Source organism: Pecten maximus, chromosome 9, assembly GCF_902652985.1.
Source record: "Pecten maximus chromosome 9, xPecMax1.1, whole genome shotgun sequence".
Lineage (NCBI taxonomy): Eukaryota > Metazoa > Mollusca > Bivalvia > Pectinida > Pectinidae > Pecten > Pecten maximus.
In genome coordinates, this window is record NC_047023.1 from 11,849,868 (window position 1) to 11,994,046 (window position 144,179).

Below are 144,179 nucleotides of genomic sequence, written 5' to 3' on the forward strand. Positions count from 1 at the left end.
GGATAAAATGAGAGCTTCAGGGTTCATGTAGGACAGCAAATAGATTTAGGATAAATATAGGACAGCAAAGATTTAGGATAAATATAGGATAGGATAGCAAAAGATATTACTCGAAGGGGAATGCTTTGGCGAGGGTAAGACAATAAATTATCTTTTCCGAGGATGGTTTTTCCCAACCATCAAAGTAAGGATTTTCTTTATTTATTTTTTCCCGTACAACATGATGAAAGCAAATACAGTATTAGCTATTGGTCACCAATATCAATGACCATTTTCCATGTAAAAAAAAAAGTAATGAAGTAATAACATTTTCAGTGCTAGATATGACTTTATTAAGTTATTACGAAACAAAATAAATAATCTTTCTAATAGTAAAAGGGGAACAAGGAAATTTTATAACATATCTTTCTTACTTTTAGGTTCCGGGTACATGTTTGATAACAGACAATTCATGTTTGTTGTTTACCTTTGGCAGCCATGACTTTAGCTACCTGATTAGCACAGATATAATACAACCACATTAAGCACCAGCGTCTGATTGGCTAATTTCTTCACGTCCTGGCTTGTGGGCCTGCGCACTCGATTGTAAACAAAACTGGTTATACATCCGGAAAGTAAGCAAGAACCACACTTAACACCACCGTCTGTTTGGCTAATTTCTATGAGATCTAGATTTTTAAATGAGAGAAAATGTAACAATATTATGATGGTTGATTATATTATCTTTATTTACCTTTTCATCGCAGCAAAAAAAAATATGCTCTTATAATGTGATGGTGCTTACTGTGGTTTTAACCCCGAAAAAAGTGCCACTATTATAGCATTTATATCTCAGTAGCATGTTCCGTGACAGATATTGATACGTAACCGGAAGTGCAGACAACTCTGTCCAGTGAGGTACAAAACTACATTCCTGGTCCTAAAACGGAAAATGAGGATGACAAGAATTGTGTACTGAAAATTAAGAATGAGAGAAAAGTTGTCAGGTGGATCGACAAATTTGCGCCTCTGACGAGATCAAACTTCGTGTGTACAGTCTTCAAAATTGAATAAGAGGCAGAAACATGCCAAATGCCAATAAGATTGCCCTGGCGAAGTTTAGGTGAGGGATGCATTTATATCCACTATGTTAATATATGCGATGATCGCTTATCTTGTTGATAAAGGAGAGACCGGTATCACATTTATTAAGTTAATGTAAATGAAGGTGGATAATATTACTGCAATTTCAAATGAAGTGATAAATCTTTTTAATCGAGACCCAGTTATAAGACACGTAATCGTCGTTTAAACTAATTAATAAATTAGTAATTACTACAGATTCAGTGTTAACTACATTTAGCGTTTTACAAACCCATCGAGAATGTGTAGGTGTATACAGACTAAATCAATCGTGTTAATTACATTAATCATTTTTGACAAATCTCCGATTACTGGTCATAACACTACCATCATATTTGTCATGCCCTCTGGCGGGAGATGACGACTAGATAGGGATTAGCTCAAACACTCTTGTGTTCATATCACTCTAGATTGAAGGTGGATGTGCTGATTTATTTTATACCTGTATCCTATGCAATGACAGTTATATAAACCTAATATATATACTAGTGACGATATCCCGACGAACGTCCCATAGTAGAGGAATACAATGATTGGTGGGTGTTATGACAGCTAACCAAATTATCACGCGGCATACATGTTGACAATTTGGTTAGCTGTCATAACAGTGGAAAAAACCGTGCCTAAGCAAGGGATTGCTAAAATTCAACAGTTTGACACACCGTCGACCATGCCGTTTTTGCAGACAGGAAAAACAAAGAGCAAACTAAATGCGGACTAAATTCCGGATACTTAATAAAATAAAAACCGGTTACACAAATTCCGGAATTATAATTATTTATCAGTAACAGAACAGTGGGTTAACTGATATATATCTAATGCATGCATTGTCACTCTTCTATATCACCTTTTTGGATTCATTCTATGTACCAAATGAAAACCAACAAACAAACAAATAAAAAAAAAAAAAAAATCAAAATAACAAACAAACAAATTACAACAAAAATTACAAAACAAAAACAAAATAATATTGAAAAGTTATGTTGTCAATGTTTTCCTCCTCCCGTAGAATGTATTTATATTTTAATTAACACAGGTGTATTAATTGTCATAAAGTATGTTTATCTGTTGATCTTTGTAGACAATTCGTATTATTTTCAGTAATGTCATCAAATGGTCTGTCGCTTCCTCGATGGATCTGCACAACAGTTGTATACGAGCTACACTATTAAATATTGCTTTTAGTCTTTGTAATTTTGGTTTCCATGTTTGAGAGCCTCGAGTAATACAAACATGCTTTTTCGAACTTAATTTACCTTATTACTTATTCTCGTGATTACGAAAAACTGAAAAGTCCGCCCATGCATTCAATTGCAACATTGCACAAAAGGAAAGCAACATGCTTGCTTCCCCTATACTCATAACAGTTGTCGAAATGCAGTTTGATGAAGACCGCGGGATACTCGTTTGTGTTGTTTCAATATATATTTGGGTTTTTTTTTTGCTAATTGTTTGATTTTTGGTGTTATAATTATCATTTTTTTTTAGTTGTTTTTTTTTTTTTTTTTTTTTTGTACCCATTCAGATTATCATGTTGAAGTTGACTTGAATTGAATTTTGCCTAGATTTAAATTACGGGTGCCGTCGATGAAGTAGAAGTCGCTTATCTTCCGTACAACTGTAGCTATTACTCTCCATGTACATTTCATAATATGTATCCAAATTTGTTCCCTTCTTACCTTCGTTTTAACTTGAATTATTTTGAATTGGTTGGTATTTTCCTATTATTCAATGATGTTTAACACTTAATAAAACACTGGATCTACCCTTTCTTTCTCAACCAGACAGAACGATAGCGTTAAACTATATAGAATATCGACATAAATCCGAAATCATAATCCTACCTCAAATTCATTAATGCGAGGGCAAGCTTTGCATGTAGAGTTGGAGACCTTTGACAAAGTATATGGAGACTGCGTGTTCTGGAAGAATAGGCCTCCCCTGCTTCATTGACGTACCCGCAATACAAATCTAGGTCAAATCTGGGTAGGTCACATTCTCTAAAGCTACATATACATCTAGCTATAGGGTTTTGTCAACGGCACCAAGGTCTTTAGACAGACTGTGCCGTGTCATCAGTGGCAGTAATCACTCTTCCGTTGTAATCAAATAACTATTACCCATCTAGACACTTATTTTTAGAAAATATACGCTTTTTCTGCGACAGTTGGTGTTCATAAATATCGAGATAGAAATCGCTGTCATCACTCTACTCTTCTTTTGAGAAAAGAAAAAATAATTTGTTTTGATAAAATATATCTACAGAATATTAATCCTTATGACTTTTTTGCCCGTATTTTCTTGTAAAATCATTTGAATGATTCCGGAATCATTTGTAATTCAATCTAATGATAATATGATGACAATAATATATGCAATAATAAACATACATGAAAAATAATGACATAATGATTTCGGCCTCTTTGGGTAAATATCTGCATTTTCGTTTTTAAAAAGTGTTTCGAAGCATTTTATACACTACTGGCAGCATCTGATATTGGGGCACTGACATAATAGTTTTATAGTTATTATATATCTAGTACTTTGAACAGATTTACTTTTTCTCTGCGACACCTGGAGTCATGAACTGTCGCGATATAAATCTGTAAAATCTGGTATAATGACTTCGGTTGTTTAGTTGTTGATGTTCTTCATGACAAACAGATTGTGTTTGCATAATTGTATTAAGGCTTCTAACGTAGAACGTCGTCAACAACCTTGGCTTTAATCTCAAACTATGTCTGTTTGTACACTCTTTAAAGCCCGTATAGTCTAATAACATGTATTTATAAGTAGATTTCTCGTCACCACGCTGAACCACATGTGGTAAAGTGTGTTACGAAGTGAATTGTGGTGTTGCAAGGTAGCGGAAGCTTGTGTTGTCTTTCCTGACAAATCCACGTTTATCCTCAGACGATAGCTGCTATCTCAGTCGTTTATTGGCGGACAGGTCAGATATCATGTAAAGTAATCTTTAATTAAAGAATACTTCAACTACGTTATGGCTTGAAAAGATACCTCACGGACAAAAACACCTACTTTATTTACTGTGCGACCTATACATAAATATAAAGATTATCTATTTATATCTTCATGACAACAAACACGTAATGACTTGAGCTATATTCTTGGGTACATATATTTAATATTATTTATTTCATGGAAATAAATATATTGTGTAAGATGAGTTTTGAACTTTTGTACTTAACATTTTAATTGTTTTGATACTATTGTGTGAATCTATATGTAAAGTTAACTAATATGAGGCTGGCTCTAGATTATGGGATTAAGAGGATATTATTATTAGTCTGTGGTTATCACCCAGTTGCTGACCAGCTGTGGCTTATTATAGTTATCACGTGTCTTTGGACATGCATGCCCTATCCCTTAGGGAGTCATCATGCGTGATCAGTGCATGGGGGTCAGCATGACCCTTGCCGTGATAGCCCCGATTGACCAATCATATAGGGCGTGTATTCTACGGACCAATCCGAGATGTTCACCGCCCAGCGCGGATTCTGGCCACGCACCGCCATCTTACATTAGTTAAATATTTCCGTGCGCCTCCACGTGTTTTTCAGCTATTCACATGCTGTGGACATTTTGTGCTTGAAAAACCCACCCGTTTTTATCCCGCCCTTAATGTTAATTCTAGAGCCAGACATGCCATCATTTGTACCCCATCTTTGATGCTACATCATTATATTCAGTAAATACACTGTGTTTAACATAACATCAAACATTATTCATGTTGAATAATGATATATTGTGAACTCGCAAGAGTTCATCAGTCATTCAATCGATGACCTTTTAACAATAATATTTTTTTTGTAGTCTTTGCGAGTCAACTTTTTGCAACAAACAAGCTTCAGTCTCTGAACAAGATCCAGGCTTACACAAAAATCATTTCTTAAATATAATTTAATTTATCATATGAAGACCGGCTTATTAATTTTGGGGCTAGTTTGATACCCATTTATAATTTTCCTTTTCTAGGATGCCCAGGAATTCTACGACTACATGAGGTATTTGTCTATCTATTGCTTACCTCCCCTAATTTTGGAGTTATCCCCCTTTGTATAATATATCCGGTAGACATATTTGGAAAAGGGCAAGGAATGCATATCCCCGCCCTCCCTCCCAATTTTCACACCTTTTCTGCTTTCGGTTTTCCTGTTTTATATTGCTGTCACGTTCTCCAATTCGTCAAGACTTCGACCACGACATGCAGAGGTGCTGGCAGTATTTTTCTTGTAGACAACAGATTGCTCTGCTTTTTTTGAAAAGTCTGTATCACTTTACATCACATTATAGTATCAGCTTTTGAGTCCGGATGAATATTCTGTTCCCAGTTTCCTCAAATTCTTTAGCTGTCTCGTGGTTGAAGTTTTTGGCCAAAATTCGTCATTTACTTGTAAGTTTATGACCAATTAAAAGACATTAGTAGTGAAGAAATGTAATCTTTGTTTTTTGTTCAGGGTGTCTTCTATCTGATAATTATATATGGAGAACAACAGAGAAGAAAAGCATCGGGTCAATGTCATTTTATTAAATGACGAATAACATAGCAGACATGGCAAACACAATGTCAGCCATGTTGCATAAACACATTTACAACATAAACAATATTTTATTATATATATAGCAAAAACAAATGTGGAGCACAAAAATACGCCACAGGACTGAAATGTGGTTAATCATTTCAGTCCAGCGACTCATATGGGTTGTCAGGCGGAATGTATTTTTACAAATGTATAGAACGAGTGTAAATTGGTCCCGAGAAGACATGCAGATACTAACGATATATACAAAATATATTGCATATGGTGATTTAATAACATTGTTAATTATAGGTTCGTGTCATTAAAAAAAAAAAAAAAAAAAAAAAACTTTTGTTCTTTCTTTCTTTTTTCTCTCTTCATTTTGCAGTGTTGGGGTTTCTAATGGCGTCATCAGTTATGTTTTGTACTCCTAAAGCTAAATAGGGCAATGTTGGCTGTGTCATTATTTCTTCATGACAACATTCTAGGTAAATACTCTTTTTAAGGGGTATATCAAAAAAAAATATGTATTCAAGTACGTTAAGCATTATATGCACGGTAAGACAATAATCCTGATTCAAAAGTCAAAATTTACGTTAAAATGACTTTTTAAAAATATATAATTAATAGCAGGGAGAAATAACAATGTCATGACCACGTGATTTTACAGTTGACTAAAATCTCTGAAATCGGAGATCACAATTTGAATCGATTATTTTATCAAGTTGTAAGTTGGAGATGATTCCAGATATGTGTTGATTACAATAACTTTCATCAAGTTGTTGTTAATCTTTCTAGATTACCCCAAGCACATCACGTGTGCTCTGTGTAACTTCGGTATATTAGGAAACAAAGCATGCATGATTTATTTTGATGCATTTAGGATAGAGGTTATTATTCCAAACGGCATAAAAACCTCCATGAATATAATCAAAATACTAACACTGAGGACTTTATCACATAAACCCAAATATGTACCTTTGCGTACACGACCTTTTTGATAAGGTACGGCTTAGTTATTAGTTTATCACATCCCTTATTTGTGTAGTCTCCTGATAAACAGCCCCACTCCTAACCACCAATCTACTCAGTCTATTGACCTAGATGTGTTAGATCTACATTACAAAGTCGGGATTTTTTCTACCGTCAACAACATGTAACAAAGTGTCTATTGTTTAACAAACATAATTAATACAAGCAAAATGCAATTTTAAACATAACCAATACATGTTTATTCACAACTGAAGTATAAATTTATGTCATTTTTCTCTGAGTTACATATTTTAGAATATGCATAACATTATATATACAGAAAATAAAAATGTTTTCATATTTGTTTTAATTTAAAAATGCTAATGAAAAAAATCAACAAGAAATTTCGTATATTTCGCTACAAGAGATTCCTGTTGAATTCAAGTGAATAATTGTCCAAAACTTGCTATTTGATAGTCTGAAACTTAAAACCATTGATTGTATATTATCCATGTCATTAAAACACACACACACAAAATCTCCATATAACAAGCTAATTGTTTAAAATTGACAGCTTGCTCATTCTAACTACTTCTCGGTTAAGGAGGGGATAATTGCAATATCCAGCGATATCATTTCAAGTTTCAAACAAAGTCAATCTGTATGTGTATATCGAAACAGCTGCATAATGCCATGGTTATTTGATATAACATTCGTAAACAACACGAACTAGTTGTGTTCTCCTTTAGCATGCATTTCGCGTAACAATTTTGCCGAAATTGAAAAGCAGTTCAGAAAATTATATAAGAAAAGCAAGGTCCCTGATTCAACACGATGCATGCTCAGAATTGAAGATAATTCAGTGAAATTTGGCTAGAGTAGCGTTATGATATAGATGGCCTTACACTCGTAAGTTATATAAACGAGCTAGTTATCCTGTCTACCATGGGAAGGGAAAGGTCATTCTAAGCCTATGCGAAAAGACATGTTATGGATATAACAACTTTGAAAGAAAGACGGAAATGTATACATTTTGCCACAATGCACAAAATGAAATACTTCACTCTCCTGGCGTTTTTCTTTGATTATCAATCGCTATAAAGCGATCTGACTTCGACACTTTTATACTTCTACGTTCCTCAGCAGTTTGCGGTAAGAATTGCTTATATACCTTCTATCAGATATGTATTTAGATAAAAATCTAGTGTATGCTGTGTAGTTACGGCAAGACCTCAGCTTCTACCTCAGCTTCACCAGCACTTGAACGGAATCACCATAGCTTTCAATGTATAATTTCTTATTAAATCTGTTCAAACACATAATAATCATCTTTAGCTACTTTTGCAAAGCTGTCTTAACAAATTATAAATACTCATAAAAATAATCCGGCAGACCTGAAAGTACCATTAACCTCACCAAATCGTCTTCTAACGACTACGGTTACTTTTGCAAAGACATTTCAACGGTTTATACATGAATTTTATTGTTGTCGCATAGCGTTCAATATAAACAAGAAACATAAAAAACGGATAAAAACTAAATTCAAGAACAACAAAAATCTAAATATTGAAACTTTGCGGTATCAGTATATGTAAATATAAACAAAATTCATATGATAAGTAATGATAATTCAACTGTTCTTCAATGACATCGGGCATTTATATAAAGCAGACTTCCATCATTTTAATGGCGGAAATAGAACTCGGATTAAAGAGAGGATATTAATAATGCGAAAATAGTTCCAAATGTATACAAAATGTACAAAACAGAAGATAATTCCATATGCCTTGCATTTTTTAATGTGATGTCATTTTAGCTATAAGACGGCTTGCATGAAAAATGCAGTGTACACATAACTTATGTAACGTTTTAGTACCTTTCCAAATCATTATGGTGCCACAAAATTGATAAAGTACCTTTGACATTTTAGACATTTAGAAATGGATTTTATACCTTTACTTACAGTTGTCGAGATTCCCTTAGCAGCCGAAACAGCAATTAATTAATATATTGCAGTAAAATCATTTTTTCCATCATAAATAGAGTTTCATACTTTGTATGGTTACTTATATGCATGAAATTACGTTTATTTTCACATAAAACAGCCAAACCTTTTCTTCCGTTCTATTATTACAAATCCAATACATTACTAAACTAAATTCGTTCAAAAAAGTGAATGTTTCTACGATAATGAGGACTTCAATGAAAAATACCAGTACCAATACAGCGAAATGTTGATTACCATGTAGTTATGTCATGGCCAAATAAAACAGGTTAATCTTTGTCCAATACTTTGAGGCCAGCCATCGCCGCGAATCCAAGAAGTGTTAGAAAAACTTTCAACAAACTGTAACCGTTTGATAATTCTTTTTGCAGAATTTCAAAGAATGTTACGTAAACAAAGGTTCCAGCGGCCAGACTTTGTAGGACCCCGGAACTGATATCCTGTGCGGAACCTGTCGAACCTGAATTGGATATAGCGATGCCAATCGCGATTCCTATCGGTGACACTGAAGCCAGGTAAAGGACATATATAATGATCTGAATGTTACTGTCGATAATTTCTTTCATCTTCATGCAAACACTGAACACAACTATGATCTTGTGGATAGAAATGGCTATCGTGAGTGTCCATATACCAACCTCGGTGTCCTGAAGACCTATCGCCATGCCTTCGAATATCATATGTATCGAAAGGGCGATTACAAGAATAATCGTTCGGATTCGTTTTGTAGTTTTAGAACGACCATCACCAGAAATGTCCAAAGTTTCCGAATTGTTTTTTGTGCTGTCAATAGCGGGGGAATCTGTCTGTGATGTTTCATGTGTTTCATCCTTACTGAAGGCAGTTTCTCCTATTGTTTGGGAAGCTTCTGAACATATTTCTTCACTTTTTGTTTCATCTGACGCAAAAACTGTATTGATTTTACCATTGACTCTGTAATCTTTGGGGGCTTCAACATCTGTTTTGGATATCTTTTCACGCAAGACATTATCCTTATCACCGTGATCGTGTCCATGGTCAAGAAAAGGACTATCGTTGCCTTTACTGGCCAGTCCTATGATGTGTTCTAATCCTAACACGATAAAAAATCCAGCACCAATCAGCACCCCTGATAACGGATATTCTACTTCCGGTAAAGCTTCAGCAACCGTCTCCATTGATTCCTGAATAAGATGGAGGATGGAAGTGCCAAGAAAAACGCCTCCCGCAAAACAATTCATCAAACCAACGAAATATTGAAGCCTGGAAAGATTTTTCATTTTGTTCGACATCACCTTTAAAAGCCATAGCGGAGTTATTCCAAAAGTGAATGTTAACCCTAACAAAAGGAACATTGTTCCTATCTTAGCCATAGAAATCATGGCGAATCCTTGTATTCTCTGTCTGGTGCTGTGTTGGACTGTTAAAGGTGAAATGACACAGAGGGCATCTGTAGTTGGGGATGTATTCGGTTAGACAACTGGACGCGGTATATATACTATTGTAGCATACACATCAGGTCGCATGCGTCCATCGTTAAGCAGTAGGCGGATTTACACGGTACTGTAACTGACGCTATTGAGCTTATATAACAACACTTAGTATGTAGTTGATGACTTCCATATCTTGCGACGTTGTTTGAGTTGTCGTTATCTAACACTTTGAAGTAGAATTACTTTACGGCATTCAAATTTTGTGACTTTAGATTGTGTTTGTCTTGTACACGTGCCAGTCACATGAATGCTTCTTAAAACAACGTGTATATGTAATTGTAGCTCACAAATCTATATATTGAGGTATGTGCCCTTCGTGATCATTATATGTTTTCTGATCATTTATAATAACTTGATTAACTTTTCAGCAGACAAGTTCTTTAATTTCAATTGCGAAATGGCCTCATATTCATTTCATGTTTCAGATGATTCCATGCAAGAGGTTGTCTTGCCAGCATTCGGCAAGTCTCGAGTTGAGATATCCCTACCAACGGAATAGATCCTTATGAGATTTTGTAATTTTCAAAGCAACCACATGATGATTCCAATTTTGCTAAGGGTAGTATCCCCATTTCTCGCATTCCTCGCAGGATATGGGATAAAATTGACAGGGAAAGACAGCTGGCACGCGCTATGACGTCACGTACAATAACTTAACGTCATCTTTTTAGGTAGCGTAACCACGTCGCAAATTGATAACGTCAACATTTCCATGATGGTGCGGTGAGAATGATTGACAACACCTAAAGATATGTTACTTTCTAAGTATAGTACACGAGAAAAAATAATCATGCATGGGCCTAGCTTTGTGCTTCCCAGTCAAACTCTTTAACCGTGGCTGAGATATCACTGTCCACGGAACAGGTCCATTATATAAGTCTTATCCTCATGGGGAGATAAGTCTTATCCTCATGGGGAGAATTTTTGTTTTTTCTCTCTGCTTATCCTCTTATATTTGCATTCCTGGTGTATGTTCGTTATATAGCCTTACTAATGTAAACATCGTTTGATAAATGTGTATATAAACATCAAACTTGACGAGAAGGAATACATATCACGCCAACCAGGACGGTGCACAAATACGCAATTATTGTCAATGCGATATGACTTTTTTCGTTTCTGTTTTGACTTTTTTCCCAGCAAAATAAAAAATCGAATAGGGTAGAATAAACTAAAAATACCGATGAAAAATAAAGTATTTTGAATATCCTACATGAATCGATATATTTTTGTGGAACTGTATTTTAATTATTCTTGTTATTGAAGATCTTTCCCGCCAAATTGGAATCACCTGTTTCGCAATTTAAATAGTTGTCCGGTTGTTACTTTTATTACAATATACCGATTTATTTTTTATAAAATTGAATAAAAGAAAACGTTAAAATGTAAATTGAAGGAGTAATTTCTATTTTTCATCGTTTACTGATGTTTAAAATGCATTTAATTTATAGATTTATATTTAACAGCACTAGCATGCGTCATTTAACTTATCTGTTAAGAAAGTACTAAACACACCACTAAACGATAACAAAACAACAATTATTCCAATGTATTTATGTTCTACATTAATTTTATTCCTTCGTATGCATGACCAAGATAATAATAATCAACATGAGATGAACAATTAGCCTGCATTATATTTCTTGGAATTTCATATTCTTCAACTAAACTTCATTATAACCGAACTGATGATGCCATGCCAGATAGTTAGTCATCAGATTTTCTTGCGAAGTTTCGATTAAAATATTAATACATCATACGGTTCCTATCTCTCTTTTTCTTTTACGACATGCCGTAAGTCGGCGCAGTCTTTAAAAGTTCGTTTATTCAAAAAACGAGATCAAGTTAGTATTTTACGCGCTGAAAATATTTAACACTTTAAAAATAAAAAAATAACTCATTGAAACTCAACGCGTCAGCATTTCTCGTTCACAATCCTAAGTAAACATAAAACCAGCTAAATGGCAGGTAAAATTTAACGTGCTAAATTAGAAATTGTCGTGATATTAAACTTGTTTTGGGAGAGTATAATACCACGTCAAGACACTATATCATTTGTAGTAGGCTAGATGATGCAGCAGACGACATCCCAACGGCATACAACTTTATGAATGAACATTACGGTAATAGTAACAGTAAACTAATTGTAATATTATATAGATAGGACTGCTGTTGGAAGATCTTAGACTCTAAGGATATTACATGTATATCCGGAGGAAGCTGAACAGTCTATTGAAACATGTACGAAAACTGTCAGAAGTGACTTCCTCGTTTATGGCGAAGTGACATGGCAACGCATTCGCCCTTTCAAAAATAATTAAGGTAATATTTTACATGGTATTATTGACAACTAATCTCAGCTCCCTGACTCCCTAACCCATCACCAGAATTCCCTTTGTTATGATCTAACACATTAACATGGCTTACACATTATACAGGTAGTTGTCCAGTTCCTACTTGTATTACCTTTAGCCCTGCATTTGTACAGGTAGCTGATCTCCCCTTGACCTAGTTTGAAACTTTATCAAATTACATCAAAAGTATCGCTTATAACGTAATCTCTACATCATAGATAATAGCCTATATGTAAAATTCTAATCTGGTGTTAAATTGAAAGAATCTTGATACTGATAACAGTTAGTCCTCAGTTACATTTTACTGAAACTTGCATTAAAAACTGGTTCAACATGCCCATATAGGGATTATACTAAACTATGTCCCCAAATGAAATGATATTAAGCTTTTAAATAGTATTACGGATTTTAAATCTATTTTCAGTTTGTACCTCTCAAACTCACATTGCTGCATCCACAAGAACCACAATCATTCTGAGAACTGAAAAGCACCATGGAAAAGCAATGGATACAATTGCAATACCATGTGCCATTTTAGATCTAAATATATCACTGCAGGACAGGTGATAGCTTCATGAAGAAACAAGTGACCTATTTTGACAACCAGGAAGCTATTACGCTTGTCTCCAAATATTTTGTGGTCTTGACTGAAATTCATCATAAAAGAGTCATTTATGAAACAGTGAATATTTAACTGTTTAGATTGATGCCAAATGGACATATTAAGTTACAAAGTCTGGAAATCATTTGGCATTTAATATAATTGACTTTGGAATATCTGAACATGTACCCTGTCTGTAATGACATATCAGGGGCCGGGGAGGACTTAACATAAATTATGTTGTCTTTCTTAAACTAAATTATCCCCCCTTATCTCCCCTTTATACATCATAACCACGTTGAGAGCTTCTCTTCGTAAACATCGCTGAGATTCAACAGCATTTGCCGCACTGATGTAACAACGCTGCTGATTCGCTGACAATATTGAAGGTCAGCGATAGTGGGAGACTGATTGGATCGACGGCAGTGACGACTACAGATATATGACGTGCATAAAAAAAACTGTCACAGTCAGCACTGAGAGGCCTACCGTCCTGAATGGTAGCCTTGTATATCATAGGGAAAACTCGGATCATAAGTTTTATACTTGTGTATAATCTTTTTTGTGTTTTAATAAATAAAGTACGTTTAAATCAAATATTCTTAAGCTGATCGCAGTAACGTCCCTGCCGTCAATCATACGTTGCAGAAATAGCATGGCAGCATTGATAAGTATCAAGTAGGAGATTATGATGCTTGGAAAATGTTTTATAGTAAGAGTCCAGTGCCGGATATATGATGTGCCCGGGAGCCTTCAGGCTTGGTTGCATCTTCAGTAATATGTGTATGGTTGCTTGTATTAAAAAAAATGACTACTTAGTCAATCAGTTTACTATTCTATATTACCTTTGTGTCGCTTACGTAAAACTTATGATAAATTAATAATTTAATATCAATAATGCACCTTAGTCGACACTGTAGTATCATTTTGTCCTTGGAAGAACCTTCACAGGTAGCTCGTTCAGGGTATGCTGGCACCGTCACAGTGCACCTTCCGAGGACTTGCGCCGTGTTAAGGATTGCGTATTTCTAGTGGAAAAACTTATTAAATTAGGCAGTGAGTGTCAATAATGCTGGTTTTCATTTGTCTGTTCTGTGCTGTTAAACAGCTGGGGACAAGAGATCCACAGTTTATGTTTCAAGTCTAAGAGGCTGGGCTGCAACAATGATAAATTAATTTTGATTTTATTTTAATCATGATATTATTGAAAACTCAATAGTTGATGACTTTTGACAGTTTAGTTTATTTAATGTTTAATCGGTATTTAATGAGATCCTAACATCTAAGACAATCGAAAATAAAAATAATCAAAACAGTTTTTTATAACAATTAATTAAATTTCTTTTTTTTTTCCAGTGCTATTCAATATACAATCTTAGCAACTGTGTGGGATATCTGGATGGAAGGGTTAAAGACCAAACTTTCCTGTTGTTTGATAAACAATTTAGTGAATAAACAGTGAATAATAAACAATTAAGTGAATAAACAGTATTTTAGAAAATGTGTGTTTGTGGGTAAAAATGATCAAAATGACATGATTTTCAAATGGACACCGCAAAAAATAAAAACACAAACATACTAGAAATACATTTGATACAGGATGGTTTTTTTTTTTGTTTTTTTGTTTTTTGTTTTTTTTTTTTGTTTATTTATTTTACTTCTCAGTAGTTTACTCGTTGAAATCGGTGGTAGATTAACGTAGGGTATACCATCAGTATATCATTATATGTATGAATGCATCTTACGAAACTCACACATCTAGCATTTCAGGCATGAGGTAAGACTAATGTATCACATCAATATTAATACATTTTTAACGTAATCCATCATCGCGTGGCGGAGAGGGCACTTTGTCAAGATTTTCGTTTTCTTCTCCAAGGTATAGCCTTTAGATTTTACCCAAATCGTTATCATTTCTTTTGTTATATTATATGAATAAACCAGACCATTGTTACATGTATAGTAATGGTACGAGGTAATCTGTCAGATAAAAGAAAGCTAATTTCTATTATCAAAAAAAAAGTTCTCTAAAAAAAGAGAAAATACACAAGTATCAATTAGCTGATCATCAATATAATTATTGAGTGATAGTCAAACAACTACTCTTGTATTAACTTCACTGGTACAAATCCAGATTGTAGACGTGCAGACTGAAATTTGCCAGATAGTTTGAATTTTTGTAATAATTTAGTAAAAAGCGTCTGGTATATCTGATACATTCCTGAGCTTTCTCTTATATCGTCATATTCATATTAGCATTATGTGTAAGAAAGCCATGTAAAAATGTGAAGTAATTGGATATTATCATTTAGTGCAGAAATAGATTCATGAAGGAGTCGTCTTAAGTGGACATAGCACAATCTTAAAGAGTTTCTCTTAGCATGATAGCGAGAAAATTAACATCCATTTCTTCTGTTGTATTTCCTACTGGCTACATGTTTTACCTGTTTCGAAACTGGTCACTACATCAAAAAATCTCTATGTGTTTAACAAGAACATGAGACAGGGACATTTGACGTAATGATAGCTTTCCTCGTCCATTCTTTCCGTCAGCCTGGGCAATAAGGTGCAAAATATTATCAATACCAATTAGTACATTCAGTATTTTGATTAATATCCAAAACTGTTAGCTGCATTAATATTGTATCAACAGTGTTCTAATGAGCAAATTTTGAATGCTAGTCAGCATCCAGTACTTTCAGGGCAGCCATAGCCGCGAACCCCAGAAGGGTTAAAAACACTTTTAGCAGACTGTATCCATTCGACAGCTCCTTCTGGAGAATTTCGAAAAATGTTACATAAAGGAAAGTTCCGGCTGCCAGGCTCTGTAATATCCCAGAACTTGTGTTCTGCGCAGATTCATTTCCAGAACCTGTACTTGTTACTGCAATTCCTATTGCTATCCCTATGGGAGACACTAACGACAGATACAGGATATATAGGATAATCCGGAGATTTCCTTCCACAATCTCCTTCATTTTCAATGTAACACTAAACACAATGACAGCCTTGTGAATCGATATGGCGGCCACCAATGTCCATGTATTCGAGACAGTGTCCTGTAACCCTATAGCCATTCCCTCGAATATCATGTGTATAGACAAAGCGATCACGAGAATTACGACTCGGATCCGTCTTGTTGTTTTAGAGCGTCCATCACCAGAAGTATCTATGATTGTTGATTTTCCCTCTTTTATTGCAACAGACACTGTCGGTGTTGATGCATGCGGCATGTCAACGTTAGAGAATGTCGTCTCTCCAGTAGTTTGGTGACCTAACGGGCTGATACCAGCCTGGTTATCTCCGTTCTGTGTTGCAGATGTTAAAGGAGGGGTGGTATTAGCGAATGTAGACCCTTCTTGTGGGACCACTCTCGATTCCCGAGTCTGATATTCTTTATTGTGACTCTTCAGTCCGTGGTCGTGTCCATGGTCTAAAAAGGGACTGTCCTCATCTTTACTGAAGAGTCCTATTGCGTGTTCTATTCCTAGAACGATGAAAAATCCCGTACCGATGAGTACTCCTGACAACGGAAATTCTAGTTCTGGTAAAGCTTCAGCAACTGTCTCCATTGACTCCTGAATAAGATGAAGGATGGCCGTTCCAAGAAAGACACCCCCTGCGAAGCAGTTCGTCATACTCACTAAATACTGGAGCCGGGATATATTCTCCATTTTGTTTGATAACAACTTTAGAAGCCATATTGGTGAAACACCAAAGAAAAATGTTATCCCAAATACTACGAATATAGCCACGACTTTGGCTGTCTCAACCATGGTTGCGTTGTATCAGCTAACAACAGTGCTTCAATGTCTATAATGTCCTGATTGGTTTGTGATTTGATAAGTGATATATCTGAGTATCGTGAGTGAGTTAGACTTGATGTTGTTTCGATCAGTAAACTTAATATCTGTCGGTGTAATCCATTGGTTGGTCATCGCGATACCCCGGTATGCGGAAGGTCACGATCGCGCTGTCGCTCTGTCGATAGCGTATGGTGTCTCAATGTGAAGCGACCGCCCACTTTTGGACTTTACCTATGATCAGGGGTGTCAAATATATGTATGATAACGTACACCGGCATTGATAACACATGAAAAGTACATGTACGAGTGTGAATAGCATCAATTTATAATACAGTATTTGTACTAGTGGTAAAACTATGATAGCGGAGTTGAAACGAAATGAAGATATAATTCTCTAAAATATTCATGGGTATATTCCGTTCACTGTTTTAAGCTGAATATTGTCGTGTAAATGATATGATATGACTTTTGTTGAATAATTGCAATATTAATGTAATATTCAAAAGTGAATTATAAAAGATGTCATACGTGTGAAACAGTATAAGAATGGAGAAAGTAGCCCCAGTAAATAGGAGGGACGAACATGATTGAGCTGTATCATATAAAGTAACGAGCAATATTTCCTTAAATCCACAATGAAAAAATCTACATTATATTGCTGATGTCACGACTGTCATGGTAATGTTAACAATATCTGCCCTTTCGGTTCTCCCGGTCTTAATTGTATTTCTCACTAGTAAATTTGTCTGCTGATTTCTGCAGTGAAAGGACATTTTTGACAAGATGACATCACTATCACGATTTTGTTTTGAATTCTTGAATTGCTTCAGATTATCAGATTAAATAAACAATCCCAAAACTTGTACTAATGTTTACCTGTAGACTGACGTGACGCACTAAAGCTCTAAAAGATACGTGTAACTTACTAAGTAATATCAGTACATGTATGTTTGGTTATGTGATCAATATCTCATCAACACGCCCACAACAGGTATGATGTATTGGGATGTATATCAGCCAATGTCAGTGGATGTGATATAACTCACGGAATATACAACCTTATTGCTAATTCTAAACAGGTGTTTGATTTTCTGTTACTGTTGTTGAAGATATAAATTGAGGTAATTTTATTGGAAAGACCTCTCCCGGTGTCATTTGGATGACGATGGCTTGCTTTCACGTTTAATCTTCAATTTTTAACAAGAACATAATGACCGATTAATGTAATGCAGATGATGTATTTTACAGATGGAAAACACGTTGCTATATCGTCAATGATACCAACTATACAACATAGCGTTCTGTGAAGCGAATTTTTTTTTTATTATTATTTTTTCATTTTTTGTTTGTTTGTTTGTTTTGTTTGTTTGTTTTTTTTGGTTTTTTTTTTTTTTTTGTAGCATCTATCTTTCGAGCATATCGTGAGATGAGTTATTTAATAAATCCGAGAAGGACCTACAGAGGTTTTTTTTGAAAACGCTAAGATCAAATCTCAGGCAATTTCCATTGCTTCATCCACTGTTTGTATAAAGTTACCGTTGATGAATCTACTGTATCACGACCGAACATCCGAGTGTTGTCAAGACACATGAAATACTATCAAATAAGTAACACAGAATATAATGTCTTTAATATTTGGACAACACGATACCAAAGCTTACCATGATACAGCTAAGAAACAAATACAGACATTTCTTCTTTTCAGATTAAATAAGTCCCCTGCACATCTTGAAAAGGACTATTAAATATTTTTTTATAGAACATTACAACCAAATTCTTCATGTATTTGATGGTATCCAGAAAGTTGAACCAATGAACAATACAAAGATGTTTTATGTTTGAAAGGTTTAATAGCTTGATATGCAAGCGTGTTTTGAATATGAGTCAGCCTGAGTCAGAGTGAAAACGGCAATTGAAACATGTGTACTTCTTTAAATGGTGTCAGTTGATGATGCCTGGCATGGTAAAACATGCTCAATGCCGATTTCTGATCAAAATTTATTGGATATTAGTACATATATTGAAAGTGTTGATGACGTTGAAACTGTGACAAAGACCAGTAGACACTTTTAGCATAGGACAACTAGACTATCCATAAGCCATGAATTGCTTGCGCATGTTCAAATTGCTAATGGCAAAAAAGCGTGCCAAACCGCATCTGTCAAACTTTCCATCCACCACCGAATTGTGAAATACTCCTTCCTGTGCCGAAGAAGAGCATTCTTCTTCAAAAACCGTTTCATCGTACATTAACTTTAAAAGTGCGGAAGATAGCGAATATGTGAAATTAGCATTTCGAAAGTTAATTTCGCTTGGTCATATTAAATACCTCATTATTCATAGTTCTATGCATAAGTTTGACAGGCCGGTTTGCTTTGCAATACTTGAATGTATGAATTACAACAAAAGTGATCTCTGGTTTTTAACATCAAAGAGTACTGCAGGGACCCATACCTACACGCCACAGAAAGTGATACCTTGTTTGTTCTGATAAACTGAAGATTATTACAAACCAGGAAAGTGTCAGTAAACTACATATCTGCTGATACATAGAGGATATCTAACAGTGTCTTCAGTAATACCAAATATATTTCATGAGTGGGGCTAATATTAGCCACACGAGTGAAATATATTTGGTATTACTGAAGACACTGTTAGATATTCTGTTTATTACATTTTTCATCAACGAAAACCCTACCCCGTATGCTAACTAGGACTACAGCGATAATTTGTAAACAAAAAAAGTAGTTTCCCCTGTCCAGGTCCTGATATATATGTCGGGCTTTCTGATTGGTCAATTATTGTGGTATTTTCTAATCATTAATTTGATTGGTCAAATCAGCAAAAAGTGATATTTTTCTAGTGAAAAATATGATATTCTTCACTAGTGAAAAATATCACTTTTATAAAATGAATAATTTTTGATATTTCACTGGTAAAAATGTAATAAAATCCATTGCTTGATCATATCGACACCACGGTATGAGGATTGTCGTGATCGTGGTGTTGATCTGTCGATAACTTATCGTGTCACGATGTTAAATGATTACCCACTGTCGAATTTACCTATGCTCATGGTTGTAACGGCAATGATAACACCTGACCTGCACAAACATCTATTTATAGTATTGTCTATTCTATAATATCAGTGATAAAAGTATGATAATGGAGTTGAAACGAAATGAAAAATGTGGATTTTCTGGTAGTAAATTAAATCATTAATGTAGATTTTTCTTTGCACCTTAGTAATTTCCGTGGCAAAAAGAGGAATAATAACAAACTTTAAAATCAATCAGACGCAAAGGACTTTCCACGTGAATATCGATATACTTCCATTGATTCCAGTTATTTAGAGGATGCACTTTGCGGAAATCTCTAACAGTGCTGATGATTTTACATTTACAAAGTCACGTAGCCTAACCAGACCTCGAATCAGTGACCTTGAAAGACCGTCGGAACATAGAAGGTGATGTGTACTTTCATTTAAATGCGTTGACATTTATTTTTTTTTTTAAATTGGAAACGGAAACTTTATTTCGTTTTCAACAATTGCGTAACAAGTTATATATCAACTTATATTAATCACGTTTATTGGCCCGGATTGAAGACCAATGGGTCTTACTGTGAGAGAAAATCTGAGTACTCGGGTAAAACGCATGTGGTCGGGCTGGTAACTTCATACCATTTCACCTCCGATCATGGAATCCAACCCTGGCCTCCTAGATTAAAGGCAAGTGTCAACCCATGCGTATTGAGTACATACAACATTGTGACCGTGGAAATAACAAAAAGGGAAAAGTGTTGTATTTATGGTGCGTGAATAATGTAGGACAGCACTAACTGTGATGTTAATAAATTATCTGGATAAGATTAATAAAAACCTCTATTAAGCAACCTAACTGCGATGACCTATGACTGTACGCTACATTTGCTTCCGTAGCCATAAAAGATTTGTTTTAAAACAATCATGGAAATAAGAAATTCGAAGTGCAAAATATTTAATTATATATATGAACTTTAGATGTATTTGAACTCGAGACTTAACCATGTATATATAGGAAGTTTTAGACTTAATTGAATATGAAATTTAGACATGAAAAATTCATGGCCGTTTTTTTTTCATGTATCTGATTTCTATGAATATTTCATTACAATGATAATTTTCATTGTCACAGTAAAGCTTTTGACGATTTTTTTCATCATGAAACTGAAATGCATTATGGTATGAATACTAAGTACATTAGAAAATCATGGTCAGGAAGTTGTTTCACGAGCACAGCAGACACATAACGGACATTTACATGTCATCGGTTATTCATGAGAAATATGTCATTTCTTTTTCACCAGCCCACTTTTCATTGCTCTCAATGTAACCCTTCCTAACCCATCTATATGTCAGCCTTAACAAGAACATTCAAAGATTAATGCTTTCCAACTCATTCAGTATTTACAGTACTTAAATAACAGACAAATTGTATATGCTAGTCAGCATCCAGTACTTTCAGGGCAGCCATAGCAGCAAACCCAAGGAAGGTTAAAAACACTTTTAGCAAGCTGTATCCATTAGACAGCTCCTTCTGGAGAATTTCGAAAAATGTTACATAAAGGAAAGTTCCGGCTGCTAGGCTCTGTAATATCCCAGAACTTGTATTCTGCATAGATTCATTCCCAGAACCTGTACTTGTTACTGCAATTCCTATTGCTATCCCTATGGGAGACACTAACGACAGATACAGGATATATAAGACAATCTGGAGATTTCCTTCCACAATCTCCTTCATCTTCAGTGCGACACTAAACACAATCACAGCCTTGTGTACCGATATGGCGGCCACCAATGTCCATGTATTCGAGGCACTGTGTTCTGTAATCCTATGGCCATCCCTTCGAATATCATGTGTATAGACAAAGCGATCACGAGAATTACAGCTCGGATCCGTCTTGTTGTTTTAGAGCGTCCATCACCGGAAGTATCTATGATTGTCGATTTCTTTCCTTGATCTTGAAAAGACACAGTCGGCTCTGATGTTTGCGAAATGTCAACGTTAGAGGATGCGGTTGTCCAGGTGCTGCGATAGCCAACCGGGCGGATACCCGCCTGATTTCCTTCGCTCAGTGCTGTAGCTGTTGTGGGCGTGATGGCATTAACGAATGAAGGCCCTTCTTGTTGGTCTTCTTTCCCTGCCCCCTGCCTGATATTCTTGATTGTGACTTTTAGGTCCGTGATCGTGTCCATGGTCTAAAAAGGGATTGTCCTCATCTTTACTGAAGTGTCCTATGGCATGTTCTATTCCTAGAACGATGAAAAATCCAGTACCGATGAGTGCTCCTGACAACGGAAATTCGACTTCCGGTAAAGCATCAGCTACTGTCTCCATGGATTCCTGAATTAGATGAAGGATAGCCGTTCCAAGAAATACGCCCCCAGCGAAACAGTTCGTCAAACTCACTAAGTACTGGAGCCGGGATATATTCTCCATTTTGTTTGATAACAACTTCAGGAGCCAAATTGGGGTCACACCGAAGAAAAATGTAATCCCAAAAACTACAAATATAGCCGCGATTTTATTTGTATCGACCATGGTGGCGTTGCGTCAGTTAACGACACTTTTCCAATGCCTATAATGTCACGATTGTGGCGTGATTTGATAAATGATATATATGTAAGTGAGTTAGTCTAGATGTGAGTTCCAATCAGGATTCTATCAGTAAACAAAATATCTGACGATACAATCCATTATATGATTATCTCAATACATAGTCATGCAGAAAGTCACAATCGTTGTATTGCTCAGGTAGATAGCATATCATGTCTCGATGTTGGGCGACAAACCACTGTATGACTTTACCCAAGATCATGTGTGTCAATATAGCCATGACTATACATATGATCATGTTTGTGAAATATAGGTACGATACGTGCAACGGCATTGATGTTCGTTCACGTTTTAAGCTAAGCGATCGGTGTTAAAAAATGTCCTGGTTTCACAATATCAAGCAAATCGTATTGTCGAATAGACGTTACATGCGTTGCTGAATTGAAATGTTATGTTAAATATCGTTCCATAGGCCTGCTTGAAACACTGCGAAGTCGTATAAGAGGTTTAACTAAAACCATCCATTATTTTTCTCCGACAACCAGACTTCATCAAATTGAAATGAAACTGTTGTCAATTTTCTATAATATCAATAGCACTATTCCTTTTATAGCATACATGTTAATTATTATCTCCTTAACTGTGCTAACGATGTTTGTAATATCTTTCCCGTATAACGACTATTAATAAATCTTGCCCAATTAGAGTGGGTTTCAAATGGATGGTTGAAACCGAATGAAAACAATATAGAAAAATGACAATAATCATGCCAATTCACATTAATAAAAACACCAATAATGTCTTATCGTACCCAATTAGAGTGGGGTTCAAATGGATGGTTGAAACCGAATGAAAACAATATAGATAAATGGCAATAATCATGTCAATTCACATGAATAAAAACACCAATAATGTCTTAATGTGATCAATATCAACTTAAAAAGGTATTATATACTATTTGTTTAATGTTCATTGGTTCAAATTTCGATTTTTTTTTTTTAATTTGTTTCGTGAGCATTTTGCTTTATGGATTTATAATACATTGGCCCATTAAATACTCAATTTTGCAAATATATGTGACATATCATTAGTTTATAAATACGTGCACCAAGGACATTAACGAAAATGAGTCGGACTAAAATAATGACATTGAAACATGCGCAAATTTTGAAAGGGGTCAGTTCAGGATAGTGTCTGGATAAGCTTTACCATATACATTATCGATTTCTTATCAAAATGAAGTTGGCTAGTTCAACAGAATGTGAAGATGTTGATAATAGTGAAGCTGACGTGTCAAAAACTAGCAAACTCCCATTAGCAAAAGACAACTAGGCTTAATCTATCAGCACTGCGTTGCTAGAGCATATTAAAACTGCACATTAAAAAAGTGTACCAACCAATATCTATCCAAATTAACGAATTGTGAATTACTCCTGAGCTGAAGAACCACCTTCTTCACCAAACGCCATTTTTTATCATACATTTACTTTGAATGTGAGAAAGGTAGCGGAAATGTAAATTAGCCTGTGGAAAGTTCATTTCGTGTGGTAGTAATCAAAGTATTCATACCTAACAGTTCTATAAATAGATTTTACAGACTGGCTTGTGTTGATGTATTTGAAGCTGTTAGCTAAAGACTGAATTTGATAATAGCCTTTTGATTATAGAATAATATATACCGAAATCATGACGTCATCAAACTGAAGTGCTGAAAGTAAGTTAGTATTTCTGTTATTTAACTAGGACTCTGTCAGCAAACTAAATGTCAGTCGATACAATCCATTGGATGGTCATCGCGATACCTTGGTATGTGGAAGGTCACGATGTCGGTGTCACTCTGTCGATAGCGTATCATGTCTCAATGCTAAGCAATCACCCTCAGTCGGACTTTACCTGTGATCATAGCTGTCAATATAAGGACGATTACGCGCAACGGCATATATGACACGTGAGGTGTTATAGTGTGTTGATACCTGTGATAGAATTATAATTATAGGGTTGAAACAAAATGAACGTATGATGTTTCAATAATACAAAATTATATTCATGGTTACTTTCGTTAATGGTTTAAATAGCACTTTCTTGTTAAAAAAATCCGTGGCTTCAAAATATCAAGCAAATAGGATATAATATAACAGTATTATTCTTAGTGGTATTGAAATGCTACATTGTAGATCACATACAATGATTAATAGACGCTTGTCTTTACACATCTCAAAATTTCCCCATTAATACATACATGTCTGTTATATTTTTCTCTTTATCTCTGGAAATACGATTCATAATGATATGTGTAACGCGGGACGAGCCTCAGCTTGGTTATTCCAGAAATCAACACAAGGAATCTAACACCAATTTCATATATACAAATTTATTTACATAGAATCACAAAAAAATACCAACTCATTCACTCTCCCAATCACCCTCTCTACTATACTACATTTATTCATATATTACTGAGTCTACAGTCTCTCCACACGACAGGAATGTCGTTCACTTTTCCAAGTGCTTGTGACGATTGGTGTCACGATCAGTTCACCTCGGTAATGTCAATCACGCAAATCATTCCATGTTTCACGGTGAAACAGAACAGGAAAAAAAAAACAATAAGCAGCATCAGCAGCATCCGGCAAACGGATCACAATAATGGTCCTCTACTGGCGAGGATATGTGCAGTGGATAGCAACCACTTCTCCTTCTGAACCATTAAATGGCCCTATACTTGTCTTCCTGGCAGTTGACCTCAACCTCTGGTCCGCCCTGACACTGCATCACGGAAGACCCGTTGACTATTCAGGTTGACCCATATCAACATCTTGCGATCATGTGCCCGTCATGTGAAGCCCAATCCGATGTCTGGGCTTCCACAAATTTATCTTGCGCCATAAACACGGCGAACAGGTAACGTTCGTGAGTGAACGAAGTGGTCACCTGGACAGTCCCACATATACTGTACCTGGGTACGCTCACACACATTCTCACGTGACCAATACCATACGAAGACATACATAAACTACAGGCGACCGTGACAATATGTTTGTATAGCTATCATCGATATTTTTTTTATTAATAAGAGCAGAGATAAAATCATGGTTGACAAAAAAATGACAACATATCAAAATATTAATGATTATGTCATTTTGCCAATTGTTGTGATTGTACTTGACCATTTGCAATATCAATGTAATATCAAATACTGAAATATGTCATACGTGTGGGACAATAGAAGAATGGAGAAAGAAGCCATTGATAAAGAAAGAGACGAACATGATTGGGCTGTAGCATATTAAGTAAACAGAAATATTTCCCAAAATCTATCAGAAAAAAAACCTAGATTGCATTACAGATATCACGGTTGTCATGGTGATGAAGTAAACAATATCTGCCCTTCCGGTTCATCCGGTCTTATGTGTATTTCCCACTAGTAAATCTGTCTGATAGATTGCTCCAGTAAATAGACATTTAAGTAAGTTGACATTACTGTCACACTGTCTTTTTGTGATGATTCCTCAACTGCTTTAGATTTTAGTTTTGATAAGCAACTCTCAAAACATTGCTAATTTCTATCTGAAAATTGACGTGTCTCACTAAAGCGCTAAAAGAGATGTGTATCTTATGAAGTCATATCAGTTACATGTATATGGTAGTATTTGACTGGAGTGACCAATATATCAACGCCACGCCCACAACAAGTATAACATATAAGTGTGTATATCGGCCAATTTCAGCAGGTCTGAACTACTTAAAAGTATTATTTTCTGTTACTGTTGTTACAGATGTAAATTCATGCAATTTCATCGGAAACACGCTTAGCGCAAGAGCTATTTTTATTTATTTTTTTTTATTTTTATTTTTCTTCATATAGGAATAGTCACCGATGAATGTTATTCGAATACTGTATTTTAGAGATTGAAACGTTACCATAACAACAATGATACCATCTGTACAACATGACTTTACTCTGGGTGGATTTTGTCGTTGTTTGTTCTTTTCGTGACTTTGTTGTGTGAAAGACATTGGAGCAGATATGACAGATGATAGCAAATTATCTTTTAGTAAAAGACATCTAGACTCTAACCTTAAGAAATGCGTCGCTGGTGCCTTTTCAAACTGCTCATTGATAAAAGCGTGCCAAACGGTCCCTTCAAACATGCTATCCATCAACGAATTGTGAAATACCCCTGATTGGAATGAGAGCATTAATCATCAAAAACTATTTCATCGTACATTTACTGTAAAAGTGATAACGGAAGCGAATTGTGACATTAGCCTGTGGGGAGTTCATTCATTACTCACATTTCTATGAATAGATTTGACAGACTTACTTGCGTTGCTTTGTTTGAGGGTGTGACCGCGACAACAAAAATGGTAATTGGTTTTTAACGATAAATGTGCTGCATGAATGAAAAACATTCACATACAGTTAATCCCTTCCCCATACCCTCATCCCACAAAGGGTGCAATTTTGTGGTTTTGTATTGTTAAAGCATTGAGAAGTCTGGATAATTAGGTTGTCAATATCCTAGCACTGTCTAGTATGTACATGCCTTTTACACTAAGCCTACATCATCATATCGTCGGCTATTCAAATCGCCTTTCGTCAGTGGTCCATCCGTCTGTCAGTTCGTCCGGGAGTACTCGTTCATGTCAAATTCTAAGACTGATAATTGAGGAGTGTTATCGTTATTTCTCGATAATGTTGAATGGACCTTTCTCAAATTTCATATGTAGGTTCCTCTTAATCCCTAATGATGTATGCTGTATTTTGAGTCTGATAAGAAAACAATGACCAAAGAGCGTCATTTAAATTTGACGTTTTTTTATGCATCTAAGAAAGTAAGAAAGGTCTTATTTGATTTTTGTCGACTTCCTGTGCAGATTTCCCATGTTAACGATTAGGAAGAAGATGAGAAAGAAGAGAAAGGCAGAAGAAAAATTCTTTTATGGAACAGCATTCAGTGTTGGGTGCCAAAATCTCTTTCGGATATCTTCTTACTTTATATGCATTGATTGAGTTATAAAAGATAAACACAGAATTTCAAGAGGCAAATTTTTAAGTGAAATTATATTGTAAGTCGCATTATATTGAATCATAACATAGATCGATACTCCTCATGAACATTATAAACTCATAGAGTCAGTTTATAGTCTTGTGATATATGTGACTGGATCACTTCTTACAACTTCTTTGCTTGTACAGATTGCAACGTACTGTCTTAAGGCCTTGAACAGTTGATTACTCAGGATTTCGATTCATGACCATACAAGATGTCTTAGGTAAAACGATAAGCAAAGCATAACAATTGAATCCTTCAAAGTACTATAATTATCATGTCCTAGGACTGCACACTACTTAGATTCCAAAGTCATCAAATTATTATGCAAAAGTCTCATAAAAAATCACTTTCATGACCATGAAAAAAACAAAAGTGCCAAATGCTTAAATATATCTTGATGACAATTAAATTTATCATCAGCTAAAAATATATTTAACCCGCAGACTTTACTGAGGAATTTTAGATATAATTGAATATGAAATTTTGGCAAGATATTTCCATTCCATAATTTCCTTTCTTTCTTTCTTAAGTTGTTGTGTACTTTTCATGAGTTCTATGAATTTTATTTGTACGATAGTATGTATTTGCATGATAGTTCATTTCATAACTATGATTGTATTCATGGTCACAATAAACTTCGGACACCACTTTTTTTATAATAATCAACCTGAAATGCATCATGGCCATGAATAATAAGTACGCTCGAAAAGCATGGCCACGAAGTTATTTCGTGAGTGCAGCAGGCACATAATGAAATTCATTTACATTCCGTGAATAATTCATGGATTAATGTGAAATATGCCATTTCCTTTTCACAACCCACTCAAAATGTTCAACTTATTTTCACGGTGGGCTTCCATTTTTCAAGGGAATTTTATTGCAACGTCTTTAATTTACATTGATTTTACTTCCAGTAGTGTATATTTATACAACATATCAATTCAATACTGTGAAAATGAATATCAAAAATTCAGGTTACATAATTCCTAGGTCTTTGGAGTCTTTCGCAGTCACGAGTCTACGCACGAGTTTTCCTTACCATGTTCATTAGAGATTTTTTGTCCTCTTGTTTTATATTTCTTTCTGGCGATATAATGAACATGATTTGAGACTGCTTACTAAATCAAAAGACTGACATCTGACGCCATGTTACCCTTCCTCGCCCATTCTATCTGTCGGCCTTAACAGGAAAATGTAAAGATGATGCTATCCAACTTTTCCAGTAGTTTCATTTCTTTAAATAACAAATTGGACACATTTTATTTCCTAGTCAGTATCTAGTACCTTCAGGGCGGTCATAGCAGCGAACCCAAGGAAGGTTAAAAACACTTTTAGCAAACTGTATCCATTGGACAGTTCCTTTTGAAGAATTTCAAAAAATGTTACATACAGAAAAGTTCCGGCTGCCAGGCTCTGTAATATCCCAGAACTTTTGTTCTGCACAGAATCGTTTCCAGAACCTGTACTTGTTACTGCAAGTCCTACTGCTATCCCTATGGGAGACACTAACGACAGATACAGGATATATAGGATAATCCGGAGATTTCCTTCCACAATCTCCTTCATCTTCAGTCCAACACTAAACACAATGACAGCCTTGTGTACCGATATGGCGGCCACCAATGTCCAGGTATTCGATACAGTGTTCTGTAACCCTATCGCCATCCCTTCGAATATCATGTGTATGGACAACGCGATTACGAGAATTACGGCTCGGATCCGTCTTGTTGTTTTAGAGCGTCCATCACCGGAAGTATCTATAATTGTTGATTTCTTCTCTTTAACTTCAACAGGCGTCGGTGTATGCGACATTTTAACATTAGTTAGTGTCTGTCCAGTGCTTTGGTAACCTGACGGACGGATACCCGCCTGGTTACCTAATCTCGATGCTTTTGGTATTAAAGGATGGTTGGTATTAACGAATAAAGACCCTTTTAGTGGTTCCATTTTCGAGTCATGTGCTTGATATTCTTGATTGTGACTCTTCTGTCCGTGGTCGTGTCCATGATCTAAAAAGGGACTGTCCTCATTTTTACTGAAGAGTCCTACGGCGTGTTCTATTCCTAGAACGATGAAAAATCCAGTCCCGATGAGTGCTCCTGACAACGGAAATTCAACTTCCGGTAAAGCTTCAGCAAGTGTCTCCATTGACTCCTGAATAAGATGAAGGATGGCCGTGCCAAGAAAGACTCCCCCTGCAAAGCAATTCGTCAAACTCACGAAGTACTGCAGGCGGGATATATTCGTCATTTTGTTTGATAACATCTTCAGAAGCCATATTGGAGTCACACCAAAGAAAAATGTTATTCCAAATACTACGAATATAGCCGCGATTTTGCCCGTGTCAACCATGGTGGCGTTGTGTTAGTGACCAACTCTATTCCAATGTCTTTAATGTCCCGATTGTGGCGTGATATGATCATGTCTTTGATCTTGACCGAACATCCACTATCGGACTTTACCTATGATCGTGCTCGTCAACAAAGGTATGACTTTACCTATGATCATATGTGTCAAGGTACGACTACGTGAAACGGCATTGATAACATGTGATGTGCACGTGTACGAGTGTAAATAACATCCATTTATAATACTGTTGTTGTTATCAGTGATAACAGTATGATAATGGAGTTGAAACAAAATGAAAGCATATAACTACAAAATATGATATTATATCAATGGGTAATTCGTTCATGATTTAAACTGAGCAGTTTTGTGTCATGAACTTCCCGGGCTGCATTATATAAAGCAAATATGATTATAGTATAAGAGTACTATTCGTTGTGGCATTGAAATGTTACATTGTAAATCATTGAACATAATTGAATTTTGTTCTCATATTGCTGTTTTTTAAAGAGGCTTGCCCGCAGAGAGATCAGAAAAATTGGCTAATAGAAAAAGATTTTTTACACATGACAGATTGTTGGAATTGTTGAGTTTTTCATTTTATTTTCCTTATAAAACGCTGAAAGGTGATATTAAAACTTCATTTTTTAAATATTATTTATTTAATCGCAACCCGCAATAAGTCCCCGCTATAAAGTGGAGTCTAATTTGATAGACACATCAATGAAACAAGCACGTGCACAGTGCCGCACAGTGATAACTTCAAAGGCAGCGGCGATTTACAAAGAAGATTTGCCGTTATATTCCATACATTTCCCTCTCAGGTTGAGTTTTAAAACGTCTTTTAAATAATATTCTGTAATTGTTTTCAAGAAATAAAGTCGGAAAGCCTCTAATTTTGTCACTTAGAAACGTGTACTGAAGTTTATTTAGTGATCGGAGATGTGCCGTTTACCGGTCCGTCTGCGGGTAAGCCTCTTTAAACATTATATGCGAAATCGTATAAAAAAATTAACTAAATACATACCTCAATTTTCTCCAACAACCAGGTTAAACATGAAATGAAACTGCTGTCAATTTCCCATGACATTAATAGCTTTACTATCATGAATACAAACATTGTTATTTTTCTCTTATGATCTCGGCAATATGACAAGCCAGTTTTATTACACTGATAACGAAATAGCCAGCCATATCCCAAATGCTACAATGGTGATGTGCTAGAGATCTACATGGTCACATTTGCCTCCCTAAAATGAAGTAACAGAGCAAACACTGCAGGCGAATAACCATCTTAATCGGCTGCTAATCATTCTTTTCTCATTTTCAGACAAGCTATGGTTACCTATTGATGGCACTTATAAACTGATAATACAAATAATTTGAAGTTGAATTTACAATCGTTTTTTTTTCTTTGATGAGTTGTTTTTGAATTTGCTGTGTCGATGTCTATTGTTACATGGTGATTATATGAGGCAATGCTATCACTAACGTAGTAAGTTCAGTATGATAATGTATTTATGATTATGATAAATACCTATGCTGTCGTGAATCAGTAACCAAATATGTATATATACACGTTTACAGAAGGATTAACATTGTGTGTGTGTGTGTGTGTGTGTGTGTGAGTGTGTGTGTGAGTGTGTGTGTGTGTGTTCTGTATTGAATATATGATATATGTGTACAAATCCGCATCCATGTATGTATATACATCACGTGCAAGGTATCCTTATCACCTAATAGCCAGTTTGTTCCCTTTAATCATGTCAGGGTATTGGGCTGACCATGACTGCGACTTTGAAACGTTCCTTGTAAGAACGTGGAATGTGGGTCAGGGGTAGAAGCTACGGGTATTTCTGGCTAGGCGATTAGGTGGTAAAGGTCGCGATTTCATGGCCAGGTCAGGGTTCAAGGCATAAAATTGTCTTCATCATTTGGGTAACTATGGTATATATACAATGTCATTAGTGTGACGCATTTTAAGTGGGGTCTCATGAATAATCCACCACAACAAGAACAGCAACAAAATGGTTTTAAATGATGAGTGGATAACATATATTTAAATTAATTGTGGTTGAATATCTGCAATATAAATGTTATACATGTATTAAATAGTGAATCATGACATTTGTCATACGTGTGATGCAATCACAGAAATGATGGGAAATAGAAGTTAGAGAAGCACACAGAGATTATCATCTGAATGATGATCAGTTTGTATAGTAGTTTTTGGTTATGTGACCAATATCTCATCGCCACGGCCACAACAGGCATGATGTATTGGTGTGTATACCAGCCAGCGTCAGCAAGTTTCACCTACTTAGTAAACAACCTCATTGCTAATTCTATACATGTGTCTATGTTACTATTACTTTTGTTGCAGACATTAATTCGGGAAATTTGATCGGAAGCACGCAATAATAGATGATGAAGTCTGCTTTGTTTGATCGCTAGAAAATCTCTTATTAGATAATGTCAAAGTGATGCTATTCTAATGATGTATTTTAGAGATTGAAACAAAGTTACCATAACATCAATGATACGAACTTTACAAAATAGCTTTACTCTGAGTGAATTGTGTCGTTGTAAGGTCTTTTCTTGAATTTGTTAACGGCATTGGAGCCGATGTGACAAAGTTACAGTAGTAGCAAATTCTCTGTTAGTAGAAGGCATCTAGGATTTGTCCATAAGAAATGCGAAGTTGGTGCTTATTCAAACAGCTCATTGGTAAAGCTTGACAGATCGTCTTTGTCAAGCATGCAATTCATCATTAAATACTTCTGTGTGGAAGGAAACCGTTCTTCGTCCATAATCATTTCGACGTACATTTACTATAAAAGTAAGAATGGTAACGAAAATGTGACGTTGGCCTGTGGAGAGCTAATTTATTACTCACAGTTCTATAAATATATTTGACAGACTTTCTTGTGTTGCTGTATTTGAAGGTGTGTACTACGACAACAAATCTGGTATTTGGTTTTTAACGTTAAAAAGTGCTGCAAGAATGAAAAACGTTCATCTACGGTCATTATTTTCCCCATATCAGCATGCCACAGAGATAGATACTTTGTGGTTTTGTAATGTTAAATGTCTGGGAAAAAGTCTTGATAATAAGGTTGTTAGCTATAAACTGAATTCGAAGATGATATCACTTTTGATTCTAGCACAATATATATCGCCTTGTGTCTGTGGTCCGTCCGCCGCCCGTGAACAGTTGTTCATGTAAAATTCTGAAACTGATCATTGATGATTGTAATCATCATTTCTTAATAATTACTGAATGTGCCTTTCTCAAATTTCATTTGTATGTTCCCTTGATCTTTAATTATGTATGCTTAATTCTGAGTCTGATAAGAAATCAATGACAAAAGTGAGTCATATTAAATTTTTGGCAATTGAAGCTTTTTTTTTTTTTTTTTTTTTTTATGAATCTAAGAAAGTCCAAAATTCTTATTTGATATTTCGTCGACTTCATATGTAGATGTCCCATGTAAATGATAAATTGGAAGATGTGGAAAAAAATAAAAGTAAAAAAAAATATTATTCTGTTATAGGACAGCATTCAGTGTTGGGTGCCAAGATCCCTTTAGGTATCTACTTACTTGTTTTTTATGCATTGATTGCGATATAGAAATTAAAAACAAATTTCAAAGGGCAAACTTTTAAATGAAGTTTTATTGTATTAATATACTACACCATATCATAGATTGATATTCCTCTTGAACATTATAAGCTCATGGAATCAGACTATAGTCTTTTGATATATGTGTATGAATCACTTCTTACAGTTTCTTTGCTTGTATAAACTGCAAAGAACTGTCTCGTGGCCTTGAACTGAATATTACACTTGATTTCGATACATGGTCATAATAGTTGTCTTTAATAAAATGATAAAGAATGACTTATAATTGGATCTTGCACAGTACTTTAATCAAACCATAAGACCGTACAATACCTTGGACTCCATGGCCTTAATTTGTTCCGTCCTTTTATATATATATATTTCTTTCTGGCGACATATTGAACCTGATTTGGAACTGATTACTTAATCAAAAGACTTAAGTTTTAACACAAACAAGAGACAGTGACATCTGACTAGATGTTAGCCTTCCTCGTCCGTTCTATCTGTAGGCCTTGACAAGGATATGCAAAGTGTGATGTAATCAAACCTAAACCAGTACTTCCATTATCCATTACTTTGACAAACATGATGGACATACTTTATAGTCTAGTCAGTATCAAGTACCTTCAGGGCGGCCATAGCAGCAAACCCAATGAATGTTAAAAACACTTTTAGCAAACTGTATCCATTGGACAGTTCTTTTTGAAGAATTTCGAAAAATGTTACATAAAGGAAAGTTCCTGCTGCCAGGCTCTGTAATATCCCAGAACTTTTGTTCTGCACAGATTCGTTTCCAGAACCTGTACTTGTAACTGCAAGTCCTAATGCTATCCCTACGGGCGACACTAACGACAGAAACATAATATATAGGACAATCCGGAGATTTCCTTCCACAATCTCCTTCATCTTCAATCCAACACTAAACACAATGACAGCCTTGTGAATCGATATGGCGGCCACCAATGTCCAGGTATTCGAGGCAGTGTCCTGTAACCCTATCGCCATACCTTCGAATATCATGTGTATAGACAAAGCGATTACGAGAATTACAGCTCGGATCCGTCTTGTTGTTTTAGAGCGTCCATCACCGGAAGTATCAATGATTGTTGATTTCTTCTCTTTAACTTCAACAGGCGTCGGTTTCTGCGACATTTCAGCATTACACAATGCTGTCTGCCCTGTGTTCTGGTACCCTGACGGACGGATACCCGACTGGTTGTTGACGCTCTGTGTTGTAGGTATTAAAGAAGGGTTTGCATTAACGAATGAAGACCCTTTTAGTGATACCACTTCCAAGTCATGTGCTTGATATTCGTGATCGTAACTCTTCAGTTCGTTATGGTGTCCATGGTCTAAAAGGTGATTGTCCTCATCTTTACTGAAGAGTCCTATGGCATGTTCTATTCCTAGTACGATGAAAAATCCAGTACCGATGAGTGCTCCTGACAACGGAAATTTGACTTCCGGTAAAGCTTCAGTAACCGTCTCCATTGACTCCTGTATAAGATGAAGAATGGCCGTTCCAAGAAATACGCCCCCAGCGAAACAGTTCGTCAAACTCACGAAGTAATGCAGGCGGGATATATTCTCCATTTTGTTTGATAAAAACTTCAGGAGCCATATTGGGATCACACCAAAGAAAAATGAAATCCCAAATACTACGAATATAGCTACGATTTTGTCTGTGTCGACCATGGTGGCGTTGTGTCAGTTAACAAAGCTACTTCAGTGCACGTGTATATAATGCCCCGTTAGTAGCGTGATATAATCATGTCTTGATGGTGACCGACCATCCACTATCGGACTTTACCTTTGATGGTGCTTATCATTAAAGGTATGACTTTACCTTGAGCATGTGTGTCAAGGTTCGACTACGTGAAACGGCTTTGATAACATGTGAGGTGTACGTGTACGTGTTTAAATAACATCCATTTATAATACATTGGTTGTATCAGTGATAAAAGTATGATAATGGAGTTTAAACAAAATTAAAACATATAACTACAAAACGTCAAATTGTATTCATGGGTAATTCGTTCATGATTTAAACTGAACAATTTTGTGTTATAAACTTCCAGGGCTTCATAATATAATGCAAATATAATTATAGCATTAGAGTTATATTCGTTGTAGTAGTGAAATGTTACATTGTAAATCATACAACATAATTGAATTTTGTTCTTATATTGCTGTTTTTTTAAACATTATATGCGAAATGGTATAAAAAATTAAACTAAATACATACCATAATTTTCATCAACAACCAGTTTAAATAAACATGAAATGAAACTGCTGTCAATTTCCCATGATATTAATAGCTTTACTACCATATTTGTTATATTTCTCTCCTGAACACGGCAATACGACAAGCCAGTTTTATTACACCGATAACGAAATAGCCAACCATACCGCTAACTCAGGTAGATTGCAGATATATCCTCAATGTTACAATGGTGATGTGCTACAGATCTACATAACCACATTTGCCTCCCTAAAAATAAAGTATCAGAGCAAACACTGCAGGGGAATAACTATCTTAATCGGCTACTAATAATTCTTTTATTATTTTCAGACAAGCAATGGTTAACTATTAATGGCATTTCTAAACTCACAATACAAATAATTTGTGGTTGAATTTACAATTTATCAGATGCGTCCGATCAATTTTTTTTTTTTTTTTTTTTTTCATGAGTTTTCTTTGAATTTGCTGTGTGGATGTTTATTGTTACAGTGTTAATAGATGAGGCAATGCTATCAATAACTTAGTAAGTTTAGTATTTATGATTATGAAAAATACCTATGCTGTAGCTACCCCAGTCGTGAATGAATAAACATATATGTATACATGTATATACATGTTTACAGTAAGATTTACATATATTTGTGTGTTTATTCTGTGTTGAATATATGTACGAATCCGCATCCATGTATGTACATACATCACGATCCATGTATCCTTATCACCTAATAGACAGTTTGTCCCTTTAATCATGTCAGGGTATTAGGCAGACCTTCACTACGCCTTTAAAACGTTCCTTGTAAAAACGTGTAATGCGGGTCAGTGGTAGAAGCTGCGGGTATTTCTGGCTAGGCGATTAGGTACCAAAGGTCGCGAGTTCATGGCCAGATCAAGGTTCGAGTCATACAATTGTCTTCATCATTTGTGTCACTATGTTATATATACAATGTCATTAGTGTGACGCAATTTAAGTGGGGTCACGGGAATAATCCACCACAACAAGACCACCAACAAAATGGTTTTGAATAATGAGAGGATAACATTTAATTTAATTTAATTTGATTATTAAATATTGAAATATGACATTTGTCATACGTGTGAAGCATTAAAAGAATTAATGGAAAAATAAGTCAAAGAAGCACGCAGAGATAATACTTTACCTGTTGAGTAATAAAATGCAATTTTTCCAAAAATATATCAAGTAAAAAGTCTTGATTACATTGCAGATGTCACGGTTGTCATGGTGATGAATTAAACGATATCTGCCCTTCCGATGTACCCGGACTTTCGTGTATTTCCCACTAGTAAAACTGTCTGATAGATTGCTCCAGTGAATAGACATTTTTTCCAGGTCGACACAACTATCAATATTTTTAATGAACTTCCTTAGATTATAGATTTGATAAGCAACCCTCAAGATGTTACTAATTTTCACATGTAGGTTGACGTGACTCAGGAAAGCGCTAAAGAGATATATAGCTTATGAAGTCCTATCAGTTTGTATAGTAATATTTGGTTATGTGACCAATATCCCATCGCCAAGCCCACAAAGGGTATAATGTATTGGTGTGTATATTAGCCAAAGTCAGCAAGTTTCGACTTATTAATAAACAACCTTATTGCTTATTCTATACATGTGTCTATGTTTCTATTATTTTTGTTACATAAATTCGGGAAATTTGATCGGAAACACGCAAAAATAGATGATTAAGACTCACCGTAGATAATGACGGATCGATGTTATTCTAATGATGTATTTTAGAGATTGAAACAAAGTTACCATAACATCAATGATACGAACTTTACAAAATAGCTCTGCTCTGTGTGGATTATGTCGTTGTCTGGTCTTTTCCTTACTTTGCTGAAGACATTGGAGGAGATGTGACAGATGATAGCAAATTCTCTGTTAGCAAAAGACATCTAAACTCTGTCAATAAGAAACGCGTTGTTGGTGCCTATTCAAACAGCTTATTGATAAAGCGTGATTAACCATCTCTGTCAAACATGTTATCCATCACCGATTTGAGAAATACTTCTCTGTGGAAGTAGACCATTCTTTTACTGTAAAAGTAAGAAAGGTAGCGAAAATGTGACATTAGCATGCGGAGAGTTAATTAATTACTCACAGTTTTATGAATAGATTTGACAGACTTACTTGCGTTTCTGTATTTGAAGATGTGTACTGCGACAACAAAACTGGTATTTTGTTTTTCGGCATAAACGTATAATATTCTTCTGGCCCCGGATATGACGCGACAGGTGGCGTTACTAGTCAAGATGAAGTATGTGATTGGACAATGTAGCGGTAAATGCAAAATGCAGATTTGCAGTTTAAAACGAAACAAAGATTGGATGCAAGCTGAATGTGTGGATGTATCTTTTCAAATGACAGTAATAAGTCTCATTATCTAAAAAATGATTAAAACATACATAATTTTGTTATCCGTGCTGAAACGCATTAGTTCGTTAAAATAAATTCACCAGCAGTTTTACATTATAACCACCAGCATTTAAACTATGCCATTTATCTTTTAAAAAGATATTTCTTGTTTAACGTTTAAAATGCTGCAATAATGAAAAACATTCAAATGCGGTTACTTTCTTCCCCACATCCACATGCCACAGAGATAGATACTTTGTGGTTTTGTAATTTTAAAGCCTGGAGTTGCTATAAACTGAATTTGAAGATGATAACTCTTTTGATTATTGTACAATATATACAGTAACCATATCGTAAACGAATTGAAGAGTAGATGTATGCCCCAGCACTATCTATTATTCATATGCCTTTGATGATAAGCCCATCATCATCGTATCGTCAGCAATTTCGGCAATTGAATTTTTTTTGATAAATCGAAGAAAATCAAACATTCTTATTTGATTTTTTTGTCGACTTCATATGTAGATTCCCCATGTTATGTTTAAAAGGAAGGTGTGGAAGAAGAGAAAAGTAGAATAATAGTATTCTGTTATAGAACATCATTTAGTGATAGGTGCTAAAATCATATCACATAGTTACATAGTTTGATAATCCTCATGAACATTATCAACGCATGTCAGCAGTCCATAGTCTTATGATATATGTGTATGATTTTTTTTTTTTTTTTTTTTGTATTTAATTTATTTTCCAGCAAAGTATAATACAAAACTATAACACATACATTCGCACATGAAATCATAATTACATCACATATATGACATCATCATCATCATCATCATCATCATCATCATCGTTCAATATATCATCATGTTCATGCTTTATATTCATTTACACGCGCTAATTCATAATTATTTCACATTGTGACCAAAATCACTATCGTCATCACAATTAAGTCATCATCATCCACACTCGATATATCGCAATTTTCATTATATACATTCAGATACATGCACTATTTAATAGTCACACAAAGCGGCCAAAAGCACTATCACCATCACATATATATACATAATTAGCTCATCATCATCATCATCATCATCATCATCAATTATATACTTGATACAAGGTGTTTCTTAACGGTGTTTTTAACTGACAATGCAGGTACAAATTTAAAGAAAATTATCCAAATCATTCGTATATAAGATGTAAAGATGTACAATGCATCATCATCATTACAAACTGCAAACAATAAGTTAATTGATAACCATACATACCCATAATGTGTATATATATATGACAAACATACACATACACACCCAACATCTCACACACACACACCACACACACATCACCCACCCTGGTAGCCTGATCAATCGTGCCAGGGATCAGTTTCTGTGTTGGTCAAATCAACTCCAACCACGTCCACCGAGTCATCGGCACGATTGACCACCCTCCACACTGTTAAATACCAGTTACATCTAGCATATACAGAAGAAAACAAAAACAAAAAACATACATACACTTTCAAAACAATCTCGTGCATTATCCATCATCATCCATTATCATCCGCATCATCATCCTATCTATCTGATTTTTCCCACTCATGCAATATTACAATATATCTGTGCAATACTCGTACCTTTACACACAACTATATATATTTATATACATAAATAATTGTAATTGTTTATTTTTGACATTTAAATCACTACATTATGTATAATTCCCAGTCACACTTCAAAGCTATTTAAAGAATGACTTATAATTGGATCTTGCAAAGTACTTTTATCAAGGCATAAGACCGTACAATACCTTGGATTCCATGGCCTTACTTTGTCCCAGCCTTTTATATATATATATATTTCTTTCTGGCGACATATTGAACCTGATTTGAAACTGATTACTAAATCAAAAGACATAAGTTTTTACACAAACAAGAGACAGTGACACCTGACGAGATGTTAGCCTTCCTCGTCCGTTCTATCTGTAGGCCTTGACAAGGATATGCAAAGTGTGATGTAATCAAACCTCACCAGTACTTCCATTATCCATTACTTTGACAAACATGATGGACATACTTTATTGTTTAGTCAGTATCAAGTACCTTCAGGGCGGCCATAGCAGCAAACCCAATGAATGTTAAAAACACTTTTAGCAAACTGTATCCATTGGACAGTTCTTTTTGAAGAATTTCGAAAAATGTTACATAAAGGAAAGTTCCTGCTGCCAGGCTCTGCAATATCCCAGAACTTTTGTTCTGCACAGATTCATTTCCAGAACCTGTACTTGTAACTGCAAGTCCTAATGCTATCCCTACGGGAGACACTAACGACAAAAACATAATATATAGGACAATCCGGAGATTTCCTTCCACAATCTCCTTCATCTTCAGTCCAACACTAAACACAATGACAGCCTTGTGAATCGATATGGCGGCCACCAATGTCCAGGTATTCGAGGCAGTGCTCTGTAACCCTATCGCCATCCCTTCGAATATCATGTGTATAGACAAAGCGATTACGAGAATTACAGCTCGGATCCGTCTTGTTGTTTTAGACCGTCCATCACCGGAAGTATCAATGATTGTTGATTTCTTCTCTTTAACTTCAACAGGCGTCGGTTTCTGCGACATTTCAACATTACACAATGCTGTCTGCCCTGTGTTCTGGTACCCTGACGGACGGATACCCGACTGGTTGTTGACGCTCTGTGTTGTAGGTATTAAAGAAGGGTTTGCATTAACGAATGAAGACCCTTTTAGTGATACCACTTCCAAGTCATGTGCTTGATATTCGTGATCGTAACTCTTCAGTTCGTTATGGTGTCCATGGTCTAAAAGGTGATTGTCCTCATCTTTACTGAAGAGTCCTATGGCGTGTTCTATTCCTAGTACGATGAAAAATCCAGTACCGATGAGTGCTCCTGACAACGGAAATTTGACTTCCGGTAAAGCTTCAGTAACCGTCTCCATTGACTCCTGTATAAGATGAAGGATGGCCGTTCCAAGAAATACGCCCCCAGCGAAACAGTTCGTCAAACTCACGAAGTAATGCAGGCGGGATATATTCTCCATTTTGTTTGATAAAAACTTCAGGAGCCATATTGGGATCACACCAAAGAAAAATGAAATCCCAAATACTACGAATATAGCTACGATTTTGTCTGTGTCGACCATGGTGGCGTTGTGTCAGTTAACAAAGCTACTTCAGTGCACGTGTATATAATGCCCCGTTAGTAGCGTGATATAATCATGTCTTGATGGTGACCGACCATCCACTATCGGACTTTACCTTTGATGGTGCTTATCATTAAAGGTATGACTTTACCTTGAGCATGTGTGTCAAGGTTCGACTACGTGAAACGGCATTGATAACATGTGAGGTGTACGTGTACGTGTTTAAATAACATCCATTTATAATACATTGGTTGTATCAGTGATAAAAGTATGATAATGGAGTTGAAACAAAATTAAAACATATAACTACAAAACGTCAAATTGTATTCATGGGTAATTCGTTCATGATTTAAACTGAACAATTTTGTGTTATAAACTTCCAGGGCTTCATAATATAATGCAAATATAATTATAGCATAAGAGTTATATTCGTTGTAGTATTGAAATGTTACATTGTAAATCATACAACATAATTGAATTTTGTTCTTATATTGCTGTTTTTTTAAACATTATATGCGAAATGGTATAAAAAACTAAACTAAATACGTACCATAATTTTCATCAACAACCAGGTTAAATAAACATGAAATGAAACTGCTGTCAATTTCCCATGATATTAATAGCTTTACTACCATAATACAAACATTTGCATTTGTTATATTTCTCTCCTGAACACGGCAATACGACAAGCCAGTTTTATTACACAGATAACGAAATAGCCAACCATACCGCTAACTCAGGTAGACTGCAGATATATCCTCAATGTTACAATGGTGATGTGCTACAGATCTACATAACCACATTTGCCTCCCTAAAAATAAAGTATCAGAGCAAACACTGCAGGGGAATAACCATCTTAATCGGCTACTAATAATTCTTTTATTATTTTCAGACAAGCAATGGTTAACTATTAATGGCATTTCTAAACTCACAATACAAATAATTTGTGGTTGAATTTACAATTTATCATATGCGTCCGATCAATTTTTTTTTTTTTTTTTTTTTTTTCATGAGTTTTCTTTGAATTTGCTGTGTGGATGTTTATTGTTACAGTGTTAATAGATGAGGCAATGCTATCAATAACTTAGTAAGTTTAGTATTTATGATTATGAAAAATACCTATGCTGTAGCTACCCAAGTCGTGAATGAATAAACATATATGTATATATACATGTTTACAGTAAGATTTACATATATTTGTGTGTTTATTCTGTGTTGAATATATGTACGAATCCGCATCCATGTATGTACATACATCACGATCCATGTATCCTTATCACCTAATAGACAGTTTGTCCCTTTAATCATCTCAGGGTATTGGGCAGACCTTCACTACGCCTTTGAAACGTTCCTTGTAAAAACGTGTAATGTGGGTCAGTGGTAGAAGCTGCGGGTATTTCTGGCTAGGCGATTAGGTACCAAAGGTCGCGAGTTCATGGTCAGGTCAAGTTTCGAGTCATAAAATTGTCTTCATCATTTGTGTCACTATGTTATATATACAATGTCATTAGTGTGACGCAATTTAAGTGGGATCACGGGAATAATCCACCACAACAAGACCACCAACAAAATGATTTTGAATAATGAGAGGATAACATTTAATTTAATTAAATTTGATTATTAAATATTGAAATATGACATTTGTCATACGTGTGAAGCATTAAAAGAATTAATGGAAAAATAAGTCAGAGAAGCACGCAGAGATAATAATTTACCTGTTGAGTAGTAAAATGCATTTTTTTTCAAAAATATATCAAGTAAAAAGTCTTGATTACATTGCAGATGTCACGGTTGTCATGGTGATGAATTAAACGATATCTGCCCTTCCGATGTACCCGGACTTTCGTTTATTTCCCACTAGTAAAACTGTCTGATAGATTGCTCCAGTGAATAGACATTTTTTTCAGGTCGACATAACTATCAATAATTTTAATGAACTTCTTTAGATTATAGATTTGATAAACAACCCTCAAGATGTTACTAATTTTCACATGTAGGTTGACGTGACTCAGGTAAGCCCTAAAGAGATATATAGCTTATGAAGTCCTATCAGTTTGTACAGTAATATTTGGTTATGTGACCAATATCCCATCGCCAAGCCCACAAAGGGTATAATGTATTGGTGTGTATATTAGCCAAAGTCAGCAAGTTTCGACTTATTAATAAACAACCTTATTGCTTATTCTATACATGTGTCTATGTTTCTATTATTTTTGTTACATAAATTCGGGAAATTTGATCGGAAACACGCAAAAATAGATGATTAAGACTCTCCGTAGATAATGACGGATTGATGTTATTCTAATGATGTATTTTAGAGATTGAAACAAAGTTACCATAACATCAATGATACGAACTTTACAAAATAGCTCTGCTCTGTGTGGATTTTGTCGTTGTCTGGTCTTTTCCTTACTTTGCTGAAGACATTGGAGGAGATGTGACAGATGATAGCAAATGCTCTGTTAGCAAAAGACATCTAAACTCTGTCAATAAGAAACGCGTTGCTGGTGCCTATTCAAACAGTTTATTGATAAAGCGTGATTAACCATCTCTGTCAAACATGTGATCCATCACCGATTTGAGAAATACTTCTCTGTGGAAGTAGACCATTCTTTTACTGTAAAAGTAAGAAAGGTAGCGAAAATGTGACATTAGCATGCGGAGAGTTAATTAATTACTCACAGTTTTATGAATAGATTTGACAGACTTACTTGCGTTTCTGTATTTGAAGATGTGTACTGCGACAACAAAACTGGTATTTGGTTTTTCGGCATAAACGTATAATATTCTTCTGGCCCCGGATATGACGCGACAGGTGGCGTTACTAGTCAAGATGAAGTATGTGATTGGACAATGTAGCGGTAAATGCAAAATGCAGATTTGCAGTTTAAAACGAAACAAAGATTGGATGCAAGCTGAATGTGTGGATGTATCTTTTCAAATGACACATTAACAAAATTATATTCATGGTTCAAATTAAGTCTCATTATCTAAAAAATTATTCAAACATACATAATTTTGTTATCCGTGCTGAAACGCATTAGTTCGTTAAAATAAATTCACCAGCAGTTTTACATTATAACCACCAGCATTTAAACTATGCCATTTATCTTTTAAAAAGATATTTCTTGTTTAACTTTTAAAATGCTGCAATAATGCAAAAAAAAACCATTCAAATGCGGTTACTTTCTTCCCCACATCCACATGCCACAGAGATAGATACTTTGTGGCTTTGTAATGTTAAAGCCTGGAAAATAGTTATGATAACTAGGTTGCTATAAACAGAATTTGAAGATGATAACTCTTTTGATTATTGTACAATATATACAGTAACCATATCGTAAACGAATTGAAGAGCAGATGTATGCCCTAGCACTGTCTATTATTCATATGCCTTTTATGATAAGCCCATCATCATCGTATCGTCAGCAATTTCGGCAATTGAAGTTTTTTTTTTATAAATCGAAGAAAGTCAAACATTCTTATTTGATTTTTTTGTCGACTTCATATGTAGATTCCCCATGTTATGTTTAAAAGGAAGATGTGGAAGAAGAGAAAAGTAGAAAAATAGTATTCTGTTATAGAACAGCATTTAGTGATAGGTGCTAAAATCATATCACATAGTTACATAGTTTGATAATCCTCATGAACATTATAAACGCCTGTCAGCAGTCCATAGTCTTATGATATATGTGTATGATTTTTTTTTTTTTTTTTTTTGTATTTAATTTATTTTTCAGCAAAGTATAATACAAAACTATAACACATACATTCGCACATGAAATCATAATTACATCACATATATGACATCATCATCATCATCATCATCGTTCAATATATCATCATGTTGATGCTTTTATATTCATTTACACGCGCTAATTCATAATTATTTCACATTGTGACCAAAATCACTATCGTCATCACAATTAAGTCATCGTCATCCACACTCGATATATCGCAATTTTCATTATATACATTCAGATACATGCACTAGTTAATAGTCACACAAAGCGGCCAAAATCACTATCACCATCACATATATATACATAATTAGATCATCATCATCATCATCATCATCATCATCATCATCAATTATATACTTGATACAAGGTGTTTCTTAACGGTGTTTTTAACTGACAATGCAGGTACAAATTTAAAGAAAATTATCCAAATCATTCGTATATAAGATGTAAAGATGTACAATGCATCATCATCATTACAAACTGCAAACAATAAGTTAATTGATAACCATACATACCCATAATGTGTATATATATATGACAAACATACACATACACACCCAACCTCTCTCACACACACACCACACACACACATCACCCACCCACATACAAATATTCAGTTTCCTGGTAGCCTGATCAATCGTGCCAGGGATCAGTTTCTGTGTTGGTCAAATCAACTCCAACCACGTCCACCGAGTCATCGGCACGATTGACCACCCTCCACACTGTTAAATACCAGTTACATCTAGCATATACAGAAGAAAACAAAAAACATACATACACTTTCAAAACAATCTCGTGCATTATCCATCATCATCCATTATCATCCGCATCATCATCCTATCTATCTGATTTTTCCCACTCATGCAACATTACAATATATCTGTGCAATACTCGTACCTTTACACACAACTATATATATTTATATACATAAATAATTGTAATTGTTTATTTTTGACTTTTAAATCACTACATTATGTATAATTCCCACTCACACTTCACTCATACAGTAGAGTACAAACATACACACACACACATACACACCCACACACACACACACACATTAACATGCACCTCACATGACACACCTACACAAAACAGGTTTGTTAAACTTCAAAGTACTGTATCAAGGCGTTTAACTCAACATTACACTAATTTCGATTTATGGCAATAGACGTTGTCTAACACAATGATAAAGAAAGTATTATAATTGGACTTTGTAAAAGTGAGCAAAAAAGTGTTAAATACTTAAATACAACTTGTTGATCGTTAAATTTATCATAAATTCAAAATGCATTTCAACTAAAGACTTTACTGTGGAGTTTTACATTTACCTGAACAGGAATTGTTTTGTATGGCTATGAATTCCTTTTTTATGTCCAAAATCATGTCCATGAAATTTTGTTGCGCATACAGCAGACAGATAATGGACATAAATTTACATTTCCTTCGTGATTCACGGATTAATTTGAAATACAAATGTAAGCCATTTCTTTTCCACAACCCACTCCAAATGTTCAACTTATTTTTACATCAGGGTCTCATGTTTTCATTTCATCAATTGTACATTGTACTTCTAGTATTGTGTATTAATACAACATATCAATCCCATACTTTGAAAATGAATATCGAAAAATCAGGTTCCATATTTCTTCAGTCGATTTCAGGTTTTCGAGGTTGCAGAAAAAACAACAAGTTTTCCTTACAATGATCGCGAGAGATCTTTCGTTTTTTTGTTTTTTTGTTTGTTCTTTGGGGTTTTTTTTTCGGGTGTCATGTTGAGCCTGTTTTGAGACATGACTTTGAACATTTTTTAAACTTTTTTTTTCATATAATTCAGTGACATCTGACAGGATGTTAGCCTTCCTCGTTCATTTTATCTGTCGACCTTGACAAAGAAATGCAAAGTATTATGTTATCCAATCTCTCTAGTTCTTCCACTACTTTGATAAACATAATGGACGCTAATCAGAATCAAGTGCCTTTAGGCCGGCCATAGCAGCGAACCCAAGGAAGGTTAAAAACACTTTTAGCAGGCTGTATCCATTCGACAGCTCCTTTTGAAGAATTTCGAAAAATGTTACATAAAGGAAAGTTCCGGCAGCCAGGCTCTGTAATATCCCAGAACTTTTGTTCTGCACAGATTCGTTTCCAGAACCTGTACTTGTTATTCCAAGTCCTATTGCTATCCCAATTGGAGACACTAACGACAGATATAGGATATATAGGATAATGCGGAGATTTCCTTCTACAATCTCCTTCATCTTCAGTGCGACACTAAACACAATGACAGCCTTATGTACCGATATGGCGGCCACCAATGTCCAGGTATTTGAGACAGTGTCCTGTAACCCTATAGCCATTCCCTCGAATATCATGTGTATAGACAAAGCGATTACGAGAATTACGGCTCGGATCCGTCTCGTTGTTTTTGAGCGTCCATCACCGGAAGTATCAATGATTGTTGATTTCGCCTCATTAACTTCAACAGGCGTCGGTGTATGTGAGCTTTCAGCATTAGATAATACTGTTTGTCCAGTGCTGTGGTAACCTGATGGACGGATACCCGCCTGGTTGTCTACGCTCTGTGCTATAGGTATTGAAAGAGGATTGAATGAAGATCCTTTTGGTGGTTCCACTTTGGAGACCTGTGCTTGATATTCTTGATTGTGACCCTTTAGTCCGTGATCATGACCATGGTCTAAAAAGGGACTGTCCTCATCTTTACTGAAGAGTCCTATAGCGTGTTCTATTCCTAGAACGATGAAAAATCCCACACCGATGAGCGCTCCTGACAACGGAAATTCTACTTCCGGTAAAGCTTCAGCAACTGTCTCCATCGACTCCTGAATAAGATGAAGTATGGCCGTTCCAAGAAAAACTCCCCCAGCGAAACAGTTCATCAAACTCACTAAGTACTGCAGGCGAGATATATTCGTCATTTTGTTTGATAAAAACTTCAGAAGCCATATTGGGATCACACCAAAGAAAAATGTAATCCCAAATACTACGAATATAGCCGCGATTTTGTTTGTGTCGGCCATGGTGGCGTTGTGTCAGTTTACAACACTATTCTAATGTCTATAATATCCTAATTGTGGCGTGATATGATCCTGTCTCGATCTTGACCGACCATCCACTATCGGACTTTACCTATGATCGTGCGCGTCAAAAAGGTATGACTTTACCTATGATCATATGTATCAAGGTACGGCTACGTGAAACGGCATTGATAACATGTGAGGTGTACGTGTACATGTGTAGATAACATCCATTTATAATACTGTGGTTGTATCAGTGATAAAATTATGATAACGGAATACAAACAAAATGAATATCTATCGCTATATGAATATGAAACTATATTCAAGGGTAATTCGGTCATGATTTAAACTAAGGTTTTTTGTACAATAAGCCTCCCGGGACTCATCATACAAATGAGTAGAATTATAGTATAACAGGAATATTCGTTTTAGTATTAAAATGTTAAATTGTAAATCAATAATAATTGATTTTTTGTGATATATGACTATTTTTGTTAAACATTTCGAAATCGTATAAGTGATTAAACCAAAAGCATTCTTTAATTTTCTCCCGACAACCAGGCCTACATGAACATGAAATGAAACTGCTGTCAATTTCTCATGACATGGATAGCATTACTATTAATACCAACAGATTTCACCGATAACGGTACAGTCAGTCATACCGGAAACTCATGTAGAGTGCAGAGATATCAACAAAATGTCAACAATTGTGACGTGCAACAGATCTACATAACCCCCCTCCAACCCCAACTGAATCGGTTGTTAATCATTTTTTTCTCATTCTCTTACAAGTAATTGTAACCTATTGATGGTATTTCTAAACTGATAATACAGATAATTTGTGGTTGCATTTATAATCGTAGTTATCACCTGCGTCCGCTTTTGTTTTCAAGATTTGCCTTGGATCTGGTGTATCGACGTTATTGCTGCATTGTGAAGCAATGTTATCACTAACGTGCGCCCTTGACCGTAGTAAGCTCGGTACGATAATGTATTAATGATTATGATAAATACCTATGTTGTAGCTATCCCAGTCGTAAATCAGCAGCTAGATATGTGTGTATGCATGTGTACAGTAAGATTTACATATATGTATGTGTGTACCGTGTTGAATATATGATATGTGTACAAACTCGCATCCATGAATGTCTATACATCGCGATCCAGGTATCCATGTTACCTAATGAACAATTTGATCTCTTTAATCATGTGAGGGCGACCATAACTGCGCATTTGAAACATTCTTTGTAAGGACACGGAATGTGGCGCTGTGGTATAATTTACAGGTGTTTCTGGCTGGGCGATAAGCTGCCGATTGTCGCGAGTTTAAGTCCCGGTCAGGGTTAAAGTCATAAAATTGTCTTCCTTCGTCATTTGTGTTACTATGTTATATATATCAAATATGTGTTCATGAAGGTAACTTCAAGTAGGGTCAGAGGAACAATAACAGCAATAAAATGGCTATGAGTTGATAACATTTAATTATATTTGATTTTGGTTGAATGTTTGCAATATTAATGTTATATTCAATAGTGAAATATTACAGTTGTGATACGTATGAGGCAATAAAAGAATAAGAAGAGGGAAAAGTCAGGAAAGCAGACAGAAATGATCGTTAAATCTGAATGATGAATTGCTCCAGTAAATGGACATATTCTCAGGTTGTCATCACTATGGCAATCTTTTAATGAAATTCTTTAGATTTCAGATTTGATAAACAACCCTTAAGATGTTACTAAGCTTCACCTGTAAATTGACGTGACTCACTAAAGTCCTATCAGTATACATGGTAGTATTTGACTGGGTGACCAATATCTCATTGCCACGCTCACAACAGGTATGATGTATCGGGGTGTATATCAGCCAATTCAGCAGATGTCATATATATATATACTTAATAGAATATACAACCTCGTTGCTAATTTCATACATGTGTCTATTTTTTTTATTACCTTTGTTACAGACGTAAATTCGGGAAATTTGTTCGGAAACACGCAAACATAAATGATAAAGACGGCTTGTTTTATCGCCAGAGCAAATTCTTAGTACATAATGACGGATTGATGTTATTCTAAAGTATTTTAGAGACTGACACAACGTTATCAAAACATCAATGATACCAACTATACAAAATAGTTTTACTCTTGGTGGATTTTGTCTTCTTCTGGTCTTTTCTAGACTTTGTTGAAGACATTGGAGCAGATGTAACAGAATTAACAAATTTTTTGTTAGTAGAAGGCATCTAGACTCTGTCCATAAGAAATATGAAACAGATGCATATTCAAACTATCCATTGATGAAGGCGTACCAAGTATTCTCTGCCAAACATGCTATTCGTCAACGAATTGTGAATTACTCCTGTGTGGAAGGAGAGCATTCTTCTTCAATGCTACCAACTATACAACGTCGCTATCTCTGAATGGAATGTCGTTTTCTGTTTTTGTTTGTATGTTTTTTTTCTTTCCTTTTTTAATTTTACTCTTTTTTTTCTGTTACAGTGTGAAGTTTACTACACTTAGTAAAAAGGAAGCAATAAAATATTCACCTTTCTCACAAATTCAGCGGTATTCCGCCAAATATGGTTGGAGTTTTACATATCAGGTCCAAAATAAGCCTGATAAACTCGTTATAAGCAAAGCACAGCTCCAAATACTACTAACTACATTTGCATTATTTTCTCTTGCAGTAAACGTGAAATAAGTAAAGTTCGGCGAATTTACTAATGTTTTCGTTAGGTATTCTATTCGCTTTCGTGTGACATCTTTCAATCACTTACCAACTCTTTTTTTTTTACAAAACAAATTTGATGCCATCATTTTTGACAATAAGGTCGTTGATTGGTAATTAATAAAAACGAAAAATGAAAAGTTGCCTCTTTCCGAGATTTGGTAAAAAGTATTTTCTCCGTTCCAGTTTCAGCCTAAATGTTAAACAATGGCTGTTGATTTGTTTTGGGGTGTAGTACTGCACATAAAAATGTTTTCTGGAACTTGTTCTTGAAGTGGTAATTACAAAATGTAAATACGTGATGAAACCATTTCCACTGGGTACCTGATGGTTGACTCGGATTTCAGCGGACAGATATAAAGCTACATCGGTGAAATCGCCAAACGCGATTCACATTTACGACAAAAACATGTAAATGTAGTCTATTGTAATTGTAGTTGTTTTTCCTGGTAAAAAAACATATTTGCAAATATTTTGGAACAAAATATGTGAAATTCAATCGAATATTTGTCGAATATCGCCGACTTTTATGTGATATGAGAATTTCTCTCGGGTTTTCCGTTAGTTCCTTTACTACATACAACATACTTCAAAAGCCCCGTTATCCAGAAACTTTACATCCCTCTTTGCTATTATCTATAGTATACTTCAAAAGCCTCATCCTCAAGAAAATGTACGTGCCTCTTTGCAGCTATGTATGGTATACTACACAAGCCTCCTCCTTCAGAAACGTTACATGCCCGTGTGGAGACAGTTATCAGATTAAAGTCGAATCTATCTAAAGGAGCTGGTTAAAATATACATAAAGGCATAATCTACGATAGTGCGGTAGATAAAATATGTTCAACGATGTCGCCACAAGTTTACGGTGTCGATAACAAACACACGAAAACACAGATAAAATATGATATTGTACAGAATTGGCATAGCCGTAATGTACTGAATGACCTTAGATGTGTTTGTACAGAGTTTACTTGGCGATATGAGATCCGTGTTTACATCAGAATTATCAGAAACATTGTACACAGTTGACACGGCCGGATCGTACTGATCGACCTCTGATGTACAGAATTGACATGGCCAGATTAAACTAAGAAACCTCGGATCTATGTTTGTATCGGAGAAATTAGAAACAATGTAGATAACTGACATGGCTGGAGTGCACTGATCGACCTCTGACCCATGTTTACATCAGAATCATTAGAAACAATGTTCATAATTTACAAGACTAGATTGCTTCATGTAAACGAAACCGTATACCAGTATCATATTCGATAAAATAAGGGCAAAGTATGAGCAAAATAAAGATGCACCTTCAACTCCTGCGAAAGCACCAGGAGAATAGAACCATGTGTCCCGAAAGGGTAATCGTCATGATTCCAGCTACATTCATAATACCTCTATTCAGTATAGAGCAATCTGACATCGCATCTTATAATGTCTTTAGATATCAAACAGTTAGCACTGGAAGCATAGAATGTAGCCTAGTCAACAGAATTCTCCAAGCATGTAACACCACAGATAGAGATTGCAAGGGAAATATTTGACGCTACGTCATCACAACGATATAAGCTATATCGTATAGTCACCGGTATGAAACGTCAACAGAATGGTTCAATTTCAGATGATGCTCCCGATGATGCGATATCTTACCCATGCACGAAGGGGTTGATTCGCACCTCACCAAATTTCAGAATAATATTTCTGCCACTGTCATTCATTTGTTTACGACCGGAGGGCCTCTTATAAGGTTTAGTGTTCCTCGACCGTTGCTCTTCTGCGATTCGTCGCAGACGAATTACCACTGGAGTACTCATTATGATGTCGTCAGATTCTTCTTCGTCTTTGTAATCCACTCCGAAACTGGCAGCTTTAGCAAAATACTTCTCGGCGCCATCGGGGCGTCCAACACAGTCATAACTGTAGGCTAGTAGCACTTGAACGTGCTCATCGCACATCTCAGGAAACCGTAAAGCTTTTAATTTGGCCCAAGCATCAAAATTCGTCACGGCTTTTGTTGCTGTAACGTGGTATGATGAACATCCACTAACCTGGTTCTTGTGTAAGACAGTCAATGTTTGTATGATTTTGAAAAACAAAAAGGCCGTACTCGGTACACTGCAGTCTACGATTGCCTCTTGGACACACATATCCATGGTAAGGCGATTGTGGAAATTTATAGAGTTATAAATGCCTCCATGATATAGCATTCCTTGTCGGGAGGACGCAAGATGTGAAGCAAAATGTTCAAGAAGCAGTTGATGCTGTTTTGTTGTCGTTAGCAAGTTGTAGTATTCTCCATATATCCAAATATGGGTGCCAACGTCTTCAAGCGCCTTATGGAATATCGCTCGGCTTTTCTCTATCATAATATTACTGTACTTTGTTGACACTCCTCGTTGATGGTACAGTGATGCTAACAGTCCGTTTAAGCAGCACATTGTGCTCGTGTTAGGGCCAATCTTCAGAGCCTGCTCTATGCGATCAATCGTAACATCGATGAAGGTATTCATGGCCATGTCATGAAGCATATCCACTCCAAGCAGGTAAAAAACCATGGATACTTCGCCTTTGTCCAGTAGTTCGGACACATAATTCAAAACTGCCATGGCCATATTTTGCTTTGTTAGTTCATCTCCAGACAAACGAGCCGAGAGTATAGTGGTAAGAGAAATATCTCTAGACAGCCACCAGAAGCGTTTCGTCTCGATCAACTCTAAGATGACCGCCCAGCAGGTATCGCGGACCTTCGTGACGTCACGCTTGATGGCGGCCACTGACGCTGCACTAATGTGGGCTATAGTGTTATTCTCAGCGATAAAGTAGTGTGGCAGGTTGTGCAATGACAGAAATTCTTCCATTTGGTAAAGCAGGCGTTGTAGGCACTCGAAAGGATTGTCTTCTGTCCAATCCTCTTGGTTGCTTCTTTCACATACCCAGTACATAACCTGCTTGCAATGAAACGTTGACATCCCGCGCTTTACTTTACCGATATGAAAGCAAAAAAGGTATTTGAACAATTTGTAACAACGGAATTGTGCAATGTTGAGTGCATGCGCAACGGTTCTTGATGCTAAACCGAAGGAGAGAATAAATTCGCGTGGATCCTTGCTGTTTTTGTGCGATTTCGCGACAACATGACAGCCACATTTGACGGCCGCATTAATAACTGAAACGGGAGGCCAGGTACGAACTCGGTGTCGCCATGCTGCCGCCTCGGAAGGCCAGCTCGGATGAGGAAGTGCCAGTACGTAATCCTTTGAGTGATGGATATTGTAAGTATGCTCACGAGTCTCTGTTGTCAATGCTGGACCGTGATGTGAATATTCGACAGAAACATTTCTTCCTTCGTGAATTCGGATACAGCCTTCTTCATCGTTATAATTGTGGTCTTCTAATTTCGTTTCCCGTTTTAATTTCCGAGTTAGTTTTGCTCTTAAGACAAATCCTTCGCTATCCACAAACTCTGTTGGGTTTTCAAAGTTACTTTTTGACATGTTGCTTATATAGACGTTATCATAATAATTTTGTCTTTGATACAACCAGTCTGTGTTGAATGCCAATTGTACGTATCCAGGGTGCTCCCTAATTGGAATAGGCCTTGCAAATGCGCGGCGATGACTGGGGTCGATTTTGAGGTAGGGAAATAAGTATATGATATCTTCATCCTGGGCTTCCGTGTACGATCTAGACCTGGCAACATGTCTGATTTCAGGAAGAGCCAGACCGTCGGTACTACTGCCAACGAGGAGCTGCATATCACTACACAGTTTTGTACCATAAAACAAAAATGTTTGTTCTTCTTTAATTAATCTCTGTGCTTCTTTGACGGATTCTGCTACGGGGAAAACTGGAAGTACCATATTCAGAACAAAGTTTTCCTTCGATAATGGTACCTGATCTTTGTCGATTTTGAACAGCGTTTCGAAGAAACTGGCACGCCCCTTCCCATTGCTTTTTTTGGAATGCATGATCCGATCCTTTACTCCTACAAAGATATGAAAATAAACGATACAGAAGGATAGTTGAGATAAAAAGTGTTAATATGACGTAGCTCACGATTGTTCTCTGAAAACATGTTCAAATCAAATTTCGAAATTTCATAAATTCCGGTGAACAACCGCATAATAAATCGGTCATTTCTACCTTTGGTTATCACTGCATCTTCGCTAGCCAAGGCTTCTGTTTACGTTACACTCCACATCGTGACGTAATCAGAAGCCTTGGCTAGCGAAGATGCATACACTGAGGACAGCGATATCCAGCCGGACATTGTCCAGGATGGGGCAAGCTATTTCAAGATAAATAATCAAAGCTTATCATATACCAAGTTGTAAGTATAGGAAATTTAAAGGATGGGAACTGGAAAATTGGATTTTCGAATCGGTGTCCGGAATTTTGTTAATGAAAGTTTCGCATTATAAAACTTCAAGAGTCAGTGGGGCATTTATCAATATGAAATACTACCCGGGTATAACGGCAAATTGTTGTTCAAAATTACATACGGAATATTAATTATCACTTATCTATCATAACCTATTCCTAATTTGTTAATATTTAGCTTTCTAACGTATTCATCATTTGATAATTACTACAAAAGACGGCTTCTTAAGCTCTAACGCACATGCAAAATTATTCGTTAAACTGTTACTGTCCGTAAACCTTACAATATCGACATGTTTAATCAATCCATTAAAAGTTGACATCTTACTGAATAGATGTTGCCTGCTAAACATACAAGTAATTACATATAAGTTATTACAAATAAGAAATAACAAGTAAGTAATAACAAATAAGTAGTAATAAATAAGTAGTAACTAATAAATAATAATAAATAAGTAGTAACTAATAAGCAATAATAAATAAGTAATAACAAATAAGTAATTACAAATATGTATTAACAAATAAGTAATAACAAATAAGTAGTCACAAATAAGTAATAACAAATAAGTACATGTAATAACAAATAAGTAATAACAAATAAGTAATTACAAATAAGTAGTAACTAATAAGCAATAATAAATAAGTAATAACAAATAAGTAATTACAAATATGTATTAACAAATAAGTAATAACAAATAAGTAGTCACAAATAAGTAATAACAAATAAGTACATGTAATAACAAATAAGTTATTACAAATTAGTAGTAACTAATAAGCAATAATAAATAAGTAATAACAAATAAGTAATTACAAATATGTATTAACAAATAAGTAATAACAAATAAGTACATGTAATAACAAATAAGTAATAACAAATAAGTAGTAATAAATAAGTAGTAACTAATAAATAATAATAAATAAGTAGTAACAAATAAGTAATAACAAATATGTATTAACAAATAAGTTATAAAAATGCGTTATAACAAATAGTTAAGAAATCAGGTATAACTAAGAAACAATAAATGATACTGGACTTTAGTTTACTGACAATTGAAAACTCGACGGACGGTACTCCCCAAAGGAATATAGACACAAAATAATGGATATGAATATAATCCTTTATAGAGAGGTTACACAACGAGTGAGTGTTGGATATGGAATTTATTTCACACGAGTAAGTTATGTTTTAAAAGTTACAAAAGACACGAGCTTTAGCGAGTGTCTTTTGCAATTTTTAAAAAATAACTTACGAGTGTGAAACAAATTCCATATCCAACAATCACTCGTTGTGTGACCTGTTTCTACCGCAATAATATCGGCTTGAATCAATGGGAAAACCTGGCCAAGTATAATGGTATATGACATATATTTACCCAACAGTAAGCACATTTATACAATGGCTTGAGAGTGGAATAACACGGCATATTGTGGTAGAAATTGCTTTATGAAATCATTGCCATCTCCCTGCACTTCAATCGGTTTCTTCTTTCGTTACACTGATTTCCAAATCCGTTTCATTGTTTACACTGTACAATATATGTATTGTTGTTTGTCACATTGCCGAATTATGTGTCAATTATATATATAAGTTGCCATAACATGTGCCCAATTTGTTTGTTTGTTTTTGTTTAAAGTTCTATTAACAGCCAGGGTCATTTAAGACGTGCCAGGTTTTGGAGTTGGAGGAAAGCCGTAGTACCCGGAGAAAAACCACCGGCCGACGGTCAGTACCTGGCAACTGCCCTACGTAGGTTTCGAACTCACAACCCAGTGGCGGAGGGCTAGTGTTAAAGTGTCGGTACACCTTAACCACTCGGCCACCTCGGCCCGAATCCTGTTGCTTGTACTAAATATTGATATGAAATAATAACAGTAATATTGATAATATATTATAATACTATAGTATCAATGGGGAAAAAATAAGGAATATAACAAAATAGAAGTAACAATGAAATGCTAAAAAATCAGTTGGAACTTAAAATAAAATGTCCCTCTAGGGCTTCCGTTAAAAATCTTAAATTAATTAATCTTTAAAAAAGTCGAATATTTTTTGTACAAGTATCAGATTTTACTAATATCGTTAGAGTCTAACTTAGACATCCAAAATTCGATTTTAAATAAAAATTATTTTCGGATTTCAAAAAATAGTGAAAAATGGCGCCTAAGCCTTGCTGTATAAATTTTAATAGTAATACATAGCAACGTTTGTACGCGTGTGTACATTCATTATAAACTATAACAGGATAGTATTACCATCTACACAAAGCATAGCCTACCGGCCGTCGTTCCAATTGACTGGGTATGTCTAACCGGGTCTAGATATATATACGCAGTACGTATACAAGTCATACAAGTGTAGAAAACTTACAGTTACAAGATGTACAATGAATTCATGGCATGCGTGTCTGATTTGCAGGAAAAGTAAATATGGCAGTCAACACTTCCGAAACACAGTCGATATGTTGCTGGCTTTTGGGAAGTGACTGGCAATGGAAAAGAACAAGCGACCTCTATTAACAATCAAGTCAATAAGTGGGGCGATAACTCGTACGTATTCTTAATTCCCACGCTTAACCATGGAATAAGGACAGTGTCGGGCCGTGTAAGACAGGCCAGTGTAGGACAGAAAATATATGACAGTTTAGGACAGTAGGTCAGTGGAGGTCAGTATGACCGTGTAGGACAGTAGGTCAGTGGAGGTCAGTATGACCGTGTAGGACAGTAGGTCAGTGGAGGTCAGTATGACCGTGTAAGACAGTAGGTCAGTGGAGGTCAGTATGACCGTGTAAGACAGTAGGTCAGTGGAGGTCAGTATGACCGTGTAAGACAGTAGGTCAGTGGAGGTCAGTATGACCGTGTAGGACAGTAGGTCAGTGTAGGACAGTAGGTCAGTGTAGGACAGTAGGTCAGTGTAGGTCAGTATGACCGTGTAGGACAGTAGGTCAGTGTAGGTCAGGATGACGTGTAGGACATGATGATATTGTTGGACAATACGTCAGTATAAGACAGTATTATTATGTAGGAAAGTAGGTCAGTGTAGGTCAGTATTATAATGTAGGACAGTAGGTCATTGTAGGACAGCATTATTATGTAGGACAGTAGGTCATTGTAGGACAGCATTATTATGTAGGACAGTAGGTCAGTATTATTATGTAGGACAGTAGGTCAGTGTAGGTCAGTAAGACAGTGTATGATAGGTCAGTGTAAAAAAGTATGACAGTGTAGGACATGATGAAAGTGTAGGACATGATTGTCGCGTAGGACAGGATGACTATAGGACAGTAGGTCGGTGTAGGACAGTACGATCGTGTAGGACAGTAGGTCAGTGCAAGTCAGTTTGACGTGTAGGATAGGTCAGTGCAAGTCAGTTTGACGTGTAGGATAGGTCAGAGTAAGTCAGTTTGACGAGTAGGACATGTCAGTGTAGAAAAGTATGACAATATAGGACAATAGGTCAGTGTAGGACAATACAATCGTGTAGGAGAGTAGGTCAGTGTAGGACAGTATGACCATGTAGGACAATTGTCAGTGTAGGACAGTATGACCATGTAGGACAGTTGTCAGTGTAGGACAGTATGGCGTATAGGACAGTACATCAGTGTAGGACAGTATGAGCAGGTAGGACAGTACGCCAGTGTAGAACAATATGTCAGTTTGTTTCATTTCAAAATAATTCATTGTCAATACAACAAATATAAAAACAAGTAATCTGACACAAACAAAATCATAATCAAGTAATAAAAAAACCAGGCTGGGCCTTCAAAAGACTTTCATGTAGATTTCAAGTATCATAAATTTATCACAATATTGTGTAGTAGGGAAATTATCAAAAAAAAACTTACTATATACACTATAAAGAGTACATTCCATTCTGACCGAGGATCTTTCGGCCCAATGGGTACTAAGACTTCTGACAGTTTATCAGAAACACACCAGGCGCACATTATCGCGTGCTGATCTTTTTGAGGAAGATCCTTCCAACTTTCTTCAGAGATTTGTCACTTTGGATGAAACATATGTCCATCATTTTACCCCAGAGGTCAAACAACAATCGAAACAATGGAAGCACCTTGGCTCTCCCCCGCCAAAGAAGGCAAAGACTGTTTCATCAACTGAGAGGTTATGGCCTCGGTTTTCTGGAATGCAGATGGTATTCTGCTGATAGATTATCTCCAAAAGGGTCAAGCAACCAATGACACCTATTATGCTTCACTTCTGAGGCGGTTACGGAAAAATATTAAACTTAAGCGACGTGGAAAGCTCACTAAAGATGTGTTATTCCAGCAGGACAATGTTCCTGTTTATAAGTCTCTCATTGCCACGGCTGCCATTCACGATTGTGGCTTTAAATTGATTGAACATCCGCCTTTTCCCCCTGATCTTGCTCCATCAGACTTTCATCTTTTTCAAAAACTGAAAACACCTATTTCATGCATCTAATTACAGTCAAATGATGACGTAATACATGTAGTGGATGACTTTCTGAACAGCAGAGAAAATGAGTTCTATAAAAGTGGCATTGAGGCCCTTAAACACCGCTGGCAAAAGTGTATTGATACTGAAGGGGATTATGTTGAAAAATGATACAATATGTTCGGCAAAATTCAAATCCTTCAATATGAGGCTCACAACATTTCAATCCGCCATCGTAGCAAATGTTATCTGACAGGAGAGTCAATGGTGAACATGGTAAATCCAAGCCAGATGTACGTCTCCCAACGAGGGTTGTTGTTGTTGTTTTTTGGGTTTTTTTTTTTATTAATTTGGAACTTAATTGTTTTCTCACAACATTTAAATCACTTTGATTTCATAACCATACGAGGGCAAGATAAGTGCATGTACATGTAGATCTACATTATATAAGACATGGAGGTTGTGTAGGGGTCGGGGACAATAACGTAATAAAAATACCAAACAAACTTAATTCTAGATCTCCTTCATTGGAGATTGGGACCAAGGACACCGTCAATATATCACAGGCGTCTGCTTCTGGTTAGTAATAATGGACAAAATATTAGCCCCTTCCCCTACTATTAATAATATATATCGTATATGATCGTATTCAATCCAGACGCGAGCAACTCATGAAAAGGGAAACAACTCGTACATCAATGGTAGTTGCTGTATAATTTCAATAACACATGTTGCCACCTGCTGTCTACATGTCTTTGGACTAGTGTGTATAGCACATTTTCAGACATTTTGGGGGTCTAGTTTAAAATACGGTAAAAATGACACCGCCGGTGTTCATCCTATAGAGCTCGGGGTGTCATTTTTACCGAATTTTAATCTAGCCCCCAAAACCTCTGAAAATGTGCTATACACATTAGGGGAGGTCCAAATGCATGTAGACTGTAACACATTTTCAAGTCCCTGTGTTCAATAAGTATTGATAGAAAACAACAATGGTACAAGATAACAAAAATATTTAGTTGATGTGTATAATTCATTAAAAAGTGTTTTAGACCTGGTACCAAAATACATTTTTTTTTATTCATTTTTTTTTTTTTTTTTTAATTAAGGGAAAAAAACAATCAAGTTTCCGTCAACAGCCTTCAAGAATCTTTCCGATTCGTCTTAGAAAGTTTTATTTCCGGTTCGGACATGACGTCAGTATAAACCACATAGGGAAACCCTGCGAACTGCTGACCAGTGAGTGGATCCGTCCATGTATCCAGTGTCGACGCCGCCCCATACTCGCTCTGTTACAAAATAAAGAAAAAAAAGCGTCATCAGTGTCATAGACACAAGGTCATAGATTCTATATACCTCATTCAACTTCAACTCTATTTCATTTCTCTCCAGAAAATCAGATGTACAGAGAAGAACATATTTACAACACAAAATTCATTTTTCGGTCCACGTAATAAATTAAAAGGTGGAATAACGATAATGGAAAAGTTACGTTATAGTCTTAAAAAAATCAGCAACAATTGAAAAGAAAACAGTCAAACCGAATATAATATATAGATGTATGTGTTGGAAAAATATATTGTATAAGTATAACTATCAATAGTTGTTTTTACATTGTATAACCGTTGTTCTCTTTAGCAATAAGTCACAGATTACAAAAGATAAGTCTTGAGTTTATAATTTCAAAATGGAGACGATTCAATGTTAACTTTAGTAGACTCGCCTTCATATTTACAGCTATGATAGCCACTTCAAATATCTGTCCATCACACTTCCGGCGGATATCATTAATCACTTCCTCACATGCGGCTTGTGGTTGTTTTCCCTTGAAATAAACGTAGGACAAGATGGATTATGTTTCGTTTAAACACAGTACAGTATATAAAATCGTATGATGATATACATTATATATATATAGTGTTTTTAATTCAACAGTGATGTGTCAATTCAGGCCATCTGTAACGATCACCGATTTTTTTTTTCATAACCATGTCAAAAAAAAGAGTTCAATACACCCCTTTTTTGTGTTGGTGTTTTTAAATGCTGTACAAGTAGCTTTCAAAATCAATCACGAATTCTGCACATACATGGTGGGTACAAACATTGTCGCGCAACCGAAATGCGAAAACATTTTTGATTTTATTCTTAACGACTGTATATACACATGTAACATTTTCCGAACAGAATTAAAAAGAAATCTTATTTACTTTTCAAAATAAGGATATCATAGTTTACGCTTAGGTTATTCCTCCTGGGGGGATTACTTGTGACCATGCTAGTCACCATGGTTATGATTCATATATATCATATATACACACACACTGGTTGAGTATGAACTTAATGTGAGATTAAACTCGCTACTCCCACTGGGGATCAAAACTTGTGTGGTATTCCGGGAGAAGTTATATTTATTTTCCACGAGAGACAAAAAACATGTAATCGCCAAATAGTAAAATTTTCGTTCAAATAGATTTCTTTGCATGTAACATGTAATTTGTTTTTTTAGCTCGACTTTATCTAACTCTCAATTCGTGTCCTAAAAGGGCGAATATCTTATGTCTTTTGTACAGTCAATTTCCAGCAGCTTGAAGAATTGTATGCCACGTTTCAATTCATTTAAACACAGTTCTTTTGAAATCAAAGATTGAAAAATTATGAAATATATTAAATCATATGGATATTGATTGAAATTTCTTCAGTTTCTCCCCCTACAATGACATTTGTTTTTCCGAAGATATGACGGGAAAATCCTAGTGGTTTTCCGATTGAAAATAAATGTATAATTATGTGAGTAGCATCTACAATATCATCACAACGCTTGTTGTTTTACAACAAAAAATTATGAAACATACTTCAAATCGCTTGTTGAATTAGAGAAAACTTAGCCCTCGATATTGCAGTAACTTATCTAGATTTTTTTCTTTTATCTTCACATAATTGATATCCCGGTGCTCTCCACACAGTTGACGTTGGTATTGTTTTGAGCATTCCGTCTCTTCGTAGTGCAGAGTCGTCTGCTCTTGCGATCAGGTATTGATTGTTACGTCATCGGTTTGCGTGTGAAAATTACGTTGTTTTCTCACAAATTCGTGACGTTGCCCTCAAAAACAATTGACGTACCAATCAATACCTGCTCACAAGAGCAAGCAACTCTGCAGTACGAAAGACAAAATAATCCTCCTTTAATATTTGAAGTTTTCGTTCATCGTGTTGTTTTCTCATTTATTTTGTTTCAATATTTTCTGATGAATTAGAAATACAAAAACTAAGATATGTACAAATGTCATTGTAGAGATCATTATTGCCTGACCTCCTTCATTAGCAGGACGACCCGGAAGCTTGGACAGTACATCAAGATTTGATCTCCATCTCCGCTACAGCAGGCCGCCCCTGCCTCGCCGTCTGTTAAATAAGGACGATATAAATACATTTATTCACAGGTGTCTGCATCTGGTTAGAATTTATAGAAAAACAAATTGGTCCCTAATCCTGCTATATCAACTGTTTATCCAGACGCCTGTGTCTTAGATAGCATCACAGGGCATGAACACCAGGGGTGTCTTTTTTTACCGAATTTTAAACTAGCCCCCAAAAACTCTGAAAATGTGTTATATTACACACTAGGGGAGGTCCAAATACATGTAAACTGTAACAAATTTTCAAGTCCCTGAGGGTAGCATTAAATTACAACGACATACCTTTATATAATGTATACGTGGTGTACCCGGTATATCTTTGCAGTGTAGGTGCTGAACACGTTTATAGGTCAAAGACTGATTATAGACTAATACACGGGGACTTGAGAGTTAGTTACAGTCTTCATATATTTGGACCTGCCCTAGTGTGTATAGCACATTTTCAGACATTTTGGGGGCTACATTAAAATTCGGTAAAAATGATAACCCCAGTGTTCATTATATAGAGCCCGGGGTTGTCATTTTTACCGAATTTTAATCTAGTCCCCAAAATGTCTGAAAATGTGCTATACACACTAGGGGAGGTCCAAATACATATTGACTGTAACAAATGTTCAAGTCCCTGTGTTCAATAGAAAACAACAACGGTACAAGATAACAAACATATTTATTTGATATGTATAATTTATTAAAATGTTTTTTAGACCTTGAACCAAAATAATAGTTTTTTTTTGTTTTTTTGTTTTTTTTTAAATTAACGAAAAATCAAACAATCAAGTTTCCTTCAACAGCCTTGCTAAGCATCTATGATTGCAGCACGTGCAGGCATTACGACTTACTCACAGGCCTTCGTCACAAATCTAGGGATACGTATATACATGTATGTGCGACCCAATTCATATATCACATCATTTGTAACGAACCCCTATGACTGACTGATTGTTATGTATACCTATTTATAGAGCATTAATACCTACTTACCTGCATATAATCCATTTCCCGGAAGTGCACTATCTCCCACTCTCCCGGGATGTTTATTTCCACTTCCGCTTGTGGAGACCCCTAGTGGATATAGCAGAATAATTTCATATGAATGTTGTCGGTTTCTATTTACAATTTCAATTTCAACATTTTCAAGTGAAAAATCGTGTTTCTATAGCAACACAAATCTAAGCATGAACTCTTCAGCTGTTCAGAATTCAGAACTAGGGATAGAACACAACTTGACATTATAAACATTCAATAATCGCTCAAACGTTACGATATATCAATATATCGGGTTGATATTGGATGTTTTTATCTTCTTATCTCACACTAAAGCAATATATATCTTCGCACTGACGTCGCTTTATAAACATACAATCATGGTGTTTCTTCAAACCTTTTGTATAATCAATGTGTTTTATCGTTTTAAATTATATCAACGATAAGCTGGTCGCTATTTTTTAACTTATCATATTTACACAAACATGCAATTTAACAATGTCTACTAGATTGCATTGCTAAGACACTTAGAATACATATACATGTATATTAAGATACAAATAAGCTCATGCATGTACCCGTTCCAACATGGTTTTCGTAAATCACTACCTGCGAAACTCAGCTCTTATAATTCTTTGACGATATAACCAGAAACCTTGACGATGGTCATCAAACAGACATCCTAATAATGGACTTTGCCAATGCCTTTGACAAAGTCAGTCATTCACTCATCATCAACAAGCTAAAACACCATGAAATAAGGGGCAATGCTGTCAACTGGATTGAGAGTTTCCTGTTGGGTAGGACCCAACCAGTATTCGTAAATGGAGAAAAGTCTGACTCTGTCAATGTAAATCCTGGAGTACCCCAGGGATCAGTTTTGGGACCCAGTTTATTTCTCTACTATATAAATGATATCCCTGCGGGCCTTAATGCTACAAATGGACTATTTGTAGGCGACACAATTGCATGCTTGGTTGTCAAGACAAACAGTGACGCAAAGACGCTTCAGAAAGATCTTGACAAACTTTCACTTTGGGAGCAAAAATGGAAGATGGCCATCCATCCAAGTCAATGCAATGTGTTATCTGCGACTAAAATCAAAAGCCTCAGTCTACAACTACAAATTACATTGGCATATATTAGAGTATGTTGATCGGGCAAAGTATTTAGGCGTTACCATCCAATTTGACCTAAAATGGGATTCCCATATCAATACCATCTGCTGAAAACTAAATTCCACTCTTGGCTTTTTGAGGCGAAATCTCAAAATTGGCTCAACATCAGTCAAACTCATGCATACAAATCACTAGTACGACCATCATTAGAGTATGCCTGCACAGTATGGGACCCACACACCCAATCCAACATAGGCCAAATAGAAATGGTCCAACGCAGGGCTGCGCGCTATATCCTGAACAAACATCGGTACAATCACCGCACATCCAGCGTGTCTGAAATGCTGGACCACCTGAAATTGCGCCCCCTAGCAGACAGACGAAGAGATGCTCATCAGACCATGTTGTATAATATCGTCAGCAACAAAGTCGTCATAATGAAATCCGATAGGCTAATTCCCCTTACTAGACATTCCAAACATAGTCATCAACTCTCCTTTCAAAACCCCTGATTAGAAAAACCTCATTTTTCCAAAAACTACACAAGAGTGGAACAAAATACCACCAGACATTGTCTCCTGTCCCACCACAGACTCATTTAAATTGGTCATCTACCGTCACTATACCAACACAGAGTAGAGCCAAATATTTCATCCAATTTTTATCCTAAAATACATAGAAAATCTTCCTTTTCACTCCTCTCTGGCATTTTCCCTTCAAATTGTCGAAGTTGGCCAGTACCATATAGACATTGTGATGATTTCTTGACAAAAGACCGTTTATAATTCTCAATGAAGCATCATTCCTTTTGGTATGCGTTTTCAATACTTACAGTATCTGACTTGAGCCAATAGACGCTACCTTAGCCCGAGTTTCCTCTTTCCCTGACACCAGACCTGAACATTTTGACAACTAGGTGTCTGGTGTAGGACCAGACCATTGGTATCCGGCGATGAGGGCAGACATCTAGCTGTGAGAATGCCAAAGCCTGTTGTAGGACTAGACATTTAGCTGCGAAGATGTTTAAATCTGGCGTAGGACCAAATATCTAGCTGTGAGAATGTCCAGGTCTGGTGTGGGACCAGACATTTAGCTGTGATAATGTCCAAGTATGGTGACAGGGCCAGAGGAAACTCGGGCTAACTTTACCTGAACAGACATGGTTTTGCCCATCTACTGCTAATATCCCTAGGGTGTCGTGACCAGGAATGGACTGCTTCGTCTGAAAGTAGTGTAGACCTTAACGTGAAACATTGGCTATGTTTGTTCTTATGTGCGAGTAAATAAAGTAGTAAATTGATACGTGAAACGTACTGTAAGTAAAGGTACTCGCAGTTTAATATGTCAAAACTAGTTCAATTTTGTCCATGTTTTTATGGGTTTAACGTCCTCGCAAAAGCAAAAATAATATGACGGTTGCCAAGGAGACAGCTAAAGTTATAAAACAAAGAACATGACGACAGATTAGTTATGGAGGATAGGGAAGATTTCAGACCCCGAGTGTTTGTAATGATACAGAAGATCTATTTTGGTCTCTTCAATATCCCCTTTATAGACAGACGAATAATCACGATTCTACAGGGGCCCATTTTCAGTCGCCTTCTACGAGCAACATATGCAGTGAGATACGCCGGGCCTTAAAACATGAGAAGCTTGTAGTTAAGTTGGTATCTCAAACTTACACCTCACTATAGTCTTTGGGAACAAAGATCGTGTACAAAATAACCTCTCGTGTCATCAGTAGGTGAATTGAAGTACATCTTGTTCTAAACAGGTTTTTGTTGCCTGTGGTATATATATGTGTTTACGTACTTGGTTCGACTTGGCAGTCAGTAAGTTATCCTCGACGGCGAAACCTTGCTCCTTCGCAAACTTTGTGGCACCACTTCCGGTAAGCATGTTGTGAGAACATTTCTCCATCACTGCTCTCGCCACGGAGACTGCGCGTGGAACTCTAGGAAAGGTGAAATTTTAACTGATAATAAACATACATTTATATATCATGATATAATCACATTAGATTGTTCAGTTCATTATCACTATTAAAATATGTCATGGGAAATCAACAACACGTGCTTATGCTAAGTAGTAGATTTTCTTTTTGATGAAAACTGGGGCCGATATCTATCAGGCGGGTAGAAAGGCACAGACAATAGGTATATTTACCCCTGTAATGCGGTCACAGCACCAAACTGCGTGCGCAAGCCCCGTCCCTCCATCATGGCAGCATCCAGCTCCAAATAACCATCCGAGTTCCGGAAGCCGCCCACTCCCACAACACAGGGGCCATATGCCTCGTCCACTTCAATTTCTACAATTAGTTAAATATCTCTGATCAGAAGAACAGTGTTACACAATGGTGATGACAAAAGTAGAAAAACATACATTTCAAACCACAGGGACTTGTCACGAATTTCCAGCCCACGATCCATATTACATTATTATATAGTATAATTTAATACATCCGAGCCAAGTCACCATGGGACTGAATGTAATGTGATAGATTTCTTTATTGATAATTCAAGTTTCTACCACAATATAGTGGTGTTATTAAACTCCCAAGGCATGGAATAATCATTACAACTATTGAATAACATTCAGTTTATACCACACGTATGATATTTCTTTCACTCGAGTTAGTAATTTTTCAACAGTTACAAAAAGCACTCGTTAAAGCTCGTGTTTTTGTAACTTTTGAAAAATAACTAACTCGAGTGAAAGAAATAGATGCTGAAGTACTAAGTAAATATTTAAGTCTGGACAAATCTATATAATCGTATCCGATAAAAGTATTGAAAACTGGCTTACGGCGCGTGTATTGGAATATAAATCTTTGATTATTTATATTCATATGAATGTCATTTCAACAATTAATCAAATATACATGCAAGGTAAAAAAACATATCACTAAAAATTTGTACTCCGAACTAACAACCTTAGCCGAAATACTGTAATAAAAATGTAATAAAGGAAGACATTCTAAATGAAAAAGTGGACATTCCAAAGCAATCGCTTATTGTACTAAGGGAAAGTTGCATAAATCGTGCTAACAACGTAAATCTATCACATACGTACGATCTGATTCAATAACACTGATCTCGATCCGTCATCAAGTGGTCGCTTTGAATTATTTGTAGTAAATGTAATCTTTAAATGTAAACTTAAATTATTTTACAACAATTGCGAAACAAATTCTATCAATTTTATCAATCATGTTGGCCCGGATGGAAGCGCGCGAAGGGTCTTATCGTGGGAGGAAACGGGAGTATCAGGGTAAAACCCATGTGATCAGGTAGGTGACCACATACCTTTGCACGTCCAGTCAGGGAATCGAACCCCGGCCACCTAGGTGAAAGGCAAGTGTACTTCCAACGATGTTTACTGTAACTATAGTTGCGTCATTACATGCAGGCAGTAATGCATAGCAGACATAGTTTCCCTGTTTGTGTATGAGTTTTAAAGTGATCGTTAATGAGAACAAACTGAACGAAATTAACAAATAATAAACATGACATATCTGTGCTTCGAACTCTCAACAAGCAAACATGAAACATACCACCATCATACAACTGTACATGTATAATATCAAGTATTTTTGGAATGTCATGTTTGTTATTTTCTGATTACACGTTCGAAACAAAAGTTTAATAAGAAAATAACAAACATGGCATTCTCACATAAATTTTCCTTTAGAAAGCTAAAGCATAAACAAACAATAAATGCCTTAATTTATTAACCTCGAGGTTACGGGGAGTTGACATCTTGCGTGTTTACCTGGGACACTGGGAGTGTTTACGACTACATATCGACATATGCAATTTAGAGGTAAATACCGATCACGTGCACTGACGATGGTGTGGCTGATTGAATAGGTCATGTGTCCAAAATGAATAGCTGGGAGGTGAGGTCACCTTACACTCCCGACTGACCACTTACCCAGTCCGGTAAAAAATAAGTATCGGTACATTAAGGTGGTCAGTCATAGCTGGTGTAATTGATTACTTCAGCGTTCCGTAACGCCTCGGTCAGCTATGGCATGCTACTGCTTTGCGCATTAGTGTTGCAATAACTGTAATGGACATTTCCATTTATAATTAAAAGTAAATCATAAGTTACGCTGAACCTACCAAAGATTACGAGGGGGCAAGAAACAAGTAGCTGATTCTGTTGTTGTTGTTGTTGTTGTTGTTGTTGTTGTTGTTGTTGTTGTTGTTTTTGTTGTTTTTTTGTGGGAATACCTTTTCCGAAACTATTTACCTTCTTTATACCTCTTCGGTCTGAACTAGTGAAGAGAACACTCCTTTTTGAAATCTACCCTTTACCTGGCCCAAGTGTCATCATGGTGTCGGGGCCAGAGGAAACTCGGGCTACCCTTTACCCATCTCCGTGTCCTCTGCCAGGTAGTGTCTGTTTGTTTGTTTGTTTTTATGGTAATAAGTAAAGCAATTAGCTTGATATCACTGTAATACCATTGTCTATGCGCATATATACATGTAACTCCGGGCCTGTTCTTTTGGTTAATGTTTTATAATTCATTTTAAGATTAACAGTAACAAATATGTAAATCAGACTTCACCCTGGTTTCCGGTTGTAGGTAGTCCTTTATAGGAATGGCACCAAAGGGCGGATGGTGGGCTAGACCAGAAAAAAATTTAATGTTACTATGTCCAAATTTTAAATCATATTTAAATGAGCAATTTAAATAAGTAAATGAGATATTATCTCCAATTTTCACTATTCGCTCATTCACTACATGTATGTTTAACAATAGATAATATAGGCGATTGTTTTACTTTTCTTAATTGAGAAAGTATCAGATGATTTTTTCAACAAGTTTCATGCAATTTGTGCCGAAATACACACACACATATTTGAAAAAAAAAGTTTTTCTCGTTGTGTATAATTGTTATAATGGAATGAATTAAATTATAATTCTATGTTGCATTATCTTTCGACATAAAAAAATATTTTTGAATTATTCTATTTTTTTCTGTAAGTTTCCTATGTTTAGGACTTAACCTTCTTGTATCAAATCTCATTTTAAACTTATCGAAACACTTTTAAGTCTATAATAAGTTTTTAAGTCTATATTAGTATATATATCTGGCATCTTTTTTATTTGACAACTACTTTTGAAATTATTTGGATTTATTTTCATTTTTCCCATATTTTGTGTAAACCGTTGGATATCAAAACTAAGTTTTGTGTGCTATTTAGAATTTGCTTCACCCTCTCATACATATAAACATAGATCTTGCAAATTTTGTGTATAAAATGCATATTTGGCATTGATCTTTTATGTCCTGAATGTTCTAAAAATGTTAGCGTAAGCATTTTGCAATTCTGACAACCACCAGGGAGCTTTGTTACATCAGGTGTACCATTTTGACTTGTTTCTGATGCTGATGGTTCCTGCGGGCGAGCTGAAATTTTTTCAAAAGAAACAGGTCTTCGGATTTTTCTTTGTCCCACTTTAACCGACCGATTGATTGCGTTCCCTACCACGTAATGACTAGTTATATCAATTAGTGGGTTTGACTAGAACCATCACCAAGGGACAGCATTCATAGTTTGTGTATAAGATAAGCTCATATAAATCATCACATAAATCATCGAATCAAACGATTTCGTCACAACATGCATCTGAAGCAAACCATTTCGGTACAGTATGTTTATACATGTATCTATATGCTGTCTGGGACGAAATGACTTGAAACAATCTGGAAGTAGTCATTTGATTGGCGAATCCAAAAGGTAACCCCTACGTGACCCCTTATGGGGTGTTGTTAGATGTTCCTGTAACTTAGTGAGAATGGCCAGCTAGATTTTAATTATAGATTGTTGGAGCTATTACTTCCGTATTTTGACAGGTAAACTCCTGCAATCCGACCCCTCCATAAACAGGCCAAATGTAATTTCCCATGCAAGGTCGGTCTATATAGAATGACAGTCTTGGTGTCGTTGAAAGCTTGGTTTAGCCTTTAATTATTGGTGACACTTTATTGTCATTTCTTTACGGAATATGGTTACAACTCCATACATGTTACATACCGGTTATTGCGCATTGATTATTTTATTTTTTGTATAATTTAGAAGATGCCCCTGGTAAAAGAACCCCAAGTAGACCATTTGTATGTTTAAACTGTAAAATTGGAAGGGGTAATTTTAGTTAATCCCTGATTGGCCTGAAACACGTCCCCAGTCCAAATCTGAAACCACCACAGTATCATGGCATGTACACGCATCACTTTGATGACGTTCATCAACAGGTGGGAGAGATGTTCATGAGATGATGCATGTATTAGCTATCAAACGACCCGATTTGTTGTCAATACGACTCTCTGTCAGTTTTGGACTCGTAGTCTATAGATCTCCACGATACGATTTCACTGGTCAGCGTGATTGATGGGGTACATGTGGACACTCGGACCGGGAAGGGTGGACACTGTCAGACCCGACCGATGGTTCCGGCGTACTTACACACACGTATAAGGCCAGGTTTACTGTGGTCAGCCCCGGGCTGTTACAGAACCGATCAATCACCGATTAGTGACGTGTTCGATCTATTGATCCGGTTGCCCAAGGTGTGTGCAGGCAGTATAGCCACGAGGATCCTTCTGTTAAACACGGAAGAGTTCCCATTGTCGGGGGAACATTTTAACCATTAGCTTTTGTGATTTAAACATTACACAGGAACAACTGGAAGACTACGGAAATATGCTGTGTTGAACAATTTTCGGAAATTGTGTCGCAAAATTTGAAAAAATCAAAAAGTGATAAATTGGGATTTAGCTCAGAATTCTTGTAAAGGTAAGTCTCTATAAACGATGTTCTTCGGTGAATTGTATCATTTCTCAAACTTTACACATTCGCTGTTCATACGTGCATCACCGCCTCAGTACTGTGATCACTGGTGGCATGTATTGGTACTTTAAACGACAAAACACTCTGTTCTGTTAATAATGACAAAATGTTATTGTGAGAAAAACAAATTTTCGCAGAGGTAATGGAAATCCACATAAATGAATTAATTAAAGATGATGTTTTCTATCTGTGGTTATAAATTTTATTCTAAAACACAAACAATTAATTGGTTTCAAAAAAACGCATCTAGACATACATGTATACTATATTAACTAGGGGCTGGACCATGTTTGATGTGTCAGCAATGGTAACCAGGCATTGAGAGCGTTCTAGGAGGTTTCGGGGACATCCGAAAAGTTTTGATATTTGAACTCATATGGTGCCACTTGGTCGTATTTGAACTATCCACATATCAGATACGACAACATTACCCGGATAAGGCAATGTTTACGCATACATGTAAAACGAAAGGTTTAAAGTATTTAGAACAAATGTCAAATTTTAACAAGTCTTGACGCATGTATCAAAAACGATGTGCAAGTACGGGCTTCTGTGCTTACATGGCAGCTACGCACCTCATGTTAGAAGGATAGTCGTGGTTTATCGTTAAGTATCGATTTGATAATCTATATTGTTCTGTTTGAACAATATATCCATGGAAGAAAAAAATCAAAATATGACCCGGTAGATTTAAAGAATACATACGGTTGATTCCCCTCTCCACGGCGTCCGTACAAGACAGGTTTTGTTGTAGACAGTGTGCAGTTGTAGCAACAGCTTCCCTGGAAAAGGTCCAGGTCCCAACAACTAGAAAAGGCATCTCTGTGATACTTCAGTGGCTGCAAAACAAATCATTTCACGGCCATGAATGACAGGGGGACATCAGATTCCTAGCTTCTTTTGTGGTATCATCTTCGCTAGCTAAGGCTCCGGAGTGAAACGTAATAAAAAGCCTTGGCTAGCGAAGGTGTTGTGACATAGGTCCCAAAATAGTGTACACATCACGAGTCATGATATGACACTGGGATCTTGGAAGTACGTGATTGCAAAAACAATCGGATATATGTGTTTAACATAACTTTAATCAAATACTATTTGTCGCCAGAACCAAAGCATATATATAGCCAAATTTTATCTATCAAATCAGAAAATCAAAACATGAGTGCATATTATTATATTTGCGAGCTACATTTTATATTCTGCGTGTATTGTAAGATGATGTTAATTATCTTTTGATGAATGAAAGCGACACTGATAATCACATTTCTTGATGCATTTGGTTTCACCTTTCATAACGATATGCAGTCTACGTGGACTTATAAAGAGAAATATTCAATGTAATTGATACAATAATAAAACTAAAAAATAAAAAAAAAAAAAAAAACCAAAATCACTGTAAATAACCCACTTTTCACGCCTCTGCGCTAGGACCCCCGAGAGCATTTCTAAACATCAATGATGAAATGAAGCTGACAACACTTGAAACCATTCGATAATTCACAAAAGGTTTTAATTAAAGGATGGGCTATAGATGCATTTTTTTCGTAATATAAATTCCATCTTCCAAACACTAAGTCATATGATTAATGCTCAGGTATTAAAAGGCGTGCCGTTCCTTTATTATAAGGGCAAGCATCAATTTCTTATGTCGCAGCTCTATCAAAGTACATACACACATGCCTTGGCTTTGCCTACTTTGATCATGTGTACAGTAGATAACGTTCATAAGGGGCAATACGTACATAGTATTAATCTTAAAAATCACGTTTGTAATAGATTATGCAGATTTAAAACTGGCCTACACCGTACACGCGTAAGCTGCCGTACCCACCCACACACGCACACTTACAAAACTCACTTCCGGGTTAGAGTTATCTCCCCTGTTAGAAATCGACGGTAAGCCGGAAATGAAGTTGATTATTGACATCATTGTCGCCAGGATTAAGATCACAGAAGAAATGTTATTGTTATCTGTGCTGTAGGGTCGACAGAAGGAAATGCTTGGCTGTTTCCCATGTTGTGAGTAGATACGGCAGTTAGTCTTACATAACTCATAATGACCGTCAATGCATTAGGTTCATTTGTAGAGATGTCCATCTGGTTGGTTTATCGGGGAAAAACAAATCTGATTATAAACAGGCCTAACGATTGATCCACATTCATTCTGTCATGATCAGGTGCGTGATAAGTTGGTGACATAAAAAGAGCCGTTGTAGGTGGACACATCTTAAGATATTAAATAATGAATCATTTTATGTGTTTATAGGGAACGGAATTTAATAATAATGACTGAAACCACCGGCATAAAAGTTGGATCTTGAAGAAAAATAGGACAAAAACCACTTTATTTTATATAAACATGAAATGATATTGAGAGTAGAGGAGGTGAAGGTGCTACACATTTTTCGTTTTATAGTAGACGCTTAATACACTTTTCTATAATGTCAGGGCTGGCTTTATTTATACTACAGTAGATCTAGATGCTAGAATATACATGTATGTCACTGATAACAAGAGCATTCTACAATAAAAATATATTTGCTTTGAGTGAAGCATTACTCCTATAACATAAGAGGCCGCTGGCCTGGTCGGCTCTTTTTCTATCGGATATGATTTTGCCGACTGCCTGTCAAAAGTATTTCGTCGTGTAAAACCTCTAACATTGTTGGAGTAAGTACGTGAAGCATATGAAATTATGTGTTTTTGTATTAAATAATTTTGTAAATCAAATGAAAAATCTGAGAAGACTTTGGTATATCACAACCAGTTTTGGAGTTGAGTGTGACATTTAGGTGACTTCATGATTAATCCAGGTAAAATGTATATTCTTTATGATAAAAGTGTTAATTAGTGTACGTTATGCTTGAGAATAACTGTTTCATTGTTGGCTTAATTGGAATGTCTTTAAAAAGGAGAATTTGGATTAAAATTCAATATATGTGATTGTCATGTGCACATGTGTCTCTTTTGCAAAATCATTGTTTTAACATGCTGTTGATGCAAAATGTACTTGTTAGGCCTTATTCTCAGTTTCAATTTCTGCACTTGCTTAATATAAAGCACTTGTGTAAGTTTTGTGACAATGATCATATAAAATTATACATTGTGATTGTATCATTGTTTGTTTGCTGGGTTCATTGCCCCGACAACAGCCAGAGTCATTTTGAGGCATGGTCTCCCTGTAGTAGTTGGTGACAACCTCACTTATCAACATAAAAGAGACCTGTTCCATTTGTCATTCAGAACAATTTGGGTAAAGTATCTTGCCCATGGACACAACTATGACAGCAAAGACCAGCCCGTTTCTCAGCTTCCCGAGAAACACAAGGGAGCATTAATATTGAGCCATGCACCTCTGATCTTTACCTGAGATTACATGGCCAGTGCCCAAACGACTGAGCTATCGCAGCACATTGGATTGTATCAAATATTTTGATGAGCATATATTTAATGATAACATTCTCATTTTAAGCCTCCATAAAACTGGTATTTTAATCTGTACAGTATATGTACATATAGTCAAGTTATTAAATCAAAAATATGAAAACAAAACTTGGAAAAAGACATGAAAAGATGATCATGAGAAGAAATTAAATGTGGTTAATCTTTATACAGTACGTGAAACCTAACTTTATAATTACCGACCACTGATTTTAACAACACCCTGTTACATCTGACCATATATCTACAAGAACAGCTACATACTCTACAGACTATATATACGCCACACTGTCATATCCAACACATGGAGGAGACTCTGCCACATTCAGTGTTGGTAAAGACAGGTTTCACTTTATATTGCAAAGCAAGAAATGTCAAAACATCTGAATGTTTTCATACAATTTTTATTTCCAAATCAAGTCAAATATTGACATACATTTATAATTTGCTTTAAAGTTGTGTTGTGGAAATCACTCTAAAAATTGTTCCTGTCATCCAAAAGTGAGAAAAGAATAAATTATTTGTAAAGCCATTTGAATGTTACATAGTTTCTTTTAGTAGTAGCGTTTAGGATTTTGTTTGAAGAGGAAACTATAAACACAAAAAAAGTGTACAAACGTACATAAATACCTTGAGGTACAATATTATGATATTACAATCTTAAATTACATTTAATATTCAATTACAAGCTTGTCATTTGTCACGTCGTATGTATATAATTGTTATTTGTTGTCGTGCGGTGTTTGTAATTATATGTTGCTAATCGGCTACCGTACGGGAGTGTGTGACCAGGTAGGTGCGAGGTCATAATGAGTTAAAGTCTCGGACCGCGATTTACGGGTGTTTTACCCTATTTATACTGCGTTAGCAGTGGAATTTATATCAGGCACAGATGTCAGACTGTGCTCCATGTGAGGGTCACACCAGCATATGAACCCCTACCAGGGCCTATACCATCGCCAGGGAATGCCGGCGCCAGGACCATCAGACAGGATGGTCAGCCATCATTACATCCCGAGCGCCAGGACAGGTCAGGAGGTACAGGAGTGATTTAAACACTGCCAAGCTTGAGGAGGTTTGTGCTCCAGCAGTGCTACAGTGTCAGTGTTTGGATGTGTCACATCAGGTGTTTGTGTAACCAACGTGCTTAGTGTTGTTGGTCGTTGGTATCCTGTGTGGAAACCTTAACTTGTATTCTGACTGCGGTTGGAAATACGTCATGTGTAATGGACTGGCACAGTTATAGCTACAGCTACAGATATACCGCACATGTTTGATGCGCGTTTGTGGATTTGATTGACCATTGTTTTGGAGCAGAGACTTTAGTGAATCTAAATTTGTGTGGAAATGGCTGAGAGTGAGTGTGTTTTGTTGTTTTGTTGTAAATAAATTGTTAATTTTCATATCCAATGTTGTTTTCATTTCTCATCTAACTACTCGACGCTCGTCCTACGTAACAAATTGGTGGCAGCGGTGGGATGACTGACGTGTTGTTATTTGGGATTTGAATTCATGTTTGATCGTGTATATAGGTTAGGTTAGGTTAGGTAGCTTACCAGATATTTATTCTAATCGTGGGCATTTCTGTTTACTACTGTACTATCATTTCCTTTCCAAATGTTTCCCGTTGTCTTTATGATGAGAACATTTCAGATGGAACACATGGGTAAGTAACAGGGAACGACCAGATTAATAGAATCACGTGGATTGCTTAAGTCTTCGAGGTTGGTGAGTATATATCCATGTTGTTTTCCTGTTGTGTTTCTTGTATTGTCTTTTGGGGTGTTTTGTTAAGTGGACCTTGTTTTCTAGGTACTTCTGGTGTACTTTTATATACCAATATGTCTACGACACAGGAACTGATTGCTATTGGTAAGGAGATGAAGTATGAAGGGACAGCACTGCAGGACTTTGTGACCGAACAGCAGGCATTGGCTAGAGATGAGCGTGAGAAGGAACGTTCTTTCCGGCTTGAGATGGAAAAGAAGAACCTTGTTCTGGAACAGGCAAAGATTGAGGCTGAACGGGAGGCAAGATCACATGCACGGTTGGAACAGGAGCACAAGTGGAAATTGGAGCTTCTACAAGCTGGAGGAGGTGAGCAGAGGGCTGATGTCCAAATACCGAGAGAAGCCATGATTCAGCGTGGACCTAAGCTGCCAGCGTTCGACGAGTCTCACGATAATATGGATGCCTATCTCCAGAGGTTTGAACGCTATGCTGAGGCACAGAAGTGGGAACATAGCCATTGGGGAGCAAATCTCAGTGCATTGTTAAAGGGTAAAGCCTTAGAAGTGTTTTCTCGTCTGCCTGTTGACAAAGCCTTGGATTTTGAAGAACTAAGGAAAGCGCTTTTGCTCAGATTTGAGATGACTGAAGAAGGTTTCAGAAAATCATTTCGAACAGCTAGACCGGAAGGAGGAGAGACGTTTTCGCAGTTCGCTACACGATTGGAGAATTATATGGAGAGATGGGTTGAGCTGAGTAAGACAGAGAAGACATACAAGAAGTTGAAAGATCTCATGCTGAGGGACCAGTTCATCCACTGTTGCGGGCAGGAACTACCCCTTTTTCTGAAGGAACGGTCTCCGACTTCGTTTGTAGAGATGGCCAGACTTGCAGACCAATATGTGGAAGCAAGGGGTACGAAGGCGAGCCAGGTAACCGGAAGAGGTCAGAAGTCAGGTTACAGTAAACCACACGAACGTGGAAATCAGGATGCGCATGCGTCTAAGTCATCAGCAAAGGACAAGAAATGTTACAACTGTGGTAAACTGGGTCATATCTCTTACGACTGTCGATTAAAGAAGAACGTATCTGGTAACAAGGTAGCCAGCGTGGTTGAGGAAGGAAATCGTAAGAAGCAGGCGAGCGACGCCAAGAGGGTAACTAGGAAGGATAGGACCTCAGCGATTGACAAGTCTCACGTAAAGGACTCGACAACTCTGAGTGTATCCTGTGATCTTAGGAGTTCGCAGTCTGCAGGTATGCCAGTGATGAGGGGTTGTGTAGGAAGCCATTGTGTTTCAGTGCTTTGAGATACCGGATGCAGTGGAGTTGTGGTGAGAAGATGTCTTGTTGACAAGGATAGTTTCACTTACAGAGTTCAGGTGTGTACATTCGCCGATGGATCAAAGCTAGAGGCACCTATTGTTGTTGTGGAGGTTGATTCACCTTATTTCATCGGAATTACTGAGGCTTGGGCTCTTGAGACTCCGTTATATGATCTGATCATAGGCAACATTCCTGGAGCATTTCCCCCTGATAAACCTGATAAGGAGTGGAAGATGAAGGAACATGATGTACAAGCGGTAGAGACGCGCGCACATGTCAAAAAGAAAGGAAGTGCGTACAAGTCGCTGAAGGTACCGGATTTGATGACGGATATGTGCAGTGTGGAAGATCTGAAGGACGAACAGCAGAGAGATCCAACACTAGTGAAGTTTAGGAAGTTGGCTTCTGAAGAGCAGACATATGAACGGGATGATGGTGGTTCCTCTACTATCTTTTATCAGAAGGGTGTGATGTACCGGAAGTTTCAAAGTCCGAAAGTGAGGAATGGTATGACCTTTCGACAGTTGATTGTCCCTGAGAGATATCATGATATGGTGATGAGGCTGGCACATGAATCTGTCATGTCTGGGCACTTAGCAGCTAAGCGGACCACTAGCCGGGTTTTGTCGGAGTTCTTCTGGCCGGGTGTTCAAGCGGAGGTCACCAGATTTTGCAGATCTTGCGACATATGTCAGAAGACATTCCCGAAAGGAAGAGTTCCTAAGGCTCCGCTTGGTGATATGCCTCTTATTGACACTCCATTCAAGAGAATCGCCGTAGATCTGATTGGACCACTGGAGCCAGCGACAGAACGAGGGAATCGTTTCATTTTGACTGTCGTCGATTACGCCACTCGATATCCGGAAGCGGTTGCTTTGAAAGGAATAGAGACCGAGAGAGTTGCGGAAGCACTTGTTGACATTTTCAGCAGAGTGGGTATTCCTTCTGAGATGCTTAGCGACCAGGGTGCACAGTTTACATCGGAGATGATGAGAGAGGTTAGTCGACTGTTATCCATCAGACAACTGACAACTACGCCATATCATCCGATGTGCAATGGGCTAGTGGAAAGGTTTAATGGAACCCTGAAGCAAATGTTGCGCAAGATGAGTGTAGAGCGACCAAAGGATTGGGACAGATTTATCAACCCTCTACTGTTTGCCTACCGTGAGGTTCCTCAAGAATCACTTGGATTTTCACCATTCGAGTTGCTGTACGGTAGAGCAGTTAGAGGGCCTATGATGATCCTGAAGGAGTTGATGACGAAGGATATACCAGACGAGGAAGTGAAGACCACCTATCAGTACGTAATGGATTTACGAGAAAGGATGGAGGAAACGTGTCAACTAGCATCAGAGCATCTTAGAGATGCAAAGATAAAACAGAAGAGACATTTCAACAGGAGAGCGAGACAACGAAACCTTAAGGCGGGAGACAGGGTTTTAGTACTCTTACCAACGAAGGCCAACAAACTGCTGATGCAGTGGAGAGGACCTTACGAAGTAGTTGAGAAGGTGGGACCAACAGATTACCGTGTTAACAGAGATGGGAAAGTGAAGGTACTGCATATCAATCTTCTTAAGAAGTACGAGGAACAGAAGAAGAGTCGGGAAGACTTATTGACAGTGACTACTGAAGGTGTTATGGCTTGTGTCATGTCCATGGTCATTGACGAGGAAGATGACGACAATGGTGAGGAATTAAGTCAAGTGTTGGAGACTCTTCCTTGTGACAGAGGGAAAGAAGGAATCCAAGATGTGGAGATTTCACAAGACTTATCCGATGAGCAGAGAAGTGAGGTGAGGACTTTACTCGAGGGATATAGTGATGTGTTAACAGACCAGCCAGGAAGAACAGTACTTGCTGAACATGACATTGTGACTACAATGGCGGAACCTGTTCGTGTGAAACCTTATCCTTTGCCATTCAACACCAAGGCGGTTATAACAGAAGAGGTAGAGAAGATGTTGGAAATGAGAGTTATTGAACCTTCATCGTCACCTTATTCAGCACCTGTAGTGATGGTCAAAAAGAAAGACGGTTCAAACCGTTTCTGCATTGACTTCAGGAGACTTAACCGAGTGACCGTCTTTGACGCAGAGCCTATGCCGAATACCGACGAAATATTTTCCAGATTGGCAGGCGCTCGTTATTTCTCCAAACTTGACCTCAGCAAGGGATACTGGCAGGTGCCGTTGACTGAGAGAGCGAAACCAATGACAGCATTCACAACGCCAAAGGGATTGTTTCAGTTCAGGGTTATGCCATTTGGTTTGGTGAACGCCCCGGCAACTTTTAGTCGTATGATGAGAAAGCTGTTGGCAGGAATGGACAATCTCGAGAACTTCATAGATGATATTCTCATCTACACTTCTACATGGCAGGAACACTTGGATGTTTTGAAGGAATTGTTTTTACGACTGCGTGAGGCAGGATTGACTGCTAGACCAAGCAAGTGTGCATTAGGATTTCCGAGCTTACCTTGCCTTGGACATGTTGTTGGTTCAGGACGACTAGAATTGGAGCAGGCGAAAGTGAAAGCGATTGCAGAAGCTCCAAGGCCAACCAGTAAGAAGCAAGTTCGTTCATTCTTGGGACTGGCTGGATTTTATCGCAAGTTCATTCCAAATTTCGCAGCCATCAGTGTTCCCTTGACAGATTTGACAAAGAAGGGTAACCCCAACAAAGTCGTTTGGGAGGAAAGTCATGACATTGCCTTCAACACTTTGAAGAAAATGCTATCAGCAAAACCTGTATTGAAGCTCGCTGATCTGGATCAGGAATTTATACTGCGCACCGATGCGTCAGATTCTGGATTAGGCGCTGTGTTACTGCAAGAAGATGCAGACAAGAAGTTGCCTGTTGCCTACGCGAGTAGGAAACTCTTACCTAGAGAACAGAATTATGCGATAGTGGAGAGGGAATGTTTGGCAATCGTCTGGGGAATCCAGAAGTTTGAGCCCTACTTGTATGGAAGAGAGTTTGTCCTTGAAACTGACCATCAGCCACTTACATATCTCCACAGATCGAGGACGGCAAACGCCAGATTGATGCGGTGGGCGCTGACACTCCAGCCTTACAGATTTCGGATTCGAGCGATAAAGGGTGTGGACAATGTTGGTGCTGATTATCTGAGCAGGATATGAACAACTATTGACTATCCATACTCCGTGATCTTTTGAAAAAGTGTACCACTTTTTTCCGGAATGGGGGGATATTTGTCACGTCGTATGTATATAATTGTTATTTGTTGTCGTGCGGTGTTTGTAATTATATGTTGCTAATCGGCTACCGTACGGGAGTGTGTGACCAGGTAGGTGCGAGGTCATAATGAGTTAAAGTCTCGGACCGCGATTTACGGGTGTTTTACCCTATTTATACTGCGTTAGCAGTGGAATTTATATCAGGCACAGATGTCAGACTGTGCTCCATGTGAGGGTCACACCAGCATATGAACCCCTACCAGGGCCTATACCATCGCCAGGGAATGCCGGCGCCAGGACCATCAGACAGGATGGTCAGCCATCATTACATCCCGAGCGCCAGGACAGGTCAGGAGGTACAGGAGTGATTTAAACACTGCCAAGCTTGAGGAGGTTTGTGCTCCAGCAGTGCTACAGTGTCAGTGTTTGGATGTGTCACATCAGGTGTTTGTGTAACCAACGTGCTTAGTGTTGTTGGTCGTTGGTATCCTGTGTGGAAACCTTAACTTGTATTCTGACTGCGGTTGGAAATACGTCATGTGTAATGGACTGGCACAGTTATAGCTACAGCTACAGATATACCGCACATGTTTGATGCGCGTTTGTGGATTTGATTGACCATTGTTTTGGAGCAGAGACTTTAGTGAATCTAAATTTGTGTGGAAATGGCTGAGAGTGAGTGTGTTTTGTTGTTTTGTTGTAAATAAATTGTTAATTTTCATATCCAATGTTGTTTTCATTTCTCATCTAACTACTCGACGCTCGTCCTACGTAATATTCAATAACAAGCTTGTCATTGACCATCCAGTTGATGGTAAGTGGTGAGTAGAATGAGAGCACCAGTTTATCACCTAACATTGCCAGTAACTCCAACCCATCTTCACTACGTACATGTACATAAAAAAAAGAATAAAGTTTATTTTTAAATAAGCAACCATTCTGATTATTTTCATTTTTTACCACTATGTCTATGCATAAATGCATGCTTTATAATGTTAATATTTATATATATACACAAGAGGATACCCATTAAGTGTCCTCTAGATCTATTTATTTTAAAGTTTATTTATACCACACAATGATATCTTGATGTATTTTGGTATATAATTTAAATGCAATGTACATGAATGGTGATATGTATGTATCGTATATATATGTTGTTAAAGATCTTAAATACCTACAGTCGAAGCTTCTCTATAATGATTTACTGCTTATAGAGGTCAGACAGATTCTAACCACTATACAGGTATCCATTAAGATAGCCTGGTATAGTATTATAGCTCCTGTACATGTGTGATCATACATTACTTGGAGACCTTGTAGCTACAGAAAACAGATTTTTATGAGAGTGAAGCCTGATCAGCCAGGGTAATAAGCTTACAACCCTTAATCAGTAACTCCCAATACACACACACTGTACCTGATCATTATCCTCCATATATGTGGTGTCAGTCGTTTCATCCCAAGCTTTCCATCTGGTGTTGTACTAGTGGATACATATACACATATATCATGTTATGACTTTGTCATGATATATGACGATCTTATAATAAATTGAGTTTTCATATTAAGGGGTGAATTATTAAAATTTACTACTATATATTCCTATCATAGGTATATTCTGAATGCCTATGATAGGAATATTAGTAATTTATTATTACTGTTCAATGCTATATGGACATGTATAAAGTGTTAATTAAAGTAATAAGCAATATATCATGATCATCTGATCATGATTATAAGAAATAATAAATGGCTCATGATCAGTTGACAGATATAGGGCATGTAACACAGTATTGTCAGTTAATTAGAATAGAGAAACCAGTTTATAGCTACATATTTTTATGACTTTTTCCTTCTTGTTTTTTTGTGATTCTCTTTTAAGACGTTTGTATACGTACCTATTTTGTGATTCTCTTTTAAGACGTTTGTATACGTACCTATGTATGTGTATATGTGTCACACAATTTATCGTCATATATTATTAGCTGGGCACATCTAATGAATGTATATATGTAGTATGTAATGTATTCATTTATGCATCATGCATAAATTTACTACACATAAGTTTGACAAAAAAGATTTCTAATGAAACTGGATCATGATTTCTCTGCTGTATTTAATCTTAAAATATATATGTTGTATATACATATATATTTATATATATTAAATGTATACCTGTGTTTTGTGCTGTTTCAGGCCTGCTCCCCAGAAACACAAACATTTGTAGGAGAGCTCTGATGCACCACGTGTGACAGAACCACAACGCCAGTATCACATGACCATACGGACGAGCTAAATGTAGTGTACATTACATAACATACCTCAAAGTGCCCGCCACTATTTACTCAAGGGATCGAAAGTTTGGAGTGAAATTTAATGTGATATATATTTATACCAAAGGACTGAAAAATGTCGGCTGTAACGAGCACAATGTTGGTGATACTCGCTGTAGTGACTTTAGCTTCAGCTCAAGTTGCACCTCTTTCAAATTCCAAGGTAGATTCGATGATGGACTTACGGATGAAAAATGTTTCTGTTAACAAGGTAGGTGAAATGTTTATACTGAATGTTTATACCAAATACATGGTGATAACAAGGGTTGATTCTAGTACAGAAGGATTGTAGGTGGTGTATATAATGATAAGGATTCTCACAGACCTCCATATAGCTATATATATAGGTGTACATTTGTATATGTATATGTACATAGGTAGGAATTCAAGTGAATGTTTATATTGAATGTTTATACCAAATGGGGATTATTCTGTAAGTTTAAAAGTTGGGTTCATCAGTACATGTATACACAGTGCAAACAAGCAAACAATACAAACTATGCATGCATACACAACACTCACAACATTTATGTTTTTTCTCACAGCACATTCATATGTTACTCCTAGAATTCATTTATCTATCTTTCTCACAGTACATATAACTGTTACTCTCTCAATACATTTATATAATTATCTATCATTCTTACAGTATATTTATCTAACATTACTCTCACAATACATTTATCTATCATTCTCACATTACATTTCAATTGGTTATTATAACATTTCATCTATCATTCTCAATAACATCCATAGATGATAGGACCATGATCTCATTACCTTATTCTATCATTTCTCGTATTACATTTCTGTAATATTCTCCTATTCCATTGATAATATATTCATCTGATCATCACTTTATGTCAAACTAATATTCTCACATATTTATTTATTAATATCATTAATCTATCAAAGTATGACCCTCATATACATCCAAAACATCATCTTATTTCACCCAAGTAGTGTACAGACTAACAAGGTCATATTTACAAATGATAATTACAGCAAGGTTTGATCCGAGTACAAAAGGATTATTATTGTATATCTGATATATATATAATTATAAGGGTTCGACAGACCTGCATAAAAATTATATATGACCATGCATGTATGTACGTGTGAACTCATCGGATTCACCAAATGCAACATATTCCTATAAATGGGACTCTAGAATATAAACAGTTCTATATATAACTCTCTGCGCTACGAAACATAAATAATGTGTTCAATATTTTCATACATGTACATTGTATATATGGCATTTTGTGACTATCATGTATGACATTTTGTGACAGTCATGTATGACATTTTGTGACTATCATACAATAAAAGACACAGGGACTTGACATGTCAGTGATTATACTCCTGTATGGACTGTCAGTGATTTTCTTACCCTAATTATACAGGGGCCTGTACCTTTTCCATTTGGGAAAATATAGCCATATCTTTTTAATTTCGGCAAAAATGTACTTTCTTCCAAGCTCAAAAATAATCATAAAGTCAATGGTTTAATATCATTTTGAATAAGCATAATATAGCTCTACGATCAATCAATTATAGCATTGGCTTGTGAAAACATTATGTGAAATGTTATATGATCAACATTTCTTCATATTTATTAACAAACAAGGGAAAATATGAATTAAAAATTGGGAAAATACAGCAAATTTTCTTTAGGGGAAGGGGCCTATATTCGGCCCCAAATCCATGCCAAAAAAATCACTGACTGTGGGTTGTGCCTTGTCCCTGTGTTTATTTCCGTGTTGTCCTATATATATATATTACTGTGATGAAACACATATATCATACATAAATGGTTATGACTGTATGACCCCAGCTGGCTCCCAAGTCCCAACAGCTGCAAGAATCTTTATAAGTATATATACGTATATAAAATAACAGATCAAAACATCAAAAGAATATTGCATGATATTGAAGTTAAGTTCAAAGGTAAAAAATTGAAATTAAACATATTTGTACTGATAATCTACAGTAGCGGAAAAGTGAGAAATGGGTCTGTCTAGATCTGTGTTGTTGTTGTTGTTGTGTCATTAAGCAAGACACAACAGTTGCTCTGAATGGCATGCGACTGATCATGACCTGTCATATGTTGTTCAGAGTGTGGTAGTCACCAGCTACATAAGGAGACCCAGCCCCTTCTCAAAATGACATCTGTTGTTCATGGGTTGATAACCCAGCAAACAATCATAGATATATAAACATACTGGTAATTTATCCTAATTAACATGTTGTAAGAACTGAATCTTGAATAACTTTTTCTCAATAGTGAGCTCTGAGTCATGGTGTCGTAAAATGAAAGCCGGTAATTATATAAAGTACATTGATATGTAGGGCTGACCTTGACCCACTTCCAGGGCAAAGTCACTAACTAACAAATTAAATGTTGAAATTATGTAGAATAGATTAGAAGTAAAATTAATCATATGTTATTTGAAACTGAACCACTGTGCATGATCATTGTCTCTGTTATTAGGCAAGATAATTCAATATTTGAGTGGTACAGGCCTTGTATACCTCTTGTTTTTGAAATTTGTTTGTAGAATTTTACATAAATAATGCAGTGACATCACATTAAACATAGAAGTCAAGCTAGGCAAACAGACAGTTGAGACATGATGTATCATTAATAATCTACGCTATAATTGCTGTCTCTATATGTACGTATATAAGCAGGTAACAGTCATGACAACGATCTAGACCTGTGACAAGATTGTATGAGCAAATCATGCACCTGTACGTCTAGTAGTTTTCATGTAAATATAAAACCTATATAACTGTATGTAGTAAGCTGTTGCACCTGTTTTGTACATTAGATGATCATGACTGTTTGTAACATGCAGTTTGTATATATATATTTTAATCATTTAATTTTCTATAGAACGTTCCACATGCCATGGCCAGTGAAACAATATAAACCCTATTAAGCTTCACAACTGATTCTAAGATTATTTTTATGAAAAAGTAATTGAAATTTCCCATCATATCTTAAATTGCCTTATTTTTCCCAAAAAAGGAATTAAAAATTCCTAAATGTATCCATAGATTAAAACTTCTGAAAAACACAAGAAAAATATAATGGCAAATTTAAATATATACACAAAATCGATTAGAACAAGGACTGACTCAAGGGCCAGAATTGGTGTGTGCCATAATCATGCAAAGCTAGAATTTACACAGGGCTCAAATTAAATAAAGTGGATATTTTTATCAGGTGGACTATTTGGCTACCAAGTCATAAAATCTAGATAGGTGCCAATTGGAAAAGATAGACGCCAGGCCTAGTTGTCTTACATAAAAAAAAATCTTTGAATTCTTTAGATAAGTATATATAACATCTCTCTGTAGCTTTTTCGATTGTGAACGTCATTTTAGCATTTACTGCAACCTTTGAAAGATTAACCAAATCGCAAATTTACAGTGTTTTTTTAGTGGCCATGCAGGTGCCTTATAGGTCAATAACTGGCCATGGTCGCCAATGGTGAATTAAAGGCGCCATGGCCACTAAAACTGACGCCACTTTGAGCCCTGTTACATTGTGTTTAAAAACATGACTCTCTTGAAACAATTCTTAGCATGTAATTTTTTCACGTGATTTACATGTAAAAAAACTTCCCTATTCGGTCGATTGGATTTTCCCGAAATACCCATGGAAAACTCTGAATCAATATACAAACTGCACATGTACATGTACAGTTGCTAATTAATTATACAATGTATAACACAGCACACTCATTTATGTAGTATCGGAGTACTGCTATTTCTATAGTATTAACATAACTATATATGTAACATCCTACTAATTCTAGTGATTGTATCGGCAACATTTTGCTTCAAATGAAAAAAAATTCTTGTTTTGCTATAACATTGAACACCGTGGTCTATTTTGTTGAATTTCTAGTTTAATTTTCAATGGGAAACATTTACTGGGAAAAGATGTTCTTATATTGTTATACATTAATGGGTTCGAATTCGTAGACTTATACAGATTAATGAAAACAAAGTAGCTATATATAAAGTGTATAGTCTTGACCAATGACAACTTATATTAAGTGAAATCCTTTATTTATATTTTGTCTTACATACGTATACACTGTGTATTATATGTACCATGGCCAGTAATTATAAGCTGTGAGATTGTCCATGGTCTTAAAACTTTAAACTACATGTACATAATTTTTTTATATATATATATCAAACTTCGAAGTACATATTCTACACATATATAGCATTTTACATGAGTTATTATCAATGTAGCAGGAATTTTTAATTTTGGGACTCATGTTTTTCCTGTGGGACTCGTTCCAATTTTGAGTACGTACATACTCACTTTTTATTAATATAACAGAGACTCATCAAAACTTTTGAAATTGTGTTCTGCATGAATTGGTCTGAAAAATCCTTCCAAAAATTACTGTGTAGATCTAGACTTTACCAAACAAGTTCACTAACTGTATAAATTTATATTGTATATGTATTGATTAAGCTTACAGTGCACTATTTTTTAAATTAATCCAACATTTAATTATATATACTGATACAAATGTATGATCCTGTTTCTCGTATTCTTTTTTAATGTAAAGTTTATTACATAAATACAGAATCTACACAGCAGAACATCTTTAACTATATACATGTATTTGAAAACAGAATGTTGTGAAATTTTGGAAAATTGACTGTTACAATTAATATGATCTTCACTTTCCATAACCTGTTAATTATATTAATTACATTGTCATACATGTTTTTGTAGAAATATACTCAAACCTTCATCTTTCCTTGATGTGTTGAGTCTTTGGAGAGAGAGTGACACAAAACATTAAAAACAGTAATTGAGATTTAACAGTAGGTCAATTTGACACAATCACAATAAATTTTGAAATTTATTATCAATGAATATTCATTGAATGAATGAAAATGTGTGAGGGTTAAACTGTTTATGTATGACATATTTGCATTGCTATAAACTTGAAAAAAAAATAATAAAAAATATCAAAAGTTTCTGGGAAAAAAAAATGTTGATAATCCAGACACAAGTCGATTTTCACCAATTTTTTGAAAATTCTTAAAATGACATTCAAAATATGACGTTTTGATTCTTATATTCTGCCAGGCTCTTGAATACATATATGGTGGCTGGGATGTATATAGCAATATTTGTTTAATCTTTTTTATTTCTTTGTGTTTCAGGACGACCAGTATATTTGTACAAGTTACAGAATGCCAGTCAATGAATCATATATCGGTAAGGTCAAATCAACTTTTCCTTTGCCCAAATCATCACCACCAAATATTCTCTCCTTTCTCTTATTTTGTCCAAACTCTCCCTTCATCCCCTCAAAAGATAAAGGAGGGGGGATTGGGATCATGGATAATTTTTATGCCCTCGTATGACTTTTAAGCGGTGGAGTGGGGCCGGAGTCTTTTACACTCATTCTGACTGTCTGCCGGCTAAATTAAGCACGGAACCAGCATTTAAGACATGTTGTATACAAACACATAAACACATTTTTGGTTTTGTGTACTGTTATATATGTTATTACATATTTAATGAAAACTTGACTGTAAATTAATATTAGTAGAACACAAACAAAATTCTAGCTGCCAATCAACATACATTGATATCTACACAATGTACATGTATGTAGCATTTATAGTTTTGAAGCATTTAATTAACATTACTGTATCTATCCACAAATAATCCCCTGCATGCCCACAAGTTAACTTCTTCATTTTTGCAAAAGCATCAATTTTAAAACAAGTTAATTAACTTAAAGTTAATTATATATAAGCAGTTCATAAATAATAACCCCTTCCTAAACTTCATAAATACTATACTTTTACACAAGGAGAAAGACCTCTTTTGGGGATAGATATATGGTTGTACATTTTATACTAACAAGTACCATTATATACAGTATATATATATAAATTCAGCATTCATCATGTATATTTTGAATATTTAGTCATAAATACATAAATGTTTACAATCCTACATACATTACAGTCAAACCTGTTACACATAAATTTGTGACCTTCCAAATTTAAAGGAGTCAATAAAAAAGGTCACATATGACAGGTGGTCTCTTACATTATGTAATCCAGGTTCATAGAAAATTAATCGAAAAGGAAAGGTTCATATAATTATATATACAGTGTATATATATTCTGCCACATATATCAAATTTATAAGCTATAGGTACCAGTAAAAATATAATATATATATATCTATTTGTGTGTGTTATAGATTTAACATTACATTCCTATTTATTTAATTTATAGCCTGGAGCTGTATATATATTCAGCAGTCAATTGTTTTATACGCTTTAAGGACGTACCAGCTGGCCATGGGCACCAACATTGTTTTAATGTGACGTTAACGATGTCAAGCACTTCTTCATCAAATCCATCATTAGTCAGTTTACTAAAGCAGAATTGTTTTTGATCAGAATTGTGGTACTCGATGGCATATGGAAAAAAAAATCAAAAAAAAAATTTTGAGTAACTATAATTGGACTTTTTAATCTAAAGTACCAGTTTCATGTAACAGTTTACATCTCAATAATATATTACCTTGTATTTTGAAGAGTATTCAAGTGATTTTCTAACACAAAAGTGGACTGAATGAAAAAAATATACTTTGAAGTATCCACTTAATTACAATGTACAGAAAATAATGGTTTTCACAACATATTTTTCGTTTTATTTTATCATTATTTTTCCGTTGTGGATTACACACTCATAAGTCGGGGATGGGCTTATTCCTGAGCATGACCTTTTACCCTGGTAAAATATGGTGTATATGTTAAAATAAGATTCAGAGTATGGTAATAATTTGCCACAATTTATCTGGTTTTTCAGAGTGTTTAATACAATGTAGCTACCGGTACTTTAATTAGCTTCATTAGTTGCTTAATTATTTTATTGTGGTCACAGAACAATGGAGCTAGTCATATTTCCCAGTTTTATGACACATATATTACATACCTTAACAACTCTGTACCGGTAGCTATATATACAATATAGGTATAATCACTTCGCCTCATTTACGTGACATATCCAATCATCACATACCCAGCTGTTAATTACCTTAACTTCTGCCATATTATCGCAATGAGTCACTCATGGTTGATAAAATAATAGTTTACTGTACATGTATCGATCTCCAGCTTGTCAATTAGCAGCAGTGAATTTCTAACTTCACTATTTAAAAGATCTAGCTTGTCATGGTTTAAATTTTTAAAAATACCTGCGATATGATCAATTGTATGATATCAATCCCTATCTATAATCATGTTTTTAACTTGATCTCCTTAACAGATCTTTTTTATACTTTTATTTTTATTATCATCCATATTTTTGTTATTTTCCTATGCACTACACGACATGTATGTGTCATAGCACTACACGACATGTATGTGTCATGGCACTACACGACATGTATGTGTCATGGCACTAGACGACATGTATGTGTCATAGCACTACACGACATGTATGTGTCATGGCACTACACGACATGTATATGTAATAGCACTACACGACATGTATGTGTCATGGCACTACACGACATGTATATGTAATAGCACTACACGACATGTATGTGTCATGGCACTACACGACATGTATGTGTCATGGCACTACACGACATGTATGTGTCATGGCACTACACGACATGTATGTGTCATGGCACTAGACGACATGTATGTGTCATAGCACTACACGACATGTATGTGTCATGGCACTACACGACATGTATATGTAATAGCACTACACGACATGTATGTGTCATGGCACTACACGACATGTATATGTAATAGCACTACACGACATGTATGTGTCATGGCACTACACGACATGTATGTGTCATGGCACTACACGACATGTATGTGTCATGGCACTACACGACATGTATGTGTCATGGCACTACACGACATGTATGTGTCATGGCACTACACGACATGTATGTGTCATGGCACTACACGACATGTATGTGTCATGGCACTACACGACATGTATGTGTCATGGCACTAGACGACATGTATGTGTCATGGCACTACACGACATGTATGTGTCATGGCACTACACGACATGTATATGTCATGGCACTACACGATATGTATGTGTACCAGCACTACACGACATGTATGTGTACCAGCACTACACGACACATATACGTTTACATATACTGTAAAGTTCTGTCAAATTTAGCCAATCAATCAAATCCTGTTTAATGTACCCAGCATAATAGGTTATCTGTGTTATGAATTTGTATATCTGAACATCAGTGTTATAACAAAATAAATATTTGTCTCTTGAGTGGTTCTAAATCACAGTACATTATATGATGATCTATTATATATTGAATCACAAAGTTTTGGTACTACCATGTTAGACAGTGTTTTGTGGTACGGTACCTATAAACATGACTCCAAAATAACCCGGAGCTTCCAACATCAACACAGCCTGGAGCATGTCAGTTGGAGACTTCCTGTCGACATTACCTTAACCTCATGATCTCACCAAAGTTATACCAGAGTCCTGGGATTTATGTATAATGTATACCTGATGATGTGTGTGGGTACATGTTATATACTGTTATGTGGTAATGTATATAACGTGATGAATGGACACTCACATTCTAGTGACACTTTAGACCATGTTCACTCACATATCAATAAAAAATATATGAATACACATGCATTTATACAATGCCCTTGTCCTCAATAACTTACAGTGGATATCCAGGCTTTTCCTGAGGGTTTGTTGGGGCCGTTAATGGGCCCCATTCCCAATTGGAATGATTTCATTTAACAGCCAAATTCCCAAAATTTTCTGTTTCACCAATTTCCTTCCCAAAAAAAGATAAAAAGACCCCATCCCAAACCAGTGAGAAAATGCCCTGATATCATTTAACAGATAAAGTCTGCTCCATTTCTATAAATATACCATTATTTTACAAGAATGTTGCGTAAATACTTCCATTGAGTTTGACATTCTGTCTTAATTGTTTTGTCAGGGAGAATGTTTTTGTTAGAATTTTAGACAAACTGAATCATTATTTAGACAAACTGAATCATTATAAAAACTTATTATAGTAAATTATCGCAGTACGTGTTCTGACCTCAATTTTAGTAAATTTTCTTCATCATAAACTGGCCTATTAACCCATCCTTCACATGCTATGGCTATCATCGTTGACCCTAATTCTGTTTTGTTATTGTCTTTACAGTCCAATTTAAGCCTCTTGCGAATGCCAACACCGCTCACCATATTCTATTGTTTGGGTGTTCGGAGCCTTACAACACGGAGGAAGAAGGAGCATGGTACGTATTAAACCATTAAACTTTTAAAGTCTGCGAAACATCACTGTAGAAATATATTGTCATCATTAGAGAAGAACAGAGATCGGCTAAAATCATTCAACCACTTAAATATGACGTCACTAGGATAGAAATGTTATCAAACCACAGGGAATTCTACTGAACTGGTGGATGTATGAACCAGTAGAAATAAATTTTCAAGGAAGATAGATATAACCTCATACAATATAATTAGATAGTTATTATTTCTATTACGATGATTAAACTTTTATTTTTAAATCACTGGGAGGAAGTCCCATGGGAGTTATTGTTATTGTCCGTATAGATAGTTAAGTTCAAGGTTCAAGGTTTTTGGGTCAAGGTCACTGCTGCTGTTTTTAGTGGAGGCCTGCATGTAAGGGACATGTATTGCTTCAGCAAATTGCAATATGCTTGATTACAAACATTATACATTATACATGAAAATTTTGTCATGATTTGTGCCAGTTTATTCACACTTAAAGAGTATTAATGTCTCAATAAAGACAACTGTGAGTTGAATTTATATCAAAACTCTAAGGAAACTGGTAGGCATAAATAGAAATGAGGTATGTTGTTTATGTGTGAATTTCATGGGTGGCCAAGGGAAGTTTACTACTGACTTGGTATGGTTGCGAGATGGTCAGCTTTATGGAGATGGCGTCACCTGTAAATTGGTATTGGTAGTCGCTGCACTTGATAATGTTCTTATGAAAATTGTAAGAGGATATTTCAAAAGGGGGTATCGCTATAAATTAATTGCAATTATTTTAGTTCACCTGCCCAAATGCAAGGGCTCTTGTTTAAGTCAGCTGATCACTGAATGGCCTGAGACTTGTCAGATCCCCAGAGGGTGTCAATAGTTTTATATAGGCAGCAATACTCAGCTGTCAAGATCAATGCTTTCCTATAAAATACCACATTACTGAAAGGGTCACAACAATAATCGAGGTAATGTCCCTAATTCATCAGGTGTTTGTATGATTTAACACCTGTAATTTGTGTACAGGAGCTGCCGTATGATCTGTCGTGGCGAGGAGCAGATTCTGTTTGCCTGGGCCAGGAATGCCCCTGAGCTGGTTCTTCCCAAAGGTCAGTACTACTAGGGCTGTCAGTCAGGTGTCAATCGAGGACAAATATGTTATGATATACATTGTGTTTGTGTATCTATATACAGTGGAACTTCGAAGTTGGAAAACTCGAATACCCTGCATAACTCAAATTAATTTGTCAGTCCCAGCCGAAATCTCTCATTATCTTAGTAAAAAAAAATCTCAGAAAACTCTAATTCAGAAAACTTGAAAAACTTGGATAATACGAGGTGAAAATTTGGTCCCAACAATGAAAATCCTACTTGAAATGATTTTTTTTATCATTTTTGTATAATATAATAATTATATATATATTATACATGTACTTTTTAAAAAAAGGAGATAAAAACTACTGCAATTTATCTTGTTATGATCAAAAGATTTTTTTTTTAATTTTTATTTTTTTTATTTTATCTTCAGAATAATTAAGGACAAGTATTTAACTATGAATGACTTTAAAAATTTAATTAGAAATCATTTTGAATGACTGAACATGTTATTTGTTCTAACAGGGACTGTGATTTCTACTTAGCTGTTCAATCATTAATTGGTGAACATTATTATGTAATCTGATTTAATTGTACTCCGCAGATGTCGGTTTCAAGGTTGGAGGAACCTCCAAAGTGAAGTACATTGTTGTACAGATACACTACGCTAAAGCGTTGCCATGTAAGTTGACCTCATTGTCACCTCATCACGGAGATTTAGGGGTTTCTTGCTACGACACAACTTTCCACACATATTTTTGCATGTTTACATGCCCAATTGTCAGTCAAATTGGCGAATGATTGTAACTTAATTTTTCCATTGTGTGCTTCAGCTAAGTGCTTACCTCCTCCATTGATGATTCATATTTTCTCTCAAGAACCATATCGCATTGAGTCATAATATTCTGTCTGTAGTTAGCTGGTGGGTTAGGAGATAAATTTGAACAATGACATGGACATTAATCTTGGCCATTAAGGTTGAACTTGTTTTAAACATCAAAAACTTCTTATCAGTAACTTGTAAACCTAGATTTGTGCTATTTGGTTTGTAGATACATAGAATGTAGCTAAGGTATACAATATATCTTTGAAATATATTTTGAATAAATGACCTTGACCTTCATTCAAGGTAAGAAGTTTTGTGTGTGTTGAATCCTTTTATCAATTTCACATAAAGACAGGTCCATTTGGGCCGGGGCTATGTTATTTGGCCGGTGGATAGCTAATATGTTGTAATTTGTAATTACTCGATTGGCCGATATCAGTTCATCGTTATACCCCGCCATGAAATTGGGGGGGGCATATAGTGTTACCCATGTCTGTCCCGTCCCGTCTCGCCCCGTCCTGTCCTGTCCCATCCTGTCCTGATGCAATGTAACTAGCTAATCTCAGGAACTGCTGAGGTTTAGGGGTATCTGGCAGCAGGGGCATTTATGTCTTATGGACATTTTCTAGATTTATTCTTTTTTTTTTATCTTTATATTCTATTTGAGTATAAAAAAGAAACAAAATATCGAACCATCATGAATCACCATAGCAATCCCAGCAGCAGTACAATGTCAATACACAGACCTCAGTACATCAAATCTCTGGCAGTATATCAAATCTCTGGTGAACACAAAGTATATATTTGATTCAGTTGTACCATCATATATTAAAGAAATTTTTACAAAAAAATTTATGATGCATCCCATAGTTATCAATTGATGACTTGGATTTTAAATGAACATTTTATGAAATCCATATTTAGTATTCTTTCAAAAAATTAATTAATTCTATTCATTGATATTTCGTTTTGTAATTCCAATTTTAATTTAATCTTCAATCTATTTATTTCAGCATTTCGACCAACTGACCAATCCGGTATCCGACTTTACATGACCCAAAAACGGTTTGTATCATTTTGGCATTGACACACAATTTACAATAAACTGTAATCAGGTTAAAATGCTCAAAAAACATCATTTCTGTGAAATATAGTACTGTTTAGTGGGAGACGTTTGGAGTTACTTCCCTTGTGTATGGAACTCTCCCCATCACTCATACTGTTACATAGCTAGGCCATCACTCTTCTTTAAGCATAAAATCACAAATTTAAAAAAAATTAAGACATACTCTGTAAATTTAAAATATGTGCATGCCCTGTATAAAAAAAGTACATATTGTAAGATTTCTCTCTACTGGTGGTCATAGCTTTCAATATTTTCACCATAAGCATAATTCTTTTATCAAAATCAGTTTTGCAAATTGTACTCTGTTTATAAGTTCAAATTTATTGATGCAAATATCTTGATTTATTAGTCTCCTAATGGAAGAAACAATGGTATTGAAATTAACATGTTTAACTTCAGTTATAAAATACATGAATGATGAGGTATTTTATAGCTAAATTGAACAGGTGATACTGTTCGGTAAGGCTGATAATGTTTGTACATTACATAATACTGTTTCATCCCTGTGTGTAGTTATATTTTTTTTTTTTTTTTTTTTAATCCCTTTAATTAATCAACAATTCTTTTGATTTATTCTAATTTTAACTTGTGTTCTTGCATAAGTCAAAAAAACATATTTATTTATAAACTTAAATTCATATAATTTACGGCTAATAATGTGTTTACTGATAATCCCTGTGTCATGTTTCTGCTCTAAAATTTGGCTTTTATTTTATTACACAGACAGCGGTATGAGGCTGGAATATTTCTACTGCTGGCCTACTCTCTCACCATTCCACCTAATACACCAAGTACGTAACTGAAGGCTCGGAGATCGAATATGTTATGGTTTGGTGTTTAAATGTTAAACAGGTGACCACAATGTATCCAGTTCATGTATTGTGACATCTAAGCTTTGTTTTCAAAAATAGAGAGGGTTTACTAACTGTAAAACAATAATTTTCACACATGATTATTTTCACATATTTTATGAAAAAATTATTCACGACAGTTTCAATAAAAGGTACAGTAGGCCATTTATGATTGTAAATCGCCAAATTAAATCACAGCGAAAAAGTGTTTAGGCATGAAAATGCAAAAAATTATTTGTTTAACAGTAATGTATAAGTTCAATTTTTTTTTCTGACAAGTGTTGCATGTCTGTCTTGTAATCGGTGAAAGTGACTTACATTGAAAGAACACATTACCTAATTCTCTTCTACGAAAATGTGTTGTATTTTTCTTTTTAATAATAAGAATAAAATTAGGTTCACCTTCCTTTGTTTCTTATTTTCTAAATTCTAATCTTGATTACAGAAACAAGCGCAGACATTTCTTGTAGTTTCACAGCCTCAGGGAATATATATCCATTTGGATTTAGAGCTCATGCTCACAGTTTAGGTAAGTAATATTATATTTGTGGGTATATTTTTTTAATCATGTATATATAATGTGATTATATTCAGTGTAAAATTTTAACCTTATTATTAATAGATTTTGAATTCATTACATAATGTTATAAACAATAAAATTTAATTATAATTGGCACAACTAGAATGCAGATTTGAAAATAAGATAATAAGACATTTTCTAAATGGCAACACATATACATGAAATAGTAAAAATTATTAAAGAAGCATTTATGGTTGAAAAATGAATGTTGCAAGGTTTTAATTTGAAAATGTATTTACTAACGAAAACAATATTAAGAAATAACTGCCATTAAAATGATCAAAACTCACAATCGAACTATCTTTATGTTATTGTATAGGAAGGGTTATCAGTGGTTACCATGTCAACCAGTCCAACAGTTATCATATGATTGGCAAGGGAAATCCACAATGGCCACAGGTAGGTGTCTTATCAAGGGGAGGTAACTCAAATCAGTGTTGGAACCTCTGTAAATCAGAACCTTGATAATAGTACACATACCAAGTTCTAGGTATATTTGGTTGTTTGCTGGTCACTAGCTATCTCATCAACACCAATCTTAGTTTCTTTACAGACAAATTTCTATTTTTGTGATTTCCCATCTATATGTAGTCAGAACAAAGTATTTGTGATGTTATATAATTAATATACTGTTTGTTTCTCTGAAACTACAAGTCCTACCGTCCTCATACATAAACAGATACTCTGATCAGCTTCAGCAGCCATGTTCAAGGTTTACACAGGAGATACCTTCGACCGACAGTTTGTCTAAACATTAGCAACTGGCAAAAACACATCTGTTTATAAATCTGTTTTCAATCAACCTTCCATGCTATAGATTGACATCTGATTATAAATCTGGTTTCCAACAACCTCTCATGCTATAGATTGACATCTGATTATAAATCTGGTTTCCAACAACTTCTCATGCTATAGATTGACATCTGATTATAAATCTGGTTTCCAACAACCTCTCAATCTTTATGATTGACTTTTGAAAAATTTTGCCATAGAACATTACTACTAGCTACCAAGACATAGTTTTCAAATAATTGTGTGTATTTGTATTTCAGTCATTCTATCCAGTCTCGGAGAAAGTGGTAGTCAAGCCTGGAGATAAACTGGTAAGTCCTCTACACCATACCTTAATGATGGAATACAGGTGTCGTCGGGTGGCACAGTGGTAACACACGTGCCTTTCACCTAGGTGGCTGTGATTGTACATGAAAAGGTACAATATTTACTGTATGTGGTTGCCTGGTAGATCACGCAGGTTTTCTTCAGATAGTCCAGATTCCTTCCTCACAAAGACTCCTCACATCTGGGCAAGCAAGACCGATTTATAATATAAGTTGATATGATTCATTTCCTAATTGTTATAAAATATTAGATAAAGAGTTTACATACATTCCAGACCAATACTTAAACCTGGCAAATTTTGTGGATTTTGATTGCCACCATGTGTTTACCTATTAATTTTAGATGCATATAAGATATAATCAGTGCAGGCTCCGAGAGTTGATCGAGACATATTTATAATTAACCTGTGCCTGGTAGTGTCAGAGCTTTATGAAAGAGGTATTACAAAAATAAAACTTATCACAATCAAATATAGCAATACAGCAATGTGTGAATAATATTTTGTTTCAAAATTAATATACTGTTTTTCTATTCAAGGTAAATTATTTGACTAGATTATAAACAAAGAGTTATCTCCCTTCACAATTACCAAATCTTCCTTTGGAAGCTATAAGGCTTAGTTTAAATTGCCAATAATGATATTTGTGTGTTAATAAAGCACGGCTATGTTAATAGGTGGGGCGATGCACATACAACTCTACTGGGCGACAAAGGAATACATTGATAGGGTAAGTAATGTAGTGTGTGATAAGTACAACAATATCGGCATGAAAAAGTGATTAGGCTGTGATCTTTATAGATTTCTACCGTGATATGAAGGTAAATTTAAGTTATTTAATTATAAAATCACATTAGAGTTCTCATTTATGTTTCTAAATGGGATTAAACAAAAAATAACAAAATATGCTTTGTCTTTTCTGGACAGTATATCTTGAGATATAACAACTCAACTTTCAAGATAAAATAAATTTTATTTGTTTTCCTGAATATTCAAATAGTATTCATATTGAACATCAGCTGCTATATATGTTTTTATCAGATCATCATCATTTCCTTAATGATAATCGTAGATTAACAAGTTGTACATATGACTTTGGTTGACAGGCCAACTGCCGCAGACGAGATGTGTAACTTTTACATCATGTACTATAAGGAAGTTGGAACACAGATCCCCTTCCCACAGTGTGTCGGGAACAATGTACCAAGTCTGATCGCAAACCTTCCTCCTGGCTCAGACGAACCACTCCCGTACAATGCCACACTTGAAGCGGCAGCACATGGCCACGGGAGTCACATGCAAGGCCACGAGGATCCCGACACTGCCACCACAAATACAGTCAACAAACCCACCGACGGCAGTAAGCCAGGTAATTTGAACAACATGCTGTATAATGAATACTTACCATCCCGCTTTAAACAGAACGTCTACCCAAGGGAGTACGTTCCGGACTATCAGCTGGATGATTATTATTCTGACGTAGAAACTCAACGAGGCAGAAAGCGTCCACATCCAAGTTTTGATTATTATGGCGAAGCGATAAGCAGACTCCCATACATGGGCACCTCAGACGATATGGCTTCGCCCAATATACAAATGAAAAATCGCAATAGAAATAAAGTGTTTGACAGTCTAAGCCGACATTACGGCGAAACAAGTCGAGACGCATTGGATGACAGTAGATTTCTTGGAATTCAGCCTGAATCGCAGGGTCATAATTTTCATGATCCGCGTAAAAAATTTGGGAAGTCTGAGTTTGCAGAAGCTCAGGGTATGCGAACAATGCCTGCCCCAGTGAAGAAGGTCAAGGTCGGGGGTAGTAAGTACACAGGCATGGCTGTTACCCATAATCCTTTTGTTGTGACGTGATTATTATTATTCTCCATCAAATGTCGTAAAACACTTAAGAAAATCTGTTGTGGATAATTTCTTAAAAAAGTTTATTTAAAACACCATTTCATGTACATACATGTACTAATGCATTTATATGCTTCAAAGCTTGATGTAGACCAGTTTAAGATTTTGAATGACAGTGCTATTGGCTTGTAATTGAATTGTGTTTTTTTTTTTTTTTAACACAGCTTGATGTAAGCTTTCAGACAAATACATCGCCGTTTTTTAGCACATTTTTTTTTATGATTTGTACGGGCTGTAAATAATATATCCAAATTGTTGTTTGTTTTTGTCAGAATCATTGTTGTGAGTGTACCTGTATCTTCGTTTCCTATTGTTGTCATTAGAATCATTGTCATCCTTGTTAAATTTATCTTCTTCAGGTGTAAGAACTGACTATTGATATCAATCTTTAGTTAACAATAACCGATTCCGGGACTCGAATCTCTATTTTTCCATGGATATGATACAACTAAACTCCATAACTTTTTCCACATATGAATTTCCTACCTATTACTCCATTGATATCACAAACAAAATTTATCCTACCTATTACTCCATTGATATCACAAACAAAATTTATCCTACCTATTACTCCATTGATATCACAAACAAAATTTCACCTGTTGTAAACTCAAAACAAAATCCTGAGTCCTGAGGCATAATAGATGTTTTACTGGAATATCCCCAAATCTGTTGTTACCCTGTATATATATGGTGTAAATGTATACGGTAAATATAAGAAGTTTTATAAAAGATGATTTTTACCAAAAGCATCTACATTTGTTTGATATTTAAAGAAAAAAATATCGTCCCCTTCTCCTCCTATATCATTAAGGTGTAACACTTGGAGATCAGGCGATGCATCGACTGGATCAGAAGTTCGCTATTTATCTTAGAGCTGTTTTAAAACGAACGGTCTGATTGGTTGATAGTGATATTTGATATTGTTTGCGATAGAGCTGTCAACTAATCAGATTGTCTGTTGCAAAATCGCTGTAAAATAGATAGCCTACTTCCGTTTCACAGTCAATGCATGGTCCTCTAGCATGGTCGCTTTTCGTCCATTTTTTCCATCTTAATTCATTGTCACAAGACAAAACATATGCATTGATATTAAAGGATTCTAAGCCAAGTCATGTTACTGAAGTATGTGACTGTGCATTTGATATTTTAGTCGGATTAAACTGAAATTAAAAGTGATTGAAGCTCACACCCCACTTTCCAACTTTTCAAGTGTTACACCTTAAAAGGGGCTATTGTTCTATAAATACTAGCCAGATGCAGGCATCTATGTTTATGCTAACTAAATCTCACTAGTAATGTAAAAAAAAAATCTCCGAGTCCTAAGGCAGGATAGATGTTTAATAGCCCTAACTTTTTTGTAACCCTGTATATATTTGATGTACAAGGCAGTGTATGGTAATATAAATGGCTTTATTATGATAAAATAAAAGATGATTTTTGTAGTCCCACAAATTCAGTGTAATACTGGATATCTATATGGATAACTTGTTCTTCGATGATGCCAGAGTGAATTTTTAATGGATTATATGGCACGGCAGAGGTATAAACATCATATTGTGTAGATAAATCTTTAATGACAGGTCATATGTATATGTAATATATTAAGAAATATTAGAAATTAAGAGGAATTTATATACAAGGTTTTCTTATTTTCATTTTGTGTTATAAAATATTTTGATGTCCTGTAGCATTGTTTTCCTGTATGTACACCAATAAGTGATAAAATATGATTGTTTTTACAGGTCTTCAGCACTATGTTAACTTCCAGTCAGATTTCATGTCCGACAAAACCCAGTCCAGTTCTTCTGTCAACGGTCTCGACTATCCCATTGGACAGGTGGGAGGTGTTGCCACTGACAACAAAGGCGGTGTTTATGTTTTTCACCGTGGAAACCGAGTCTGGGACGGAAGGTAATGATCAATTTTCATTATAAATTGTTATCTTACATTCACTATTAACTAAAGGAGACCCCTGACATTTGATGAAGCACGCTGTCTAGTTATGAAAATAATCATTTATTTTTAGATACAGTAATACAGAGGGTATGTTTCTTCCTTCATGAAATGTTCCTTGTATGAAATTAATGATTTGGATTCAAACTTCATATTTTATTTCAAATTCATTTGGTGAAAAGGTCACCAGTGACTTACGACCTATTTCTGACCCCATTGATTTAAAACTGACCTTAAGGTTGCGATGACGTTGACATTATATTGTAAGTTATTGTCTTGGAGGAGATTTTATGTTGTATCTCTCAAAAATATTATAAAAAAATAATATATCGTATAATAGATTATAAAAATGTTAAAAAAGAATTTTTTCATTGTTAATTTTTATTTTTCAGATCCTTTAACTTTGATAATGTTTTCCAACAACAAAACAGTCCAATCGAACAGGAGACTATCATTACATACGACAAAGACAGCAACATCCTCCGCAAGTTTGGAAAAAATATGTAAGTACATTGTACATTCAAATAATTCTGTTACAATTATTATAAAATGTAGTGTTTATTTCAGTGTGTATATCACAATTACAATTATAGTTTTAATACTGAACAAAAATAAAGCATTTAACAGTTGTTACTATTTAAATCTCCTTAATTGCTTGTAGCAAGCAATTAATAAATCTGTAAAATACAGTATAAGATCATCTACGATCTAAGTTTGTTAACATCAAAAATTTACGAATACTTCCAGCCATTTCCAATTGATTGCATTTTCAAAATTATCATCAGTGATCTTTTTTCTTTTTTTTTTTTTAATTTTTGAATATTTTTTTATCGGCCCACAACTAGCTAGTAGCTATCATGTTATAATTGATATGTATTGTACCCACCACTATGAATCTGTGACCAATTAACCTTTAGAGGAAATTATATACATGTTTTAGTAAGATGTTTGTAAGGCTGCAGTGAATAACATTATAGGTTATCAAAGGTGTAATGGTCCTCGACTCGACTTCACTTTATACATACTGATCGTATAAGGAACAATAATATGTCTGTTGTAGCTTTTACATGCCCCACGGTATAGCAGTGGACCAAAACTACAATATCTGGGTCACAGACGTCGGTCTACATCAGGTATGTATCTCTGTACCGTATTTTACCAGGTATAAGCCCATGCTCTAGGGTAAGCCCATCCCCACCACCACCACTATTTTTCATATTTCTCTGCATAGGCCCATATTCGGGAATAAGCCCATTCCCCACTTTTGAATGTCTAATCCATAATAGAAAAAAAATAATATTAAAATAAAAAGAAAAAAAAAACACTTAATTTTCCTGTCATCTGCAATATTCGTAGACAAGATCCGAATGGAATAAACTATATATTGCATTGTTTTAAAATTAAATTCAGTCATATATCATTTATGTAGATTGAGTTATCCTCCATATTATAATCCAAGATGGCAGCTGATTTTTCCCCTTTTGCATGGGGTTGTAATTAACCGAGATAAGCCCACTCGCCCCACTTTTGCCCATATTCAGTGCACTAGCCCCCTGGGCTTACACCTGGTAAACTAAGGCAATACCTCGGATTATCAACTAGAACATCCATCTCCATGCTGAATGACTGTAAATAAGTAAAACATGATTTGTAGATAAAGGATGAGGAACTTCAGATACAGGAATTAAAGGAAGTAAAGAGTTACAAAAATAGACCATAACACTGTTAAGGATAAACTTAAGTTTGTTTTAAACTGTAGGGGAAAAAAAAAATAATTTCCACTTGCTTAGCTTTAATTTGAATGAGATTCAAGGGAAACAACTCTGTCACATCAATCTTGGTTATAATTCAGGTCTCTCTATAGAAAAGACAAAACAGTGAGAAACAATGAATGAAAATTCACTATTGTCCATCATTTTTCAATTAAATGAAATAAATTGCATTGAAGTTATAGTCGGAGCTCTCGATTGAGTGAAATGGCTGTGACTCATATCAGGAGCTGTTATAAACATTTCACAAATACTTTGTCATACAATGAATTTAATAAATAAGTATTAAAAGTTGCTTTGGGTGTGAGATACTGATTGTGGCTGTGTTTGTAGGTTATGAGGTTCCCACCAGGAAGCGACCAGCCTAATCTGACATTAGGTGTGAAGTTCCAGCCTGGAAATGATAACACTCACTTCTGCAAACCCACAGATGTTGCTGTTTTGTCAACAGGAGAATTTTTCGTTGCAGATGGGTACGTCTGCTCATTTACGTTGTTTTACGGGAATGTATAGTCAATTAGTATGTGTTATCTGGTATCAAAGCGATTTTCTGCTCTGTCAAACTTCTAGAGGCACAGTGGTCTAGTGGTAGGACGCAGGGATACATGATCAAAGGGTCGCTGTAAATGACTAGTATGTGGTAGGGCAGTGCAAGAAATGTAAGCTTTTAGCGCTGAAATGGCAGTTCCAGCGGTATGCTCCCCACGGAGTTGAGAAAGAAATTTTGTATGGTTGCTAAAGGCCCACTAACCATGGATAATAATTTGTGAACTACTTTGAGATGGCTATGATACTATGACATATAGCAGTATATAAAACTCAAAATTAATTTAATTCTAATGATTCAGAATTATTTTCGCTTTAGGTATTGCAACTCCAGGATAATGAAGTTTTCCAGTGATGGGACACTGATCAAATCATTTGGCAATGGTTTGATGACAAGACAAGGTAAATGAAAATTGTACATTTACAATCAATGACTTTCTTGTTTTACATTATTAATTACATTATTAATTACTTTTCAGAGGACAGAATATTAATACAAGTATATATGGTATTATTATATAATAGTAAATCATGACTATTATTGTGTTTCCAGAATGATCTTTAATTTTATCTTTTTGCTGAATTAGATTACATACTAGCTAAAAACAGTTACAAGTCCACCTGCTGGTGAAAACGGTATTACTATAGGTTTTTTCTCTGTCAATCTTGAAGGTATATTTTGTATGTAGGTACATAACATCAAAGGTTGTCAGCAATCTAGCAGCTACATTCCTTGAGAGATTTTGATCAGACTTAACATACAATGACAAAAAAACATAATATTTTGCACAATATCCAGCTTCAAGGATTATGGATCAAGGTCAAGGTTGCTGTTACTGTTTTTAGCTTTTGTTGCTTTAACAGTACCCAGTAGACTTGTTTTAATGGTACTGATACATTTGTTTTGTTGATGTTGACAGCTGATGGATTCCCTCCCGAGTCAAGTTTTGATGTACCCCACAGTCTGGCAGTGGCTGAAGACAAAGGCCTTTTGTGTGTAGCTGACAGAGAAAATGGACGAATCCAGTGCTTTGACTTCAACGGCAACTTTCAAAAACAAATTCACCCCACAGAGTTTGGGCCTAGACTGTTCGCTATTGAATACTGTCCACTACATGGTAAGTTAAGCACAGCTTCCCCAGCTTGTATTTATGTATGTGTGTATTACATATATATATTGTATTTATATATGTGTGTATTATATATATATATTGTATTTATGTATGTGTGTATTACATATATATATTGTATTTATGTATGTGTGTATTATAGATATTATGTTGTATTATATATCTCTGAAATTGTTTGACATAACACAGTAAATTAATTTAACGGAATAAAGTGTGATGAATTAGGTTATCAAATGTGAGTAAAAGGTGAGTTATCTATCTTTGTTCTACCGTAATTGTCGGCTTCACGCTATACTAGAGTTATGCCCCCTTGTTGAAGCTCTGTTCACATTGGAGGTGTGTTACAGGTGAGCAGATTAACTGATGTAATTTTGGGAAGTACTGTATGGTCTGGTACATTGATCAGACAATAAACAAACCAGTTCTGTAATCAGTGCTGCCTGTATATCTTTGACAAGTGTCCTGACAGATGTGTGATGTCACCAAAATGATATATATGTCCAATAATTTGATTTTAAAATTAATACTGCTTACTTGTTCATTTCTCTTTTGGTGAAATTTTAAATTTCATATTTTTGTTGCCATAAACCATTTTCAATTCTTTCTTGTAGCTATTTTGAACACTTTGTTTTGAACACATGACAGCACTCCCTTGGTTAAGGACACACATTCCATACAAACCCACAACCAACCGTACCTAGCCACAACCAGACATACCAAATCTAACATACACAACACGATACACACACATGTTGTTGGTTCATCAATCCACACATCATTGTAGACCAAGCCACACACACACACACAGTTACACCAAGTAATGCACTGGATCACACACAGTCACACATAGTAAAACCGAGCTATACACAGCTATATGGTATGTGATGCAAAAAGTTACTTTATACATTTAAAACTTATGATATAACCCGGTATCAGTTTCAGTTTGTCACCAAATACAATACTAATACAGTAATACTAGTATATGCATTTCATTCCATTCACCATAAATTTATGAAAAAAAAAAAATTCAATTCATAATCTGTACATGTAACACTCATTTTCCAGTGATTTTCATGTTAAAAGGAATATGCCTATCCAAGGCTCCTGTTATATGTGTGTGTTAAGACAATGGTCCGTCTTACTGTCAGTAATTCTTTTTTTTTTTTTTTTATCAAATTTTTATTTTTTTGGGTCATTTTTTTGTTTGTTTTTTGTGTTTGTGTTTGAATTTGTTTTGTTGTTGTTTTAAGTTTTATTGTTGTGGCAAGCACAATTACTACAAATGATAACCCTAATTTATAGCCATAAATATCCAGATCTATATCTAAATAGGGAAAATGAACCACAGACGGTAACAGCACCATTGATCCTAAAGTTCATACCATGTATTCATTACATAGACAACTTAAGTTTATTTGTTTACTCGTTACAGATGGCCTGTTGTTTGCGGTCAATGGTCCACCTCTAGATAACAGCCAGACCACCGTCCAAGGTTTCATCATAGACATCAACAGTGGCACGCTGTCCGAATCCTGGAACACACAAGACGTAGGTAGTCTGCTGTGTACACTGTCAGCCTGGGTTAAGTCGTAATATTTATTGAAAAGATTTTTGTTGATTATCATTATAAAGATAGTCATCAAAATTTACTTCCTGGTTTCCACTGGCAGCCATGAGTATTGATTTAAGATAAACATTTAGTCATGAAGCAGGATGTATATCTATCTGTTAATAGAGGATTATGATATTTACATTCTAAAGCTGAGTGTTTATGTAATCACAGATTACAACACGGACATTATATAAAGGTCAACTTTATCTGTGTTGGCAACTATTGTTATTGTTTATTGTTTATATAACCAGGTAAACAAGTGGGAGATTAGGACATTCTGGTCCAGAATCATCAGTTGTGTTGAAAAAACATTTTAATTGTCAATGACTGAATTCATGTACTTAACACATTAAATTCGTGATTTGTGTTAGAGTTAAGGTTATATGCTACCTTACATATCATACCTGTGATTTGTGTTAGAGTTAAGGTTATATGCTACCTTACATATCATACCTGTGATTTGTGTTAGAGTTAAGGTTATATGCTACCGTACATATCATACCTGTGATTTGTGTTAGAGTTAAGGTTATATGCTACTTTACATATCATACCTGTGATTTGTGTTAGAGTTAAGGTTATATGCTACATTACCTATCATACCTCTGATTTGTATTAGAGTTAAGGTTGTATGCTACCTTACACATTTTACCTGTTATTGTGTTAGTCATATGCTAACTCCATACAGAAGTAAGACCAAGATATACACCCATGATATAGTATACAGTCGGTGAGATAACATACAGATGATGTTTAACGGAAGTTTGGTATTGTAATATTTGTATTGTTGATTGCAGGGCCTTAAGAACCCCCATGATGTAGCTGTGGACGCCCAGAATCTGCGAGTGTATGTTGGTGAGCTCAAGCCTTCCAAGGTGTGGCGGTTCGACATGATGGGAGACAGTGGGTCTATTGTTACCAACGAACCGAAGTCTACTCCAGGTAGGTCCCCTTATTTATCAGACAGACTCAAATCTTCCAGGTGTGTACAATGTAGGTCCCCTGTCTCACAGGACAGACCTCTACTCCAGGTTGAGAATACTCTCTGTTTTGTTAGGGGGGGGGGGGGGGGGCATATAGTGTTGCCCATGTCCATCCCATCCCGTCCCGTCCCGTCCCATCCCGTCCCGTTCTGATGCAGTGTAACTAATTAATCTCAAGACTGCTGATGCCATCCTCACCAAGCTGTGTTTCGGGGTGTCAAGTGACAGCGGGGATATTTATGTCTTACAGACATTTTTTTGTTGTGTTATAGCTCAATTACATAAAAAATACAGTAAATTCATTAATTATAATTTAATGTACTAGTATAGCAATCCCTATGATAATCTACTCCATTGACATACCCTTGTCTCTTAGAAATTATTCTGCTGTTGTATCAACCAGTCAAAAGCGACATAGTTTTTTTTACAATTATGGCTCATAACTTGAATTTTTAAGCCAATGAAAATGCTTGTTACAAACAAGATTAAGTTATTTATTTGTTAACCTCCATCAGACTTGGAGTAGAGGCATACATTTTTCACCATCGCTGTCTAGTATTGTTTTTCTTTTAATACCTTGTTTGGTTTGAATGGAATGCACATACAGATTTTCAGACATCAATCAAATACATTTTGTATCAACCAATCAACCAATAATGATCTTAGTTGTATTTTTTATCCAATCAAACCTTATTGTAGCTCCAGGGAACACTGGTACAACATCAACGAACAAACCAACTTCTAGTACAACCGACTTGTCGGAGCCAGTAGTTGCCAAGGGAACGCTACAGGAAGAGGACACAGTCTTACCAGCTGTCATCATAGGTGTTCTCCTCGTCATCCCAGTCGTCATCATTGTCATCGTCGTCATTGTTGTCAGGGTCTACAAAAATGGTAAAGCACTTTAACGACTCTGTGTTTGTGTGTGTTGTTTTTGCACTGAAATCCCTTTTTACAATCGCATCAAGTCTTGATCATTCCTGTAAAACTTGGATATGGAACTGTATGTGATTGTAAGGAGTGATCTCCCCTTTGTGTATATCTCGGCCATAACAACACTTCTCGTCTGCTTGGCCTTGCTTTCTATATAAGGCTTCTACCTGTTTGTGAGACTTTGCGTTCTGTCCCGCCTGTAAAAGTAACATGACTTGTGCTTTCTCTGATCACACGCATCTTCTGAACATAGCTAGAATGTCTTTAAATAACCAAAAAATATGTGACAATATGTACTTAAGTTATATAGGAACTGTTAGACCTGATCATATCTTTACTTCTGGGAGTGAAACCTAACTTATAGTTCATTGTTGTAGAAATCTGCATATAACCTTCCTTAAAACTTAACTCCAACCCCTGTCAACTACAATTAAAAAAAGATCAAACAAAAAATTTCATGACTAAAAAAAAAAAATCTGAAAACAAAATATGTCAAATCAATTAATTTTTTTAAAAGTTTAAAAAAAAATGATATGTACCATCAGATATACCCATTGTTTTGATTAATATTTTTTAATTATTCGTTCAGAGGTTGTGTGTTATCATTCCTTTACCAAGACAATGTTCCTCTTTGTAGTGTGCTGTTTTACCTGCTTCTTACATTGTAGTTATCGTACCATAATTTATATATACATTGTATTGTACAATACTCCATTGTTAAGTCTGTGTTTACCTAGATGGCTATACCTATAATCCTTATTGAAATCTGTATACATGTCGTATCTCCAGCTAACAGCTTGGTGAACAGTTTATGTCAATATATAGTCGCTATAATTTTGTATTCCATATATAGTACACCTGTGTGCTACACATAGTGCTCACAACATATCTATCATGGTTTCCAATGTTCAATATTTAAATTTTCCTCAGATTTTATTTTTAATTGAAATTTTGATATATATACAATTTTGTATATCCATTTGTATCATATGCCTAGCAAATCAGTAAAAGTGCTTTTTTGGTTTATTGCAATGAGCCAAACATCTTATTTAGGTCAAAGTTCATGTACAAATTGGCCCCTTGGGCTCATAAATGATACATTTTAGTAAAAATTCTTCAAAAATATAGAATATTTAATAAAAATGATATCGTTCATTGGAAACTGTGAGGACAATTGTTTTCACGGGTCGGTTAGTCTATCTGTTTAACTAATGTCTGTGCTTGCTCCTGCTTACTATACCACAGGTCAGAAGACTCGGCGCCACAATGTTAATCCTGCCGACTGTATAGAGGTATACCCAACACAAAAAGTGTTCTCGTGGTGGGGTGATGTGGAAAATCAATTCTTAAAATTTTCTGGTTGTTAATGTGAATGTGGAGAGGGATTTGATATGTACTAACACATAATTTGTTCTTTTGATTAATTCAGCGGAGCCGTCTGAAATTAAGAATACACACCACCTTACACATATTTTTATAACTGTGATTTCGGCTAGAATAATCTCCCTTGAATAGTACTTCATCATTATTATTGGCAAATCAGAATTCCTTACTGTCATCATTTGATAGATTCTAAATTAACCTAAGCACTATCTAAGGGGAGATAATTCTAGTTGCAATCACAGTCATAAAAATGTGTAAGGCTTACACATTTTTATGACTGTGATTGCAACTAGAATTATCTCCCCTTAGATAGTGCTTAATCATTATTATTTCCCTACTGTCATCATTTGATGGATTCTAAATTTCTATCTTGTAGAAGTATATACCATGATCTAGAAAGACAATCTTTAAATAAGTCTTAACATCAGGAATGCAAAGCTCTTTTTTTAACAAAAAATATTTGCTAATTTTTAGAGAATTATCAAAAAAAAAGAGGACATTCAGTTTAATTTCCTAAGGATTCAACATCTTATAATTTGTTTACTGAAATTGATTTAGAATTCAATACAGTGATCTTTATTCAATATCAGTTCAACTTTTAAGACTTTCAAACTGCTCCAAACATATTTCTCACTAAGATAAATTTACATTTTACATACTAGATACAAAGGTTTTATTCTGACAAAGTAGGTTTTTACATTCCTTTGACAGTCAGGCCTGAAACTGAAATATTACTTTTACAAGGTGTCAAATTCACAGTTCAAATTTTTCTTTAAAGCAATATGTTTGAAGATGGATTTTCAAGTGTTTATCTTATCTAAATTCATATTGCTTGACAACGATTTTATTTACAGTATTCAATGGAAGATTGTTCCAAATGTTGTGATTCTCTCTTTAAACAAATACATTCATGTATTTTCTAACATTAAATCTGGATTGAAAGTTTTTTGATAAATCTTGAATCATGCCAACGACCACTGTGTAAAATCAGTTGTTCCTCTTACACTAAGATTTGCAAAATAATGTGAAAATAGAAATCATATGAAAGTGGTGTATATGTTTTTATAATTTTATAAAACTAACATTTTATTTAGTTGATGGGATATTTGATTGGTTGATTGATTGAGATATTTGATTTGATTGGTTAATTGATTGAGGTATGTGATTTAATTGGTTGATTAATTTAGATATATTATTTGATTGGTTTATTGTATATACTGACACTTCTTTAGGAAGTGTATAAATCATAGTGAGGAAAGATGAATTGACTAATATTATTTGCATGCCGTGTTACTAATTTAAAAACCTTTAGTTATTGAATGTCATAAAATCAGCTGTTATCTGCTACAATTATGGATTGACCGTCTGATTCTTGGATTTGGTCATTTCATGAAAAAAAAAAAATGTCAACCCCTTACCAGTACTTGTGTAATTGACTGAGGCTTTAATCAATTTTGTTTGGATAATGGAGGTTTCATGCTATGGTCTTGACTGTTTTCTTCTCTGAAAACACTGGGTTGATGGGTGAAAATTTGTTTCTATCAATGTAACAAAAATAAACGGAGATACCTGTTTTTGTTTTTAACAGGTCACCAGGAAGATATTGACTTTGAATACAATTTTGAAAAATATTCTGTTTTAATTCAGAGATTTATACATGTATCATGTTCTGTTTCATCAAAAAGAATGTTCGCGGATTTCATAAATCTTATCCCTGTGTTGAGTAGTCGGAAAGCTACAAGCTCTTACTGAAATGCAACTAGATACAAAAAATAGCATCCGTTAACATTTAATACAAATTTTCTTTTATTCAGGCAAACACGATTGTTGCGGACGACATCGATCATACTCCCGCAAAAAGTTTAACCTTGGTGACCTCCTCAGCCCACACCGAGGATTCGACCGATTGAGTACGGACGAGAGTGACCACGAGATTGACCTTAGCGACTCTGATCAAGAGGAGTACAGCATTGCCCAGAAAGCATGATTACAAGACGGTTGCCATAGCAACACACAAACTGATTTCCACATTATTTTTTACTGTCAGGGGAAGTAACTCTGATGGTCACACAGACGTTTATAATGTAGGAAAGAACAAATTTTTGGTTGAAATTTGAACAAGAAAACTATTTGTTTGTTATTGTGTATGTGTGTATCCCTGTTGAAGGCCAAATCTATTAGATTGTCTGACGACATGGTAAAATTATTGACATTTAGTTGAATATGCCCCGATGGCATGGTATTACAGTTAAATTTAAAACACTCCTGTTGAATAATTTTCAAATAATAGTTGGAAAATTCATACAAATCTTTATAACAAAAGAATTTAATTTCTTCAAAAATATTACTTTTCCAAAAATATTTTTTATTAAATTTTCAGGTTTTTTGTTTGGCAGATATTACAAAAAATCTATATATAACGGGAGTTTTCTTGACACAAGTAGAGCTAAATGAAGCATGATATAATTCAAGAGTAGATAAAAATACCATTTACCATGTGTAATTATAGTTAAAGCATTGAAATCATTTCTCCTTGAAATCCACAAAGGTTTAATATAAACTTGCTTAGGAGTTTGATGTACATATTATATATATATTGATATCCTTCACAGGGAGTTACATACCAATATATTTATTGTTATTTCTGAAATTAATTTTATTGAAATGTTTATTTATTTATTTATGAATAAGATAGTAATATATGCCTTGGAAATGAAATACAAATTGTTGTATTTTAAAATTACTTGTAGATAGTCATTGTAAAATGTTAACTGTGCAAATTGTCAAAACTGATGAACACTGGAGTTAATACTGGTATAAATAACAGTTTATTAAGTCTTAAATCATTTACTAGCGATCAGCTACAACCCCAGACATGTCCAGCACATGCAAAGATAAGGTGACTTGACCTCTATTGTTTTCTATTGGAGAGGTGTGAAATCTCGGGCTGGGACACTGGAGGCCTCTGTCGATGATTTGGGATGCTAATCACTCGTCCATGTGTCAAATACAGCCACTTACCAAGAGTTACAGTTTACAAAAATAATTCAGGACAAAGAAAAAAAAAATTATGATAAAATCAAGGATTTATACGTTGGACCATATCTTAATGAACAGGATATTTTTACCTGATTATTAATATAGAGAAAATTTGATGGATTCAAAAAATATTTTGATAAGCAAGATATTATTAATAATATCCGATGTAATAATAAGCAAGATCCACTGTAGTAATATTTCTGGCTCAATGGACACCACCTTCAGGGTGTTGGAAAAAATGTTAGAAAGAAGAATTAAAAGAATTATGTATAAGAAATGCCAGTCCTGTGTCTGAGTGCCATTCATGCATTCAGAACTGAATCCAATTTTGAGATACTTCCTTTGATTTCCTTTGATGTTTGTGATGTCATTCATGGGTCTGAAGACCTAGGATTAACAATTTAAATATTTATTGTAATGTGTATGATGAGTTCATGTTAATATGATGTCAAACTTACTGTATCACATTACCATGGTAACAAACTACTGTATCACATTACCGTGGTAACAAACTACTGTATCACATTACCGTGGTAACAAACTGACTGTATCACATTACCGTGGTAACAAACTACTGTATCACATTACCGTGGTAACAAACTGACTGTATCACATTACCATGGTAACAAACTGACTGTATCACATTACCGTGGTAACAAACTGACTGTATCACATTACCATGGTAACACACTAACTGTATCACATTACCATGATAACAAACTACTGTATCAGATTACCATGGTAACAAACTATTTTATCACATTACCGTGGTAACAAACTGACTGTATTACATTACCATGGTAACAAACTGACTGTATCACATTACCATGGTAACAAACTGACTGTATCACATTACCATGATAACAAACTACTGTATCAGATTACCATGGTAACAAACTATTTTATCACATTACCGTGGTAACAAACTGACTGTATTACATTACCATGGTAACAAACTGACTGTATCACATTACCATGGTAACAAACTGACTGTATCACATTACCATGGTAACAAACTAACTGTATCACATTACCATGGTAACAAACTAACTGTATTACATTACCATGGTAACAAACTACTGTATCACATTACCGTGGTAACAAACTGACTGTATCACATTACCATGGTAACAAACTGACTGTATCACATTACCATGGTAACAAACTAACTGTATCACATTACCATGGTAACAAACTGACTGTATCACATCACCATGGTAACAAACTACTGTATCACATTACCATGGTAACAAACTAACTGTATCACATTACCATGGTTACAAACTGACTTATCATGTTACCATAGTAACAAAATGACTATCATATTACATGTACCATAATGACAAATGGATGTTTCACATTGCCAAGCTGGTAAGCTTGGTTGTAAGCTATATTGTTTATCTATCTTGTTGGTAAATACCTACATGTATATATATATATATATACCTTGATGTGATGGTATACTAATATCATTGAGATATATTTTTTTGTGAGGAAGTGTTAGAGAGTGGAGACACAGCCCAATCTGATTGTGCCTCCTTACAGTATTGATAGTGACCTTGGACTTGACACTGTCAAATCCATCATATACCAGTCAGTGTTGCTCTGGTAGGAACCGAGTAGATGCAGTCCTCAGTTGTTGACCTTCTGAATAATCTTATGTAGTATAAGCATTGTCTTTCATCTTGTAAATTCATTCCTAATGTTTACTAGTACTTATACATAGTAAGTGTTGTGTACCTCATGTGTATGATATCATAATGCTTGTATTGTAATAATACAATTATCGTTAATGCCAAGTTGCTCGTTTGTTTTAGGCTAATTACTTTTCTGGTCAGTAGATCTGAGGTTCTATTTTGCTCAAACGTCTCTGATTTCTCAACAAACATGTAAAATATTTTTAATCTGTGTTTTAGATTTTGACGAAATTCTATGGTGCCAACAGAAATTGTTGATAAGCTTTGTATTACTAAGGAATGGTGTTGTCATAAAATTCAGATATGCTTTGAAATCACAAATCTTAGATTTAACTGTTTTGAAAAGGAAATTTACAGTGGTGAAAGAAAAAGAAATCTTTTCTAAAGCCTTAGAGGTTCCACTTTCTCAAAATGAAATACATTTTCTATATCTTTTATTTCCAAACTTTTGTCCAGAATTCTTTGTTTTTATTTAGGCATGATGTTATACAGGATGTCAATATCATTTTTAGCTCACCTGGTCCGAAGGACCAAGGTGAGCTTATGCCATACCGTGGCGTCCGTCGTCCGTCGTCCGTCCGTCCGTCGTCCGTCTGTCGTCCGTCCGTCCGTCCGTCAACAATTGACTTATTTGACTTCTTCTTCATAACCGCTGATTGGAATTTCACCAAATTTGGTCAGAAGCATCCCTATGGGTAGGGGACTCAAAATTGTACAAATGATGGGGCTGATCCCCTGGGGGCCTCTGGGGCGGGGCCAAAAGGGGTCAATTTAGCTATTTTGATATAAACGACTTCTTCTCTGAAACCGAGCAATGGATATCGCTCATATTTGCTTGGTAGCATCACTATGGGGTGGGGATTCAAAATTGTACAAATGATGGGGCTGACCCCCTGGGGGCCTGAGGGGCGGGGCCAAATGTGGTCAATTGGGCTCTATTGATATAAACGACTTCTTCTCTGAAACTAGGCAATGGATATCGCTCATATTTGCCTGGTAGCATCACCATTGAGTGGGAACTCAAAATTGTATAAGTGGTGGGGCTGACACCCCGGGGCGCTGAGGGGCGGGGCCAAACAGGGTCAATTTGGCTAAATTGATATAAACAACTTCTCCTCTGAAACTAAGCAATGGATATCTCATGTATTTGCCTTGTAGCACCTACTTGGGGTAGGAATTCAAAATTGTACAAATGGTGGGGCTAACCCCCTGGGTGTCTTAGGGGCGGGGCCAAAAAGGGCCAGTTTGGCTAGATTGATATAAACGACTTCTCCTCTGAAACTAAGCAATGGATATCTCACATATTTGACTGGTAATATCCCCTTGGGGTAGGGATTCAAAATTGTACAAATGATAGGGCTGACCCCCCTGAGGTCTGAGGGGCGGGCCAGAAGGGGTCAATTTGCCTAAATTGATATAAACAACTTCTTCTCTGAAACTAAGCAATGGATAAATATATATCGCTCATATTCGCCTGGTAGCATCCCCTTGAGGTAGAGATTCAAAATTGTACAATTGGTGGGGCTGACCCCCGGGGGGCTAAAAGGGATCAATTTGGCTAAATTGACATTTTTAGAATTACAATAAAAACAATGTTCATGTAACCATATGAAATGCCTATGATATATTGACATAGCAATACCAGTGGCAAATATACTTATGCATAGTTCTTGTTTCATATATCATGAAACCAGGTGAGCGATACAGGCCCTCTGGGCCTCTTGTTTATATTCAAAGTCAACAATAATTGTTCTGACTATTTTTTTCTGTTTTATTTTATAGATGAGTTTTGCTCAAATATGTAACCAAACATTGTCATATTTTAAAGATTGAATTTTCAGGCATTTAATTACATGTACCAGATTTAGTATTTTTTATAGTTTATCAAAACATAACTACTTAATAAGAAAACATGTCACATGTTCATTAAATGCAATATATATATATCTTGTTGATTAGAATATTACAAATTCAAAACTTATTTATTCTTCCTAATTTTCTTTTAAAAATTTATATTTTTTGTTTGTCTTTTAACCATTCCATGTTAATACCAGGTTTCGTGATTTTTTTTTTTTTTTTTCATTTTTTTTATGAAATATATCTCACAACATATAAATATTTGTCTTGTACAGTCACAATATTGTTCAGACCCCAGGTAGCTTTGTTAGTGTATTTCATATTTTTCATGTCAGGTAAAAATTACTGTTGTATAAAATAACTATTTAGCCATTAGCTTAATTGATGAGTATATAATATTGCCCAATGCCTGATCATCGCCAGATGCAGTTTTGATGTGTACATTTGTATTAGGTGGAGTCAGGGACACGGTTGCTTCTAAAACAAATCAGATGTATACCTACTGGCATTATGAAAACTTCTCAACTTTCATAATATCGATCATGGTGACAATTTTTCATTTTCAGTCACAAACAAAACATATCTATGATGATTAATATTTTTATCTTAAATTTTACTTTTTCAAATAAGGAAAGAATTTGCCTTTTTGTTTTGGCATACATTTTATTATTTCACATGGCACTAAATGAAATTGAACTTATAAACCAATTATTTTCTTGAAAATTAACATTTTAAAAGTTTCAAACTTCCAATGATGCTTTAATATGTTTGCAATTATGTCCAATGGGTTATAGATACATCTATGTGTCCAAGAACTTGAGGCACCAAACCAGTCAAAGATTTGACCAAGGACCGAACCAGTAAGATTTTCAGGCTGTTAAATTATAGACAATATGGCAGGGTTCTAACTTCTAAAATTTGCTTGAAAGCTGTATGCTGTGAATTAGGCTTATAAATATTGAATCTTACCACACTGCAAATCTCAGAATATAATCACATGTAATTTTTTTTTTTATATATATAAATTCTTGTAATGTGTGTTTGACTAATCATTTACGAGTCTGTGCAAAAAGTGCTAGTTTCCTTGGGTATAATGTCTCTAAGTCAGCATCCTTAACACTCTTGTAAAGCATCTATTATAGTACTGTGTTCAAAGATAACATTGTTATTCCATTCATATGTCTCTTAGTCAGTGTCCTTAACACTCTTGTAATGCATCTGTAGTACTATAGATAACATGGTTACCTCATCACTATAATGTCTCTAAGTCCGCCTCCTAAAAACTCTTGAAACACATTCATTGTGTAGAACTGTGTTTCAAGATACTTATGTAATGACTGACATAACTTATACATCTGCCTCCTGTGATGAAAACCCTCAACCAATAATCTTTGTTATATAATAGATTGCTACTCCTCATTCACCATTCCTCGCTTATAACTCTTCAGGGTTGTCTCCCTTTAGGGAACATTGCTCATCCATTACCTCAGTAATGTATCATACTGCTTTAAATACTGAACAATAAAATTTTGGTAAGTTAAAATCTGTATTATTTTTAAACAATGATTTTAATTAAAACTATAAATACTTACATGTATTATTATGACCACATATTGTATGTATATACAATGTATATAGTAAACAAATATTACCCGTAACAATTGCTTGAAACAACAGAATTCATTAATTAAGCAAAATTATATAGAATACATTATAATTGAATACTGTTGATACTGAAGAGGAATTGTAGAGGAATTATTTCCTTCATTTTTTAATTGTCCAGGTTTGCTATAAAATCTCACATAGTCTTGCCAGTGGAGGGTGTTGTCTGCATCATTTGTATATGCTTTTTAAATTTTTGGGTAAAATTGGAAAATAATTTATTGACACTGCAATAATTTTATTGCTGTCAGTTTTTAAAATCAATATTCTATATACCTCAATATAACCTCATACACTAGTCCAAAGTAACAATGGTAAATTCTGTTACAGGTTTATTGGCTATTTTCAGTACAAAACAAAACTGTGGAAAATTTGTTGTTGAATTTGTGTAATTTTACATGGCTTATATTTCCAGGTTTCACCACTGGATTTAGTCCTCAAGGATTAGCTTTGAGCACCTCAGCCTTGCCAAAAACTAAATATAATACTTCTGTAGAAATATATGTGTAATATACATGTACATATTTATCATAATCACCAAATTGTTGTTCAGCTTATAAAAAATCAGTATTTTAAAAATAATTTTATTGACATTTTAAAGTCTATTATATCATAGTAAGTAAAACATGGATTAACATCATAATCTAAAAAATCAGTTATTACCGTATTTATCCTGCAATAACACCTTGGATTTACATCATTTTCCTAAAAATCTGTTATTACCGTATCTATCCTGCAATAACACCCAAGGGGCTGATACATTTTCTTCGACTCAGAATTAGGAGGTTGTGTAATTTCGAAACAATGAAATAACATTTGTTGGGAATTCTACTGAATAGGAATCAAACTAAGATCTGAAGAGTTAAGCATCTTATCAGGGCACATGTTAATTCTGGATAAATACGGTGTCAACATGACATGGAGTGTTTTCCTTACAGTGCTCACTGGAAACTGTCCTGTATAATATCTGTCATCTGTATGTTTAATGACGTCATAGGATATATACATCTTAGGTACAACATTTATAGATACTGTGAAGGTTGGCATTTTCATGTGATATTATTTCACGATATTTTTGAGAATGGAATAAAATTGGTCCAAAAGAAAATTTTGAAAATGAAACGTATAGAAATTATTAATCAGCTTCTTCATTTCAGGGACACAATTATATAACTGATATTTCCCTGATCATTTCAAGAGATTTTAATTTTTTTTAATGCGAAGAAAAAACAACCTTCAGTACCTTGTATGATTAATACTATGTATTATACACATTACCTTTGTCTTATGTAAGTACCTATGATCTATATATTATAAAGTACCATATGTAGATAAACCTAGGTGACATGTTCATGACCTAAGAATCTTTGATGTTAAATCTATTCGTGTGTAAATAGTACATTTGATGTAATTATCAGGCTACGCCTTGACTTGTCAGTCTGAATGTTGTTGTTGTTGTTGTTGTTATCACATATGAGGGACTGGAAAATCTCAATTACCGAAACAACATCCCAACATCCCAACAACATCTCTAAAAATCCCAGTCCAGAACAGTGTCTGGTTTATAAGCAACACAATATAATTTAATGATTTCCTCAAGAAAAAAAATATATACATGTATACTGTATATATAATTTTCAAATTTTGCTTACAAAAAATCATATTTTATTCTAAAAAGCCGGAAATAATAATAACAATTTTGACGTTTCTATTTCTAAATTAAGATAAGTAAAATAAAAGGGGTGGGGCATTGACCAAAAGTCACTCATGAGTTTGTGAGAAAATTGGAGGTGTCCGATTATCAATACTATAATATTATATTTTAAATGACCAGTAAGTTTCAGGTTGCATAACTGTTTCAGTTTTTTGTGTTTCTTTTTCTCAGAATCTAATATTAATGTAAGTCATGTAGCATAATAAAAATGTTCTATAAAGTCTTATCTGATGCTGTAAGTCATGTGACATGATGTTCATTTCAGTCATGTGACATGATTGTTCCATTGAGTCATGTGATCGTGTGCTGGATCACATGTGTTATTTTACTGATGAATAAAAATGTAAATGTGAAAGAGTTGTTTGAAGTGGGTTTTTTTTAACAAAGATGACTTCCTTCAAATGTTACAGTTTCCGAGGTCACTGATGTTGGCCTTGACCTTGGTCCAATATTCCTACAAACTATGATGATGACCTTGACCTTTATTCCTACAATTCAAGATGTCGGCCTTGACCTTGGTCCAATACTCCTACAAACTACGATGATGACCTTGACCTTTATTCCTATAATCCAAGATGTCGGGCTTGACCTTGGTCCAATATTCCTACAAACTATGATGGTGACCTTGACCTTTATTCCTACAATTCAAGATGTCAGCCTTGACCTTGGTCCAATACTCCTACAAACTACGATGATGACCTTGACCTTTATTCCTATAATCCCAGATGTCGGCCTTGACCTTGGTCCAATACTACAAACTATGATGATGACCTTGACCTTTATTCCTATAATCCAAGATGTCGACCTTGACCTTGGTCCAACGTCCATTCAAACTATGCTATTTTTAGCTCGTCGGGACGAAGTCCAGGGAGATACTGATATCTCCTGGCGTCAGCGTCATCCTTGGACAGCTTGGCTAAAGTTTCTTTTGATAAATCAGACTTATATCAATACTTATGAGGAACCGTTAAGATATTTGACGTGTGTTTCTTGTGACAAAATCTTTCCACAATGTACTACATTTGGTGGTTTTTTTTTACCATGACCTTTGACCTATTTTTGAAAACCTAATTTCAACTCGCTCTGCGAGCTATGTTGTTTTCTTACAACATCTGTTGACCTTAGTTAAATATCTCTGCAGTCTTCGATGTCTCCCTTTTCCTATGTTACCACAAACTAATGTTAGACTTCTTTGAGTTAAAAGTAACGATATCAGTTTGAACTGATCCTAACATTAATCACATGCAAACCGGAGTGTTGTCTGGAAAATGCGTTTCATTTCTATTAAAAAAAGCCAAACGAATATTAAACGTAGATCGTGGGTGTCACAGATACTGCTGTGTTCCAGTACAGTCATGAACATCAGAGAAGGCTAATGACGCAGTGCAGATCCTCGCCTCCCCCGCATATCCTAATGAACCAAAGCAATAGTATGATGTAGTATTAACAGCTTTCAGTATTCGTCTCGCAGAACAGTTAACATTCAGTAGCATTACCAAATCTTGATGTAGGTTTTTTTTTAAGTTCCACGTTTTTGTTTTCGTTTTTTTTTGTTGTTTTTTTTATTGTTATTTCATTTATTTTTTTTTTTTTGAAAATCACTTAAGTTGAAAACTACACAGTTGCATGTACATTTGCTAAATTCTATCATTGTTTGAAATGTAAAGATCATCTCCAACGCGTAATTGTTGAGCGTTCATGAGGTAGCACGAGTCTGAGACCTGCAAATGCTGCAGCACGAGTGAGATAACGTTAAGAAAGCATGAGTTCAATTCCACCTGGCGCCCGCACCAGGGTTTGGATATTTACCTAGATGACAAAATGTCTCCCTGACAGATTTGCAAGAATTACCAGGATTTGGTTTTATTGGAACGTATCAAAGGGACTTGAAAATTAGTTACAGTCTACATGTATTTGGGCCTCCCCTAGTGTGTATAGCACATTTTTTTTGGGGGGGGGGGGGGGGGGGGGCTAGATTAAAATTCGGTAAAAAATGACACCCCGTTGTTCATATATTCGTTTTACCGAATTTTAATCTACCATCTCCCCCATCCCCCTAAAAACCCGTCTCAAAATGAGCTGTACACACTAGGGGAGGTCCAAATACTTGTGGTTTGATTAAGGTTCATGTCCCTGTGGATTTAAGACATAATTTCTACATCTTTTATTTCAAAAAGCTTTAGAAGAACAATGCATACAAGATACACATACTGCTGGTTCGTCCATCTAGGACTCGAATCAGTTTATAATACAAGACACCCTCCCCCCTGACCTCACCTTCAACCCTATATGTGTGTCATAATGTATATATACACTCCCTACCGGAAACCAAAATGTAATAAAATATAAGCATAGTGAATATCCTGGCATATACCAAACTATTTTCCTGTGAAAATTGTAATCGTATACTGTTTTCACACTCACACACTTAAAAAGAGAAGATTACATTCAGGACGAAAGCAGGGAAAATAGATTATATGGTCGATTGTATATATTGTGACGTCGCGTTATTTGTGACGTCATCAAGTTGTCCTTTAAAAAATAAACTTTCCTGGGAAGCAGAAATAGATAGGAAAGCGCTAGATAGTTTATCGTTAAGTTTTCTTCGTGTTTTATATGTATCCAACTCTACATAAACACAAAAAAATTTCTCGATATACAAGATGTATATATGTATATGATATGAGGTTAATGACAGTGTGTCTGGAGCATCCTACTGGATGACGGCCAAACATTGCTGTACCTGCCTTCCTTTCCGTTTAGACATAAACCTGTTGTACAAAGATAGCAGATGCATCAGTGTCCTATTTACATAACATTGTATATCTGGCTACATTACAAAACCACCATGTTTTACCTATATATACGTGAACCAAATGTTGTTGTCCTTAATTGTTTTCCCGACATTGTGTATAATACAGATTTCCCTGATGTACAGGTGTCTAGTCTCCTGGCTGATACACGATAACATGTGTTATATGTTGGAGCAATGAGTATATGTATCTATAGTACTTAATAAAATTATATAAGAAACCTTATACAATGCATATATGCATATCAAATATAGTAGAAATTTTATATTTTATATTAATCTGAAAAAAAATGATGTGTGATCTGAAATACCCAGAACAAAATTTACACTTACAATGACCAACAAATTGAAATTCGCAGTTTGGTCAATTTAGGGTTAGCTTGTCCTGAGAGGTAGCTTTAGTTGACTTACGTACGTAAGGAAGAGAACATGTATATGGTATAGACTCTTTACTGAAGTATTTTCATGGTGACATTTTGATACATATACATGTAGCATGCTACATCCTAGTCCGAGTTTCCTCTGGCCCTGACATCATACCTGGTGTATGGCCAGCCCGAGTTTCCTCTGGCCCTGACACCATATCTGGGTTATGGCTAGCCCACCTGAGTTTCCTCTGGTCCTGACACCGTGTCTGGTGTAGGGATGGTGAAGGGTCCCTATAACAGACACGGTTCTTAAAACAGACACTGTGTTAGGGCCAGAGGAAACTCCGGCTAGCAACGTGCCAAAACCAAGATTTATAGATAAATTTGTATAATATAAAAATCCACCAACTCTTACAACCACAACGTAGATAATACTATATTGGTATACTTGTCGGTATGTTCCTGAGACAAGGCCTTAGAGAATTTAACGTTTGTTTGCAAACTGTCTGAAATTAAGTTGTTGCCCTGCAATCATTATAAACATAGATAAAACAGATAAACATGGGCACACATAAGCAGGTCCGATCAATATCTCCTTGTTGTGGTGGCCCTTGTGTTTTCCATGGACTCCTATCTCCCCATCGCTCCAGGGAAAAAAACCATGACCTATATTTATGCCGCCCCGTCTGAGCGTTTGATGAGCGACATCTTTTGTTTTCCAGAAAACCTTGGCTAGTATTTAATGTAAATACCATGTCTACATGTACTGTGTGTGTACGTGATGGAGTGTTACATGTACTGACAGACATTGTGGGAGGGGGAGGGCAGGGGGACAGAACAGAACGATATGGAGAGTTTTTCGTTATGGTTTCAATGCAAATATCCATATTGGTGGCACGATTTCGATTTAATGACACAAATACAATTCAAAATGACAGACAAAAAAGAACAAAAATAGTCAAGGTCAAGTTCATTTGACCTTGAATACAGATGAGACAATGGTTCTATATTATTTTATTGATTTTATACAGATTTATGGGCCTTTGTTCACTTGAATGATTACTTGTAATTATTATTGTATATCCCTACCTATCACATGGAACTGAGAGACAGATCCCAAAACGGGAAAATGTGATTCTATGGAGGAGACCATTTGGGCAAGTAATTTGAGCGATTCCTGCACTCTGATCCCCTTTCTCCAATTAAATGTTATACAGATTGCAGTAAACTAGAGAGTTGAGTTTTGTTTACGAACACAAATGAAAAATAAATATATAAATAAAGTTGTACACGAGGTGAAATAAACCAAGGTAAATGATATCGTCATACCATGGCAACAGAAAACCTCCAAATGTTCTGTACCTTTGATTCTCAGAGTAAACCTGATCTACCATGACACTGCCCGGTAGATTCCGTGGTGCGTAGATACAACAAATGCGTGTGTACATGTTAAGTTCTAAGTAAAAATCAAATCTGTGTGGGTTGAAAGGCACCTATGTAAACAATCTACTTTTCGTTAGAGCCAATAAATCACCCTAACTACATACCTAACTAAATCATGAATACATATACGTATTTACTTTGTTAAATGTGTGAAATTATTGGTCTAATCCGGATTTACCATTAACTAACACCATCATTTTTTGTTTTGTTCTGTTTTGTTCTGCTTTTCTTTTGTAAGGTTTTTTTTTCTCTTTACATTCCATTAACAATAACATACTACCATACAGTTACATACAAATGTACATGTATGTATAGAGTGGAACTTCTCTAAACCGATAATGCGAGGTACATGGATATTTGGCCGGTTTAGAGAGGGTTTGCTTTCCTCTTTACATTTTTGTTTTTACATACATGCCATGAACGCTAACCGCCTAGCATACAGTTAGAGTGGAACTTCTCTATACCGATCATGCACGGTACATAGATATTTGGCCGGTTTAGAGAGGGTTTGCTTTCCTCTTTACATTTTTGTTTTTACATACATGCCATGAACGCTAACCGCCTAGCATACAGTTAGAGTGGAACTTCTCTATACCGATCATGCACGGTACATGGATATTTGGCCGGTTTAGAAAGGGTTCGTTTTTCTCCTTAATTTTTTTCTTTTTATATATTTCTTTTTACATTTTTTTTCTATTTACATTTCATCAACGCTAACCAATTAGCATTCAGTTACATACGTGTAAATGTATACAGTGGAACTTATTTATACCGATCACGCACGGTACATGAATATATGGCCGGTTTAGAAAGGGTTCTGTTTGGAGAAGTAACCCTTACCTGTCGGGATACGACAGGATTCGAGGATAATTATTGATTGTACAACGATAATGTAAATATACTATTCTATATCGGGTATTTCTTTTAACATTAAATAATATTCCAGGTATTGCTTTGCGTGGGTTTGAGTGTGTGTTACCTGTACCCGGACACACAGGTAGATAGTCTGACACACAACAACTTCCTTCAGATAGATATAAGATATACAGTGTATAGGATATGTTTGATATTCTGATACCGACGGTAAAACCCATGTTTTCAATGAAACTAGAACCGGTTTCCAATGTTCACGGTTTCTGGAGGTTCAAAACATGGTATTTGGAAAGTTATTCATCCGCATTTGGCAACACGTCACTTTTAAAGAAATATATATTTTTCTATAATGTCGAAAATTTGCATAGTGTACATGTAAATCTGCACTAACATTGAAAGCAGACGTGTATAGCTTTGGTTTTAACTAGACAGAAAATCTTATACGATTATAAATAGTCATATACATGTGAAGCGTATACGACATATTGTCATATTCACCCAAATACGAATTATATACCGGATACCCATTGATTTGTGAAACAATAGATTGTAGGTATTTCGTCTATTGTAAATAAATTATAAGGAACCAAACATAGATAAACGTATTATCAAGCGTGAATTTCATTTTTTATGTACATTGTATACATATTATATAATTATCAAGTAGTAATAACGACAGTACAGACTAGTAAATTGTCGAATTTTCGAGGCAATCTGCCCCTTTATCAAGACATAGGTAAATTACCAACGATTACATATAGACATAGAACATGGAACAGTTTCACAAATAAATATATATACTAGTAGATAAGGTTGGAAGTTGGGTTTGTGTCCAACATTCCCGAGGGATTAACTATATGTGGTATTTCCGTATCCATTGTTCCTTTGCCAAGTATGACAATGGTCCGGAGGTGTACAGCCGGACAATTTGCTGAACGTGACCAGATTACGGCCAGTGACCAGTGCCGGACCATTGAAATACAGCCCAATAGCACAGGTTCACAAGTTTATTCTCAGAATGCCGGTCACTTGATCAGTTTTATGTAGGTCACTTCATTTTGTAACTTGCCATCAGTTAACTGGGGGAGATAACAATTTGTATAAAATAAGAAGAGGACAAGTGGGCCTGTGCCACTCACATGTATACTGAACAGACAATAACCGTATCGTTAAAAAAAAACACACACAAAATAATAAAAAAAAAAAACAAAAACAAAAACAGAAGAAAAAAAAAGCAAAACAAAACAAAAACAAACACAACAATTAAAACAAACAAAAAACAAACAAATATACATGTATTACACACAAGCAACAGCAGAAAAAAGTTCTTCAACACACTGTCAGACTGATTATTCAGCAACGTAGGTCAGTATTACATGAACCTTAATACAAATACATAAAACTATTTTATCTGGCTTAAAACCTGAATAACGTCGTGCAAACCAAACAGCACTTCTAACTCTAAATCGATAAAGGGGCATTACATGTATATATATTTACAGAGTGACTTTTGACAAGGCCAGTCCCTTATATATAATTATTCATGAAACCATTCTTGTGCTTAGATATGAAATCTGTGCTCAATCCAACTTCCTTTGAACTCACTTACCACTGTAAATAAAGAAATCGCAGTTTAAAAGAACAACATAAACATCGAAAATAATGCATGACATGTTTCCGAAATCCCTTCAAATCATTGAAAAAATATATTAGATAATATATTAGACCTATATTGATCACTAACAGTATTTGAGTCTGAGCACAAAATGTGTCTTTCAGCATGAGTACGGTTTCATAAATACGGGCCCATGTGTTCCGGAGGCTAAGCGTCCTCCCTATAATCGACGACTGGCAGGTAAATCGTAGCTAGATCTCTATTATTACAATGTCAGGTTCTCGAAATGAAAATTACATCGAACGCAAACGTCACAGCATACAGCAAAATACAATATAATGTAATATAAACTTTATTCATTTTACAACAATTGCGAGTTATAACAGCTTATATTTATCACGCTTGATGGCCCGGATGGACGTGTGTGAGAGGAAACGGGAGTAATAACCCAGAGAAAACCAGGGATGGCGACACCATATGCCGTCACGTCCGATTCGTCGGGGAATTGAACACCGGCCGCCTGGGTGAAAGGCAAGTGTGTTACTACTGTGCCACCCCGACTACACAGCCAATGTTTCTTCACGTGAAAAAATTCACATGAATTTCACGTGAAATTCACGTGAAAAAAACAGCATATAAAAATCAAATGGACAAAAATTTCACGTGAAATTCACGTGAAATTCATGTGAAATTCACGTGAAATTCACGTTTTTACCGCTTTTCACGTGAAATTCACGTGAAGACATATTGCCTGTGTACCCCGTTATACAATGTTATATATCATTGTGTCAATACTGCTATCTTTAAAAGGCCAATATTTTCAATATATACAATATAATTAATCATATGGACAATTTTCTGGCAAATCTAGTGTGTCTTGGACATGCTTTTATTTTCACATAACCAACGGAAATGTTACACAATAGGTACGATTAATACTTCAAAATCTATCAAATTTGCGGTTTTACTTATTTCCTCGACCCCAAAAATGTGAAGTGTTTTTCCAACTTTGATATTGATTCGATTTTAATGATATAATAAGATAGTAAAATATTAAGATTGTTTCGAATCTATGTCTGAAGTATTTCGTTTTGAACATTTCATTAGATGACCGGGAATTTAAGTCAACAAGGCTCTAAAATATGTAGATGTCTGCTCTCCTAACAACAAATGCTCAGAACATAATCCAACATGTACGATCTGTTCTCATCAGCTTATAACTTATTAATTTTTGTCAAAAAAAAATCATTTCGATATCAGTAAAAAGGTACTTTTTAAAGAAAGAATTTGTGGGCTGTATTCAGGTACATGTAATTACTTATGGTGCATGACAGGTAAATTCTCTTCTAACCCTTTGGGCAGGTTCCAGTAAAGTTGACGTCAGATTAGACGGGTTCATTGTTTTAGGTTTTTGACATTGTTTGGACGCTAAACCAGCTAAGTCCTAGGTACCTGAAGTCCTTTTAGTCTCGTGAGGAATTTCAATCCGACACTTGATAATCAGAATACAATCCCTAGCTGTGGGTCACTGTACTGGGCTGCAGGTCAAATACCACCCATATCGCCCCTCTGGTTGCTCCGAGCTGATATACGGTAAACAACTCTGGACATTAATACTTGTTTATTTCTCAGTTTATAGGAGACTGACCCAATGGAAGCTGTTTACACGATGAACAATGTACGGTGTTTATTGTTTCCGGAATAGAAACATTCACTAACTCTATTACAGGTTTAGGGTCTCTGAAACAAAGAAATTTGCTTGAGAGCAGAGGCAACATCAATTAATTAATTGGTAGTATGCAAAATTGAAATCGGTCAAAATGTAAAAGCGGCCGTGGAGGGGTGGGGATCCCGGTATAAGTGGTCGTGGAGTGGTGGGGATCCCGGTAAAAGTGGCCGTGGAGGGTTGGGGATCCCAGTCAAAGCGGCCGTGGAGTGGTGGGGATCCCGGTAAAAGTTGCCGTGGGAGGGGTGGGGATCCCGGTAAAAGCGGCCGTGGAGGGGTGGGGATCCCGGTATAAGTGGTCGTGGAAGGGTACGACGTAACGTACTCCAAACATTTCAAAGATATGTAGTCGTGGGACGGGTCGTGCACGGAAGAGGCTATTTTGTATCTGCATGTGCGTGGCCAGGTTATTTTGTATGTGTATGTAGAGAAATGAAATGAAATGAGGGGTGAATGAGTACCGTATTATGATATACAGTTAAGTGTTTGGACAATTTAAGTCCCGTCATTTAACGATGTCCGAATAGTTACGTTGTCCTGTTTTCTTGAAACGACGAGCCTTGTACAGCATTTAAAATGTTAATTTGTGTTGACTTTACCTTATTTTGCACCCTTGGAACATGTTTACATAATGTCCTAATATGTGTTGAATAACCATACGTACATAACCATAGTCCATTGGGCAAAGCAATACCTTTTCTGTTGGAAGGGTTGTAAAAGAAAGAAATCAAGATCAAAAACCTGAGATCTACCTTGTATTTAAGTCGCGTTACCGTAACACGACATTTTGGGATGATCATTGCGACATTTGGCGATGTTTTCATGACGGTATGTGTACATGTAGGTAACATTCATTTATATATGAAAGTACAGTTATAGTTATAAAATTTTCACTAAAGTTGAATTGAATTTAATATAAATGAATCTTTCAACTGTACCGGTGGTCATAACATAGCACGACATGTGTTCTAGAGTTAAGTTAAAAGTTGGAATTATAGCGATTATCATTATACTCGGATAGGGGTTGATTGACGAGGATTAGCGTACTTGTTCCGGTTATAGCCGAGCCTGGGACACTCTCTCAGATAGGGGTCAGAGTTCTGAAGCTTAAATACCAGGGAACTGTGTTCATGTGACTACCCAGGCTTTTTTTTAAGTTTGATAAAATGTTTAGTGATTTACATATTGAAAACCACACTTGGTCTCGTTTGGAGACGTTAATCCCACTATTTAGCAGTCTTCATATATAAGGCAAAACATTCGTGACAGCGTTGGTGTGCAATAGTTTCATCGAAGATCAGACAGAGGGTACATATGTAATACCAAAATCCCCCCCTCCCCCCATTTTGCACTTGAATTAAAAACAACACCTTAATGCTTATGACAGTCTGTAAAATTCAAAACTTTCCCATCAAAGTCAAGGTAAATACGTGTACAACATATGTTTGGGTTTTTTTCTGATGCTGATGGTTCCTGCGGGGCGAGCTGAAACTTCTTCCAAAGAAACAGGTCTTCGGATTTTTTTATCAAACATATTTTGTCTATAGGCCTAGATAAACTCACATAAATATCAGAGCTTTTTTGGGTGGTTGGTGTTGTTTTGTTTTTTCTTTTCCTTTTTTTTTTCTTTTTGTTTTGTTTTTTGTTTGAAAACTGATGCAACTGCGTATTTGCGTATAGGCAGCTATATATATACGCGCCTGATCTGGCAAATTGTTTTTTGTGACATCGCCTACCCTCTGTGAGTTTTTCAACAGCTGATACTACCAACAGAGATTCCATGATACCGACATAACTTTGTCTGTGTTGATGGTACAATGATTTGTGTAAAAATTACCCTGTCTTCTATTTTGAGTAAGAGAGCACGATTTACATCAATAATCAAATTAATCTCCCACTTAAGCAGCTCTTCATAATTATCCGTGCCTAAAACTCGAATTATACTCAACTTAATTGTGTGAACCTTTTATTAAAACCTTGCTATCACGAAACTTGCGTGGTGATTTCCTGTGGTTGCGTACATGGCATCGGTGTGAATCGCGCGCGCACCCGTGAAATTACCTCCAGCCAGCTGTCAACGAGTGGACATACTTTGACCTCACACTCCTCGACTCCGTGATCCGACCACACTGGACAATCAATGATGATTGACCTCTGGCATTGTCCGATTGATAATCTTGACGTAACCCGTGGTCACTGGGTACGCAGATGTTCCTTAAGATTGCTATTTTATGTCACGTTAGGTAACCCAGAAACATTTCTGACCAGACACGTGCCCCATGCCAAACTGACAATAGCCAGTACATCCTCGTACCAAAATTACGGAAATTAACATTGATATATTATTACGTATTGTAAAGATAAACATTAGACAGTTTAATTTCAAGTACTTCTTTTAGTAAATATGGTTCTATGATATTTAGGCTGTACAGCAGCCATGTTCAACGTAATCGGAATGAGGTTTTTTTTCTGATGTTTTTCGCTCCTTAAAGGGGCATTCCCCAAGTTCGGACATCGGAAACATGCATAATTTCTATTGATGAAATCTATGTCCGAACGATGATTAAATGAGTGTCTGTGCCAACACCTAATGTAACTAACGCCGAAATGTACATAAATACCGTATATCTTTGCGGTAATAAGTGATATTTCGGGTCGAATTAAGAATTTTCAGGACTTAATACTCGAAGAACTTTGGTTTATCTTGAGAGTAAAACTGCTCCATTAATGTAAAGATTATAACTTTTACTACTTTGAAAAAATACATATTCTCCAGTAAGTTTAATTTTGACGACCTAAACTTTATTCCAAAGAAGGAATGCCCCTTTAAAAAAAATTAATTAACTGATCGGCCAATAACATACGAAACCTACAGATAATGCTCAGCGCTGATCGTATATTGACTATATCCCTATGTCATGGCCCACATAGTTTTAAAATGTGGTTTTGGCTGAACCATCGACCACCAGATGTCTAGGTATGCGTGGTGTCAGGGCCAGAGGAAACTCGGGCTACATTAGAGGGAGTGTAAATTTTACTGAAAAAATGTCTCTACTAAATTAAAGGGCAAAATGGTTAGTCATCAAGCAAAAAAAGTTTACAAACACAATAGATATGACTTATATATTTTTTATTGATGTTACAAAACCAACATCTGTAACTACAATCATCAGTTTTAACAGAATGATGAGCTTACATAGGGTTTTAATTATCTAATACAAAGCTAAGGTTTAAACACTATCGTGCTTACCAAGGATTTAACACTGTATTGTGTTTACCAAGGTTTGGTTTGTTTGTTTTGTTTTTTGTTTAACGTCCTATTAACAGCCAGGGTCATTTAAAGACGTGCCAGGTTTTGGAGGTGGAGGAAAGCCGGAGTACCCGGAGAAAAACCACCGGCCTACGGTCAGTACCTGGGCAACTGCCCCACGTAGGTTTCGAACTCGCAACCCAGAGGTGGAGGGCTAGTGTTTAAGTGTCGGGACACCTTAACCACTCGGCCACCGCGGCCCCTGGTTACCAAGGTAATACCCAGTACAGCAATAACTATATATAATATCCCAATTGATGGCACTTTTGACAACTTTGTGTAATAATCATTTCAAACAGTCGCTCGCCTGTCAGGCACGTGCGCCAGCCTTGTAAAAACTTACTTTCACAACCGAACTTCGAAAATTCCAGAACAGACTATCAAATATTATTGTCAGAACAATTCTCCACTACGACTTTCTCTCAGATACATCGTAACACATACATTACTGTTACCATGTACACATACATGCATCTCATCCATTTTATTAAAAATTTGTTTTAATATTCTCTCAATTTCATTTAAAAATTGTTGAACTTTTTTCTAGTATCACGAGTAAATATCTAGGAGTATCAAAATAGTAACAATCCCCACGAGCAAAGTTAGAAACGCTAAACAAACTGTGACACCAGCCTGACGATCAATGTCATCCATGCCATATCTCCCGAGTATTACATACCGTATTTAGAAGATTTTGTCTAAATCTTGCACACCAATAATAAATTAATGTAGTTTAACAACCTAAATAAAATTAGTTTAAATCGTTTATCTAGGATATCATATAGGCTGACAAGTATATAACAACACAAATAATTAAAATGTAAACAAAACAACAAAGTAATAATTTTAAAAATAATTGCCATTTAACAGGAGGGAAGTTCGGAAATATAAAACAACAGTGGAATGTTATTTTTGTTCATAATACCCGGTAAGTTAGGTCAGAGGTTACTGTCCTGAGGAACTTATAATATACTTATATATACATGTATACACATTATCTGATGTTATGTAGTACACTGTACTAAAGGTACGTTGTTGACAACCAAATAAATTCCAAATGATCCTACAGTAACAACTATATTTGGCCTGGAAACCTATCATGGTTTCCATGTATATCTCGGTCTGAAGACTTATTGTACATGTGCTATATTCTTCCTAGTAAGGGCATCGCATGCTCGCAAAACGCTAAATATATTAAAAACCATGTGCAGAGTCAAATGTTTCCATGTGAAATCTGGGTATGAAAAAATATGTCTTTATTTACATATCTAGATGTAGTGAATAACATCTTTGGTTATACTGAGGATATATCGCCAGATAAAAAGATAAGGAAGTTTTGATATCACACCAAACCTCTGTTCATGGAAAAAATGATGCGGATGCAATTATTAGGTTGAATATGGTAGTTAAATAAGCCACAAGCTCCAGTCTGCTGTTTAATCCAACTGGTACTCGTATAATTAAAATCTGTTGAAATGCAAAAAAAAATAATACAAGAATATTAATAATAAAAGATTTGGAAACCCCACATTGTCCAACAGACAACCATAGGAACATATATATTACCGTATTAAGCTGATATTACTACATTATGCAGATAAAGGAAACCAGACATTGTTATATAAGTGACAACCCAATAAATTAAACATCACATTGTCATATAATGACAACTACGTATACTAAACAAAATCATACACATCCAGATATTATGATTCCAATTCCTGTTCACTTTAGTATAACTATGTACATGCATTACAGGCTAGATTAAAAATGTCCAGTTCTTTAATAGAACTAAAATCTATAAATTTGTGTATAGCATGTCCTCAATATCACAAGGTCTATATATAACTATCATATATATGAATATGAACTATGGGTTGGGAATACATGCAAAGTTCCTGTGCTCAATATGAATCTTAATCATTTGACGATGTACAGTAATTAACAATTGTACATCAACTTGTTTCTAAGACTTGGTAATCACTTAATACTATAAATATCATGGAAGCTTTAATTTCTCAATAAATGATAATTTTTTTTTATAATATTTGCACAAAATCAGAAATTAATTGTCATTCCTTCCACCCTGTTGTTGTTCTGATCTCATGCTTCGTAAATCTGGTAAAGAATGCGAATTGTGTGAAAGTGATTGTTCTTGATTTGGTGCGTTTTGTTGTGGCCCCATCACAGTTTTCTTTAACCAGTACAAATGAGATATCTCGTCTCCCATACACCTCAGATGGCGGCCACAAGTTTTAGAAAAGTGTTCATCACCCATGAAGCGGAGAATTTGGCCACACACACTCTTGACATCAAGTTGTTCCAGAAAACCTGGAGGTAAAGAGTTCCGTCGATTATCGTGTTGTGTCCTGTGTAGTCGGTCAGTAATAATTTGATTGAACGGAACCCCTGGTAACGGACGTGCTTGTTCGTTTTCTTCACTATGTTCCTGCCTCCCCTGGTCTTCGTCTGCCAATGGAAGACCCATGGTGAACTCCTGGAATGAAATCATGGAAACTAACTATTTCTTTCTGATTATATGTTTCAATGTTTACATTTCTGCAAATTGACCTGCTTATATTAGTTATCAGCTCAAGTCTGCATTATCTAACATCTAGTCCTATAATAATAAAGTTTGGTTAATAAACAAAAAATAGATATCCCATAATAAATGTAAAATATCATAATATGAAGATTTGTTGGCAGTACTCTAACATATTGAATTGGAAACAGAAGTAAATGGTAGCAAAATATTATAATGGTGATTGTTATTCTCTTATTTCAGATATTTGTTTGGGGTGATTATCATGGAAGGACTCCAAACATCAACATGTTCAGACCAGGCCTAAATTAAAATGTCACAAGATGTGTCATTCATCACAACAGAATATTGAGTTCTAATGACGTGACAAGATACAGATCTTTGTCAACTGAATGAAATGAAGATGGTTCGACAACATCTGATTCCTGACATGTTTTTACATTATGATTTATAAATAAAAGTTTATACAAATCATAACATTCAAGTTACATCTCGAGAGAAAAAAAATGTATGTGAAAAAATAGAGTTGGTCTAGTAGGTCATCTTTATATTGACAATGTTTATTCTATATGGATCAGAGTCCTTACATATTGACATATAACAAGTGTGGATACAAATGTCAGTGGTGGGAGAGTGACCAGCCAGCAGCCATGTTTTATTGATAAAAATAGCATAAAGTGTTGACATAAGCTCAATCTACAACTTTATCGGCGACCCATTCCTCCTATCATTTCCCATGTTGTTTGCTTATAGAATAAAGTAGAGAAAATATAAATGTTACACTTACCACTTCCTTTTGGGAATTCACTTTGAAACAGTAGGATTTTCCTTTACATTACTTCCTCACTTCCAGTCGCTGGTGAATTCTCTCGCCGAGTGGTCACGGTTGTGGGATTTCCTTCTCCTACAAATATCAGCCAATCAAATCCAGAGTTGTGACTTTTCCAGATTACAACTCTTAAAATAGAACGAAGTGTTTCCGCTGTCCTTATATGTAAGACCCGATACGCGTTGTGAATGGTTCAAACAAACTGACGCTCGGTCACATGAGCAGATATCGGCACGGAGCCTCTTGTAGCCATTTTGTACGAGGAAACCGACGTACTTTAGAGAACCTCTCTTCAACCGCTTATAAAGCGGTGACCGTTTCTCTCACTAGATTATTTTTCCTGACGATTCGGACGTGTTTTCAATAAGGATGGCTACGGAAGGAATTCAAATGGGGTCAAACTACCCCGTTAAAGGAAATTTGTTCGCTGAAATTCATAAACAGCTGGGGCTTATGCCAGGTTTTCAGGGGCTTGGTCAGGATATGAATAAGTTAGATCAACAAACACAGACGCCTGGTAGTGCTACTCCATTGGAAAAGATCAGGCTGGAATCTGAGGTTATTGCAACTGATGTTATCAGTAGTTTTGGACTTGAAGAATGTAAAAAACCTGTGGACAGATATTGCAAAACAATGCGGAGAACTGTTCGGGAATTATCAGACCGACATGACATTGCATTCAAAGGAATGGTAAATAAACTGAATGTGGACGATTCAAATGCTTTTCCGACATTCGTATCTGTGGTTGATGAAATATTCGAAGATGGACAAATTAACTGGGGTAGAATTGTTGCTGTTTACACATTTGCATCTCGATTAGCTTTGCATTGTCGCGTTCACACTCCCGATTGTGATGAAAGAATAGCTTTGTATGCTGGGAAATATGTTGCAAGCAAATTTGGGAGGTGGATTCTTGATAACGGAGGATGGGTAAGAATAAATTATCCGAAGAAGTGTTAATAATAACACAAATTTATTCTAGAATTTCGTTTATGAAGTCGATAACCGTGTTCAGTCTAAACACAGGTGCCTGACTCGTTTTTATAAAATAATAACATATAGAGTACATATAAATGAGAAAGGTTCTGAACTCCCCCAGGCTTGAAATCTGATGTATTTATTTCTAAGTACCGTAGCTTCGGTTGTATTGGGTGGATTTTTTCGAAGTAGGACTTAAATTGAAGAGAAATGGTCAATCTTTAAAATAAGCCATAACATGTTGTCGATTTCTCGATATTAGTTTACGAAATCGGGCGTGAAACTTCAAAATCCCCTCGATTTTGTTTAGTCGGACAAGTTGACGTAACGGGGTCACCGCACTTTGACTCTATTGGACATAGCTTTAAATACGAAGTCCACGGGTTAATCAAGAGGTACGCTTCATCAGATCACCGAATACAACTATTACATACACTTACTTTATGTATACGAGCACCCTATCGACGGCCCCGGGACTTTTTATGCATACTGATAGCAGATTTTCCACTTGAGTAGCCATGTTGTGTCAGCCGCGGTAAATTTGAACAAGCATTCTGATTGGTTATAGAAAATGTGTTGAACCAATCAGAATGCGTGTTCAAATTTACCGCGGCTGACACAACATGGCTACTCAAGTGGAAAATCTGCTATCAGTATGCATAAAAAGTCCCGGGGCCGTCGATAGGGTGCTCGTATACATAAAGTAAGTGTATGTAATAGTTGTATTCGGTGATCTGATGAAGCGTACCTCTTGATTAACCCGTGGACTTCGTATTTAAAGCTATGTCCAATAGAGTCAAAGTGCGGTGACCCCGTTACGTCAACTTGTCCGACTAAACAAAATCGAGGGGATTTTGAAGTTTCACGCCCGATTTCGTAAACTAATATCGAGAAATCGACAACATGTTATGGCTTATTTTAAAGATTGACCATTTCTCTTCAATTTAAGTCCTACTTCGAAAAAATCCACCCAATACAACCGAAGCTACGGTACTTAGAAATAAATACATCAGATTTCAAGCCTGGGGGAGTTCAGAACCTTTCTCATTTATATGTACTCTATATGTTATTATTTTATAAAAACGAGTCAGGCACCTGTGGTCTAAATCAAGATTTCAAGCTTAGACCCCCCACAAATCACGTATTTAAGGTCTAGTATGACACAGAGGCGTTATGTTAAAAAAAACAAAAAACAGTTATTGAAAAAATCCTGAATATAATGCATTTAATATAATGTACATCTATTACTTAAAATTAAAACTATATGCGACAAATAGAACATGGGATTTTGATATGTTACTGTTGCGACAACATCTACTGATCAAGTAGAATATAAGATCATCTGTTTAAAACAGATGTGATTTGTATTGAAAACTCATTTGTTTATCACGACTCTCGCACACGGATTCAACTCCTTGGAGTTGGGCCTATAGTAGCTAGCTATATATAGTTGTTAGTCCCAAAACTATCTAGGATATATCAATATTGTCAGCTAAAACAATATAGGATGGTGATCAGCTTGAAAGGAAAAAATATTTAAAATAATGAAATCTCCAGGAGACCATTTTAGTATAAGAAATATGGACTTAATCCAAATATTTGTGGTAAATTGTTTAAAACGTGTCGTCTCGCCAAAAAGGATCAATACTATATTTAAACATCAAAGAAATTGGAACATTGCCAATTTTGGTATTGATCTTTTCATAAAGTTGGTCTATGGAAACCTGATCAGAACCATTCATGTACTAAAAGGTTGTGGTTTATACAGAATGTCTACTATTTAACTTTTGGCAAATGTCCAACATCATATACACACAGACATGGTGTGTATATATACCTACTTCACAATTCAGCACTCCCTACATGTAATATACACTGAGTCATCAACATAGCAACAGTATGCTTTGCAAGAAATGATGTAGATTAATTCCTGGAAAATTTGTTTAAGTAATCCTGACCACAAAAACATGAACCTTCATTAATTTTGAGTCAACTACAGACATTAATAAGTTGTTGAACAATTTTTTTTTTTTGTCTTTTTTTTTTTTATATATAATTTATAGCTCTCGACTCCAAATTTAGTGAATTTGTAATGTAAATTAAGATTTGAAGGATTTCCCCCAATTTCCCAAAATGGCCAGGAAAAATGCTGAATTATTAATCTTTATCATTTCAGGATGCATTTGCAGATTATTTCCCAGAGCAAGGTGCAATGGAGGACAAGCTTTGGAAAGGACTTGTCTATACCGCCATGGGTCTCGGAGCTTTAGCTACCATGGTTGCCACAAGGTGATGAGGATAACAATACCAAGAGAATGAAAGCAACAATGTTGGTGCAAGCTGAGGAATGATACGGAGAATGAATGATGGTGTGGTGGCAGTATGGTGTTTGTTGGACGTGTGATTTGGAGAATGGATTGGAGCCCTTCAGTTCAAACACTAGTTAACATAACATTTGAAGATAAAGAATCATTGAATTGTAACAATTTTTCATTAAGTTAATTTTCATATTCTCTCCAACCTGACCTTACATTCCACTTTTGAATGAAACAGAGAAATTAATTTGGGAGCAGATTTAACAATCGCCCCCATTTGACGCAACATTTAGTGAAAATTTCAACCAAATGTTAAAAATCACTCCATTTAACCATTTTATATATAGAAATATGCAGCAGTCTTTTAAACTTGTATAATTTCTATTAAAGTATTAGTTTCTATGATACCTGTCATTGAATATTTTATCTTTTGATAATATCAAATATGTTATGATATAGATGATTATGAATTAATGTTGAGTTGACTTGTCTTTGAACTTTTGGCCTCCTTGATTTGAATACTTGTGTAATTTTATTTGAACATTCAAAGATTTTAAAACATGTTTTAAGAACTGAGAAGACTTCCCAGGGGTTATTGAGATTTGTGAAAGATTCTTTTGACAACAGTTTTCACTAGTCATCTTAAAGCAATTGTTGAAGTTAAGGGATGGTGATGAAGGTAATGAAACTATTCGATGTGAATATAACTGATTGATCAGCGTTCTCATGTTTTGAAATAAATGACTTAAATATTGGTCTGTAATAAACTGATTAAAGTCCTACAGACAAAACAGGAAATAAAATCATTCAACCTGTTCAGAAATAAGTCAAACCAACTGACTTTTAATGAGAACACTGACGATCGATCAGAACTTAGAAATATCATTATCACTATACGTAATCAAATGTGAACGCTGATTATTATCTGACCATTGTTCGACCTTATTACAGCTGGAAATGTATCGGCTTAAGTTAATTGCCCGGGGCTCACCTCATTGACCATGTTGTCCAACTAATATACAGATTTAGATACAAAGATCTGATGATGGCTTGTTTTTGGTCTCAAAGGGAAAAAAGATCTGTTTAAATACCCTAAAAGGCCAGGGATTAGATTTCGCAAATTTTCGAGACAACTATAGGTGAGACCAGGAAATAAACTAAGTCTGTTTATCGGGTAAGTAACGAGAAATATTTTCCTTTTGTAGACATTGTGTAGCAATATTAATTGGGTTATATTCATTAATTACAGATTAATTGTAGCAAACGATGATCTATATGGACTTGTGCAATAATGATGTTGAGGGTCTATGGGGTTAATGAGTCTTCAGTTTTTATGTGAAAAGTAAATGATTATTGGAGCCAATATGTAATTCAGAAAAGTATCAACTGCATTTATGTATAGATTTTGATTACCAGGTTACATCATCTGGAAATTAAAACTAATATGGCCGATAGTGTCATAACATTGATTTCATTCATCCATACAATTGGAGTATATCATTTTTTTCCTGAAAATTTGAAACACTGTGGTGTTTTGTCTAATATTTCAATACAATGAGGAATATAACCTTTTATTATTTTTGTATATTTCCTACATTCAATTGATTTTCTTTGTTATATTGATTACTTTCATTGGGAATGACAAAATGTCTTATAGCTTTGTCAAGACTTTTTTTGTATTAAAAAATCGCACTAAAGATGTACATTTGTATATCAAATAAGCTACCTATTTATGTAATAATGATTATGTATTCATAATGTTTTGTTGTTTATTAAACACTAAAGTGTAAAAGAAAATGATTCATTTATTGTACATTTAAAATGTTTACAGGGTATAATGTGTTGGCGACTGTGTGATATTCTGTATAGTGATCTACAATATTTATACTAGCGAATAATCGTTAACATTATAAAACTATGTCGGAGGAAAAGTTTGCCATATGTTTTATTGATTATCAAAATAGTCCAACTCAAGCATGTTTTAAACTGGCTGAAATAGGCAATCACCGGTTTTGATTCTATACCCATGTAATATTTTTGCAAATGTACAATTTATCAATTGTTCGAAGTGAAACAAATAAAACTTTAAAACAACTTTATAAACTGTTATATGTTTGTATTTAATGAGTTTGTGAGTACTTTTCCCACTTTCTTATATACCGAGGTTCATACAAGCATGAATGACACTTGTTAAGATGCCTTATGAATTTATTTAAGCATTGAACGGCTTTCAGTTGGCATTCATATTGACCATGAATGCCAACTAAAAGCCGTTCAATGCTTATATTTACCATCTGCGATTTTTTTTTGAAATTTTCAAATTCAAATTTCAGTTGGCAGTTCATAAGCTGGTGAACTCGCAACTGAATTGGTAGGGTTATATAGTGGCAGTGTCATACAATGGTAAATATATATCTATGAACATTTATAAATTGCCCTTGATGGTCCTAATTTCAGATATATGTTTTGTAAAGAGTACATACAATAGACAAACTGATGTAAAATAATGTAAAATAATATAAAAAATCCAAATATCAAATAAAATGCAGTCTATCAATGATCCTGGGTGGCCCAAAATTGTGGAATACAAAAAATGTATTAAAATGGGTCGAAGAAAAAATGACAATTCAATACGTTATTAATATTGAACAAGAGCACCACTGCATTCCTTCAAGTCTCGTCTATATAGCTTCGGCGTTATCAAATTCTCCAATTTTAATTCTCAAAGTTAAATGTAAAAATCTGATTACCCCAGTACGGCAGTTGTCGTTCACAGGTACTTGGGGTAAGAAATTATATTTGTATATATTTACTATATAGCCTCTCTATTTTATATAGTAATACGAGGCTATATAGTATATATATATATACAAATATAATTTCTTACCCCAAGTACCTGTGTTCTCGTTTGGTATTTCCCTGACGTGCGATGTGGTACGGTATGAAAAAAAAACAAAAAACCCAACAACAAAATCTCCCTCAAAAAACGGAAAATGAGCTCAATACGTCCGTCCCAACTGCAATGATCATTTACGTGAGCGTTCCTATGTACCCGGAAGTGTATATGATACTGTAGATAATTTATTAAAGCTACATACTTCCTGTATACACGGTGAAATTAAAAGAATTTCCCTGATGTGTGCCTGGATATTTTGATCGACAAATGACAATTTTCTTTCCTGTTGATTGGCTGTTGTGGCATATCACAACAAAGCCTGCTCTGAATCTCACGTAGAGATCTATGTGGCCCGTCATTTAAAAAATGTACAAAGGAAAGGAAATAATTTGTACTCATCATCATTCAAAAACCCAAGGAACGGAGCAATCTGAACTTCAGGACTTTCATTTTCTAAGTGATATATATAGAGAAAAAAACCGGAATGTACATCTTTTAATACTATCTTTAAACACTATGTTGATTTCTATACTTAAATTATGGCATAACAATGTTTTTAATCAAACCCAAATCTTTATTAGGTAATATGCTTATAATGTAACCATTTCCACCAACAGGAGCCAGTAGTGTTTGTGTCGGTGATTATAGGGATAATAACAGAATAATTGACAGAATAATTTCTATATCCACCAGATCAATTAAAAAAACCCAGACAATAATATTTTGAAATCCGGTGATATTTTCACGCACGAGTGACTTATACTCACGTGTATACATGACACGTGCAAAAAGTAATTGGTTAACAAAAAGTAAACATCAACATGTTTAAATGTCTCTGATTTCAGCATAAACATGTTGATGTCTTTGTCAACAGAAGACCGACCTACATTTGCCGCCGATGAGATCACCGTTGCACTATTGTGCAGTAACGTCAATAACAGTTATATATATATATCTGTACAGATCAATGATTTTTCATTCAACCTGTTTCAAGGTGACGGGAAATTCACAAATGTTAGAATGTGACCCTTGGTCATAGCTTGTTTACAACTCCTTCTGTTAGTGCTATGTAGAACACGTAGGCAACGGTGAAGCTTTATATTTACTATACTGTACTGTATTTGGTTATATTTAGTGCGTTTTGACTGAAATGCAGTCAAGCAACACAAATACCACATTCCCCAAGTTTAACAGTAAGAGGATGGGTACAATCCGCTTCTTTCTATGAAACGCATATGTATGATATATTTATATGAAATGAAATGGTCGTTTCATTAAATACATTGAAGTGGTTATTTCATTATTTGTAGTAATATGGTCATTTCATT

The 144,179-nt window shown here is 35.5% G+C and overlaps 11 protein-coding genes and 1 long non-coding RNA gene across 14 annotated transcripts; 2 read left to right on the forward strand and 10 right to left on the reverse strand.

Annotated features, from left to right (window-relative positions):
• Positions 1–6,868: 6,868 nt before the first annotated feature.
• On the reverse strand, positions 6,869–10,265 carry LOC117335151 (zinc transporter ZIP3-like). Its single transcript, XM_033895109.1, has one exon. It carries the CDS (start codon positions 9,999–10,001, stop codon positions 8,910–8,912), a length of 1,092 nt encoding a protein of 363 aa, XP_033751000.1. The 5' UTR covers positions 10,002–10,265; the 3' UTR covers positions 6,869–8,909.
• Positions 10,266–14,124: 3,859 nt separating this feature from the next.
• On the reverse strand, positions 14,125–16,994 carry LOC117334983 (zinc transporter ZIP1-like). Its single transcript, XM_033894862.1, has one exon. The coding sequence runs from the start codon at positions 16,841–16,843 to the stop codon at positions 15,746–15,748; it is 1,098 nt and encodes a 365-aa protein (XP_033750753.1). The 5' UTR covers positions 16,844–16,994; the 3' UTR covers positions 14,125–15,745.
• A 4,039-nt stretch (positions 16,995–21,033) lies between these two features.
• On the reverse strand, positions 21,034–22,109 carry LOC117333875 (zinc transporter ZIP1-like). The gene is given in 2 exon segments (XM_033893294.1): positions 21,034–21,732; positions 21,735–22,109. Coding segments are annotated over 2 exon segments (753 nt in total). The 3' UTR covers positions 21,034–21,354.
• Positions 22,110–28,386: 6,277 nt separating this feature from the next.
• Positions 28,387–29,879, reverse strand: LOC117333876 (zinc transporter ZIP3-like). Its single transcript, XM_033893295.1, has one exon. It carries the CDS (start codon positions 29,877–29,879, stop codon positions 28,794–28,796), a length of 1,086 nt encoding a protein of 361 aa, XP_033749186.1. The 3' UTR covers positions 28,387–28,793.
• A 4,222-nt stretch (positions 29,880–34,101) lies between these two features.
• Positions 34,102–35,190, reverse strand: LOC117333877 (zinc transporter ZIP1-like). The gene has a single exon (XM_033893296.1). It carries the CDS (start codon positions 35,188–35,190, stop codon positions 34,102–34,104), a length of 1,089 nt encoding a protein of 362 aa, XP_033749187.1.
• Positions 35,191–40,200: 5,010 nt separating this feature from the next.
• Positions 40,201–41,289, reverse strand: LOC117333879 (zinc transporter ZIP1-like). The gene has a single exon (XM_033893297.1). The coding sequence runs from the start codon at positions 41,287–41,289 to the stop codon at positions 40,201–40,203; it is 1,089 nt and encodes a 362-aa protein (XP_033749188.1).
• A 5,496-nt stretch (positions 41,290–46,785) lies between these two features.
• LOC117334161 (zinc transporter ZIP1-like) lies at positions 46,786–48,156 on the reverse strand. The gene has a single exon (XM_033893633.1). It carries the CDS (start codon positions 48,071–48,073, stop codon positions 46,994–46,996), a length of 1,080 nt encoding a protein of 359 aa, XP_033749524.1. The 5' UTR covers positions 48,074–48,156; the 3' UTR covers positions 46,786–46,993.
• A 1,582-nt stretch (positions 48,157–49,738) lies between these two features.
• Positions 49,739–57,664, reverse strand: LOC117334162. The gene is made up of 2 exons (XM_033893634.1): positions 57,555–57,664; positions 49,739–54,791 (listed from the first exon to the last, which is right to left on the reverse strand). The coding sequence occupies exon 2, from the start codon at positions 54,772–54,774 to the stop codon at positions 52,453–52,455; it is 2,322 nt and encodes a 773-aa protein (XP_033749525.1). The 5' UTR covers positions 54,775–54,791; positions 57,555–57,664; the 3' UTR covers positions 49,739–52,452.
• A 3,019-nt stretch (positions 57,665–60,683) lies between these two features.
• On the reverse strand, positions 60,684–83,944 carry LOC117334164 (N(4)-(Beta-N-acetylglucosaminyl)-L-asparaginase-like). 2 transcript variants are annotated; one of them, XM_033893637.1, is made up of 9 exons: positions 83,858–83,944; positions 72,687–72,820; positions 67,284–67,428; positions 66,930–67,071; positions 66,267–66,339; positions 63,997–64,077; positions 62,910–63,001; positions 61,323–61,424; positions 60,684–60,888 (listed from the first exon to the last, which is right to left on the reverse strand). In XM_033893637.1, the coding sequence occupies exons 2-9, from the start codon at positions 72,799–72,801 to the stop codon at positions 60,742–60,744; spliced, it is 897 nt and encodes a 298-aa protein (XP_033749528.1). In that variant the 5' UTR covers positions 72,802–72,820; positions 83,858–83,944; the 3' UTR covers positions 60,684–60,741. The 2 variants fall into 2 exon arrangements, with proteins under 2 accessions (XP_033749528.1, XP_033749529.1); XM_033893638.1 differs by lacking the exon at positions 83,858–83,944 and adding an exon at positions 73,724–73,861.
• An 84-nt stretch (positions 83,945–84,028) lies between these two features.
• On the forward strand, positions 84,029–114,897 carry LOC117334163 (peptidyl-glycine alpha-amidating monooxygenase-like). 2 transcript variants are annotated; one of them, XM_033893636.1, is made up of 23 exons: positions 84,029–84,226; positions 89,224–89,278; positions 93,263–93,356; positions 94,381–94,463; positions 95,054–95,131; positions 96,289–96,340; positions 97,125–97,192; positions 97,698–97,781; positions 98,152–98,231; positions 98,885–98,935; positions 99,627–99,679; positions 100,056–100,318; positions 102,612–102,780; positions 103,215–103,325; positions 103,883–103,955; positions 104,925–105,064; positions 105,457–105,539; positions 106,058–106,255; positions 107,700–107,815; positions 108,674–108,818; positions 109,559–109,753; positions 111,038–111,084; positions 112,990–114,897. In XM_033893636.1, the coding sequence occupies exons 1-23, from the start codon at positions 84,092–84,094 to the stop codon at positions 113,083–113,085; spliced, it is 2,469 nt and encodes an 822-aa protein (XP_033749527.1). In that variant the 5' UTR covers positions 84,029–84,091; the 3' UTR covers positions 113,086–114,897. The 2 variants fall into 2 exon arrangements, with proteins under 2 accessions (XP_033749527.1, XP_033749526.1); XM_033893635.1 differs by lacking the exon at positions 111,038–111,084.
• An 18,197-nt stretch (positions 114,898–133,094) lies between these two features.
• Positions 133,095–136,749, reverse strand: LOC117334167. Its single transcript, XR_004534052.1, has 2 exons — positions 136,621–136,749; positions 133,095–135,788 (listed from the first exon to the last, which is right to left on the reverse strand). It is a non-coding gene; the product is annotated as an uncharacterized LOC117334167 (long non-coding RNA).
• A 115-nt stretch (positions 136,750–136,864) lies between these two features.
• LOC117334166 (bcl-2-related protein A1-like) lies at positions 136,865–142,054 on the forward strand. The gene is made up of 2 exons (XM_033893639.1): positions 136,865–137,592; positions 139,817–142,054. Exons 1-2 carry the CDS (start codon positions 137,032–137,034, stop codon positions 139,931–139,933), a joined length of 678 nt encoding a protein of 225 aa, XP_033749530.1. The 5' UTR covers positions 136,865–137,031; the 3' UTR covers positions 139,934–142,054.
• The last annotated feature ends 2,125 nt before the right edge of the window (positions 142,055–144,179 follow it).

What these genes read in the sequence shown, in the direction of transcription:
- LOC117334166 (XM_033893639.1), top strand. Translation starts at nt 137,032, where the DNA reads ATGGCTACGGAAGGAATTCAAATGGGGTCAAACTACCCCGTTAAAGGA. An exon ending in TTCTTGATAACGGAGGATGG is followed by an intron (nt 137,593 to 139,816) that starts GTAAGAATAAAT and finishes TTATCATTTCAG; the next exon opens with GATGCATTTGCAGATTATTT.
- LOC117334163 (XM_033893635.1), top strand. Translation starts at nt 84,092, where the DNA reads ATGTCGGCTGTAACGAGCACAATGTTGGTGATACTCGCTGTAGTGACT. An exon ending in CGCAAGTTTGGAAAAAATAT is followed by an intron (nt 103,326 to 103,882) that starts GTAAGTACATTG and finishes TGTCTGTTGTAG; the next exon opens with CTTTTACATGCCCCACGGTA. An exon ending in TGTCAGGGTCTACAAAAATG is followed by an intron (nt 109,754 to 112,989) that starts GTAAAGCACTTT and finishes TCTTTTATTCAG; the next exon opens with GCAAACACGATTGTTGCGGA.
- LOC117334161 (XM_033893633.1), bottom strand. Translation starts at nt 48,073, where the DNA reads ATGGCCGACACAAACAAAATCGCGGCTATATTCGTAGTATTTGGGATT.
- LOC117334162 (XM_033893634.1), bottom strand. Translation starts at nt 54,774, where the DNA reads ATGCATTCCAAAAAAAGCAATGGGAAGGGGCGTGCCAGTTTCTTCGAA.
- LOC117333876 (XM_033893295.1), bottom strand. Translation starts at nt 29,879, where the DNA reads ATGGTTGACACGGGCAAAATCGCGGCTATATTCGTAGTATTTGGAATA.
- LOC117334983 (XM_033894862.1), bottom strand. Translation starts at nt 16,843, where the DNA reads ATGGTTGAGACAGCCAAAGTCGTGGCTATATTCGTAGTATTTGGGATA.
- LOC117333879 (XM_033893297.1), bottom strand. Translation starts at nt 41,289, where the DNA reads ATGGTCGACACAGACAAAATCGTAGCTATATTCGTAGTATTTGGGATT.
- LOC117334164 (XM_033893637.1), bottom strand. Translation starts at nt 72,801, where the DNA reads ATGCCTTTTCTAGTTGTTGGGACCTGGACCTTTTCCAGGGAAGCTGTT. An exon ending in GCTGTGACCGCATTACAGGG is followed by an intron (nt 67,072 to 67,283) that starts GTAAATATACCT and finishes CACCTTTCCTAG; the next exon opens with AGTTCCACGCGCAGTCTCCG. An exon ending in GCAAAACCATGTCTGTTCAG is followed by an intron (nt 64,078 to 66,266) that starts GTAAAGTTAGCC and finishes TATATCCACTAG; the next exon opens with GGGTCTCCACAAGCGGAAGT.
- LOC117333877 (XM_033893296.1), bottom strand. Translation starts at nt 35,190, where the DNA reads ATGGTCGACACAGACAAAATCGTAGCTATATTCGTAGTATTTGGGATT.
- LOC117335151 (XM_033895109.1), bottom strand. Translation starts at nt 10,001, where the DNA reads ATGATTTCTATGGCTAAGATAGGAACAATGTTCCTTTTGTTAGGGTTA.